The 133,706-nt window shown below is 51.2% G+C and overlaps 7 protein-coding genes and 1 long non-coding RNA gene across 13 annotated transcripts in view; 4 read left to right on the top strand and 4 right to left on the bottom strand.

Moving 5' to 3' along the window:
• Positions 1 to 10,456: 10,456 nt before the first annotated feature.
• Positions 10,457 to 14,883, top strand: DIRAS3 (DIRAS family GTPase 3). Of its 2 annotated transcripts, none has more exons than XM_033007189.2 (2): positions 10,457 to 10,677; positions 11,476 to 14,883. In XM_033007189.2, exon 2 carries the CDS (start codon positions 11,560 to 11,562, stop codon positions 12,154 to 12,156), a length of 597 nt encoding a protein of 198 aa, XP_032863080.1. In that variant the 5' UTR covers positions 10,457 to 10,677; positions 11,476 to 11,559; the 3' UTR covers positions 12,157 to 14,883. The 2 variants fall into 2 exon arrangements, with proteins under 2 accessions (XP_032863080.1, XP_032863078.1); XM_033007187.2 differs by lacking the exon at positions 10,457 to 10,677 and adding an exon at positions 11,127 to 11,216.
• Positions 14,884 to 26,428: 11,545 nt separating this feature from the next.
• Positions 26,429 to 50,473, top strand: GNG12 (G protein subunit gamma 12). Its single transcript, XM_042784428.1, has 5 exons — positions 26,429 to 26,516; positions 34,041 to 34,098; positions 34,695 to 34,791; positions 48,281 to 48,397; positions 49,335 to 50,473. The coding sequence occupies exons 4-5, from the start codon at positions 48,302 to 48,304 to the stop codon at positions 49,458 to 49,460; spliced, it is 222 nt and encodes a 73-aa protein (XP_042640362.1). The 5' UTR covers positions 26,429 to 26,516; positions 34,041 to 34,098; positions 34,695 to 34,791; positions 48,281 to 48,301; the 3' UTR covers positions 49,461 to 50,473.
• A 2,381-nt stretch (positions 50,474 to 52,854) lies between these two features.
• On the top strand, positions 52,855 to 54,946 carry LOC122152453. The gene is made up of 2 exons (XR_006164582.1): positions 52,855 to 53,158; positions 53,560 to 54,946. It is a non-coding gene; the product is annotated as an uncharacterized LOC122152453 (long non-coding RNA).
• Positions 54,947 to 55,164: 218 nt separating this feature from the next.
• GADD45A (growth arrest and DNA damage inducible alpha) lies at positions 55,165 to 56,788 on the bottom strand. 2 transcript variants are annotated; one of them, XM_042784415.1, is made up of 4 exons: positions 56,600 to 56,788; positions 56,379 to 56,480; positions 56,076 to 56,289; positions 55,165 to 55,427 (listed from the first exon to the last, which is right to left on the bottom strand). In XM_042784415.1, exons 1-4 carry the CDS (start codon positions 56,641 to 56,643, stop codon positions 55,314 to 55,316), a joined length of 474 nt encoding a protein of 157 aa, XP_042640349.1. In that variant the 5' UTR covers positions 56,644 to 56,788; the 3' UTR covers positions 55,165 to 55,313. The 2 variants fall into 2 exon arrangements, with proteins under 2 accessions (XP_042640349.1, XP_042640352.1); XM_042784418.1 differs by having other exon boundaries at positions 56,595 to 56,786.
• Positions 56,789 to 62,087: 5,299 nt separating this feature from the next.
• LOC122154732 (calphotin-like) lies at positions 62,088 to 69,818 on the bottom strand. Its single transcript, XM_042806023.1, has 4 exons — positions 68,238 to 69,818; positions 67,442 to 68,023; positions 67,246 to 67,317; positions 62,088 to 62,096 (listed from the first exon to the last, which is right to left on the bottom strand). Exons 1-4 carry the CDS (start codon positions 68,424 to 68,426, stop codon positions 62,088 to 62,090), a joined length of 852 nt encoding a protein of 283 aa, XP_042661957.1. The 5' UTR covers positions 68,427 to 69,818.
• Positions 69,819 to 78,098: 8,280 nt separating this feature from the next.
• SERBP1 (SERPINE1 mRNA binding protein 1) lies at positions 78,099 to 95,389 on the top strand. 4 transcript variants are annotated; one of them, XM_032998799.2, is made up of 10 exons: positions 78,099 to 78,599; positions 81,840 to 82,002; positions 82,916 to 83,053; positions 83,172 to 83,267; positions 83,863 to 83,937; positions 86,323 to 86,500; positions 89,766 to 89,813; positions 92,350 to 92,523; positions 93,702 to 93,740; positions 94,957 to 95,389. In XM_032998799.2, exons 1-10 carry the CDS (start codon positions 78,218 to 78,220, stop codon positions 95,011 to 95,013), a joined length of 1,350 nt encoding a protein of 449 aa, XP_032854690.2. In that variant the 5' UTR covers positions 78,099 to 78,217; the 3' UTR covers positions 95,014 to 95,389. The 4 variants fall into 4 exon arrangements, with proteins under 4 accessions (XP_032854690.2, XP_032854691.2, XP_032854693.2 ...); XM_032998800.2 differs by having other exon boundaries at positions 78,100 to 78,599; positions 83,196 to 83,267; XM_032998802.2 differs by lacking the exon at positions 89,766 to 89,813 and having other exon boundaries at positions 78,101 to 78,599; positions 83,196 to 83,267.
• Positions 95,390 to 95,902: 513 nt separating this feature from the next.
• On the bottom strand, positions 95,903 to 123,667 carry IL12RB2 (interleukin 12 receptor subunit beta 2). The gene is given in 18 exon segments (XM_042808430.1): positions 95,903 to 101,842; positions 101,968 to 102,384; positions 102,778 to 102,877; positions 103,391 to 103,478; positions 104,741 to 104,878; positions 105,696 to 105,851; positions 105,932 to 106,033; positions 107,044 to 107,244; positions 108,469 to 108,688; positions 111,796 to 111,875; positions 114,447 to 114,591; positions 115,274 to 115,413; positions 115,636 to 115,811; positions 117,382 to 117,496; positions 118,173 to 118,355; positions 118,358 to 118,498; positions 119,499 to 119,564; positions 123,559 to 123,667. Coding segments are annotated over 17 exon segments (2,463 nt in total). The 5' UTR covers positions 119,557 to 119,564; positions 123,559 to 123,667; the 3' UTR covers positions 95,903 to 101,839.
• Positions 123,668 to 131,026: 7,359 nt separating this feature from the next.
• IL23R (interleukin 23 receptor) overlaps positions 131,027 to 133,706 on the bottom strand; it is a 16,780-nt gene continuing 14,100 nt past the window's right edge. Inside the window, 2 exon segments of the mRNA XM_042808434.1 lie at positions 131,027 to 132,875; positions 133,344 to 133,434. Of these exon segments, the coding sequence (XP_042664368.1) occupies positions 132,255 to 132,875; positions 133,344 to 133,434 (712 nt within the window). The 3' untranslated portion in view covers positions 131,027 to 132,254.

Below are 133,706 nucleotides of genomic sequence, written 5' to 3'. Positions count from 1 at the left end.
CCACATACTGCGGGGTTTGGGTGGGAAGGGACCTCAAAGCCCCCCCCAGTGCCACCCCCTGCCCCGGGCAGGGCCCCCTTCCCCCAGCCCAGGGGGCTCCCAGCCCCGTCCAACCTGGCCTTGAACCCTTCCAGGGAGGGGGCAGCCACAGCTGCTCTGGGCACCCTGGGCCAGCGCCTCACCCCCTGCACAGGGAAGGATTTCTGCCTTAGATCTAACCTAAATCTGCCCTCTGGCAGTTTAAAACCATCACCTCACAAATAAAGAGTCCCCCCCCCACCTCTCCTGTCCCCCCTTTAAGCCCTGGGAGGCCGCTCTCAGGGTCCCCCCGGAGCCTTCTCTTCTCCAGGCTGAACCCCCCCAACTCTCTCAGCCCGGCCCCCCAGGGGAGCTGCTCCAGCCCCCCCAGCATCTCCGTGGCCTCCTCTGGCCCCGCTCGAGCAGCTCCGTGTCCTTCTGCTGTTGGGGGCCCCCGAGCTGGCCCCAGCACTGCAGGGGGGTCTCCCCAGAGCGGAGCAGAGGGGGAGAATCCCCTCCCTGGCCCTGCTGCCCCCCCTGCTCTGGCTGCAGCCCAGGGCACGGGTGGGTTCTGGGCTGCCAGCGCACGGGGCTGCCTCACGGGCAGTTTTCCCCCCACCAGCACCCCCAGTCCCTCTCCTCGGGGCTGCTCTCCAGCCAGTAATGTGGGAAATCTGCTTATGCCTGGATAGTCCCTATTACCTGCAAGTTGCTGCTCATGGTCAGAGCTGTCCCAGGAGCTCTGTGCAACTGGGCAGAGGCACAGTAAGGAATGGTAAAAACTACCTGGGTGTTTAAAAGGCTACCTGGTGTTGCTGTGAGCGGCCAAAGGTAGTAGAAGGGAAATGAGTTATGACAGACTATTGTGGGTGAGCTGGGGACCGCAATTTTTGAGGTCAGCAAATGGTCTCTGGTTGGAACAGTTGGGACTGTTTTTCTTATTGGACTGCTTCCTGCGTTTTCTTAGAAAGTCTGGGACCACAGTCTCTTCCTGCTCTAAAACTAGTTTGTGACTGAAGAGCAAAGCAAGGAGCTGCAGCAGACTCCAGCACAGCCGGGCAGCTGTGCCCGGTGCGAGGCGAGGCGTGAGCGTGCAGCGCTGGGCTGACCTGCCTAAAACCAGAAACCTCAGCGTGGTGGAAGGGGTCTTGTGACCCCCCCCACCCCCCAATCTAGGAAAGGCTCAGGGAAGAGCGACAAAAAAAGACCCAAGGATATACGGCTGCATCTCGCCGCAGGCCGACTGGCCACAAGCCCCAGCAGCAAGGCCTGCGGGGCGGATCTGGCTTCAGTCGGGTTTCCCAGCTTAAAAATGGCAGGAGCAACTTGTGACTGGGTGAGTTGGGGTGTCCCAGCGGCGATCCAAGCCTGTCCCCCTGGTCCCGTGGTGCTGTCAGCACCGGCTGGGGAGAGGGAGGTGCTGGCATTTTCTCCTTGTCCTTTTTAAACCCGTTCCCAGCAGCCCCCAGACAATTACTATGTTGGGGGGATGCTGAAACACGCCCCTTCTCCCACCACAAATCCTGTAGCCCAAGGCTTTTGTGAGGGATTTCATGACAATGAAAAGAAAGGATCGGCTGTACTGCTGGGGAAAGAATCGCGGGAGACTGAGCTGCAGGAGATGAGCGGTGCAGAGCTGGGGACTGCCGCTCACGCCTGCCCCGGTTCTCGTTATAACCGACTGTCACTCCTGCTCTCAAAGATGAGACACAGTCAGTGCGTTTTTACTGGGGTAAAATAAGCAATAAGGAGCAACAGATTTATTTTTTTGCAGGATTTTGCTCTATGGTTGGCACACAGACGTAGGTCACAGGTCTGCTTTCCTACTTAGCACCTGACATTACAGTGCAGAAGAGATGACAGCTTTTAGATTTCTCCCCTTGTCAGAGGCTATTATAGGAAATCGATACAAACTCCAGGCTCCAGATCTAGAGTTTTAAATGAAATACAAAATCTTATCACGGCTATAATTGTTGGCACCTTCTGCCTCTCCACCTCTGATACGTGCAAGAGGAAAGTCTGGAGCTGGTGCTGAGCAGGGCCTGGCGGGAGATGGGGCTGGCTGGCTTCCCAAATCTCTGCGGATTTCGAGCGGGCGGGCGTCTCGGCGGGTTACCCCTCCTCGCTGCCCTGACATGAGAGCCCATGCTCCCTGCTGCGGGCCAGGTGCTGCTTTCTGACGCAGCTGAGCTGACGTGCGAGGGCTCCATGCAGTGAATTCCTTGCTGAGACCGTTTAAATATTGTCCTATCCTTTGGATGTTTCATTATCTCGAGCCAAGGGAAGTTTATATCCATTATGATAGCAGGCATTTGTGTTTTCTTCTATTTTTTTTTCCATCGCCGTTCTGTCGTGCTTAAAGCCCTCCAGAGTTTCCAGAGGAAGGGCACCCTTCCAGACAGAGATGAGGCTTGTTCATGAGATGGATGTTACGTCTCAAAAATAGATAAGCCACTCTGGAACATTTTCTAATAAATATTTTACAGGCTGAACTGCACTCCCAAGTATCAGCATCACTGGGAAGAGACATCCTTTCTGATAAGCGATATGCACCAGGGACACACATCACTCTGCTCTAATCATAATTTATGTAATTCCAGAGGAAAAGCCTTTTTTTTCTGCCTTCAGCTGCCGTGTTGTACATCTCCACAGGAACTGGTGACACTCAAAGCAATATTAAGAAGATGGCTGTACTGACCATGAATATCAAGCTCTGTCTCCCACAAGAGAAGGAAGCCTCGGCTGGCGCCGGAGGAAAAGCAGTGGAAATAAGTGGAAAAAAAGCAGTGAGGACACATCAGGATGGGTGCCTGTTCCCAAGCCTTGGGGTGCCGTGGTCCCCGCTGTACCCCAGGTCACTTGGACATCCCCCAGCAAAACCCTGAGGGCCTTTGGGAGCTGTCAGTGCTGTGCCTCAGCGGTACCCAAAAGTTGGACATTTTAACTTCAGGGCAGAACTGGAGTTCACAGAACATCCTCTGTAGTGGTGAAGGAAGTCAAATACATCGGTTTCTAATTCAGAATTGCCCGAAGCGCCCATGTTCTGGCCCAATTTCAGCCTGGCTGCTGCTCGCTGTTGTGGTCTAGGTAAGGATAGGTTGTCCGGGAATTCACCTGGGAGCTGAGGGCTGTCAAACCTTAAATGAAGCCTGTTTCTGGGGTGCCCCATCCGTGCTCAGGAGCCGGCACCCCTCACTCCTCCTCCTTTCCAGGACCAAGCGCAAGGCAGACGGCGGCGGGGGCTGTATGCGTGGGCCTAAGACAAGGCTCCCCCTCCAACCCCAAAGCAGTGGCCCCTCGTGATTTCAGCCACGCAGCTCCAGGATGAAGTTAAGAGCAGACCCTGCAGACTCTCTCCCCTCCAAAGGAAACCAATGAAGCTTGGCGGGGTGTCCCCCACGCTTGCTAAGCGGTGGGAAAGGGGGATTTACTACCCTGAAGATGGAGAGAAAAGCAGTGAGGAGCACTGCTCGGGCTTGGTAACCTGGGAAAGTACGTTCTTGTGCAATCCCTGCAAGTCCCCAGGGAGTCCTGACACAGCAGAAACAATCTCTGGCAAAATCACTACAGAAGAGGGATCTGATTGTCTTCACCCGGCCCTTCTGCGGGTTCCCACCGCTGTCCTGCCCCAGCTCGCAGCTCCACACGTTCCCAGGGCAGTTTTGGGGGGCAGCAGCAGGAGCAGGCAAAGCAGCAGGCAGTGCCTCGCCCCCCCCCCCCGCCACCGCTCCATCTGTGCTCTGCCTCCTGGGGCGGGGGGGGGGGGGGCTCTCACAAACAGCTGATTTCCATTTGAAATTTCCATTTAAAATTTCTCTGATTGCTGTCAGCTCCAGCCAAAGCAAACCCTGATGGGCAGCAGGGCACCGAGCCAGCATCCCATGCCCAAATCCCTCCCAAGACAGAGGTACAGCACAGGGCATGTCTCTCCCCTTTCCATCCTTTCTCCAAAGAGGCTGGAGACCTTCCCACTCTTTCGCCTCCGCTAAGCTGACTCACAGCTTCTTTCCTACTGCAATCCCTGGAGAAGACTCAGCAATCCTTCCCCAAACGCAGGAGGCTGTTGGCTTTTCATACCGCCTTACTTATCAAACAGCCACCTCTTGGAAAGAGCCATCTTCTAGCTCACGCTGGTCTGGGCTTGGTCCTGCGCCCAGCTAGGTAGCACTTAGCTGGGTCCAGCTCAGCCGCCTGAGGTGGGTAAGGCACAGCAGACTGGGCTCGGTGGCTGAGACACCTGCCAAAAAGGGTGAAATCCCAGGCACAGCCACCTAATTGGGTTCAGACGGACAGGCTGAGGAGCGGTAAATCCACCCCAAACCCTGGAAGGCTTGGAAAATATTGTCTGAAAATGGGCTATCTGCTTTTGAGCAAACGTGGCTAGCTGAGAGCGAATAAGCTACTAGTTAGCATTTCATTGTGGCTAATAAATACCTCATAAACACCAGAAACGATGTTTCACAAATCAGCTCCGTAAATCCCTATTAATGATAGGATTCAGGCAAAGTGAACGACTTGCAGGTTATTAGGTTTGCCACGAACGAGTCATCCTGCCTGGAGAGACGAGAACTGTAAAAGCAGCCACACGAGGGACAGGAATCCTTTTCCAGGAAAGGGAAAGCGAGAGGTGATTAAATCTTCTGAGCCAGTTGCGGCAAAGCAAGCTCTGTGGGACTCGGTGCCTGCTACAGCCAGCCGCTTGTGGGTTTGCCAGCACTGAAAACCGCAGCAAAGGCGGGTGGAAAAGGGAAGCTGCTTCAAGTGGACACAAGCGTTGCCTGGATTAAAAAGGGCTGGTGACAACTTTTGTCACGGCCTAGCCATGTTTTCATCTGGGATGCTGCTTGCAGGCACTCATGCCGTAGCCCAAAGGACTCAGGGGTGCGGAGCCTTTGCACAGGGAAAGTCTCTGCTCTCAGAGAGAAATCTTTTAATTTCCTCAAAGAAATCCCTACAGGAGATTAAGTGCACAGGACATTTTCGCTGCCAAATGCATGTAGTCAGGACAGCCCAGGTACTGTTGTAGCACCCTGTGGATTTAGGAATCCCCAGGGACACAGTTCTGGATAAGCTGCAATGCCCTGAGTTCGCAGGTTTGGGCGCAGGCATTACGTGTGGGTCTTACTTAAATGGTTTTGGTGGAAAACTACATATAAAATTACACGGAAAGAGGTTCAAGGTTCTCTTGGCTGCCCAAGAGAAAGAGCACCATCAGCTTGCCCGCAGACGGAGGATCCTGCGCTGTGGGTGGGAACATGAGGGAGGGATTTGGGAAACAGCACTGTGGCTGCTCCAAAAATCAGATGGCAAATGTGGTCAGCTCGGGAGTCAGCAGTCCCCTGCAAGTACTTCAGGAACAGCATTTCTGTTGCAGCAGGTGGAAATGTGGACTTTAAAAAGAATATTTGAGAGGAGGTGGGGAGAGTCAGGAGAGAAACGAGCATGGGTCAGCTGATGGTGCCAGACACCTTGAAGTAAGATGTTTTAGGATTACGTCTGGATTTTCAAACTAAGATGTTCTGGGATTGCAGAGGCCTTAACAAAGCAAAGAGAAAAGGCATACTGAAGGAAAGCCTGTAGAAAATTGCTGCTGACGTGACCAGGCAGATCTCCACAAGTCCCTACGCAGCAATATCTGCATGGGAGCATGCTGCTGCCAGCACGCGTGGGACTCTGGCCACGTATGTCATACAGCACCAAGCAGGAGCACGCCTGTCCTCTGACTTCTTCGGGGCACCTTGCTACCCCAGCGATGCTCCTCCCGACATTTCGCCACATGAAGCGTTTGGTGTGGCTCAGTCTGACACATGTAATCTGACGTGGTTACTCAGCAGGCAACTCCTTGTATTTACACCTACGGAGCTGAGCGCAGGTTTATTGAGATGACTAATTAACAACAGGAGAAAAATCTCCTGAATAGCATCAGGTCTCAAAACAGTTGTGATTCAGCAGCTGTGACTGCAGCACTAATAATTCTCTAGTGTAATAGCAGCACAGTTTATTAGAACTAATTTTCATTCCTTTGTATTAAGCATAAAGCAATATTGATTAGCGTACTGTTAAAGAGATCTGGTTTATTCCTCTATTTTCATTTTTGTTGTTGCTGCTGTTATTATTATTATATATCATTATATAATTATTATTATTTCAGACAGGATCTTTCAAAGTAGCTCAGTGCAAGTAGGCACCATTCTGGCTTTAGAGGCTTCTTTTCAAAGGTCTCAGCTACAGCTCCCCTTACATTCAAATGGATTTGATCCAAATTCTATCCCGGGTGTTTCTAAGTACCTTGCAAAAATCTGGTGTTCTCTGCATATGTTGTACAGCTGAGATGAGAATCAGCCCTAATATTTATCAGCAGCTGACTTTGAGACAGCTTGCTTTTGCATCTAAAACAGCTGGCCCAGTAGTTGAGCATCTGCTTTCATTTTCCCCTAGTAAATAATGCAGTGAATGATGACAGGACTTGACAGGGCCTCATGTCAAGATTGAAGCTCCTTGAGAAAATCCTCTGAGTTTTTTGTGTCAGATAAAAAAATCCAGAGCAGTATGAAATAGGTCTGAAGGCATTTTTTTGTTTGTTTGTTTGGGATAGGAGGCAAGCATTACAAGGCTGCTCAGTAAGGATAGGAGTGGATTTAAAATAGGTGGGAGAATAACATGGAGTCGGCGACACAGCAAGTATCAGAGAAATAAGAAATGATAACCTGGAAAACCACAAAAGGTTTCAGAAGAACGGACTTGGAGGAGGGCTGAGAAGTGTTTCCTCCGCAAGCGCTCACTAGCACTTTAGGTGCTGCCGTGCCTCCCCAAGTGAGATTTGGCCACAGACAGAAATTGCTTAAGTGCTTAACTGAGAGACAGAAACCCAAACAGGAATGGCCTTGTTGCAGTAGCCTTCTGCACAGCAGATGCAGGCTTGGTAACAGATGCTGCTATATTGGGGATGCTCCAGGCAGTAGATTTTTCCATGGAAGTGTCCACATAGAGTGGGAAAGAACTGGGACCACCAGAAGTCAGGATGTGACCAGGTTGTATATAATCCAGTTATGGCCCCAAGCGTAAACGGTTCATGAAGTGCATTAATTTTTAGTAGGCTAAAAACATACAGAGGAAGGACAAAATATGTGACAGCAGGAAAACGTAGAAGCACAGTGAGCGCAAACAGGAGAGGAGAAACATGCAGGGAACCTTCTCAATGCCTTCATGACCTGTTGTTTTTTTGTTTGGTTGGTTTTTTTTTCCCCTCAAAAGAAGGAGAGACTACCTGGAAAGGGAAGCATTGCCCTTTCAGCCTTCAGAAATTTGCCTGCTAATACATGAGCAGCATTCTCGGAGCCTGACACAAGGACATGCCTGTGTCAACAGATTCTGGACCCAGCAGGTACTACCCCAGCGGTGACATGGGACAGCACAGCCCTGCTGTGGGTGGCTAATTAGCAGTACTAATGCGTGTCTATCTGCAGATGCTCAGCTGTTATTCCTTAATTTCTCAGCAGCACCTGAGCCGTGGGGGGATTGCAGCTGCTGCTGCACTGACGGGGAAGGGTGTCACAGCGCTAACCACCTCCTCATGCAAAGTCAGTTCGGTTCCTGGCGCAGATCTGCTCTTCCCAAGTTGCTGCTCAGAACAAAGACGGGCACACGTCCAACAAAGCTGGCACTGGTGTGGGCAAAGAGCTTTCTCCAGCATCAGGAAGAATGAAAACCACCCGCAGGCTTCGAGAAAAGGGTGAGCTCCTGTTGCACACACAGCCACGCTCACACCAACACATTTCTCCATGAGAAGCAGTGGCGTGTGCCCTGCCTGGCTCCCCTCGGATGCAGAAACCTGCCTTTCCTCTGCAGCACAGCCTCTTCAGCATCCCTTCAGACAGTGATGAGGTACCAAAATGAAACCTGCCCAGAGTTTCTGAACGGTGGATCCCTTTCAATTTCTGCCCAACCAGACCCTGATGCCAGCTGAACAGCTACAGAAATGGTTTCAAGCAGGGAACCGGATCATTTTCTCCCTTCAAGGTAATGCAAGGGCTGGTGCCAGTTGCTGCCCTGCAGGAAGGGGAGGCGTTAGCTCCGGGAAACACTCCAGTGCTTTGAGGTACGTTGGCATCAAGACCCAAGCTCCCATCAGCTGCCCTCCCTCATGCCAAGGAAAAGGTTACAGAGCCTGCAGCTATCCACTCAGCCAGCTCCGAGGCTTTATTTTAAACTCTGAGCACCCCAACATCAGAAGGACACGGAACTGCTCAAGCGGGGCCAGAGGAGGCCACGAAGATGCTGGGGGGGCTGGAGCAGCTCCCCGGGGAGGCCGGGCTGAGAGAGTTGGGGGGGTTCAGCCTGGAGAAGAGAAGGCTCCGGGGAGACCTTCGAGCGGCCTCCCAGGGCTTAAAGGGGGGACAGGAAAGGTGGGGAGGGACTCTGGGTCAGGGGGTGGGGGTAGGACGAGGGGGGACGGGTTTGCATTGAGAGAGGGCAGATTTAGGTGAGATCTGAGGCAGAAATTGTTCCCTGTGGGGGGGGTGAGGCGCTGGCCCCGGGTGCCCAGAGCAGCTGTGGGTGCCCCCTCCCTGGAAGGGTTCAAGGCCAGGTTGGACGGGGCTGGGAGCCCCCTGGGCTGGGGGAAGGGGGCCCTGCCCGGGGCAGGGGGTGGCACTCGGGAGGAGTTTGAGGTCCCTTCCCACCCAAACCAGCCTGTGGTTCTGTGATATGCTAGTAAGCACCGTGTGTTGGGATAAACAATTATTTCTTAGAGAGTATAGCCTGTGAAAAAGACAGTCGCAGTCGGTCTGCACGGGGAGCACGGGAGGAGCAGGGGACCGGAGTGGGCAAGCTTGCTGTCCGAGACGTGCCACCAAAGGGCCAGGCAGAAATGTGTGCGGCTGGGGTGGATGGGAGGCCATGGCCAGGCAGGTCTGCAGGAGAAGCTGCAGTAGTTCTGCAACCTGCAGAAGTTCCTGTAGACTTTCAGAAGTATTTTATTTGCCCCTTTTAAGAGCTGTTATTCCCCAAATCAGGCTCGGTGGCCCACAGAATCAGGGGAAACATCTATGGCACCGTCTTTAACCCTGTTTTCAGTTACAACCTCTGTGAGGGGGGAAAGAGCTCTGGACTGTCCCCCTCCTGAGGTTGGTGGCACTGGGAGGTCCTCAGGCCGTTGTATTGGCCCCTTCAGCTGCAGAGTTTGTCCCTCCATAGTTTAACAATAATAAAAGAGTGAAGCTTTGCAAAAGGGGTTCTTAAATGCCCCCATTTTGGGCAGCATGACAGTTACAGACCAGAGAGCCAGACCCTGAAGACACACCTTAGCCAAGGGTACCCCCATTTTCAAGTCTCTCAGTCGGAGCTGAGCTGTTAACAGGGATGTTTGCCCCTCTGGCTCTCTTTCTGGTGAATGTCCCGGCAGCACAGCACCACAAACACCCTTTGTCACATTTTTAAATTGGTGTATGCCTTGTTTCCCAGCCCTGGCCTTGTCCAAGTGTGCTGCCCGGGGACCATCCTCTCCCCCTGGGGTAGCTCAGCTCCTCGTTGACTCCCCCTTGACAACAAGCCAGGGACCTGTGGGTTTTTTGCAGATTTCCAGATGGGAAGCTCTGGTCCAAGTCCAAGGTCATGCTCAGGGGGGAAAAAAAAAAAAAAAATCTGGGGGGGGGGGGGGGGGGGAGAATCCCCAGGCAATGCAGCACCCCCCTCCCAGTCACCACCAGAGGTGAGGATGGTTTTGTCACGGTGGGAGACGTTGCTGGGACTGGCTGTCCTCAGGAATTGGGTGTTAAATAAATTCTGCCTGCCAACCTGACGAACGTTGAACCTCTGCTCCCAGGCTGGTGCCCTCCGGCCCTCCCGCTCCCTGGGGCCGGGAGCTGCTGCCCCCCCCCCCCGCCAGCAAAGGCAGGGGAGCACCGCGGTGGCCAACTGGCCAATTTGGGTGTCCATATTAACCCGCTACCGGGCCCGGCATGGCCCCTGGGGTGGAGGTCTTTCTCTGGGGGCAGGTGGGCAGCTCCGGGGTGCCGGCTGGAGCCTGACTAAAGGCGCCCGCCCTCAGCTTCCCCCCAAGCCTGAGGGCCGGCAGCCATTTTGCGGCGTGAGGGAGGGCGCGGGCAGCCCCTGCGGGAGCGGGGCGGCGGGGCCGGGGAAGGGACCGTGAGGCGGCTGCCGGGCGCCCTCTCCCGCCCGACATGGCGGTGGGCGGCTCGGGGAGAGGAGGCGCCGGGGCAGGACGGGGCTTGAGGGCGGCAGCTCCGAGCCCGGCGCTCGGCTGCGGGTTGTGTGGGAGGGGTAGCAGGGGGGGAGGTGGGCGCCTTCTCCTGCTAGGCGCTGGGTTACCCGGGGGGGGGGCGGGAAGAGAGGGTCTTTGGGGGAAATTTCTCATAAAGGGGGAGAAATAACAACCTCTGGCTGTGAAATAAAACACTTGGGTATGTCAGTGTGAGGGAGCCAAATCGAAATAGCGGACCTCGGGCAGCCGCAGCCTGAAAGGTTGGGTGGCTTCTCTGGAGGGAGGGCTGCGGGAGTACCGCACGTCATCCCCGCCGCCTTTAATAGCAGCAGGGCTGGAAAGCTGACCCCAATTTTTAAACGTTGAAGCAAAATCAGCCTTAAATGTGAGCTGGGAAGACCCTGAGGGTCTGCGGCGCAGGGTGGGGGCTAAAAGAGGTGCGATGGTGGGAAAAGCGGCTCGCGTTTATTTCTGCGCGGAGTTGGAGGGACGGAGCACCAGAAACTTGGCTCCCGCAGCTCTCATTACCAGATTCGGCTGGCTGTGTTGACTATCTACTGCCTTTTTTTTTTTTTTTTTTTTTTTTTTTTTAATCAAGCTTTTGAGGGGGAAGGTTGGATTTTTATGGGGGGGTTTTGAGGCGGAGGGGAGTAGGCGGGTCCGGGGCGCTGGCGCAGCCCGCTGCGGTAGCGGCCATCCCTCCTCAGGGACGCGGCAGCGCCCGGCTCCTGGCGCGGCCGGGGGGTGGATGGAGCGGAGAGGAAGGGAGAGAAAGGCGGGAGCCCCGGGAGCCCTGCCTGCCCGCCGGGGCCGAGCGGGAGCGGGGGAGCCCCCCGCAGGCCGGGGGGAGGAGGAGGAGGAGGAGGAGGAAGGAGGAGGAAGGAGGCGGGGGCAGGCACGGAGGTGCCACGGCTTCCCCGCTGCTGCTGGGCGATCGTAGACTCGTTCGGCTGGGCGGTGGAGCTGATGGCTACAGGTGAATTCGTTTTCAGTTCTCATAACGTTAAGCGTGCATGGGATGTATGCCGGAGGGGGGGGGGGGGGGGGGAATAGTGGTTTATTTCTCTTTAACGCAAGAAGAAAAGATGGGAGGGAAGTGAGTTATTATTTCAGTAACGTACCGTAAAATTACCGAGGTGGTGTGAACGATTTCTTTTTCTTTCTTTCCCTCTGCTCCTCTTTCTGTTTTGCTCCCTCCCTCTCCCTTTTGCTCCCTCCCTCTCCCTTCTCCGCAGGCCACCTCTGTATAGGGGTGTGTAAACTTGAAGAACTCTGGCTTTTTCAGTTAAAATCTTCACTTCTGTTGCAGCACAGCAAACATGCCTGAACAAAGCAATGATTATAGGGTGGTTGTGTTTGGAGCAGCAGGGGTTGGCAAAAGCTCCTTGGTCCTTCGTTTTGTAAGGGGAACTTTCAGGGAAACCTATATCCCCACAATCGAAGATACGTACCGGCAGGTAATCAGCTGCGATAAGAGCATCTGCACCCTTCAGATTACAGACACCACGGGAAGCCATCAGTTCCCTGCTATGCAGAGGCTGTCTATATCCAAAGGGCATGCTTTCATCTTGGTGTACTCTGTCACCAGCAGGCAGTCCATGGAAGATCTTCAGCCCATCTTTGAACAGATTTGTCAGATTAAAGGGGACATCCAGAAAATCCCGATAATGTTGGTGGGTAACAAAAGTGACGAGACCCAGAGGGAGCTGGATGCCAGCGAGGGGCAAGCGTTAGCCAGCAAGTGGAAATGCTCCTTTATGGAGACATCGGCCAAAATGAACTACAATGTGCAGGAGCTCTTCCAGGAGCTCTTGAATCTGGAGAAGAGGAGAACTGTCAGTCTCCAGGTGGATGGAAAGAAATCCAAGCAGCAGAAAAAGAAAGATAAGCTGCAAGGCAAGTGCTCTGTTATGTGATGGACTTTGGCTGGACTCGCACCACTGCATGGTGTAATTGGAGCATGGACTCCCACAGAAAATGCATTTCTGCTGGAGGTCTCAGTCAAATCTATGCCTTATAGCGCTATTGCTTTTCTCTAAAATTTCTGCTGGATTATTTTATGTGTTGGTTTTTAAGAGGATGGCTTTCTGCATGTTTATTTTTTTAAAACAATAAATGTTCGATGTTAGCAATTACATGTGACTAGAAGTTTTTAATGCAGGAAGTTTACAGAAGATAATAATGTCAGTCAGAAACAAACATCTCTATTCCTGTGAGTACATGCTAGTTTTTAAGTACTTCCAGCCTATTAGCTTGACAGAAATCATGGTGTCTATAATGTGTGTACTTCAAAAATTGTTTTCAGGAATCTGTTGACCAGAGCAAATCTTTTAACAAAGCTAGGCATTTGCACTGCAAATCAACATGTATGTGGCTCCGGATGCTTACATTTTTGGCAGACGGATTGGCTTGCCTACCAAAGACGCACTTCTTCCATGGTAGAAATTAAGTTTTCCTGTGTGCTGTGCAATTCCCGAGACTTCTGCAGTTCTGTGAGTGATTACAGCTATTCCTGCATATAACCAGGCTGTTTGCCTTTTTTTTTTTTTTTTTTTCCCCACTTTACTCTGACTTCCCCTGTTTGCCGAGGTAAGAGGTTGCACATCCTCTGGCTCCAAATCCAGGGGTGATTCCTGGTGTCCTTAAGCAAGAGCTGCCTCCTTCATGAAGGTAATTAGGCAGTTTTAAGTACCGGTTGATGTAGTAGCTGGTTATCTTGGCAATTTGCCTTTCCTTTCCCAGCTGTCAGTGTGGCTTTGCATGTGGCTGAAGCTACCTTTGCAATCTCCCTAGAGTTCTCTTAGCCACCTTTTTCCCCCGCTCTTGTTTCATCCAAGTTACCCAGGTTTTAATTGAGACATGATAAGTTGGTTCAAACTCCTATCCGATGGAAACTTTTAGTGGACACTTCCCACAAATCAAAGGACTAGAGGCATGTACCTCGTCTCCCTCTCCCTGCTCTTTTCTTTGGCTGTTGTTAATAAGAGACAAGCACGATAAGCCTCATCTGCAGTGCATGGTTGGGAAAGATTTCAAGACAATAAGTGCAAGTATTCACTGTCGGGCTTTGCCGTAGATCTCCTACTCTGTGTACGTGTTAGTCCAAGCAGAAGACTGTAAGGACTTCAGTACTTCACTGTAGATTTGCTTTTTACACAGCAACAGTCTTGACGCAAGAGACAAAGGAGGGAGAAATTGCTTCTTTTTATAGCACTTTTCTAGTGAAACAATTTTATTGTTGAAGATGAACGAAATACCGAACAGGAGATGCTGGAAAGTACACACCCTTTCTTAGTTTGAAAGCATTCCTGTCTATTAATAACTGCTGGTTTTCTACACAAGGTGCTAGAGAAGGGCCTGTTCTCTCAGCCATTATTTGTTCATGTGTTGCAGACTAATACACAAAGCCCTGAGGTTTGTATCCATGTTGGTCTCTCACATATTTGAACCACTTTTACAATCAACGCTGGCTCCCGATGCTCCGTTGTCTCCTACATCTGTCCGTGAGCTGCTTTTCTAGTCTCCTCGGGCTGTTCCCACACCAACAGGAGGGGTCAGTTGGCTCCCTGCGTGCCGTGGGAGTTTGCCCCAGTTACAGCTGGAGCCCTCATACCCTCTGATTCAGCAGAAAAACTCACTCATGATTTCAGGATCCCAAGCGAGTTCTGCATGACTGTTCGGTGCTGACTGAAGTGTTACGCTTGCTTGCCAAAGTAAAGTGTGGATTTGCCAAGCTGATACAAAGGCTCTACACCTGATTTTTCTTGCTAGAGGTGACACCCCACGAGCTTCCTGCTCTGGACCTGTGGTGCTGACTGGTGTAGTCCTCTCTGCCACTGCTGCGTGTAACCCTCGCCTCTCTTGCAGTCAGGGGTGAGTCAAGCTGAGGGCAGCTGGAGAAACAGCCTTAATGGCTTTGCTTGAATATAACTCGGGCTTTTTCCTCTCTAACTTTGCGCATGGACTTTGATCTCTCTGTTCTTTCATTTCCAAGCAATTATGCAATGCTTCTCTGTGGGTCGTTTTTAGCATCTGGCAATTATTATTGCAAAGACTTTCAGTTCCGTTCCAGCCTTTGAAACCCCTATAAGACGTTTTATATTTAAGCCTTTTTAAAATGTCATGAGGCCTAATAATGTCTCTGCAACTCCCACTGCCTTCATGGAGATGCCTGTGCAAAGGCAGGGCAGCGTGTATCTGCAATTTTTCACACAGCCAAGATGTTCTGTAACGTGTCATTATCACTGCGGTGTTTTCCCGGAGCAAACTGGGGACCGGGGTCCAGCAGAGCACAAGGAACGACTGATGGGAACGAAACGGGCTCAGTCCCTCCTGCAGCTGGGAGAATCACTGGCAGATGCCCCACGCTGCCTTCGGTGGCCACGAGAGGAGGTCCCACGGGCTGCGTGGGCAGTGGAGATGCTCAGGTGCTCCTGGAGATGCAGGGTGGTGGTGTGGGGGCCCCCGCACCCCAAGTCCCAGCTTAGAGCAGACTGGGAGCCAGTGATGCCTGCTGTGGCTGCCTTTCACGCTGTGTAAATAATGGATGTTCTGGGTGTGCTAGATCTATTGTATTGTAAACTAAAACTGTATTGCTAAACTGTATAATTGTATTTGTTTCCATATAAACTGAACAAGTCTGATCTGCGAGTGTAATCTGTCATTCTTATAAGAAGGGAAATTTATTTTAATTGAACCGATGGCTGGCAAGATGTTGGCTAGTAAAAGTTCTATACAAATCTAAATCATGGGGCGCTATCTTGACAATCTTCCAGGGAGCTATGTAGAGAATGACTATAGTTAGTAACAGAGTGAAAAATACCATATTGCTTGGGGACGCTCATTAATCGTTACAAAACAGTGTCTGCATTCCACTTGGAAATGAACTTTACTTTCTAAACCTTGTATTCGGATCCACTTCCTCATAACCCGGCTCTGGTGGGTTTGTGTGTGCTGGGAGAGATGGTGGCATCGTTCCTCGTGTGCTCTTGTAACCAGCACTCTTGGGCTAACATCATTATTCCGGAGAAATGGCGTAGCTGTAGAGTTACGGCCCTCAGACTAATGGGAATAGCTGAAGATCCATCATTTTTTAGGGACGGATGGGTAAGTTTTTACTTGAAGTAGTACGTGGCTCTTGCCGATAGCCTTTGAGGAGTTTATTGCACGCGCGCTTAAATTTTCTTTCTCATGTAGGAGCATTTTGCTGAATTAAAGGAATAATGATTTTTCGTCAAGGATTACAGTGTTTTGTAGTGTAAGGGAGTATATGTTGGAAGTAAATGCTTTAGCCTTTTTTGAATAAGTGCAGTTTAAAAAATTGAACTGATCTGAGGGTTTTTTTAAAGAAAAAAGTAGATGATATTCAGATGGAAGACAGTGACAACATGTTTTTTGTGGAGCTATTCATGCATCATATAAACTCCAACTTGGAGACATGCCTTGACACACTGTATCTGGCGAGCAGAATGGTAACCCACTGTTTCTCAAGTTGGTTGTTTTTATCTTTTTTTTTTTTTTGCCTCGTGTTTTTTTGTTTTTTGTTTCTTTCTCCTGAGTCAATCGCAGAACTCGCCGTTTTTCTGCAATGTTCTTCACAAGTTCCCATGTGATGAGACAAGGTCAAGGACAATGCCAGTACAACTTGTTGACTTGCTATGAATGCCTCCGTCATGTCTTTCCAGGATCATGAGGTGAACACAGTTGACTGCAGAAATTCCCTGTGCAATGTCCCGAAGGAATTGTGAGACCTGCCGGTAGCCTGGGTGGCTGGATGAAGGCTGAGACATTTCAGGCAAAGTCACTGTGTTTACTCGCTACCCTCTGCCTCAGGACTTAGTGAGGACTGGCAATCCCTAGCTTTGACCAGCTAGGTGTGTATTTCCAGCACTAATTTAACTCTGTCTTTCAGTTTCTGCACCAAGCAGCTGCTTTAAATTGGAAGCAGCATGGACTGAGTGGAGCATTAACACAAGTTTTCCTTAGATCTGCGTTTCAGGCTCTCGAGCATGCTTTAAAGCTTGGCTCAAACCTTGCTCTTAAAAATGAGTTCCTTGCTTTCTACTACTGTAGAGCTCTTAAATAATTTTCAGAAACAGCATTGCAGTGCATTTCTGAGAACTTGCCAGGCAATATTCAGACTAAAAGGTGTCAAATCATAAGTGTTTTAATGGACAGAGATAATAGCACTGTAGGCCTTCAGCTGCTTTGCTGGAGGAAAAATACTACAGGACCTTTCATTTTAAAGCTGATCCAAGGTTTCCTCTCTGCAATCCAGAAATTCCAACATTTCTCAATTAGCAATACTTATAATTTCCTTGCAACACTCGTTGACTGGCTTGAGGCAGCTTCCTTCCTGAGTCTGGCCGACAAAATTAGTGTCAAGAGAAAATACCAGGGAGGAGAATCATGAACAGCTCTCCTGCGACTCGCAAGAGAAAAATGTGAGCAGTAGCTGGAGTGTCCACCCACACATGTATTTTAAAAACAAGCAGACAGAATCTGGCTATATTCTAATCCCTCTTCCCAGAGCGGAGTAGGCACATGATTAATGTAACAAACAGCTCTGAATAATAAGCAATATTGCTTTATATGCGTGGTCCGTAGCTAGAAGGTACTCGGTGCACTCTAGAAGAGTAGAAGTGCTTCTTAATCACCGTCTGCCATCTTCTGCGCTTTTCTGTGGCGTAAATTAAGTACGTCAGAAGCATCTAAGAGCTAATGAAAATGCTAAAGACCGCTTACAACTAATTGCAGCGTAGCAGCCTCCTAGGTAATGGATATTGCTGCGTGCTAGGTTAGCACTGCTGCCCCTAATCGTTTCCTTTTTTTCCCCCCCTTTTGAACGTAGATCTAATAACGCCAAGGCCTGAAAAGTAGAGGGGGAAGGAATGGGGCAAAGATTGTGTTTTCCCAGCTTAGCGCAGACCCAGAGTCTTCCAGCCCCACCATCCCTGACTGCCCCTGCGACCCTCCCGTTGCCCCCCAGTCCTTGGCTGGGTGGAGAAGTGGGGGGGACCACCACAGCCCAGCACTTCTTGGCAGCCTGGGCCAAGAACTCGCTCCTTGGCTGGAGGAGGCGGCGGATGCTGCTGATCTGCTCTAGGCTGGAGAGCCCTCCCCTGAGCTCTGCTGCCAAGGGTAAAGGGGATGAGGTTAGGGAAGCAGGCTGGGAGGCGGTGGCCTGGGATGTGACCGGCACCCTCGGCGCTTCGAGGGACGGGCAGAGCCCCCGTGTCCCGAGCTGTGCCTGCAGAGACTCGGCTGCGGGAGAAAGCCAGCTTTCCTCAAGCTTTTCAGGGTCAATCCTGTCTATGGGTTTATTTAGCTCTGGTAAAATGCAGTGATCTCTGTCTGTTGGAGACTGATGACTCCGGTTTATCTCCAGAGAAAATGAAGCACTTGGGCAAAGCTGAAACCAACCAGAGCTCGCTTCTTGTGCACGGCTTTCCCCAGGAGTGCTGAAGTGACTTAGGTGACCAGTCTCTTTGGCTCTAGGAGGTCCAAGGGAATAATGTGCTGCATAGTTTGCCGGTGTGGCACCCGTCCCACCCTTAATACGCACAATTAATTAAGCCTTCTCTTCTAGGCCGTTCCTCTGGACTAAATGGCCAGGCAGGTCTGCAGCTTTTCTGTCCTGAGCTACTGCTTAAGACGACAGACGTGGATCTGGACAAATCAGTGGATGAAAACTTGATCCTCCAAGAGCAGCTGTAGGCAGAGGTAACCTCATTGCGGGTGTGAGTAAATCCAGTGGTAACTCCCGAGCAAAGTACGTGTGTGCTCCCTGTTGGAAACTGTCTATGACTGCAATTTAAAACATTTTACTGATAACGATGTATTATTCACACCCCCGTGACGAGCCCCCTGCATCTCACCAGCTGAGCCCAATGGCTCCCCCGGGTAGAGGGAGATGGTTTTCCAACACCTGTGAGTGCTGCCCCAGTGCTAAAACATCTGGACAGCACAGAAGTAAAAGCTTCGCATCTCGAGTGTCAAGCCAAGAGTCTTGTTTCACCTCTGCTTTTCGGAAGGGGCACTTCTGAGGAGACAGCTGAAAAGGAAATCAGTTGTATCTGATGGATTTTTTTCTGAGTAATTCTACTGTTTTTTGGTTTGTTGTTGGTTTTTTGTTTTTTTTTTTTTTTTTTTTTTTTTTTTTTTCCCAAGGCTTGCTCATCCCCGTAGGCTGCACTGTGCCCGTGTGTTAATACAAGGTTCCCGTTGCCCGCAAAGGAGGGGCGGTTGAGCGCGCCGCGGTTTGCCGCCGGCAGCCAGGCTGGCCGGCCGCCCTCCCCGAACACAAGGGGCTGTGCTGGGGCGGGGGGGGGTGGGAGAGCACGGGCTGTTTCTTTCCCGAGTGGGGCTCCCTCCCACCCCCCAGAGCCCCTGCTCCCACCCTGCCGCAGGGCGAGCGTTTGACCGGGGTGGGAAGCGGGCAGGGCACCGCACCGCACCGAAGTCTCCGGTGCAGGGACCAGCAGGGAGCTTTCTTTTTATATCCCAGTGATGCATTTATGCTTTTCAGACTAAAAATATCTACGGGTGGAAATATGAAGACTCTTCTACGTTGGTGTCCTTTGTTCCTACGTGTTTTTCTCCAACCCCTGCATCCCATTATCTGCCGCAGGCTGCATGTGAGGGATGAGCAGCTCACACCCAGGCAGTGAAAATCCCTCCTTGGAGTAACTGGGGATGGAGTGGACCCCGGCCAGCAGATAAAACCTGCAAAATCTGCAAAATGCTCAGCCCCATACAGAGCAATACAGGCCTGCTGAAATTAATGTGGAGGTGGGGGTATAACTGAATACGCTCCCTCTGCATCCGAGGAGCAGCACAGCAGAGCTGTAAGACTGTCCCTGTGCAGCCCTGACATGTCTAAAGCCCACAAAAGGGGAAGAAAATTAATAAAGAAGGGGATGTTTGCGCTCAAATTGTTTCAGCTATTTCTGCTGTCAGATGCTTTACCAGCTGGCCAAGCTGGAACGGGGAGATTGGCTGATTTCTTGATTATCTGGAAAGATTAGCCAGAATGTGGCTCTGAAATGGAAAATATTTCTGTTGACTGTAAGAAATTACTCTCTCCCACAGGCGTAATTCCAGGCATTGATTTGTTAGGTTCTTCCTTAGGCAAAAAATTAGTCTTTACACCCAAGAAAGAGGATGCTGAAGTGTGGCTGGTGTTTGTCCATAATGCCAGTCGTGCGTAACAGAAGGATATTTGGTGTTTAATAGTTTTTGTTGCGTTCCTTACTGCTCGAAACAGCCTCAGCCCAGGGTGCTGCCTGGCACGGCCCCCAAAGCTGGGGCAGGGTTGTGGTCCCGGCAGGATTCAGCCCACGGGACGCAGCCGGGGTGAGACGCAGCCGGCCCAGAGCTGAAAGGCACCCAGGAAGGAAAGCGGGTCGTGCAATCCGAAATATATATTCAGCTATTCTAACGAATTGTCCGTGCCTGGGGAAATCTAAGAGGCCTGCATTTTCTTTACATGCGATGCTGCGGTTTAATCGGTTGCAGGATTTGGGTTTTATGGAGGATGGGAAGGTTACAGCCCTCCCAGGCAGTTTTTGGCCGTTGCGTGTTTTCCGTCTGCGCTATGGTGCCGGTTGCTCTTGTTACGCGCACGATGTCAAATGGTGTGGTTTTCTTACAGGACACTGTAATTTATCACACATGCTCCTTTTCCGGGGACGGTTGGATCAGCCCGGTGATGGGGATCTAAGTGAGATGCTCCTTCATTTGTGAAAGAAATACATGACCAGTAGTGAGGGGAGTGTCCAGACCATCTTGCCGGCAGCTGGCTCCTCGGGACGTGGGTGGGCAGCAGAAGTAGCAAAGCCAGGGGAGCCTGAGCTCTGGCTGCTCCTCCCACGACACTGTAGCTGCATGGTGCAGCTTGTCCTTTTATCCATTTTGTGCTGCCAGAAGGGACAGGGGGACTTTTCTGACCCTCCTCCCCAAGCGTCGCAGGCGCTGGTGCCCCTTTCTTGAAGATCTCCCCACGGGCTGATCCCCGTGCCCTCTCCCAGGCTGGAGCTCGCTGGGAGAGGTGAACACTATCTCTCTCCTGGTCTTTCTCCTTTAGCAGGGTCTATTTAACAAAACAGCCAAGATATTGATCTGCTGGGTGGGTTTTTTGTTTTGTTTTTTTTTTTTTTTGCTCATTAATTAGGCTTTGCTCTGGGAATGCAGGAAAGGCAGCGCAGTGCTGGGGGGGCTGGGATGGAACCGGCTCCCAGCAGCTCAGCGGGGCAGGGACGGCGATGGGGCAGTGGGGACCGTGGTGCCTGCCACGGGCTCTGAGCCCCGCACAGGGGAGGGCTGAGGGATGACTGCCCTCTAAATTAAACTGCGCCGTCTCCTCGACCTCCGGTTCTCCTTCCCCCTGTGTCTGCACAGAATTTGATTACTCTTCTGCTCTAGAGAAAACCTTTCTCGACTGCTGGCTGTGCACATCTGTCTGGTTTATTTATAAAGCACTTTTCAGTAACTATTACTCTGTGCCCGGTGAGCTAAACCCACAGGATAGCTGTGACCACCCCCCTCCCAAAAAACAGGCCAACCACCTCTGCCCCACGCCAGCACCTAACCGGGAGCAAGCTCTAACCTGCTCTCAGCTATTTTCAGGACCATTTTTCTGTGCATTTTTAGTTAAGTACAAGCTCAGCGGAGGCACCAAGTCAAAATTCTCATTCTACACAGATCCTGGGGAAAAAAAATTACTTTTTTTTTTTTGGGGGGGGTGTGTCGTGTGTCGACACACACGACAACACGACACAATATTGAGGATTTCCTAAGGAGGGGAAAAAGCTAAGAACTGAGCTTTTCTGCCCTGCCTGCTCCATCCTCCCTGCCAGGAGACGGGCAATAGTTGGGCCTGGGGGCTCGCCCAGTTTGCACCCCTGTGCTGACTTCTTTGGCCATCTTGCCAAAGAAGTGAGCAATTTCTTCAGGGTATTGGTGTTTGATTTTTTTGCTGACTGCTGCTAGCGTGTCCAGCCCCTTACTTGGAGATGCAGGTTCAGGAAAGCATCTTTGCTCGTGGTAGTGCTGGAGCGAGGCACCTGGCTGATGTTTTTCTGGCCAAATAGGTTTTTGTGACAAAGTGATGAGTGCTTGAAGTCAAAACGCATCATAAAAAGCGTCGGATTTAGAACAAGCTCCCACTGAATACAGCTTTGGACACGGGCACTGGGAGGGTGCGTGGCAGCCCAGCACCACGCTCGTGCCGGGGGCTCAGAGTGAGCCCAGCTCGGTGCAAAATGCTGCTTTGCTCTCTGCAACGCTCCTGCCAACAGCAGCTCCGCTGATTGCCTTGAAGGAGTGATTTATGCAACCGCTGCTGTTTCTCCTGTTCCCCCGGTTGCTCAGGGTACGTTCCACCGACCATCATTTTCCAGCGTACGCGCCCCGAGGCGCTGGGAGCACCCTCTGTGGTCGCTGCTGCTCCACGCCCCTCAGCGCCGGGCTCCGGCGTGCAGAGCGGAACCGCTTTGGGGCAAAAAGGTGGGTGTCCACAATTGGGCTGGGGAATTGTGACACCCCCCCCACCCCCCCCAAACCCCTTCCAAGGTGTTTCAGTGGAACCTACCCCACCTCGCCGGCACTGGGCAGGGCGGGAGGCGGGCGATGCGTCGGAGCTGCAGCATCTTCTCAGCCGTCCCGGGGCAGAAAGGAGAGGCAGCGCCAAATACACAGAGGAAATCTGGCTTTGCTTCAGCGGGGCCAAAGTGCACGCTGAGACCAGATCTTCTGTCTTCCAGGTTTATGTTATTGCAGTATGTCCCTTGGCTGAACTCTAAACCTTGTTACGCAGGAAATAATGAGAGCTCGGCGAAGATAAACGATCGTGGTGGACAGGACTACACCCCGGGTACCGCGCTGAATCCCAGAGGCGTGGGCTGCTGCTAAGGCCTCACATTCAAAATGATCTTCATGCGCTTTGCTGTGGGTTAAGGGGAGCAAAATAATCAAATAACAAAATTAGCAGTAGCCTAGGTTGAAATACAGGTGTAAGATGCACAAAAAGCAAGGCGCAAAGCCAAAGAGTTGCTTTGCTTTGTGTCGCCTTCCTCCTGCGTGTCTGTGGTCAGGAGGGTGGGTGAGAGCGAGGTTGAGGCAGGATGATGGGCGCAGGGTTTTCGGGGTTTTCTCTGGACCAGTTCTGGTCACTGCTCTTTGTCACATCCTCGGGAAAGTCGCTTCATCCCCCCGCTTCTCCCCCCCATCCTTCTGGATGGACAAAAGGTGGGAAGCAGGTAAGCTCTTGAAGCAAAGACTCTTAAATAGCGTGGGTGCTCTGGCCTAGGCTTAATACACTCTTCTAATACGTGCTAATAATAATAAACATTCATATAGATATATTTGTGTTTGGAGGAGAAAGGAAAAATGGTACTTTTATCACCGCAGACTTCAGAAAAAGGTGAGCTAGCCTTTGTTTTAATGGCTGGGACATCAAAAAAAAAAGGCAGGAAAGCCAAGAGATCTCCTCATGCTGAGTCTTTATGCAACCCCTGGTGAAAAACAAAATACCAGCTGAATAGAGAAAGCACAAAGGTCAAACTCGCCTTAAGTTTTATGGTCCCGTTGATCCGAGCTGGGAGTCCCCTGCGTGGTCGCTTGGTGCAACTCGCTCCTTTTTCTGGAAGCATTTCAGAGTGCGGGGGGCACCGGCGTTTGCTGCAAACGGTCGCAGTGCCGCGCTGAAAACGGCGGCTAACCTGTCCCTTCGCCTTTCAGGGGCAGCCTTCATTTTCTTCATTTTCCAGGGAAGTGGGGATAGAAAGCAGAGGGAGCCTCCGGGGGGACGAGCCACGGAGGCGTGAGCCCCCACCGTGGGGCAGCAGCGGTTGCGGGGCGGGGGGGGGGGAGCTCCCCAGGACCCTCTTTTGGGGACACAAAGCTGAAGCTGAGCAGGACGGGGTTTCTCGGTGGGGGGTTGAGGCAGAGCCCGTGCTGCCAAACCTTCCTGCGGCTGCAAACCCCTCCATCCCCGTCCTCCCAGCAGCCCAGCCTGGGCTCTGCTTGCTCAAGCTCAGCCCCGGGGCATTTCGGAGCATCCCCAGTCCCTGTGTTCATGCACCCCTGCAGCCCCCAGCCCCGTACCCTGCCCAGACCCCTGGGCACTGATCGCCTCAGCTCCCAGTGCACCCAGTGCGTGCAACAACCGGCCCAATATACGCCCCGCTGCGCTTATTGCAACCGCCAGTGTGCCCAGTGCATGCTCCAGCGCACATGATGTGCCTGGTGCATGCCCCCAGTGTGCCCAGTGCATGCCCCGCTGCACCTGTGTGCCTTCCCAGTGCGCCCAGTGCACGCTCCAGCGTGCTCAGCATGCCCTGTGCATGTCCCACTGCACCCAGTGTGCCTTCCCAGTGCGCCCAGTGCACGCTCCAGCGTGCTCAGCATGCCCTGTGCATGTCCCACTGCACCCAGTGTGCCTTCCCAGTGCGCCCAGTGCACGCTCCAGCGTGCTCAGCATGCCCTGTGCATGCCCCGCTGCACCCAGTGTGCCCAGTGCACGCTCCAGCGTGCTCAACATGCCCTGTGCATGCCCTGCTGCACCCAGTGTCCCTTCCCAGTGCACGCTCCAGTGTGCTCAGCATGCCCTGTGCATGCCCCACTGCACCCAATGCGCCCTCCAGCATGCTCAGCATGCCCTGTGCATGCCCCGCTGCACCCAGTGTGCCTTCCCAGTGCGCCCAGTGCACGCTCCAGCGTGCTCAACATGCCCTGTGCATGCCACACTGCACCCAGTGTGCCTTCCCAGTGCGCCCAGTGCACGCTCCAGTGTGCTCAGCATGCCCTGTGCATGCCCTGCTGCACCCAATGCGCCCTCCCAGTACACCCAGTGCACGCTCCAGCGTGCTCAGCATGCCCTGTGCATGCCCCACTGCACCCAGTGTGCCTTCCCAGTGCGCCCAGTGCACGCTCCAGCGTGCTCAGCATGCCCTGTGCATGCCCCGCTGCACCCAGTGTGCCCAGTGCACGCTCCAGCGTGCTCAACATGCCCTGTGCATGCCCTGCTGCACCCAGTGTCCCTTCCCAGTGCACGCTCCAGTGTGCTCAGCATGCCCTGTGCATGCCCCGCTGCACCCAGTGTGTCTTCCCAGTGCGCCCAGTGCACGCTCCAGCGTGCTCAACATGCCCTGTGCATGCCCCGCTGCACCCAGTGTGCCTTCCCAGTGCGCCCAGTGCACGCTCCAGTGTGCTCAGCATGCCCTGTGCATGCCCTGCTGCACCCAATGCATCCTCCCAGTGCACCCAGTGCATGCTCCAGCACATCCAGCATGTGCTCCTGTGCACACAAGACCCGCCCCCCCCCCCCCCGAGTACGCTGCCCAGCAGGACCCCCGCTTGCCCATGGGACCCCCACTCGCCAGTGGCCCCGGGGGCTGCACGTGTGGCAAACTGGCCAGGGTGAGACAGAAGCCCCCATCAGAAGCTGCTGCTCGGGTCGGGGGGGTTCTTCACCCTAGGAGGGCTGCACTGGGAGCCAACATGTAGTTAATTAACCCTGGTTAATGAAGCTCATGATTAGAAGTGAATTAATTAGTGGGTAGCTGCTTCTTCAGCCCACGAGAGGGCATTGCTCCCCGGGGCCTGGCTGGCTGGCTGCAAAACTTGGGGAAAAGCAGCTTTCGCTTTTTTGAATTAGGAATTGCATGACGAATTCATTCTCTTTTAAAAGTTTCCCTAAGGGTTTGGTTGTTTGTTTTTGTTTTTTTTTTTTTTTTTTTTTTTTGTTTGTTTGTTTTTAATTTTGTTTTTGTTTTTTGTTTGTTTTTTGGTTTTTGCACTGGGGTATAACACTTGTAAACATCCTTCTGTGCATCCAACACTTCCTTTACAGCACTGAAGCGTCACCGGCTGCAACGCCGGAGATGCGCAGCCAAAAGGAGCCAAGCAGAACGGCGATACCACCTCCTCCTCCTCCTCCTCCGGTCGCAGAGACGGGCTGGTGACAGACCTGGCTGTGCCAAGAAGAGCACCCAAGAGGGCTGCTGGTGTCGGGCAAAGCGTGGTGATGCTGGAAAAGAGCAAGGAAGGATTTTCCCAGTGCTCTGCGGCTTGCTGCAGCTCGGGACACGCTCGGCGGGAAGTTGGTGTTGGCTGGGGAGGGATCTCCCCACGCTGGGACTGGTGTTTTCTCCCACCCAGCTGCTTCTCCTTCTTCCCAACTCCTTTTTCCCAGTCTCGATGCAGCAGGGAGGGTGAGCAGGTGAGATTTGGCGGCAGGAACTGGGTGCTGGGCTGCCTTCCCCCCTGTGACAAACCCCCAGCCTTCCTTCGTGTCCAAACCCAGCAGCGCTGCCAATAGCCAAGAAACATCAAAAAAAAAAAACAAAACAACCCAACAACAACAGAAACAAAACAAAACAAAACAAAAAAACACAGAGAAACAGCCACCTCCAAACATCCAGGTGTCTTCCTGGAGCTTAACAGCAATGAGTCTGGTATAAAAACGAGACGGAGCCCAAACTTAATCTGATCTAATGAGCGCTGCTGCGGGCTCCCAGGCAGCAACCTGTATTTAAGCGTTAATCAGCACCTTCCTCTGCCTCGGAAGATGAAGGTTTTTCCCGAGCAATTCTGCAGCAAAGCACCAGCCCCGCAAGCAGAGGCACGTCAGGGCCGGCCGGGCAGCAGGCAAGTCTTTGCAAAGGCCAGGCCTGCTCGTCCTCGGGAGGAGCAAACCCCGCGGGACACCCAGCTCAGGCTTAGAAATAAAAAATCAAAGCTGAAAAAATTAAAACAGCGGTAATATTATTCCTAAAAGTCTTTACGCTAGTGCCTGAGACTCATCAGGGAAGGTGCTACAGCTCCCCAGATCAGGAGACACCCGATGCACTGCTGCTGTGTAGCATGCCTTATGTCATCATGATGTCACACCAGCAAATAATGCCATTATACCTTAAAAAAAAAAAAAATGGAAAAAAAAAATCGCTTTCTAATGGGAAAGTAGGTCTCCCATGAGCTGGGAAAGCGCGGGGGGGGAAGGCACACCGGTGCGTGGCGCTTGTTTGAGGGATGCGCGGGCCCCCGTGGGGAGCTGATTTTAAGGAGAAAACGGGGGATTCCGTAAAAGAAAGGAGCATTTCAGGAAGCGGGGAGGCCCCGCCCACCGCCCGCGATCGCCCCGCCCACCGCCCCGCCCGCCCGCCGGGGGCGGGCGGGGCGGTGGGCGGGGCGATCGCGGGCGGTGGGCGGGGCCAGGCCGCCCGCTCCGGTCGCCCGTGGAGACGGGGCTGAGGGAGAAGGACGGGAGCGGCGGGCGGTGAGTGTCGGGCCGGGCCGGGCCGGGCCGGGAAGGGAAGGGAAGGGTAAAGGAGGGGGCTCCGGGCCCCGGGCCCCGGCCGGGGGGCTCCGCCGGTGGGGACAACCCGCAGGGACTCGGGGGGAAGCGCCAACCCGGCCCCCCCCCCCTTCCCCTCCTCGGGTGGGCCGCGGGCGGTGCTGGGCCCGGCGGAGCGGGCTGGGCCCGCGCGGTCCCCGAGCAGTTTTTAGGTTTGTTTGGTGTTTTTTTTGTTTTTTTATTGTTTGGTTGGTTATTTTTTTTCCCCTCCCCTAGCTTTCCTGAGGCGCGGTCCCGAGTGCTCAGCCCGGAGCCGCTTTGGTGCAATTCAACAAGTTGCGTGCGGCTCCAGAAAGCAACAAAATCTCCTCTCTCTCTATATAAAAAAAAAAAGTAAAAATAGGCCTTTCACTTGAAGACAGGGTCTGTTTAGCAGCACCCGGCCTTCCCACCGCCTGCCTCGGTCCATCCAGACCTTTTCTGTGACCGGGATGGGTGCCCAGGGTTGGGAGTCGGAGGCGGCAGAGGAGCAGCTCCGACCTTTGGAGAAATAATTGAAACTTTATCAGGTTGAATGTTCCCGCCATTGGGCTATGGGCTTTGCTGGGGTCTCGGCGCTCTGCTTGATGGAGGAAGTTTCCCATGTGCGAGGAGTTGTGGGGATTAGTGTGGGAAGGAGTTTAATTAGTGGCAAGCGTCATTATTCAAGGAGGTTTCATGTTGATACTGAGATTACACACCCTGTTGCCGTAATGAGTTTACTTTAGTAACTTTTAAATTGTAATACTCTACTCCAAGCTTAAATTCTTTACTATTTTGGGAGGGGGGGAAGGGTATTTGGAGTGGATATTGTGGTTTTAGCCTTGTGCTGTCAGGAAGGAGGAACCGTGCTGGGTGGATGACCGTCTTGGCCCATCCATCTCTGTCCCCCCTCGCCCCTCTGCGGGTTTGGGGGGGGACACCAGGGTCTTGTCACCCCCGGAGGAAGGGCAGCAGGACCCGCGCTGGCATCTGGCTCCGAGCTGAGCTGGGGGGGGGGGGGATTTGTCACAGCAAACATGATGGGGACAGACAGTGGGGTTACTGCAAGGCAGAGGAGGGCTCGGGAAGCCAGGCTGAGTACGTAGGAAGCTGGGCCTCGTTAGTTCTGACGATCAGGAAATGATTTGATTAGTGTGGCATATCAAAGTGAATTCACAGTAATTTGCCAGCCGGCATTTCCACTGACTTAGAGCTAATGGCATCAGTGACAAGTTACTTGTTTGCGTTTGTCTCCGTTATAAATTGGTTTAGAAATAACATTCTGTGAGTAAATAGCGAGTACGGGACGGCAGAAATGTTTTATGCTACTCCAGTACCACTAAATGAGATTGAGGGATTAGTATGCAGTTAATGACTTCTCAAGTGTTTCATCCTTGCATTAAACGTACGGCAGTCATTCAGGATATCTGTAATCAAGCACTAAAGCAGCACGTGAACTCTGGAGGAGAACAATGGATGGGGTCTAGTGCTGCAGCCAAGCTCGTTTCACAATCCCCCAGCCGACGGGACCACCTTCACTTAAAAACAAAGCTCTCCTGCTCTTTGGAAAAGTTTCTGAGGGTTCCCAAACAGCAGTCTCTGGTCTGAACCACTGCCAGCATCTCCCATCTCTTGCTGGCACTGTACTTAAATGCAAATATTGAATTGTACTGTAGGTCTCAGCTACTTCTTTTGTTTCAGACGTATGTCTCTGGCAATATGCTAACTTTTTATTTTTTTATGAATGCTGAAAGTTCTTAATTTCTTAGGCTCTGTTCATCAGAAGACTCGGTATATTTGAGCCAGATTCACGAGTAGCTCTCTATAGGAAGGTCTGGAATGCAGACAGTAGCGTGGTGATGGCTCCACAGTCCCTTCGAGTGTTGCTGAAATATCGGGGCTGTTGTGGAAGATGTTAAACACAACAGCTCTGTGGGATGGGAACATTCTTCCTTCCCAGGCACGGCTCCCCGAACAAACCCCGATGCATCATCCTTTGTTTAGGCTCCACTGCAAAAGCAAATTCAAATTACTGCAAAAGTTGGTGGTGCAGCCCCATAAATCCCCACCTCAGCCATTTCTTTTTCTCCCCTGCACCAGAGCAAAAATTACCACATGAGCTGACTTGAAGGGGCCGGAGAGAAATACTTTCCAAGCATGGGAAACACCACCACAACCTTGGCCAAGCTATGGGAGCAGTGTTCCTAGGAGGATTGTATCGCTGCAAACCCCTCGGTGCTTACAAAAAACTGTAGAAGTGGGTAGGGGTTTGTGAGGCTTGTGTTCTAGCACAGAAATGCCCTTATTGTGCCAAGGTAGGAATCAGTAGTGAAAGTTTCCTTAGCCTTAATGGAAGCAGAAAGCGAGTTCCCCCGATCTTGAAAGTAGTTGTAGACTTGGTGTTTCATGGGAAATTGAAGCTGCAGATGTTTGATGACTCTCGGGAGTTGCTCCACATTAATCACTGCTGGAATCGCACAGCTATTTTCTGATTTTTGTAATATTACACAACTAGATCTCATTTTTTCAGAACCTGAACGTTCATCCTGCATTCAACACTCTGGTCTCTTCTGGAATCACGTCTTTTCTGCTCTCAGCAATAACTTGTAGAGGAATACAGAAGGGGTACGGTGCACCCCGCATCCGGGGGGCCCCCAGGCAGCACGGCCTGCCAGCGTGGCCGTGGGTGGTTCGTAGCTTTGAGATGTTCAGGGACACCATCGAGGGTATATTTTTAGTTGTGTTCCTTTGAATATCTGGTGAAGCAGGCAATGTGTTTATATTCAGCTTCCTGTATCCGTATCAGTGTCTTGACATGTGATGGAGTTAGAGTAAAAAAAAAGGAAAAAAAAAAAAAAAAAAAAAAAAGTGTTGTAAGGATTATTTGTATTGCGGGGTGCAGCCTGCTGTGGGTCCTGAGCCCCCACACAAGGGGTGGTACCTGGGTTGGCTCCCGTGGGCTCGTGCATCAGCCTGGGGTCATCTTGTTCGAACAGTCAGCTCAACTTGAAGCAGGAGCCAGGCTTGCTCTTCCATTTGTTTACCCCGTTTTTCTCCCTGTCCCTTCTCCCGTGCCTTTACAAACCTGCCGTTCGGGGACAGGTTTACTTTTTGGCACGTTTTGGTTTTGGATGTACTCTTCCCCCCGCTGTGCCTCTGCTCCGACACGCAGCAGCCGCTCAGAGCCCTCGCTCGCCATGCGGGTCGCGATCCCCCGACATTGGCTTTTTGAGCCTGCAGACGCGGCCGAGCAGATCTTTGCCCTGGAGGGGCAGGAACTGGGCGATGGAAAAGCCGACAGCAAACGCACATGGGAGCGGGTGGCTGTGTTATATGTCGGGGAGGTGTAGGATTAACCATGGGGGAGAGAAAAAGTTTTACGGTGGTTTAGGCTGAGGAGAGCAAAAAAACCTCCTTCCCAGTTTATTTCGTGAGAAGATGATGCTTGGGAGCCCACGCAGCCACTGCTTACCGGCGAGGTGTAAAGGGAGGTGCAGGGTGTTCTGGTGGGGGACTGGTGGATATCATTACGAAGGGGAAATATGGGCTGAGAACCAGGAAAAACTGTCATGGCTATGAAAGCTGGTGTCGCAGGTCTGGCGTGCGGAGCAGGAGCTGCCACGGCAAGGGCTGGGAAGCTCTGCAGGAGGGGACGTGGTGTGACTGCAGGGTGTAAAGGTGGCCCCGGGGGGGAGAGGCCTTGTTCAGCAGAAACAGGCATTCTAATTGTTTATAAGCCTTAATTTAAAATTGATTGTGATGTAGGAAATCCGTCTCTCGAAAGGCTTTTCCTGAGCTCTCTGTCCCTAATTGGATATGTTTAGATTTCTGTCCTCTGCTGTCAGGTCTTCGGGTTTAAATTTTCGCAGCAATTGGTGCAGTCTCCAGTTCTGAGATACTTGATGTATCTGTGTACACCTTTTCAGCTAATGAAAGGGAGGAAAAAACCCATTCTTTGCCATGTCATTAATCATCTCGGTGAATAGCCAGAGTATTTCCAGAAGAAAATTTCCTTTCTGCTTTTAAAAATGAAATCAAGCAGATACCGAAGGCATTGACGCCGTTTTTTGTGTGCTGCCATATCACAGTGAAGTGCAAGAGGTATCTGTCCCAGGGCAGGTCATTAGAGTTTGCGTTAGAAAAACAAAGTCCTTGTGAAGGATCCCGAGCCGTAGTATGGTGCAGCTTTCCAAGTGTTCTCAAAATCTTCCACTGCTGATCTTCCTCTCCCTTGTTGATCCCGCTCTTCAGTTGTCCTTATTCAACACCGCCAGCCCAGCTGGCAAGAAGTTATCGTCTCTGGAAAGCTACACTGTTGTAGGAAATACTCGAGGTGAATGTAAACCAGCATGAAATATGAACTTGCAGTCATGTAGCAGTTCTGCAGAAGCCCAGGAGGCTTTTGTTTCTGAATCAAAATAATTCCCCAAGCATCTCCAACTTTATTCGCCAGGAAATTCGCTCCGTCTGGGCTGCGGAGGAAGAAGTTAAGCAAAAGCCTCAGACGTGAGAGATTAAATGGAAAGGGTTTGTTATTTTTGTTAATGAAAAGCCATAATCTTTCAGCCAAATTCTTGTTTTCCTGCATCATCTTGCTCTTGTAAGGCGTGCTACAAGAGGTGTTATGTTCTCCTGTTGCTTGTTTGTGCAGCCGTCTGGAGTGTGTTAAACCACCCGGGTCACTGCCCTAAAAATGTAAAGTTGGTGCTGTTAGAAGTAAAACAGTCCGTTTTGTCAGTCCTTGCTGTGAATAAGTTTGAGCAGATCCCAAAATACATTCTCAGCTGTGTTTTTTTAAGATTCAAGCCAGACAAAAAAAAAAAAAAAAAAAAAAAAAAAAGTCAGGCTTTTGGGTCTAAGCTTGGAGCAGGGATAAGCAGAAAGTGGCGCTGATGGTTTCGGGAGACGGACCATCTTCTTCCTGGCTGGATCTGGTTTGTGTTGCTGCAGAACTTGGGAGGGATCTGTCCCGCGTGGCGGGGATGCTCTGGCTGCTGCCCTTGGCCTGAGGGTCTGGGCCGCCTTTGGCAGCGAGAGTCCCTCGTTTCTCTCTCCCACGTGCCCTCCCCTGATTTATTCCTTCCCGAGGACGGCCTGACCTCTGGGCGCTTACGCTCCAGCTATGCAGCGTGGCTGAAGGAGGGGTTTGGAGAGGGTGCATTACGCCGGCCTCAAACTATGCTAGTAATGTCAGCTTTGTGGGGTTTTATGACTAATTTGATAGGAGCTTTGATTAGGCAGGAATAGCGAGTCATTATGGCTCTAGGGTGGAAAGCGGCCCCTACGAGCCATATTTATTTTTTAGCTGCATTTAAAGATTGTTTTGACCGTGTGTTTGATCTCCAGCAGGAAGCAGAAGTCAAGAGATAAAAATTTTTCTTACTTTTCCTTAACAATTTTCAGGGGATGCGACCGGGTTGAGAACTTGCACAGCTGAGCAAAGCAGAAGCTCTTCCATTAAAACCCATATTTTGCACAGCACAGTTGTCACGTGTATGTAAAGGAGGGTTATGCGCTGCATTTATTTTTGTTTCCTTGTTGTCTGTGAGAAGCACAAGCTTGGCACTGGGACAACAAGGACTGGCTGCAGCGAGGCAGTCTCTTTTTTGAATGCAATTTATTTTCCCCCTCCATACACTGATTTTTAACAGCAGCTATTAAAATTTTGATGCCGTTTCCAACACGGGAAGTGCCGTGTGATTTATAAAGGAGATGCAGGCAGTGCTATGGGCTGGCAGCACTTCTCTGCCTTGTTAAGGACCATCCCTTGGGAACTTTCTGTGCTTTTTTCCTCTCGTTTCCTGGGAATGGAATTGCTCAGGCTCCTCCAACCCCCCCCCCCCGCGTCGCTGCCTGGGGAAGGCTGGGGGCTGCGTGCTGCCGCCCAGCCCCTCTGCTAAACCCTTTCGTGGTCACTCTGTCCAGCCAAAAAGCAACAGCCACCCTCTCCTGCATCACCCTGGATTTGGGAGGCCGGGTGGATTTGGGAGGCCGGGAATTGGCTCTACATTTCGCACATACCAGGGCTGGTAAATCTCGGAGCTAATTGCGTTCTTCGGCCGGTTAGTGAGCAGCGCCAGGGCTCTGCGCCAGATCTTCGCCGGCCATTTGGCAAATGACAGTTGTTTTTCTTCCAAAAAGTGTCAGTGGTGATTCTGGATCCTGCCATCCAGTGGTTAATGAGTTATCTGTGCTCCAGCTGCTTTGCCAGCTTAGTTAAAGCCCGGTGCATGTAAGCTGTGGTTTGCACCGTACTTGACAGTGGGTGTCTCTACAGGGATACAAAACTATATAAACACGCAGTATGAGCTACAGGAAAGGTTAACATCGCAGATACTGGTCAATGTTAGATTATTAGTTGCTCTTCTAGAGCTTTATATACATATTTGCACGCCCATGTGTACGTTGCACTGAATGTGTACACCCATAGACTTTGGGCAAAGCAACGAGACTAAAGACAACTTTATTTGTAAATAAAATCCCCCTTCTAGCTATCGCAAAAAGCATGTCACCCCATGTTTTTTATCACCTTCTCTTTTACCCACGGCATCAAGGCAGCCAACTTGGTTTGTGTTTGTATTCTAGGTAGATGTTTTTAAACAAATAATCATTTGTGATCTTTCAGGTGTTCTTCAGGAGCTGTTTCTGTCCTTGGCGATGCTGAGTTGTACATATGAGCTGCCCAGTTCAACTATCAGACATGACAAAAACTTGCTTCCCTCATTGAATTTTCATTGTCATATAGTTTTAGTTTAAAATTAGTGTTTAATACACTGAAAGCTTGAGAAGGGTGTTAAATATAGCATGCTCTGGATTTGCCAGTCTTCCAACAGTGAGTAGTATCTGGCGCAGGAACTTGCGTGTTTTAAGACTGAGCAAATTCCAAGTGATTTTTTTTCTGGGTGTGTATAGGCCTCTGTAGGAAACGTGGGCTCTCAGATTTGTTTCTCCTGTGATTTAAGCACAGCTGCTATAATATATCCGTGGAGGCTTACATCCCAGAGAAGCCTGCAGGAGGCAAAGCAATACATGTGCTCAACACTGGCTATGCTGGCACTTAAAGTAAACCTGCTCAGGGTTCTACCCCGAGTAGTTTAACTCGTTTTAAAGCCAGTAGCTTTTCTAACAGCTCCCACTGAACCTCATCTGCCGCAGGCCTGGCTGGGACCTCTGCCCGGGGAGCGTGGGCTCCGGGAGGAGCCGCAGCAGCAGTGAGGAGGCCGTGCGAAAAGGTTGCAGAAACTTGTTGACTCGCTGCCCGTTTGGGAGGTGGCCAGAGGGAATTGGCCACGCACGGCTGTATCCTCGGGAGGGGAAACAGGGGAGCTGGCCATAAGAAAGGTTTGAGGTCGATTTTTTTTCAGTGAGGCCAATCTCAAAATACTGTAATCTGTGACTAGAATTAAACCACAAGTGCTAACGCCTCTTAGCTTTGGCTGTCTTGCACTATGAAGTACTTACAATTTTTATTTTATTCTGTTTCAGGATCATTACACCGATAAAATCAAAGCAAGCCGGACACGGGGCAAGACAGCCTATGTAGGTGAGTTTCCAGTACATGCTTGTGCCTTTCTTTCAAGCAGAACAAAGCTGCATGACAAGTCCCAAACCCCAGTGATTTAATTTTGTTCTGGAGCAGAGCAAATACAAAGTACATGGCAGCTTTATGGAGGAGAGGCCCCAAGGATGCCACCGGCATCACGGTAGCCGGGCAGGCTCTGCATTTGCAGCTTGGTGTGGCGCTGGCTGCTGCCTGCTCTCCAAGGCACTCATTCACCTCCGTTTTTAACTGCCCAGCCACTCTCATGTTGAATATTAGGGGGCAGAAATGCTGTTTTGAATGGGCTGCTTCTCCCACAGAAATCAGGCTTTTCCTTGTTTATTCTACCACGTAGCAAGGGGCAGCGTGGAAGTCTTCCTAATTTCTGTATTTGCCGTGCTACACGTATATTGCTTGACCATCTCGGAATGCAAGTTCTTCCTATATTCACCCTGTTCTTAAAATAGGTACTTTGATAAATTCATGTAAGCCAGGTGCTTGTGAAATATTTTGCACCCTTTCAGTGCCTTTGAGCTGAGAACCACAGAGCTCCTCAGAGAGCATCTCCCACCAGCATCATCGCTTTATCTCTCTTTCAGACTAAAGAATTTGAAGGTCACGTAACCTGAGGGCAAGCTGGATCTCGTGACTCCCAGCCTGGTGCTTTAATCACGGGCCGCTCCTGCTTTACATGCCGTAAGATCATTTTGATACAACTAAAAGTCTCTTTGCAAATGTCTCTTTGTAGTTTATGTCTGTGTTTTCTGGTGTGAGTTGGCTGGATCGTGCCCTGTGGGGAGTAACAGGTACCTTCTGTGGAGAAACTGCACCGCAGCTCGTTAGGGAGCACAGGTTGTCTTTACTAAATCCTTCAGGCTGATGTCTTTAAAGCAACACTTCTCAGACGGTTTTTCAAAGTAACCTTGATCTAGAAGTCAGTTTTCATGGCTTTCATTTCTACTAAAGATATCAAAAGTTAAGTCAGGCAAAATTCAGAGGAAAATAAAAGCGGGTTTTTCCACTACTCATTTCCCAACAAGTAAATTGGGTTTGTCAGAATTACATGTATGGTGGCTTGCTTTGAAAATCAAATGTAGCCGTAGCCCAGTTTTGATCAGCAGGGTGGGACTGTGATAACTTGTGAAATGGAGATTATGAAGAAACACATCCTTAATTAAATCCCCAGAATGCTAAATCCAATTGAAGATCTCGGGAGTGGTCTGTTTTCTTTCATTTCACATTATTTGGGATTTTTATACGTTTTAGAAAGACTAGTTAAGACACTGGCAGCATTGTTTATCATTTAAAAAAAAAGATCTTAACTGTAAAATCTCTGAAATTTCTCAAGTGTAAATTCCCTGCAGAAGCAAACATCACAAATTGGTGATCCGGGCTTTAAGGAGCTTTTATCCTCCGTGTGCAGTGACGGGCCGCTCGCCCTTGGGGAAAGCAGGTGGATCTGCATGCCCAGGCTTCCCATCGCTAACCTAGCCCTAACTGCTGCACCTCCGCCGAGAGCTATGGATGGGAGGAGAGAGTTTGTTGCTGCTGTATCTTTTCTGCTGTAAAAATGGTTTTGAAATCAGCTAATATATACAGTAATCCAAACGAGGCAAACAGATTGAACAGAGTCGAGGCGTGCCGGTCCCCTGCTTTTAGACTTCTGATGTGTAAAAACCCTGTCTCCGTATCTGCTTCAAGCTCACGTCGTGTGTATGGTCTGTCCTTGTGCAGACTATATAAAAGACCAAGCAGCTGTGCAAACCAGAATCTTCTGTGCCCAGAAAATCAGAAGTTGGGTCTTCTGGGGCGCCCGAGTCTCCCCGGTCCCTTCCGTTGCGGTGCTGTGCAGCCCAAAGCATCCACGTCCTTTACCACCAACACTGTGTGGCGGCTGCCAGATGTTTCAGCTTTTCTATGTGCGTGGTCATAGCGTGATCCTCGAACACGCAAAGCAGTTGTCGGAGTTTGGGGGAGGATCTTGTTTTCTTTTACCAAACCCAAACTTTCTCGAGGGCGTAGGAGATATTTGTGCCGCCGTTGTGAATCTCGCCTGATACCTATTTTAAAATCAGGCCCTCCTCACCCCTCAGGACCCCGCTAGCCACCGCGGTCGCCGCTGCTACTAACAGTTTGGTTCATGGTAGCTCCAGAGGCAGGAGCAGAAACCTGCCACCGGTCCCCTGCGATGGCAGCTAGCACAGGCACCACAGCCTCGCTGATGAGAACTACCCAGGCCTTGGTGGGGGCCGTGCGGAGGGAGGGCGAGGGAGCAGGGTGCTGCTTGCAGCCCCCCCCCCGTGCCACCCCCAGAGCCAGCGGGGAGGTGGCAGGCAGTCACCGTGGTGGTTTTCCCTGGGAGATTTGCATCGCGGGGACTGCGTTCAGTGCTGCATGAGTGTCTCCGAGTCCTTCTTCTGGTAAGCTCTGGTGTGTCACACAACCCCGTCTCTCCTTTTGTCGAGTGTGGTATAAGTGTAAAGCGAGACGTGACCAGAAAGCATCTTTAATCCATATTTCATTTTACTACTCCATCCTGTTTCTTTTGCTGAGGGCAGGGCTCCGATGATTTCCTGCTGCTCGGGTTTTGTTTTCCACTCTATTTAGTAGCATAGCAGAAGGAAAAAAATTTCTGCTGGGCGTCTCGCTGTGGTTTCCACTGGGTGTCAGCACGGCCCCGCGCTGGGGCCGGGGTGGCGGGAGCCCTGCCAGCCGCCGCCGGCTTTCCCTTTGGCTGCACCCGCCGCTGGAAAAACGAGGTTGGCCGCATAACCGGCGCGAGGTGCTGGCTGAGGTGCAGCTTTGCGACGATGGGATCGCCCTGCGCAGGCGCGAGATGTTGGTGAGCTGGGAAGGGGCTGTTTTGCTGGAGGTTTCCTTCTCCGAGCGGAGCAACCGGTTGGAGCAGGAGGAGTGTCGAACATGCCCTCCTTGTTCTGGTGCTCTCTAATTAGGGTTACATCTGGGACAGCGGGTCCCTCTTTCTGGAAGATCAGCGTGGATAACTTTGTTAGTATTTACTTTGAAGGTGTGGATGTGATAAAGAGTGCTCCGGGAGAGGTGCTGCGGAGATACGGGTGCAGGGGTTGGTGTGGGCCGGGCTGTGTCCTGCAGGTCTGACAGATCAGGGCAGCACCCTGTGCTTCCTCCACGTCAATTCTTCCGCTCTTTTTTCCATGCTCTGTATGTGTCTTGGCTTCCCAGTTCAAAAATCCTTGGGCCTGCTGCCTGTCCTGCCAACCTGAGGCACCTCCTTCGGGCCCCTCAACTCTCTGTGGTCAATGGCGGGTGAGAAGCAGCACCCCCGAGGGCAATTTTGGGTTTCAGGCAGGCAGAGGCATCGCCTTCCTCCCACCTGCTGCTGCCATCAGGGACCCTGTGCGTCTCCCTGCAGGTCACCTTACTGGGCAGCAGCAAAAAGCCTGTGCCCGGTCCCGCTGCGCAGAGAAGATGGTGTTGGGGAAACGGGCTTGGGGATCCCCACCCCAGGCGGGAGCAGCTGAAGCCCTACACTGGGATGCTCGACCCCAGCGCAGGGAAGAGGAGAGCACGGTCTCCGAGCCAGCATCCCCTTTGCTGCGTGGCCGTGGAAAGGTGTGGGGGCGTGCAGGATCTGGGGGGGGCACGCGTCGGTGCTCGCTGGGACACCGAATGCTCTGCAGAAAACACCGTTCCCCTCCAGGCCTGCTGCAGAGCAGAGAGGCAAGCGGTTTGGCTGAGGGTAGTGCCAGGCACGTTGAGGTTCCTCCAACAGATTCTCCCCTTGAACACCTAAACATTAAAAAATCAAGGCCATGAAATATCACGACAGAGGCATTTTGACGCGTGCAGCCTTGTTTCTGTACGCTGACGTACCTGGTTATGCTACGCTGCGCCCTCAGAATAGAATTGTTTATTTCTGCACCCAGCTACGGCCTCTGATGCCAGCGTCGGGCCTCTTGGCTTGGACTCGGAGAGTTTTTAGGTTTCTGCAAGTCTTAACAAACCCACTCCCGAGCAGCCCCGTCTGCCCCGTAGGAAAACCGACAGCGTTCAAGTCCCAACCAGCCGCCAGCCCTCGCGCTCCCACACAGGCGCCTGGGAAAGCGGCACGTGCAGAAGCACTCGCAGCACCCGGGGAACCCGTGGAAGCCTTACACCGAAACACCCCACACCCTGCCGCTGCGCCCGGTGCACGTAGTAGTAGTGGTGCACGTAGTAGTAGTGGTGCACGTAGCCCACAGTCGTCCCAGGTGCCGAAGAGGGGCTCTGGCATCACCCCCTCCTTACCGGGGGCCAACGCGGCTCCTTTTCCCCGCTCTCCCTGAGGACCAACCTCGATTGTAGCTGCTGGTGTCTCTCCCCGTGCAGCTTGCAGCCCCTTTTCTTCTCGCTGCCTTGCTCCTTCCAGCCTGTGCGTGGTGTCCTGCTTAACCAGGCTGGGGGTGAAGGGGGAGCTTGCCTCCTGCAGCGCCTGTTCCCCCCCCTACCCCCAAAGCAGACCGCTGCATGGTCCGGAGTAGGGGACTCAAAGTTTGAAGGTCTGCTGGATAAGCACCGTGGTGTTGCTCACCGTCAGGAGTGGGACAGAGCCTTTGCAGAGGGGCTGCAAAACGCTGCCTGGTTGGGGGGGGTGGGAGGGGGGTCACGTCACCCTGCTGAGGAATGGGCCATAAGCTCCGGGTGGCAGCTCGCTGAGCTGTGCCAGCTGTGTCCCGGGCAATGGCACGGCCTCGGGAGGAGCGAGGAGCTTTATAGAGCAAAATCAACCATAAAAAAATGCCACCTTCCTGCCCGACAAATCCACTCTATTTTCAGGAGCAAAATTGCTGACTTCAGAGATAGGCGTAAGCTCCTGGCTTTTTATTCCTGCCAGCTCTGGAGTGTGTAAGTAGGATTTGGGGTTTGATGGTGGGTTATTGCCGAGTTGTTTGCAGAGTCCCAGCTAACAGCAGCGGGGGTGAAGGGGTGCCGGGGAGGGGGGTGTTGGTAAGCAAGGTCAGCACAGAATGGTTTTGTGGGCAACGTTGTGAAGTAGTGGGGAGCTGTTGGTGTAACTTGGCGGGCAGAGTGTTTGGTGGTGGTGGTGAGATGCAAACCAGATCCAGCTTCAATCTGTTTCAGCAGAGGCTGGGGAGGTTGCGGGACGGGGACAGTTTTCCTTGCAAACCTGCAGCATTTCTTGTGGAATCACCGAAACGGCCAACGCGAGCTCCTGCGGTACCCTGCTGCGGTTGGTTTGGGGGGGCAGGAGCGCTGCCCAAACATCACCCAGCACCGCTCAGCAGCTCCGGGGGATGAGGGGAGCTTCAACGCCCAGCTCGGTGCAGGGCAGCTCATGCAGAGCATGGGCTGGATGCGGCCCAGCTTGCAATTTGCCAAGCTGCTTGTTTCTTTCTTTTCCTTTTTTTTTTTTTTTTTTTTTTTTTTTCCTTTTTTTTTTCCTTTTTTTTTTTTTTTTTTCTTTTCTTCTTATTACTTTTCTTATACCCAGGGGACGGGAAGGCCGGTGTCCCTCTTAGTTTTTGGAACTGCTTATGTCCTCCTTTTACCGCTGTCTCCTTGCTGAATTAGAGCCTCCCTGTGTCCAGGGCAGAGCACAGAGGACATTGCTACCTCGCTGCCCCAACGCAGGGCCCGTATCGCCCACAGCCCAGCTTCCATGGCTCGGAAAAAGGAGATCCCTTAAAAACTTGCATTTGCAGATTAACTGTAACTGTAGATTCACAATGACCCCCAGCTGTGGGAAAACCAGAGGCTGATGGTCTGGTAAAGCCATGCACGTTCCGTACGCTTCTAGATGCCATAGTTGTTAGTAGTGTCGTTTTGTGTTTTGTTCAATCTGCTCTATTGACCTACGGTTTCGAGTTATTTGCCTTAAAAGCTGTTTTACTTCAAAAGAAATAGGAACGAGATACCTTTGAACCTTTATCCCGCTGCTAGCTGGGGTTTGGAACTGCAGTATAAGCTGACTTTACATAACTGGAGTAAATAGGGGGAACTGTTTGCAAGGCAGAGCTGCTGGGCGATTCCTGGGTGTACATTAGCAGCGATGATTTAATTACATTTCACTCAGCAGGTGGTTCCTAAGTCCTGGATCTAAGAGACTAAAAAAAAGATAGATTGGTGTTTAATTATCCCAGTTGGAGCTCAAGTTTAATGCTGAGTCGTGTACTTGCCGAGGCTGCTGTTCTGAGTGCCTGCTGCATTGTAACCTCATTACCTAAAGACTGTGGAAAAAAATAGGGCAAGGCCTTGAAAAATAGGATTTTTCTAGGGAAGAAGGTCAGCTCCACCTGTTTGCAGGTGTTACGGTTGTTATTTATAAGAAAGAAAAAATCCCACAGATTTATGGCCTGTATGACGTGTGCTGGAAGTTTCATGTGTTTTTCCCTGGCAAAGCATGGCTGGTGAGCATCCTCCTCCACCAAACCGACCAAAGTCCTCAGTTTTCCATGGAAAAAGGTATTTTCCCCAAAGGATGAGCTAAGCCTTCCCACTGGCATATTTGCTCCATTCGTTTGTTAGCTCTGCTGTTAATTACGGAGCCCTAGCCCAGCATGTGCCTCTGCAAGCCCGCAGTACCTGGAGAGGGCAGGCAGCCTTGCTCCCTCCCGTTGTTATTATATTCTTTATACTTCTGACAACTTTCAAACCAAGCAGGGGTGGGAGTGAACAGGGAGAAAGGTGACCATGAGCACACGGTAGTGTGTGCCGTGGTGTTTCACGGGCTGGACATCGGTTTTCTCAGCAGCTCGCCAGGGGATCCCCGTGGGCTTCACGGCTCCTGCAATGGAAACTCTTCTTCCAGTTGTCTGTCTCCCCACACCTTTCTGCTGCGGTCTCCTTGGATTAAGAAGGGGAAAAATCAAAGCTGCATTGATGTGCTCGGGGCTGAAAATCAAGAAGGATCATCCCGGCTCACACAAGAAACGCCGTGCTGCGGCCATTGCCTTGCAGCAATGATCTGAAGGGCAGGGTGGTGTAGCTGGAGAAGGCAGACAAATCTGGGAGCCCCTTGCTAGCTGACTAGAAGCACGGGCATAAAAGCTGACTTGTTTTATTAGACCAGCCAGCACAGCTGGAAAAAACATACCTGGTCCGTTTTCAACTGTAGCTGTTGGTGTTTTCAGAGCCCTTTCTGCAGGGAGGCTTTGCCTTGGGCACGATGGCCGCAGAATCGGTGGGCCCGATTGTTTTGTCTCTTTTTTTAGTTTGTGAGTCAGAGACAAGTGAGAGTTGCAGCCATGCCCGCAGCTGCTCTGGGGCTGGGGAATCTCTGCCATTGTCACCCTCGGGTCTGGCAAGTCCCTGTTCAGTGTTGGCACTGGCAGGGGACCGAGGTTGGCACTTGCCGTGTCCTCCTACAGCCGCGGGCACCGGGGACCCCCGGCTCACCTCCTGCCTCGAGCAGCACGAGAGCACCCCACCCGTGTGTTTGGCTCGAGTGGGGAGCTGAAAAACTTGTGAAAACTTTGTTTTGAGTCCATTTAATAGAGAATAAATAGCTGTGGGGCTGATAAATACAGAGAATAAATAGCGGTGGGGTGAGTTGGGCTCTCAGGGGATCTTTGCTTTCGGCTCGGGGCTTCCCACTGAGGGTGAAGGTTTGTTTCCTAGAAGTTAGAGCAGTGCTCTCCCAGACCGACTGGTCTTTTCATTAGAGAGTGACTTAATTCTTATGGGAGACATCCCTGTCCCAGAAAACCCTGCCCTGGGCTCTGAGGGCATGAAACGCCAAGTTCTGCAGAACTGTGTATGCCACTGATATAAATCTGCAGAGTTTTCTGCAGCTTGTTGCCTGAAATCAAGTGTACCCTATGAGAAATTCTGTGGCTTGAGATGGCCGCAGCAGCTCAGTTAATAGAGTAGGTTGCCAGCAGCTGAGAGGGAAAACAGTATTATTGGGTGATGACCTAGTTGTTTGTAAATCTCTCTGCAGAAGAGATTTAGTAATCTTAGGAGAACTATTAAAGTAATACTGCTTATGTTTGTTTGAAGATGAGGAAACACAGCAATTTAATTTTCAAATGTTATGGTTTGGGGTTTTGTTTTTTTTTTTTGTTTTGTTTTGTTTTTTAAAAAACATCTAATTTATTAACAAAGTTAACCAGCTGGGAAAATAAGCACCGAAACTTTCCTAACGAGGTCATTCATGTAGGATGGGAAGGGACTCTGGGGAAACTTGAACCTCTCCAGTGGCAAAAAGGGTTTTGGGGCTGTGGTTTGGGAGCGGGGCGGGGAAGGCTGAGCAAAGTCAGCTTAGGCTTGCCCCAGCGAAATGAAAGAAGGATGACTTGTCTTTTAATTTTACAGTAACTGCTTTTTGAATTGTATGTCTTTTTTTTTAAAAAAAAAAACAACCAACCAACCAACCAACAACAACAAAAAAAAACCAAACAAAACAACTACTCAAACTTAAATTGGAGGAATCAGTAAATATTGAACTATCTTATTTCTCAGAGATGCATGCACTGCTTTATAAAAATAAGTTGCTTCGGGTTGTTTTCACACTGTAGTTTTTCAATATAATAAGTGAAAACTGCAGGTCTAGAATGGGAGTTTGGGCTCAGTTTGTAGAGGATCCATGCATTCGTGTCCATGCGAAACAGCTCCTTTGTCATTCAAGGAATTTACTATTTTAAAGCACTTGCAGTCAGTTTGCAGTGCCCTGGCAGAGTTCACTATCAAATTCAGCAGCTGCGTTTATCAGCTCTAACCGTGCATGTTGGAGGTTCTTGGTTGGAAGTCTCATTTTTCAGGAATGCCTGAGCCTGTCATGTATGGGGAAGCTTTTGCAGCTGTGACCATCTTCTGTGGGTCCTTCTGATCAATCCTGTGGTTTTCTTCTCATCAAAACCAAAACCCCCAAAAGGTTGAGTCTTCTGGTTTCTCACTGTATTCTTCGCGAAGTAAATTTCCCAAAGTAGCCAAGAGTCTCATATCTATTATTTTTTAACAATACTACTTAAACACGAGAAATTCCTTTTAAGTTCCTCTTCTACCATTTCAGTTCCACGTAGCCAGGACACCATTTTGTATTTGCACGTCTCCCACTTGGTGCCTGTGGACTCGCCCGGAGCAGAGTCATTTTCCTGCAGGAAATGCAGGAAGGACTTCTTATCGAAATGACAATCCCACAGCAAGAACATCCCTCCAGGCACGGCATCGGCACCTCTCCTTGGGCCCGGGGAAGGGTCTCTGCTGGTTTTGGTGAGCCCTGCCTTGCTTCGGGCACCTAGGCACGGCGTTTCCTACCTGGGTGCACGGTCTGCAACCCCGTGTTGGGTGCCAGGGTGGGAGTTAGAGCAGCGGGCAGCCCTGGGGGCTGTGCTGGGGGGGGCAGGGGAAGGCACTGCCTGCAAGGCTGAGCCCGTTACCATTTCCAAATGAGTTAATCCTCACTTACATGTTGAGCAGAAGTCCCGGTTGGACCCTGCAGCTGTTTGGTCTCAGCGAGCACCAGGATTAGGTGACGAAACCCAGATCCGGCAAAGTCCTCGGTCTGGTAGTTTCCTATTGCAATGAATTGCTTTCAGTGGGAAGGAGTCTCAAAACTTGGGCTTGAATGTATTAATGGCTTTGAGCAGAATAGGGCCGAGGTGCTGGTTTTGTGTGTTGGAAGGGGGCTGTGGCAGCAGAGCAGCCGTTCCTCTTCCCGTTTCTCATGGCACACCAGCAAAGGCAGGAAGCATTGATCAAAACCCACAAAAACCTATGTCCTTTTAAACTTCCTTTCTAGGAACTCTAGCATAACAGTTAGCTTTTCAATAATTAAATTCCTCAAATTATAAGGTTAAATGCCCCAATAACAGGAGTCTCCTGTTGCGTTTCTAAATGCTCTTTTAGATGGTTCTGTGGAGGGCAGCCTGCTTGCGTTATCCATCAGCTCTGAAGTTACAGCTCTTGGGGCAGCCCCGGTGTGCAGGTCTCCTGGCTCCGTTCACTTGGTCGACAGCACGGCAAAATCATGGGGCAGGCTTCCCAGGGGAGCTTACGCTTGCTCTGGCTCGGGTGCTGCTGTCGAGAGTCCCTGGAGCTCCAGCTTGGTCCTTCTGGCTGCTGGAGGTCAGGGTCCCGGCAGCAGCTCCCCCGCTCTGGGGCACCAAGCCCTGGCTGTGCCCCTGACCCCGCCAATTCCCATCATCTAAACCACGGCCCGTCCCTCAGCAGGCGAGGTAATTCTCCTGGCTTTACAAAATTCTGCTTTTGTGTCTGCGGTGAAGCACGCAGAGCGTTCCCGCGTTGCCTGGTGTGAGCCTCCGCGGCGCGTTGAGTTGGCCCTCGCTGACTTGGAATGGAAGAGGCCTTCGTGTCTGAGTCACGGCACTGCAGGGCTTCCCTCGGGGCTGGTTAATGCACCACAGCCTTTGCCTTGGATTCCAGAGAGTATTCACTTTGTATTTTACAAATAACATGACACGCGTTCAACATGCACCTCCCGTCATCGCTTTACAATGACAAACATGTTCCCAGTGGCTTGCCTTTTCCCAGCAAGAAAGCAAAATGTCTGAATATTAAACCTTTACGAACAAATTTACAGCTGCTTCCAAACAAAGGTGTTCATGCTGTGTCACTCAGCATTCCTTCTCTTGAATAACTTGCAGATTGAATCACTAAACGTGCCATCAAAATGCATTTTAATGTTTGAGTAATGTTAGTAATTCAGGGCGCATGTGTGGTGTACTTGTGGTATGTTGCAGCTCCGTGATTAGCGATAATTTGACTGTAATTTGGTGGCTCTGGGGTAATCAGCGTGAGGTTGAGTCGTGATGTCGATACAGAGGGTATTTCAGACTCCTGTGCATCTTAACTCTCCTCCTCGCAGCCAAAGCATGCCAAGACCTCACACCTCCCCTGAGCAAACAACACTCCCAAAACTCTGTACCCTCCACCGTTCCCAGTGAGTAGCCGACAGCACTGGGAGACGGGAGCCCCAGTTTGGACAAAACCAGTGCCTGTTCCTGGGAGCTGGGGGGGTTTCGCGCCCGGTGCTGCCGGCTGCGTCTCAGCCACCCTGCGCCGGCTCGTGGTTCGGATTTGTCACCTCCTGCCTCGTTTTGCGTGGATTAAATGAGGGCTGGGAGAGGCCTGCAGGGCTGGAGGGGCGAGCTGCTTTCGTGTAGGTGGTCCTGGCTCATTTCCTTGTGCTGCTCTGAATGCAGCACCGAGGGCAGTGGGTGCCGAGTGAGGACGAGCGCCTGTGCCTTCGGTTAAGGCAATGCCACGGAGGGGATGCTGCTTCGCAGAGGAAAAAAATCCTGTTGGCTTTTTAAAATTCCCCATGAATTACCTTCCGTGGGCGGTAAGCCGTGAATCGTGTGCAACTTGGCCTGTGGGTGACCTCTCGGGAGCACAGCGGGAGCTTTGGGGGGGAATTTGGGGGCGATGAGGGGCTGGTGGTGGTCTGGGGCAGCGGGTGGACTGGTCTGGCTGTTGCGGAGGGGAAGCAACCACAGTTTTCAGGCTGTCCTCCTGCACAGCCCGAGTGAGTCAGCCGGCAGCGTGTGCCGCCAGCCCAGCTTCCCTGGCCTCCATGTCACGGGCATCTCTGCTCAGATTTCCTCGACTTTGCTGCAGCTTTACTCCTGGTAGCTGCGTACAGAGAAAAAAACTCTAAATATTTCTGGCTGGAAATATTTAGAGAAGTGGAAGGTAACATGCAGCATGTCCCTGAAACGGCCCATGCCTCGCCTGCTGCAGGGCTCCTCGCTCAGAGCTGTGATCTCTAAACTGGCACACGTGTTTCAGGGTTCTAAAATTACACAAGACCTGGGATTTGCCCTGAAATCGGTCATTTGGAGCATACGCAGCATTTAATCTGGTTCTGGGTTTCGTGCTTGTCATCTCCTCCTCCCAGATGCAAAGAGTTACTGGGAAAGTAGGCCAGCAAGCTAAATGTGGGCTGTTACATGGCCACTCTGATTCCTGCAGATTGGAGACATTCACGAGTATGTTCTTGATGGTTGTTTCAGGAAATGGGTTTTTAGTGATATAATATGAATTATGGAGGTCCCTCCTACCCGAGCGGGAGCAGGAGGCTATGACAGCATCCCCGCGCCGCTCCCATGGCGGCTGTACAGGGTTCCCAGCTGGCAGAAAGCACCCATGGGTGCCTGCGCCGCTGTGGGAGGGGAGCTGGGGGGTGTACGGCAGCGTTTTGTGGGCACCCCACGCCTGCCGTGGGTGCTGCCCGCCGGCGCGGGCTGCAATGGCCCGACACGCGCCGCGGGGGGGAACTTCCAACCCAGGGCTGGTGTCTGCAGAGGGAGAGAAAAATTTTGAAAATCTGGGCCCCTGCTGAGCAGCCTAGAAACGGCGGCGTGTGCCAAAACAGGGACTCGGTGCAAAATAACGCTGTTGCCAACTAGCTGGCATAGGCACCGACTGGAAAAACAGCCCTGCTACCCAGGCTGAAGCCCGCAAGCAAATGCTCTCCTCAGCGCTTGGAAAGGTCACATGTAGCTACACTGGACTCGAGTCCCTGTAATGCAATAAATGATTTAAGCACAGCGACAGGGAGCCAGTAATTCTCGTGGATCTGTGGAAAGCAAACGGCAGTGTTTGTGCACGGTCCTGCTAGAGATTGCATGCAAGGATTGGCACAGAAAGGACAGTTTCACAGGCTAGGGCTGTCCTGAACCAGCTGCTCTTTGAACTCCTGGGTACCTGAATAATTTAGCAATAAGCTCTTTGCTGCTGTGCTGCCCGTAGGGATATTCTTTTGAATGTGATGCTGTCTGGTCCTCAGCCCTCCTGCCACTCCGTGCACGGGCAGTTTCCTTCCAGCGTCGTGGGAGGAGAAGCGACGGGGGGGGGGCAGGCAGCAGAAAGGGTGCTGGGGGGAGATGGGACAGGGTGGCCTTCAGTGTGGCACTGGCAAAGGGATGGCACGTGGTGGCCCAGTAAGCCAGGGCAGGCCCCAGCACACCATGTGAGGTTGGGTACAGCTGGAGGAGCTGAGGGTTTCCGGGACCACGGGTGGGTTAAGACCTCCAAATCCCGAGCGGTGTAAATGCCCGTGAAGTGCTGGCCTTGAAGTGTGCTTGTGTGGACGTGAGGAAGGAACCTCCTTGGGGTCTTTGTTGCAGGGTAAAGCTGCACGGGGACGGCAGGGCCAGCACCAGCCAGGCTGACCTGTAACTCTTTACTGGTGCTGCCCGTCCTCTCGGACCTGCTCTGGGGTCAGAGCTGGCACACGGGCTGTTTCGTCTGGATACAACCCCGGTTCGCTCTTCGGGGTTGGGAGCATGTCTTCTTCCTTGGTCCGACTCGCAGGGAAGCGTGTGGCATCCCAGCATGGGCTGGGCATCCCTGGGAGCCTCATGCTGCTTGTGGGCACCCTATGGGGGGTGCAAATTGGGGGGGGGGGGGGGGGGGGGGGCGGAGGGGGGGCAAGCTGCAAAAGCTGTGCTGGGATTGTGTTGGACCGGCCGGCTGAGCCTGGCAGAGAGCATCCTCCCTCCTTGCTGGACACCATCCAAATGCCAGCCCCGTGTCAGGGTTGTTGCTTTGCATTCTTACCCGGAGGAGGAAAGTCCCGGAGCTGCTTGGTTTTGTCGGGTTTTTTTTATCCACCACCCCACCATATATGGCCAGATGGGAGCAGACAGCAGCCAGGAGCGCGTTTCCCAACTCTGCCTTCGTGTTTTCCTTTTCCTCTGACGCGCCCTGGGGCTGCTGCAGACCTGAAACTCAGCCCGGCTAGAGATGCATCTGTGCCTCTGCTCGTCCTCGCTGCAGTGGGCTCAGTGGAGGGGCAGGAGCGGCCGTGAAATTCCCCTCCCTGCAAGAGGGAGAGGAGGGGACTCTCTTCATCCCCAGCACTCAGGCAGGCAGGCGGCAGCTCGGCTCCCCCTGGCCCTGCCTGGGGTGACTGTCCCTTCCCTTGCAGCAGGATCCATCCAGTGCTGGCCACCTTCCAGCTTGGGAAAAGCACAAATCAATAAACCCTTATTGCCTGTTAACACGGGGGAAAAGTGAAGCAATAGGATGCACGAGAGCTCAGTGCGTTTTTTCCAGAGGGTGTTTTGGTCGCAGAGCATCATTGGCTGAGCTGCTTCTCAGCTGACAACTCCAGTTGTGCAAAATAATAATAATTTTAAAAAGCACCTTTTGCAGCGCGTCGTGGTTGCCTCTCTGTGTAAAAGCAGTTTAACGTGCTGTGCCACCTTCTGGAAAACTGACCTGCTGTCTTTCAAAACAGAACTTCACCGCTTCGCTGAAAATGTCTGGCAAAACAGCTAGCACGACCAACAACATAGCTCAGGCCCGAAGGACCGTCCAGCAGTTAAGAATAGAAGCCTCAATAGAAAGGATAAAGGTGAGAGCACATCTTTCTTCACCCCTCCTTTGTTCCTCCTTTTTTCCCCCTTCCAGCTGTAGGGCGATAAGAGAATGGAGTGTGTGTGTGTGAGTGCCCACAGTTCAGTATTTTCCCCACCTCGAAACGTGCCATTCACACTTCACCCCAGCGAATCTGAATAAATGAATTCTTGTGGCTGCTCACCAGCGGTATCCCCGAGTGCTTTGTGGATTTACAGGAGAACTAAAGCAAAATACGAAGCGCAAATGCAGTGTGTGAAACAGAAGGCAGGTGTGCGTTTCCAGTTTCGTGCATATCGTGTGATTTTTGTTTCGGCCTTTGCCTGGCTGAATGCTACATCTGCAAGGAAGGTGAATGTGCAGGGACATTATCTATATTAAAAAAAAAAAAAAAAAAAAAAAAGGGGGGAAGGGTAGCAGAAACTGCATTCCTTTAACTTAAGGCAGAAAGGAAACCCAACTGTTTGAAGGCCAGCAGGACAACCGTCCAGATTTGTGTGCCCTTCCTCGGGCAACGGGGTCAGGGACCCTGCGCAGCGTTCCCAAAAGTGTCACCTGAGGCCACTTCTGTTTACTGTCCCCATCCGTATAGATGAGAGGTTCCTCATTACGAACCTACTGCCTTATTTTGAACCTTCTCCCGTTTATTTTTAGCCTTCTGTAGAAGCCGTGCAGGAGCCAGGCGGTTCTTTTGCCTGGTGCCACCACGAGCACGGGGGTTCACCCTTTTCTCCCCCCGCGGGCAAAGCCGGAGCGAGCCCCTGGCAGCACGTCTGGGCAGGAGACGGGGCCCCAGAGACCCCCCCAAGCACCTCACCCACCCCCCCGCAGAACCTTTGTACCCAGCAGCAGCTCTCAGCGTGTTTGATCACCTTACCACGGGAAATACCAAATTAATGGGGATTTTTTTTTTTTCCCCCCCTTGTCTTCTACAGGTGTCAAAAGCATCAGCAGACCTAATGCTCTACTGTGAAGAACACGCCAAGAAAGACCCGTTGCTAATGGGCATCCCCGCTTCTGAGAACCCTTTCAAGGACAAGAAAACCTGTGTTTTGCTGTAGGAGAGCGGCAGCTCCTCCGCAGCCCCCCCGGGCAAAGCAGCCGCCGGCGGGCGTGCAGGCAGATACTCCTAAGGTACCCGCTCTTCGCTGCGGCAGAGCGGCCGCCCTTTTACCAAGCGTAGAAACGATTTCTTAAGCTTTCCCGAGCATTTCTTCTCTTCCCTCTCTTTATTAGGAAGCGAGGTTTCAAACTGAATTAACTTCTTTCTTGCCCGAGGGGATGGGGTCTCTGCCCGCTGCGCTGGGACGGGCAGGGCGAGCGGGGACCTGGGCCTCTGCAGGGCCGGGGTCGGCTTCGCTTTTCAATTTACACAAACAAGACCAAAGTTGCCCGAGCTCCGCTGACAGAGCAGAGGCAAAGGTGTAGCAACCTGATTAAACACCATTGGGTTTACATTTATTGGGGTTTTTTTAATTATGTATGCAGGGAGGGGGTGGGGGGGGGGGGCGTACCTGTGTTGGTAGCATGTGTTTCTGCACAGATGCATTTAGAAGTGCATTATCTAGCAAAAGCTACCTTGAAAAAATGATTGTAGCAGCTGCTGGTGAACTCCAGGGAGCCACACCTGCAGCCTTCCTTACGTCGGCTTCTCGGGACAGGGGGGTTTTTAAGTGTAAAACCTGAAGCATCAAGAATCAGAGATCTGCAAATTTATTTTCCTGCTTTTTAAGAGGAGTTGAAAAAGCTGAATTTTCAGCACCGATTCTGCTCCTCTGCATTTTCTTCCCTAATTAAAAATCTGTGTTGGTATAAAAAAGCCCTGTCAGAAGAATCAAAGGCTGCGAGCTAGTTCTGCCCTGGCCTCGTGCTGAGCTGGAGGCATGGTTCTGTCACCCAAAGTCCCAGTTACATTTTGTGCAGGGAGTCAGAGTTGGACTCTTTTTAAAATTAATTTTTAAAGGGGGAAAAATGCCAAATTATATCCAGATTGTGGTTGTGCAGATAAAATTGGAGGGCCTTTCCATCAAGTAAGTGATTTTATATATACATAATAAAAATGTCTTTCTCTGTGTGTGTGTGTATATGTGTATATATATATAAAACTTTAAGAGTGTATTTATACAAACGGTGCATATTAACAGAAAACTCTGAAGAGATTGAAAATAATACTGCCTTCAGCTGGCTGCAGATGTCTTTCCCTGTAGCCGGTGCTCCAGAGCTTGAAGTTGAGATTTGCCACAACTCTGCGTTTCTGTAATGATATTTCCAGCATTAATTAACCACTTGTAATTTACTGTCTTACTTTGCCTACTTGTTATTTCTATATTAAATTATATACACACTATTGATATATATTGAGAAATTACATATTTGTTTAACAAGCTTTAACAAACAGTTCAAAAATTGACATGTAAGACTGACGGAAGATTGTACTGCTTATTCTGTGCTTACCCACAAATTATTTTTATAATTAGAGTATTTTTCTAGTGACAGTTTAAAAAACAATAATGTAGATCCACACTATTTTATTTTTTTTTTACTGTGGTTATGTCTGTCATTTTATAGCACATCTTGTTAAAAATAGCTAACGAACTTAGTTTGGGTGTGCAAAACTGTAACTGCTGAGAGAACTCCAGCCCTGCAGGCAGGTACGCGGGGGGGATAAATAACCTCATGTCACTGCCTGAATACTGTTCTGTCAATCTGTTGTCCCCACAGTAATCTGTGGGTTTATTTTGTTAGAGCACCCTGCTCCCCCTCCAAAAAAAAAAAAAAAAAAAAAAGGCTTGCTTTCTCGAGTGTCTGCCCTCAAACAAAGCCTGCAGCAGGGACGGGGTGGCGATCCAGGTGTGGGGGCCGGGGCTTGGCCCCCTCCCGTCATTCCCACCCGTCACGCCGTGTCCATCGTGGTGCTTAACTCTCTGTTTTTCTAATAAAGAGCTGCTGGCACGTCCCTCGGGCTCGCTCCCTCCCTCCTCTCCTACAAACCCCCCGGCATTTGTCAGGCCGAGGCCGAGCGCGCCCCGGCTGTGGCCATGGCTCTGTCCCAGCCCCGCGGCCGAGTTAAGTGTATTTTTCAACTTTTTCCCTGCAATTTTGACATCCTTGTGGCTCGGGTGCAAGAATTATGCCAGCATCTATTTCACGGTTGGCTTACACACCCTAGAGAACAAAAGGATTGATTGCAGGTGGCCAGGATCGCGTCGGTGATCAGAGGTGTAGGGTTAAAAAGCACCATGCCAGCTTTTGGGTTTTTTTCAGGTGCTTTCTCAGTTTTAGGTAGAAGACCTGAGATCATCAGCTAGCTCAGCACCACGCAACTGCCAGCTTCTGACAGCGTGTAACGTATAGATTTTTGGTAAACTCTTTATTTTTTAAACGCAATATATAGAGGCATGCAAAAGCTCGGGCGGTGACATTTGCACTTTGCTCTTTTGCTATAAATACTCCTGTGAAAGAACAGGAATTGTAAAGTTCGGGGGAAACACGGACCCTGCTGTAGTAGAATGAAAAAGGAGAAATGAGACCATCTGCATCCACAGCTGCTGGGGGAAAGCCCGCAGAGGCGGCGTGGTAGGGCGGCACGGAGATGTGGCACCCCTCTTTTTTATATCAGGTGAACCCAATACCACTCCAGAATGGGTATTTATTCTTTTACTTATTTTTTTTTCCCCATTAATTAAGAAGCCAGCTTGTTATTTGTGGGTTTTCTGTGTATTTTCTAATTTGACTCTTGAATGCTGTGTGGCATTAAAGGGAGAAGGGCTGCTTGGTGGCTCGGAGGCCCGACTGCTGCTAAAACAGCCTCTTGTTAAAATATTTCTGCTTTTTTCTGCTCAATGTGCGTTTTCCTTGGCCTCCAGGAGCTGGTGAGCTGCGAGGGTTGGACTCGCTGGGTGTTTCCTCCGTGGGAAGGGGGTGGGGGGGTCGGTACCCCCTGACCGCGTGCGCCCACCCAGCCCCCCAAACGCGTTTGCTGGTCGCGTTTTAAATCTCGCCTCGGGTAGGACCTGTTCGTGTCAAACGACGGGGCTAAAAGGGGGGAAGAAAAAGGAGATTTCACACCATCTGCTCACAGCTCTGCTGCGCGTGGGGGGATGTCGGGTTGAGCACTGCGGCAGGGCCGGGAGCTGCCGGGCATCTCGGCCCCGGAGCAGTGACACAGACTGGGTGTTCTTCAGTTAAAAAAATAATGAAATTTTAGATTTATTAAAGACCCTTGGTAAAGCCTTGGCTCTGTTGTGGGTAAATTTATTTTTTTTTTTTTTTTTAAATTACTTTTCCCCCCACCCTTTGTCTCCAGGCAATCCTGACCCATCCCTCTTTCAGCTTCCCTCAGCATGCCAGGCGCGGGGCCATCATCCCCCTCCCCAAAACTCCATCCAGGGTCCCTCCCCGGGGCCATCATCCCCCTCCCCAAAACTCCATCCAGGGTCCCTCCCTGGGGCCATCATCCCCCTCCCCAAAGCTCCATCCAGGGTCCCTCCCCGGGGCCATCCCGGCCAGGCCCCTCCTCACGCCGCACATTGCCAAAAAATGATCAGATTTGTTGAAACTTGTCGCTCTCACCGCTTTTCTATTTTGAGGCTCCAGTGCAATTAAACCCCAAACCAGTGCCTGATTAAATGGGGGTGCAGCGACGGGAGGGCAGAGCCAGGATCTCAACTCCAGCTCTCCAGGCCCCGCTCTGCAACCTGAAGACATCTGCCACTTTCTCCTCCTTTTTGGCTCGTTATCGGAATTAACGTCCTTCCCGGTACGTGTTGTTCGCCCTTCCCACCTTTCCCAGCTCCGGTGCTTCCTCAGTGGGTGGGTGCTGCTGGGCACCAGTCCAGCTTTGCCCCCTGGGACCCGTTTCTGGGTGGTTTTGGGAGATCTTGGCACGTGGCCATGTGGGGACCAGCCCTTCCCTGTTGCTGTGTGTTTTGGGGGGGGAAAAAAAAAAAAAGAGTGTTTGGGTGCGTGGGCAGACGCTGGGCCATGTCCCTCCAGGGTGACCCCCAGGCAGTTTGTAGAGTGGGGACAGGAGCTGGGGGGAGGCACTGGGAGGAACTGGGGGTTCTGCTCAAGGTAGAACTGGGTGAAATTGCAAATATTTGTAATGAATTGTGATTCCGAAACGGCGATCGATCCACGTGCCCTCTGTTACGGGTTTAGGAAAGAGCCACAGCGTGTCTGGTGTCCGACGGCAGAGGAGGGTAAGAGATCCCCAGAGCTGGATTTGTGTGTGTTTATGGTCAGGCGTGGTTCAACTTTCTCCTCAATATCTGGCATTCGTGCTGCTAAAGTAACATGCGACAGAAAGAGGATTTTTAAATACGTGTGCACAGGGGCAACAGCCAGCGGATCAACTCGGGGTGTGTTTGCTTTTGTATTGGCCTAATAATGAAGCTAAAAATAACAGAAAAAAAAAAAAAAAAATCCCCTTTTTCTGCAGCTCTCGTGAGCCCAACCTCCTTGCTGGAAGCCCCACGGTTTTCCCCCGGGTGCATGCCATCCGTGGGCTCCCGCCGCATGGCCCCGGGGAGGGTGCTGTGGGGTGGGTGACGTGTCCCTGCACCCCCCCCAACACGGGATGGGGACGGGTGGCCTCGTCCCGCATCCTTGGGTGGGTGGGAGGCTGTTTTCCTGCTCTCTCAGGGCCTGGGTGAGGTTTCTGCCTCGGGGAGTCTGGCTTTCCTAGCTACGGAATTAAAAGAGGAGCCCCCCAGGATAGAAGCCCCCTAAGCCCAGGGGGGCACAAGGAACAAACCCAGGAGGTTTTGCACCGGTGCAGCACTCGGGCAGACGCTGTCCTGGGAAAGGAAACAGCAGGTCAAGTTTTCCTCCTACGAGGAATCAGGTTTCCCCACCTTCCACGCCAACTCAGGCTCTACAGGAATGTTGGAGCCTCTAAAATAATACTTCCTCTTCTTTTTTTTTTTTTTTTAAACTCTATTAAGTGGTAGCGTTCAAAAAAATAAAAATATTTCCAACATTTCCTGCAGCACATCAGCTGCTCTTTCATTTAATGGCTTGGGAGGGGCTAGGAATAAACCCACACCAGACCAGCGCAACAGGACCTTGCCCGTGGCCAGGACAAGGAAGCAGCTGCCAAATGAGCCCTTTTGACTGTACACTAATGAACGGGTTAAGAAAATAAAAGCCAGGACCAAGGGTTTGACTTTAAACCTTTATTTCAAAAAAAAGAAAAAAAAAAAAGACACAAACCCAAAAACCCAAAAAACAAAACACTATCCAATTTCAAACAATTATATTAATGCAGCTGCTTTTAACAGCCAACTGTTACAAGATGTGTGGTTGCAGACCAACTGCTTAAGGGCGTCCTGGTTCTCAAACCTCCGCCTATAAATAATTTTTTCATCAATATCATATCATAAAATAACTTATTATATATCTTAGCATAAAAACTTGAGAATTAACATCCCAAAAATACAATAAAACGGTTTGTAAAATGCTTCGATTAACCTTTTTTTTTTTTTTTTTTTTTTCCTGCTCTTTAAAAGGTATTTAAACCAGAAACTGTTAAGTGGCACTTTGACAAGAAGAAAACCAAGCCACGGCCAAGGGTGTCGGCGCGAGGCAGCACCCCGGCACGCCGGGCAAGGCTCGCTCCTGCGGCAGGGCGGGCGCTGCGCTCCCCTTCGCCGCCCCGCTCAGCCCCAGCGCTTCCCAGTCGCTGTTCTTCAGTCCCACATGGCGTGTGGCTCAACTCCAGCCTACCCCCCTTGACATCAGGTTGAGATTTTTTTTTTTTTTAAATTTTTTTTTTTTTTTTAAATTTATTATTAGTATTATTTTTTTCCCTCCCCCTCCCGTAATCCAGGGCAGGGAGTTACTTCCTGAGCAACTGCTAAAGTATTGCAAAACTTCAGTGCAATTGGGTTCAGTTCGTTCGGCGCCCGGCGCGGTCACCGCTCGGGGAGGTTAATCACTGGCACCCACTGATCCATGTAGCGACTCTCCCGGCAAAAGCACATGAGCTGACTCAGCGCTGGATCCTTCCACTGCGAGGCATGGGGGTTCTGGAAAGAGAGGGGAGGGGGGAGTGCTTTAACAAAGCAAAAACAACCCCCACACAGCAGCAAAAAAAAAAAAAAAGAAAGAAAAAAAAAAAAAGCACAGCAGAAAAGCCAGGGGAGTGAATCATCTTAAATTGCCACTAAGGCAAACAAACAAAGCAACTAGAGAGCTGTGCGAGGAGTTTTGCAGCTTTGGACTCCAGGAAAAAAAATGGGAAAATAAATTCAAAAAATTCAAAATAAAGGGAGAAAAGTTTCACAGGGCCTTGGGAGGTCCCGTGTGCGGCTCGCCGGCCGCGGGCGCGCGCCCCGAGCGATGGCAGTTCCGGTTTTACCGAGTGACATTTGGCAATTACGCTCAATTCCAGGCTTTGCCGGATAAAAGACGCGCTCCGCGTCCTCATCATCGCTTTACTGGCGAGGCGAGTTGCGCCCTGCCAGGCCCCCGCCTGCTCCCGGGGGGTGCCCCCCCCCCCCCGCCCCGCAGCAGCACCCCGACCCCTCGGGAGCTGGGGGGGGGCTCCTCATCCTCACCGGGGTGCAAAGGGGCGTGGAATCCCGGCGTGACGCTGCGGGGAGCCCCGGGGTGGGGTGTCGTGGGTGTCGTGGGTGTCGTGGGTGCCCCCCCCCACCCCCCTAGCCCCGGCTCACCGTGACGAGGACGCAGTGGAGGTCGGTGGGTGGCTCGGGGCCGGTGGCCGGGAGCAGGAGCTGGGCCAGCCGGGCCGGGTTACTGACCCGCAGGATGTTGATGTCGTTTTCGCAGCAAAAAGCCTGGATTAAGGTGAAGTGGATCTGCAGCGCCGCGTCCCCCGCCTCCTCCTCGTCAGCCGCCAGCAAGCACAGCACCACGTTGTCCGGGTCCCTGCGTGGGGGGACACCACGGACCCCGTTTAGGGGCGCACACACACACGCACCGAGATTATTTTTTTTTTTTTTGGGGGTGTCACTCACACATTGAGCAGCTTGGCGGCCTCGTAGACACCGAGGGTGAGGCTCCGCTGGCTCAGCGCCTTGCTCAGCACCTCTTCCAGCGCGTCCCCCGCCTGCTCCATCCTGCGGCCGGGAGAAGGACAGACGTGCCGCCGCCAACACATCCCCCCCCCACCCCGCCGCGCCCCGGGGGCCGGCACCCCCCGTACCCCCCCGTACCCCCCCGTACCCCCGTACCTTACCTCCCGGCCGTGCCGTGGTCCCCAGGCAGCTCCGCAAAAGTCATAGTGGGGCCGGGCCGGGCCGAGCCGAGCCGAGCCCAGCCGAACCGAGCCGATTCGAGCCGAGCCCAGCCGAACCGAGCCGATTCGAGCCGAACCCGCTCACGATCGCTCCGCGCCGCCGCCTCTGCCCGGACAAAGGCGCCCCGCGGGCGTTATCCCACCCGCGCCCGGCCAACCCGCGCCGCCCTCATTTGCATCCCCGCCGCCCCATTGGTTCATGCAAATGAGGGCACGCCCCCCCCCGTCCTCTCCCCGCCGTCGCCCTGCTCTTCCCCCTCTCCGCGCCTCGGTTACCGGCCGCGGGAACGGACGGGCCGGCGGCCGCTGATTGGATGGAGGGCGGGGAGGGGCGTGGCCTGGGAGAGGGGCGGGGCGGGCAGCGCCTGCGCGCAGCCAACGCGTCGTTTTAAATCCTCGTAAACCCGTAGAAAAGTTTGGGGGGGGGGGAGGGGAGGGGGGAAGGGACCTCAAAGCCTCCCCAGTGCCCCCCCCAGGCAGGGCCCCCTTCCCCCAGCCCAGGGGGCTCCCAGCCCCGTCCAACCTGGCCTTGAACCCTTCCAGGGAGGGGGCAGCCACAGCTGCTCTGGGCACCCGGGGCCAGCGCCTCACCCCCCCCACAGGGAACAATTTCTGCCTTAGATCTCACCTAAATCTCCCCTCTTTCAGTTTAAATGGCTTCCTTAATTTCTTTTCCTAGGCTGGGTGCTGGCGGAGCCCTGTGATGTGGCGTTTGCCCACCAGCGGCCGGCATCGCCTGCCGCCGTCCCCTCCGTTTCCTTCGCCGGTTTTCGCGTCTCCTGGGACGTGGTTTCTTTTTTTCTTGCCATTCGTTGGGTTTGATTTGGCTCCTCGCCCTGCACGGTGGGGGGTTACCCCACGCCTGGCTTTAGAGGCTGCTCCACCACCTCTCGTAGTATTCAGGATGCTGGTGTTGGACCCAGAGGGGGAAAATGAGGCAGCAGAGTCTTAAAACACATTCTCTGCATGTAGCAAACGATGAGTTTCCCTTCCAGCCTCGCTGGCTGGGAGAGGTAAGGTGTCCTGTGGAGAAACCCCAAAATTTGGAGGCAGCACCAGCAGCTCTGGCCTCCTCCGGTATGCTGGTAGGGGGGCTGGTGGGAATGGTGGCATTTTGGGGGGAGCTGGCAGAGGCAGTGGCGTTTTTGGGGGAGCTGGTGGGGACAGTGGCATTTTTGGGGGAGCTGGCGAGGACGGTAATATTTCAAGGGGGCTGGTGGGGACAGTGGCATTTTTGGGGGAGCTGGTGGGGGCAGTGGCATTTTTGGGGGAGCTGGTGGGGACAGTGGCATTTCAAGAGGGCTGGCAGGGACGCTGGCATTTTTGGGGGAGCTGGTAGGGAGGGTGACATTTCAAGGGGGCTGGCAGGGACGGTGGCATTTTTGGGGGAGTTGGTGGGGACGGTGGCATTTCGGGGGAGCTGGTGGATGTGCTGATATTTTGGAGGAGCTGGCAAGGACAGTGGCGGGGGGGCTGGTGGGGCTGGTGGCATTTTAGGGGAGCTGGCGGGGACAGTGGCATTTCAAGGGGGCTGGCGGGGATGGTGGCATTACATGGGAGCTGGCAGGGACGGTGTCATTTTGGGGGAGCTGGTGGGGACAGTGGCGTTTCGGGGGGGGGGGTGGGGGGGGCATCTCCTGCCCCGGAGCCCCGGCACGCTGGCCTCAGCAGACACAGTGCCTTGGCTGGTGGCATTTGCATTGCAAACCACGCTCCCAGCGCTTCCCCCCCCTGCAAATATCCCCGATCCCGTGCCGGCCTCTCCTCCGCCGCCTCGACGGTGAAGCAACCCTCGAGCTTGCTCTTCTGATGCTGACTTAGCTAAACCGCGGGTGTTCGAGCCCAGTGGAGGAGTCCTGCTCCCCCAGCTCCCCCCCCCCCCCGGGGCCAGCTGGCTGCCAGGGGCAGCATCTCGCCCTCGCCGGCCCCTCTGCGGGGTTTCCAAGTGCGGGGTTGAACTTGGGGGTTTCTCCGGGAACTTACTTTCGCTGCCATATGGCCCGGCTCAGCCTGGGAGACCTCCGGGGAGGATTTCTTCGAATGGGAGCTGTGTCAAAGATCACCCTTTCTCAGCTGTCCCCCCCGAAAAAACCCCCCGTCCTCCCGCGGCGGGTGCCAAAACGCTTGCCCAACCCAGGCTGGCAGGGTCCCACTGGCTCGGGTGGACTGGGGCTGCAGACAGGACCCTTGGTGGTCCCTCGCGGAGCTTTTGGCAGCCCGTGCTTTTAAAAGTTTGCTCGCGCTGGTGTTTTCCTTCGGCTCGTAAACAGCAGCAGCCGTTTCCCAAGGCGGTGTTTGCTGAAGCGTGGTGCGGCGTGCCGGTGAGTGCGGCTGAGCGATGCAGAGCAGAATCACTTAATTAGCCATTTGGAAAAGAAGATCTGGATATGAAACCATTTTCTGCAGCAGAACATAGAGAGAGCCATTTAAGTAGCTCCTCGATTGCGTTGGCTACGGCAAGGAAAGCTTCCAAAAGTTTGCATATGTTCCCTCAGCTCGGCTCTCGCTGCCCATTGTCCTGCCACTGCAGCCCTGATGAGACACGACACGGCTTAACGAAGCCCACGGCATCGGGAGAAAGGGGAAAAAAGCCTCTTTTGCATCAGGTAGAGGGGTGGCAGATGGCAGGACCGCAGCCAAACAGGTGGAAGCATTGTGCGGTGACCCTCCGAATTAAGTTCGGTTAATTTGCCGTATCTCTATTAGCAACTAAAATCTCCGGCTTCACTGTGAGATCTCAGATTGTATCTCACAGGCGGGCTGGCCACGCAGCCCCATCTGTGGCCGGCCACCGGGCTAAATCTGTCTCGAAGGCAACTGAAAAGCAGCTGAAGCCTCTTTTTTCTCTGCTCGGTAGCAGCAGCTCCCTGACCCGTGCTGGTTATGACGGCAGGCAGTGCTCTAAAACTTCATTTTCCCCGCAGGTTTCCTGGCTGGGGGCAGCTTTCCTTCCCTCCCTTTGCCCAGAAAAGCAGCAAGGATGCCCAGGAGGCACACGGATCCCTCCTGCTTTGCAGCAAGGAGAAAGAAAGTGGCTTTGCTGGGGGATGCGCCGTGGCTGCTGTCCTGGGGAGCCCGGGATGGAGCTGGACCCGCAGTTGTCCCTCCGCCGGCTCCCGGCCGGCAGCTGCTGCTGAACCTTTCTTTCATCGCCTGCCAAAAAGCGGTTGGGGTGTTTTGTCCCCCTCCCTTCCCCCTTTAATCCTGACTTTCATAATTCACCAGGCTGATGCCTGCAATCCCCTCCGCGCTCAGCATCACGGAGATGGGGCGGGGGGGGGACGGGACCCAGGAGCTGTGTGGGGCTCAGCCAAGGGGGTTCAGCTCTTCCCCCCTCCCACACTGGCAGACCCTCGGCCCCGAATGTTCTCGGGGGCTGGGGGATTTTACTGCTTGGTGGTTCGAGGCAGCTTGGAGAGCACTGGAGCAGGGATATAGGAGATGCCCACTCGAGTCCTGCCCGCGGTTCGGTGGGAGCTGCCGCTGCGGGAGGACGTTCTCAGCCAGCCAGAGACATGTTTCCTGCACCTAAGGGGGCCAAGTTGTTGAAGTTTTTGGGACTGAGATCAAACATCAAACGGTGTCGGCGAGAGGTGACTAAGCCCCGGCCCTGCCAAAGGGGCCGGCAGCCAGCCAAGCCCCTTCCCGGGTGGGCTACCCACTGGGTGGGCTTGGCTACTGCTGGTGCCCCGTGACCCCCGCAGCGCAGTGCCGGGGGGCCTTTCAGCCCCCTTTTCGCTGGGCTCCGTGCCGTCCCCATGCTGGTGTGGCCCCGTTTTCAGCGGTGTCCCCATCCTCTCCCTCGGTCCCCTGCCTTGTCGCTGTCCCACGTGGGACTTTTCGGCAGCTCCGCTGACCCCCGGGCCGTGACGTTGCAGCAGCTCGCGGCGGAGCAGCGCGGCACCCCCAGCCCTGCTCCCGCAGCGGGGCCGCGCGCTCCGGGCGAGCATTTTCACTCCCCGTCCCCCCCCCCCCTTCAATCTGCTGGATGACAAGGGCACAGATCGCGTTTGCAAAGCAGACGCCAGCTTGCACATTCCCCGGGGGGGCCTCTCATCCAACAGTCACTGCGTTTTCCCGGCGGGACCCAGTCCCGTGGTGCTGAGCCCACCCCAGTGCCCCGCCTGGTCCCGCTGTCCCCAGCAGCACCCACGTTTCACCTGCCTGGGCTGGGAAGTTTAATATCTTTGTTGGGATGCAGGGAGTGGGATCGATGCACATTCACCCACAACACCGAGCTGTGTGGTGGGGGACACGGGGGAGGGCAGGGGTGGCATCCAGGGGGACCTGGGCAGGCTGGGGAGGGGGGACCGTGTGAACATCATGGAGTGTAACAAGGCCAAGTGCAAGAGCCTGCCCGTGGGTCGGGGCAATCCCCAGCACAGACCCAGGCTGGGCAGGGAGGGGCTGGAGAGCAGCCCCAAGGAGAGGGACTGGGGGGTTTTGGTGGGGGGAAAACTGCCCGTGAGGCAGCCCCGTGCGCTGGCAGCCCAGAACCCCCCCGTGCCCTGGGCTGCAGCCAGAGCAGGGGGGGCAGCAGGGCCAGGGAGGGGATTCTCCCCCTCTGCTCCGCTCTGGGGAGACCCCCCTGCAGTGCTGGGGCCAGCTCGGGGGCCCCCAACAGCAGAAGGACACGGAGCTGCTCGAGCGGGGCCAGAGGAGGCCACGGAGATGCTGGGGGGGCTGGAGCAGCTCCCCTGGGGGGCCGGGCTGAGAGAGTTGGGGGGTTCAGCCTGGAGAAGAGAAGGCTCCGGGGAGCCCTTCGAGCGGCCTCCCAGGGCTTAAAGGGGGGACAGGAAAGGGGGGGAGGGACTCTGGGTCAGGGGGTGGGGGTAGGACGAGGGGGGATGGTTTTGCACTGAAAAAGGGCAGATTTAGATGAGATCTAAGGCAGAAATTGTTCCCTGTGCGGGGGGTGAGGCGCTGGCCCCGGGTGCCCAGAGCAGCTGTGGGTGCCCCCTCCCTGGAAGGGTTCAAGGCCAGGTTGGACGGGGCTGGGAGCCCCCTGGGCTGGGGGAAGGGGGCCCTGCCCGGGGCAGGGAGGGGCACTGGGGGGGCTTTGAGGTCCCTCCAACCCAAACCAGCCTGTGGTTCTGTGATTCTGAGTCTGATGATTCTACCCCTGCCTGCTCTGCCCTGACCCCTGCGGGAGCAGCCCCCCCCCAGCCTCTGACACTCAGCAAACCTCAGCGTGCTCGGCTTTGCCTCCTTGCAGAGCAGAACGGGAGCAGGAGCCCGGCCTTGCCCCAGGTCTGCAGGACCCCGTTTCCCCGTGCACCATCGGTGCACGCTCCTTGCTCGGGCACGGAGCAACGTGTCCCCGGAGAGCACCGGCAGCAAAGCAAGGGCAGAGGTGTGGGGGGGACGTGGGATGGAGCCACGGACACATCCTGCACCCCACTCCGGGCTGAGCCTGGCTGTGGCAGGGCTAGGGGCTCTAAAGGCACCAAAATCGGCAAAAAAAGCAAAGACAGCAATTGGAGTTTAGGGAAGAGCAAGCAGGCACACCTCCCAACGTGGGCACAGGGCGTCCAAAAAACTGTTTTCCCCCTGTTTTCTTCGGAGGAGTTTCTCCATCCTGATGGAAATAAAAGTGGGGTTCAGCTGAAGCAATCCCTGCGGGCATTCGGGGTGCGACTCTGGCCGGTGCCCGGGAGCGCGCAGGGCGCTCGGGTTGTGCAGATGTAGGTGGCTGGGGGCCGACGGTCCCCCCAAATCCCAAATCCCGGCCCCGGAAGAGCGGGTGCGGGCTCAGGAAGAAAGGGGTGCTGGGGATTTGATATTTAAGCCAAACGGGGCGTTTCATGCAGCGCCAGCGAAATCAGATCATCCTCACAGCCCCGGCTTCCATCGGCCGAGGTGGAAACGGCGAGCGAGGACAAAAAGTTGGGGTGCAGGACACACCCCACACCCCCCACCCCCCCGTTCAAGATAATGCTGTCGCTTTGCACAGCAGGGCCTGGCTGCGGGCTCCTGAGCTGGGGGGGGGGTGTGTGTGGTGTGACCCAAAGGCAGGGATCTGGGGGTGCAGGGGGGTCTGGGGTGCATTTATCCCAGCCCGGTTTGGGGGCGCTCAGCACATCCCTGCTGTCCCCCTGCGGTGCCGAGGCCTCGCTGCGAGGGATTCGGGTCCCACGGGCTGCGGCACGCTGGGGTTTGGCACGAAATAAAGGACCCGTTTCCCAGCAGCAGATGTTTTCACCCGCCCCATCGGCGGCCGCGTCCCAGCTGCACCCCCCCACACACTAAGAAAATGATGTTTAGGGGTGCGCAGGGACCGGTGAGGGGGCCGGGTGCTGCGTGTGCTTTGGGCAGCTTTTGGGTGGTGCGAGGAAAAAGAAAAAGCTTTTAGCTGGAGCTGTGGGGAAGGTTGCGTGGGGCTGGGGCGCTGGAGAAAACGCTGAGGCCCGGCGGGGTGCTGCCGGCCGTGCCCCTCAACTTGGGGGGTGTTTTTGCTCCCCTGGGGGTTGAATTTTCATTGTAGGGACCCAGGGATTTGGGGACAGCAGGAATTTTGCAAGTGGGGAACACGAGCTGGGTGAGGAAGGAGTTTTTCTCACTCGGTGCAGCGTGAGTTTTCCTGCCTGGCCCCGAGCCGGAGCCCGGGCAGCGCCGGGCAAAGTCCGGGAGCTGGGACCCCCCCCTCGCCGCTCCCCAGATAAACCCGCACTAAAAGGCAAACCCAAACTTTATCCCGTTGAATAACCGCCCGGGAAGCCTAAAATAGCACACGAGTGGCATTTGTCTGAGCCAACACGCTCCGGCCCCGCGCGTTTTCCCCGCAGGGAAATGGTGGTGGTGGTGGGGGGGTCGTGTCAAATCGCTGCGGGAGCCCCCCCAGTCCTGCTCCCCGTGGGGATGCTTCACGTACCTGCAGGAAAGCCCCCGGTGCCAAACACCACCCCCCCCCTCTTTCCCAGTTACAGGGCAGCAGAGAACTGGTTTTGTTCACCCCGTTAGCCGCAGTCACCTTCCCCGGGAGGTCATTTGGGGACAGGGTAGGAGTTTACATTCATTTCGTTTCATTTTGTCTCCTGTAAAGCGCCGGGCGGCGTTTAGAAATAAAAAGGGGTCTCGAAGCGCAGATGGTCACTGCAGAAACGACTGTCGCGGTAGATCTAAATAAATATCTAACCGAAGCACGGGGTTTATTTAAAAGCAGATTTTAAAAAGGTACACAAAGGTTAGAAACACAGGAATCTTCTTTTCAAGGACTCTGGCAAAGTTTTGAAGGACAGTTTTGCCCTGTGCTGGCAGGGAGCCCCTTCGCCCAGGCAGCGCCCGGCGCCTCGCAGGGCAGCAAAGCGCTTCTGCCAGCGGCGGTGCCAAAAAACTGCTCCGGTAATTAATGGTGCCTGTGGCTGCCAATTAGCTGATTTGCATCGCGGCAGCATCCCAGTCCCTGCGGCAGCAGAGGCCCCCGGGGAAAAAAAAAAAAAAAAAAGAATAATTAAAAATAAAAATAAAAATAAAAATAAAAATAAAAATAAAAATAAAAATAAAAATAAAAATAAAAATAAAAATAAAAAATAAAATAAAAATAGCTGTTTCTTTGCAAAGCGGCGAGACGGGTCTGCTGCCGAAACCCGGCCTGATCCTGCCGGTCCCTGCGCGGGTGGGGATGAAGATACAGGTCCCTGAGTGGGTGGGGATGAGGGAGCAGGTCCCTGAGTGGGTGGGGATGCGGACACGGGTCCCTGAGTGGGTGCGGGACGATGCATGGGTGAGGATGAGGGAGTGGGTTCCTGAGTGGGTGGGATTGAGGGAGTGGGTCCGGATGCAGACATGTGTCCCTGGGTGGGTGCGGGTCCCTGCGTGGGTGTGGATGCAGACGCGGGTTCCCGAGTGGGTGCGGGTCCCTGCGCGGGCGCGGGCGGCCGCCGCCTCTCCAGCCCCGCCTGGCGGCCGCCCCCGTCGGGGAAAAAAAAAAAAAAAAAAAAATTTAAAAAGCATAATTTTTTAAAAAAGCAATTTTGCAGTAAAAAAAAAAAACAAAACAAAACAAAACCAAAACAAACAAAAAAGCCGGCGGTGCGACATGTCGCGACAGAAAAATCCAGCCTGTTGTCTCTGTCCTGGGGCTGACCTGCATTTTGGGCGGGGGGGGGGGGGGGGGGGGTGAGGCCGGTGACCCCAGCCCGGGTCCCTGCGGGTGCTGCCTGCACCCCACTGCCCTGTGCTGAACCCCCTCCCCGGGGGGAGGGGGCCGCAGGCTGGGATCCCCCAATTCCCCGAGGGGGGATCTGCAGGGAGCTGCTTCATGGAGCAGCAATGTCCTGGGGGGCAGGAGCAGGGTTGGGGGGGGGGGGGGATCCCCACTTTTTTGGTGTCACCGGGGATACGTGGTACCACCGCGGCGCCCGCGTCCCAGCCGGCAAAGGGGACCAGGAGCTGCCCGCGCTTCCTGCAGAGGTTCTGGGGGGGACACACACACACACACACAGGGGACACGGGGCGGGGGGTCTGTCCCCACGGACCCTGCCCGGCGATGGAAGCGGAACGTTTCGCGGAGCTGGGGAGCGCACCGAGAGCCCCCGGCTGCTGCCGTGGAGGATGCTCGCCCGTCCCACCCCCGAAAAACTCCGCGCAGCGCTTTCGAACAGGGCGGCTGCAGAGCTGACAGCTAATTAGCACTCGTTAAGGGAGTTTTGAGTCCTGCCAGTCTCAGCCAGCTGCGTTATAAGGACACCGAGGAGTCGTTTCTTTCCCACCAGCAAACCCTGCGCTGCTGCTGGGAGAGCTGGTGGTGAGGGCTCAGCCCGCCGGTGGTATTTTGGGAGCAGTGGGGGACCCCCCCCCCCCGCCCCCGGAGCCCATCTTCATACCATCACGTCAAGCCAGGAGCTGGGGTTGTAAGAAAAAAAAAAAACAAAAAACATTAAATAGCCCCAAACTCGTGAGCCTGTCCCGGGGAAAAGCGCGGGCAGCCAGGAACGCCCGGGGCTGCGGCAGGGATGGGGCAGAGGGCCTGGAACAGCAACTTTCAGGCCAACCCTTTAACATTGAACAAAAAAAGGTAATTTTTTTAAAGAAAATATACATTATTTTTTTTTAATATGCATACTTTTCTAATGAATGGTGTACGTTTGTTTTTATATATATATATATATTATATATACACTTTTTTTTTTTTTTAATACACTTTTACACCCTTTATTTTTTTTTAATACGCTTTTAAAGAAATCCAGTATTCCTGCCACAGGTCCCTGGTGCTGGAGGATCCCCTCGTCCTGAAGCAGTCTGCTAGCAGATCAGCCCCGTTCTGCAGCCACTGGCAGAGCCAGCGACGCTTACAGAGGCCAGTCCAGAGCGGTAGCAGCAAGCCGTGCTGGTTTTATTTTCATGTATTATGGGAGCTGATAGCACTTTTTAATTAACTTGAGGATTTTTTTGCTTCGATTTCTGCTCAGGAGCAGTCTCCAGGCAGGAGACGTTTTTCTCAGACTGATTTGCAGTTCCTCGTGTCGTGATCACCCCTCCTGCACACATTCAGGTAAAGCCCTTTTTAGTGTTGGTGTTACTGTTTGCACTGTGCGGCTCCCTCCTCCTTTGCAGCTGGGCAAACACTGAGTTTTCACAATTTTTGATTTCTTTTTTGAGCCTGGGCTTTTCCAGGGGCTGCAGCAACGTCGCTGGGTGTGCGTGGCTTGGAGAAGAGCCGGATGGAGGAAATGCGGCGTCTCTGCAGCTGAGGCACCCCGGGGGCTCCGGGGGGGGGGGGGGGGGGGGCAGCTTGGGGTGTGCATCCCAGTTTACCCATTTTGGGTCTGGCCCTTTCTGTCTCCCAGCTGGTTCCCAGGATGCTGGGGGGGGGGGCTGGCAGCGCGGAGCGGCCGCGGGACGGCGTCCCCGGGGGGTGAAGGGGGATGCTCTGGGCGGCTGCTCAGGGGATGGGGAGGGGGCTTGGGTCTAAACTGCTGGAAAAAGGGGAGCTGTGACCCAAAGGGCCCCCCTGACCACCGAATTTCCTCCGGGAAGAGGTTGCACGACTGTGAGGAGCCCCGGTGGGCGGGATCCCTGCCTTAGGGGGGTCAGGGCTGACGGAGGCGGCAGAGGGGGGGTTGCCAGGGCTGGGGGGGTGCTGCTCCCCACGCAGCCGCCCGCGTTGCAGGCAGCACGGCAACAACACTTTGTTCTTCGGCGCTTTCCTCACAGGCGCTCGGAGCGATTGGCGAGGCGGCACTTGCCCACGGTGCACACAAATCCCCCCCCCTTTTTTTTTTTTCTTTTTCTCCCTTCTGTTTTCCCAGGCGGGTGCGGCGGGGATGCGGCCACGCTCGGTCCAGCCAAGTCCCGGCTGTGTGGGGAGGGCTGGTGGCTGGAGCAAGCAGGGTGGCTCCACGGCCCTTCATCACCAGAGTCTGGCCCCTTGCTGCAAGCTGCACAAAACTACCACTATTTTGGGACTATTTTTATTCCGTTGTTTTGTTTTGTTTTGTTTTTTTCCAACCAGGGAAATAGTGTCTTGGTCTGATTCTTTCTACAGTCCTCCAGAGTCTTAGTGATGTCTGTGGTTCCACAAGCTGTGTCATGGTGGGGTGTCCCCTCTGTGCTGGGGACCTGCCCCATGCTGCTGTGAACAGAACCTCTGCCACAAGTGGGACCTCCACCACGAACGGGACCGCCACCACGAGCAGAGCTTCTGCCACAGGTGGGACCTCCACCATGAATGGGACCTCCACCATGAACAGAGATTCTGCCACAAGTGGGACCTCCATTGCAAACAGGACCTCCACTGTGAATGGGACCTCTGCCACGAGCAGTTTCTGCCACAAGTGGGACCTCCACCATGAACAGAACCTCTGCCACAAGTAGGACCTCCATTGCAAACAGGGCCTCCGCCATGAACGGGACCTCCACCACGAGCAGAGCTTCTGTCATAAGTGGGACCTCCACCATGAACAGAACCTCTGCCACAAGTAGGACCTCCATCGTGAATGGGACCTCCACCACGAACGGGACCTCCACCACGAGTAGAGCTTCTGCCACAGGTGGGACCTCCACCATGAATGGGACCTCCACCATGAACAGAACCTCTGCCACAAGTGGGACCTCCACCTCCATTGCAAACAGGACCTCTGCCACGAACGGGACCTCCACCACGAGCAGAGCTTCTGCCACAGATGGGACCTCCACCATGAACAGAACCTCTACCACAAGTAGGACCTCCCTCGTGAATGGGACCTCCACCACGAACGGGACCGCCACCACAAGCAGAGCTTCTGCCACAAGTGGGACCTCCACCATGAACAGAACCTCTGCCACAAGTAGGACCTCCATCATGAACAGGACCTCCACCACGAACGGGACCGCCACCACAAGCAGAGCTTCTGCCACAGGTGGGACCTCCACCATGAATGGGACCTCCACCATGAACAGAACCTCTGCCACAAGTGGGACCTCCATTGCAAACAGGACCTCCGCCGTGAACGGGACCTCCACCACGAGCAGTTTCTGCCACAAGTGGGACCTCTGCCATGAACAAGAGCTCCACCATGAGCAGAGCTTCTGCCACAAGTGGGACCTCCACCATGAATGGGACCTCCACCATGAATGGGACCTCCACCATGAACAGAACCTCTGCCACAAGTAGGACCTCCATCGTGAACGGGACCTCCACCACGAACGGGACCTCCACCATGAGCAGAGCTTCTGCCACAAGTGGGACCTCCACCATGAATGGGACCTCCACCATGAACAGAACCTCTGCCACAAGTAGGACCTCCACCACGAACGGGACCTCCATCGCAAACAGGGCCTCCACCATGAACGGGACCTCCGTCACAAGTAGGACCTCTGCCACGTCAGGACCTCCACTGCAGACTGGACCTCCTCCATGAACAGCCCCTTCACCTCAGGAAGGGCCTCCTCGGAGCGTGAAGCTGGGAGAGGCAGTGAGCGATGCGATGCGGACAACCGAGCGCGCCGGGTTAAGCCCAGCGCCGTGGGGAGGTGCCGGGGGTCTTGCTACATCTTTTGCCCAAGGTGGTGGGACATGCCCACACGTTGCTGGTGGCCGAGGGGACTCCTGCCACAGGAGCCAGGCAGGATGGGTGCCCAGGAAGGGTTGCACTGCCCTGGCAGGAGCTGAGGGTGCTCAGGACCTCTCGGATCGCATCCTGAGCAAGCGCGCATCCTCCTTAGGTGTTTCCGAGGCCGATGCCTCTAACGATCGTGTGCGATGGAGAACCGAAGCCTGAGGAGGCACAGAGGGGACTGGGGGCCCCGACACTGGTGGGCTCATAAGACCCTTCGTGGGGTGAGGAACTGGGCCAAGCCTGAGCACTGGGGAAACCTCCAAAGCTGCCACAGAGCTGAACATGGAACAACAGCCCCGGGGGCTTGTTTGGGCTGCAGAGACCTGCTCGGGTCAGGTGCTCGTTAGCAGGGAGCTGGGGTAGTTCCTCTGCCTGTAATCACCCTAATGAGTAGTTGTTTTGCCCGGCTGCAGCAGAGGCAGTTCTGTGACCTGCTTTTGGTGCGTTTGATCTTGCTTTCCCTGTATTTCCCCACCCGGGTGAGCCTGCAGCCGCAGCAGGTAGGGCCAAGCGTGGTCCGAGAGCGCCCAGGACCTGCACGTTGACCGGTGCCGACGTCCTCCGCGGCTCGCTGCCAGCACCCAGAGACTCCCCGCACCCGTCCTGCTCGCCTTCTGGGAACACCTACCTCATTAGCGACTGACAGCATCAGCATTAATGGCTCCGGCTAATTGCCCCAGCCTGACATGGAGCTGGTGGAGGAGGCGATGCCTTCCACGCGCTTACACCACGCCGGCATTGCCGTGGATTTTTTGGGCAGAGGGGGATGCAGCAATGCCCGTGCAGCAAACCTGGCGTTGCGGATGAGGGATGGCTCCGCTTCTCCCTGCCCGATACAGGGGAGTTGTGTTTCCTTACAGGGGTATTTCTGCCTCTCAAGGAAGAGCTAAAATTGGTGCTAATTAACCCCCTCAGGCATTGCTGGTGCTTGCTTTGCATAAGGACTGTGGGTCTCTGAAAGCATTAAATTACTCTCCCCTTTACCCTCCTCTGGGTGGGAGGGCAGGGTGACCCCAAAACCCAGCTCTGCCCATGGAAAAAAAAAAAAAAAAAAAAAAAAAAATCAGTGAAATGCCCAGAAATGCAAAAAGCGAAGCAATGGCGTCTCGCCAGGAGCGGTCTGTGGGGATGAGACAGGCCGGTGTGCGTGGGGGGTCCCACGGAGGCTCATCCCCCACTCTGTCCCAGCCCCCACAGCTGGGAGCCCCAGCCCCACGGCTGGGCCCACGGCCTCTGTCCCCTGCCAGGAGCCCGGAGGCTGCACCACCCCCCCGCCTCGCTGCAAAGCCACCCTGGGGTGCAAGACCCTGGGTGCAACAGGCTGCTCCGGGGGGACACGTCGGGGGGGAAGGGGGGGGGTCAGCACCCTGCAGACCCCCTGCCTGCTTCAGGCCATGCCCAGGGGACGGGGGCAGCGTGGACCACGGAGGAGCAGCAGCCGGTCCCTGGGTGCTCATTGCTGTGGGGTGGGGGCCAGCACCGGGCAAGGGCACCCACGAGAGGAGGATTTGGGGGTGCAGAGTGCACGGGGCCTCTTGCCAAAGCTTTTTTTCTTGGCCTCGTGGCAGCGTGAGCAGAGCTTGAATCAAACAGCAGAGTAAATAAGAGCTTCAGCTGACGGTGGTGCGCCGGGGAGCCAGCGATAAAGTCACCCCGTGTGCCACGGACCCCCCCCATGGACCTGTCCTCCTTCTCCGGGGGTCCTGCAAGGCTCCGCTCCTCCCGGAATTGAAGCAGGCAAGGAAAAGCAGGCAGGGAGAACCAGGCAGGGCGAGGGGAGCTGGGGGCCCTGCCCCATTTGCAAACAGCCACGCAGGGTGCTCCCGGGCTGGGCTGCTGGCAGGGAGGGCTTGGCTCGGGCACCGAGCCCGGGTCGGGTTTATTTTAAATGCATCTGCAGGCACAAGTAAGAAAAACCAAGGAGAAGGGCTGGGTCGTGTTTAGGACAGGTCGCTGGGACGGGAAAGCTGCGGGCGGTGGAGCCTCTGCACCCCCAGCAAACGGGCACACGGGGCGGCGGGACAGAGGTCCTGGGTTGGTTTATACTGGTCTCGGTTAGAAATTGCTGGCGGAGGGAGGGAGAGCTGGGTTTAGGGCAGCGAATCTTTTCTAACCCCTTAAGTTGGTGATTTCTTGGGGGCTGGGGTTTTGCAGCGCTCTCGGAGAGACCGGGAGGGAGCCAGCTGCAATATCGTTCTAGCCAAGGATGCAACAAAACGCGCTTTCTTTTTAATAACACCCCGTCACAGTAGAAATTTTCTGGATTGCTGTGTTTCCGCGTCAGCCCAGAAGTCCTCCTTGGTTGCAGGAATGCCTGGAGGCTCGAGGGTTCCCTTGGGGCCCCGGGAAGGACCATCCCGTGTGTCGGGACAGACCAGCCCAGTCCCACGCTGCCGTGACACCAGCCTGGGGAGCTGCTGGCACGGCGGGGAGCTTGCCCGAGCTGCCGGCTTGCGGATTTCATTCCTGCTCCTTGCTCTCCTGCAGCTGCCGGGCGGGAAGCCGCCGTCTTCCTTAACTTAGCCCTGCTTTGGCCGTGCCCCGAAATAAACCTACGCTCGGTCCCTGCCCTGCGTTGCGCTCCGTCGTACAAAAAAAAAAAAAGCCCTTTTTATTTGTGCGACGGCTGAAATCGGGGCTCCGCGGAGCGGCGGTAGCCAGCCTGCAGCCGGCGGAGGGGAAGGAGAGGCCGAGCCGCTGGCCGGGGAGCAAGGCGAGCGGGCCGGCCGAGGATGCTGAGGGCGAGGGCTTCCTCTCCGCCAGCCCCAGCGCCCGAGCGGAGACGGTGACTCAGAGCGGTCTCGCACGAAGCCGCCGGCTCAGCAGCCCGGCCCAGCCTCGGAGCCCAGTGCGCAAACAGGACGGGCTGGTTTTCGGCGCGGAGTCGGGCTTGGTGCTGGCGGGGTTTGGAGGGAACGCTGCCGAACGCGGCTTCGTCCCCCGCGGGACCGGGGGCGGCCGCAGCTCTCCCGGCCAGCCTCAGCAGCAAGGGGCAGGCTAGCCGTTGTACCCCAGGGGTTTTCAGCACCCTACGGAGGGTGTCAGTCCAGATTTTGACTGTCCGTCCATTCTGGATACGGGGCGGCAAGTCAGCTTGCCGCAAAGACACGTCCCGTTTGCACAGCGTGGCTCTGGACTCGGACTTTGGGCAAACACATAACACCGGGATGCTTGACCACAGAGGCCCAAGCCCGGCCCCAGCTGCCCACGCTTCCAGGCGGGACGCAGCCCCAGGTTTTGCTCGCTGGCACGGAAATCCACGCCGACGGCTTTTCTCTGAAACGCCGTGGGTTGCAGGAGGCTTTGGTTTTGTTTTCTAGGGGATGATTGCAGGAGCGGCGCAGAGCTAAAGCACCCGGCATCCAGCCCAGCCCCTGCGACCAGGGACAGGGGTGGGTGATCGCAGGTATCCGGGCTCCCGGGCGCCTTCGATGTGCCGTGGGTGTCCCCAAATCCCTCTCGGGGTGGTGTAACCCCACGGGCAGCTAACCCCCCCCCCCCCAGCACCACAGACCGTGGCTGTGGGTCAGCGTCAGCAGCGAGCCCGGTGCAGGAGGCCTGAGCTGCCCCGTTGAAGGTGGAGGAGAAGGTGTGGAGGAAACACAACTCCCGACACTGGAACTGCTGCTGAAAGCACCGGGACATGCAACCACGGGCCGCCCCGCACTCAGCTGCAATCGTGGTTTAACGTATTCCCCTTTCCACCAGCCACAGGGCTGTGGCGCGAACCCCAAAAAAAAAAAAAAAAAAATTAACGAAGCGGGGAGGGGGAAGAAAAAAAAAAACAAAACAAACAAAAACCTAGCATCTTTGCTTTTTTTTTTTTCCCAGCCAGCTCGGGGCCCTGATCCAGCTGCCGGTGGCAGCGCGTGGGAGGCGGCAGCAGGCAGAAAGCGGCCGTGTCAGCGGCAGCCGAGGCGGGAGCCTGCCCCTGGAAGCGGGAGGCAGTTTGAGTTAGCAGGGAGGAGCAGTTTTCTGCCCCGACAGTTACCGGCTGGCCCAACGGGTTTCCCTTTGGCACGTCCCAGTCTCCCCAGCGCCGCTGCACGTTGGCGGTTGGCTGTTTCGCTAAGGCAGCTTCACGTTTCTATCTTTTCAGATTAGGAAGGCAGCCAAGCCCCCTCTCCTCCGGGGTCGGGCCCAAGGGGGCTGTTTGGTCCCGGCGGCCGAGGTGGCTCCCGTGCACCCCAGCTCCTCCCGGCACCCCCCTTCCACAGCACCAGGGCCTCGGAGCCGCGGGCAAGGGGAGGGTAGAGAGGAGCTCATAGAAATAAGCCCCACAGAGGCGATAAAAGCAGTGTTTGGTGTACCTGACCTCCTGTTTGTAAAGTTCCAGTGCTGGTTTTCTAGGCTAAAAATACCTTTTACCTTGACTGCTGCTAGGGAAGAACACTTGCTTGGCAGGTTGCTTAGGATTCAGAGGAAGAAAGGACAGGCAGGGCTCAATTAGTCTGGCTTAATTTACAAGCAAAGTTCTGCGTCTGCATGATTTGCTTCACTCGTCTTTTGCACATTTTAATGCACAGAGCAGTACTGGGCTTTTTTATTTTTCAATGCACGTACTTAATGTAGAAGCACTGTTGTTATTCACATGTTTACAACCCGCCTCATAATGAAACTGCTGGGTTTTCTGCCATGAAAAAAAAAAAATAAATAAAATTTAGTGCTGTGCCGAAATGAGCAAGAATATGTGGGAGGATAAAGATGCGTGGTCCGGATCATGTATCTTTTCGTGAGCTCTGCCTGGCTTCTACTGGTCATTCCTGCTGTCCTCCTGCCCAGGGCTGCTTAATTCTGGCTCTTCTCACGTGGGATCCGTGTGCCACGAATGCGCTGATGGGAACAGCTTGGTAACAAGTGCTCTGTGCTCTTGCTACCTGCTGTATTCACTGCGATCAGCAAGCACCGGCAAGCATTAGGTACCGCTCAGCTAATGCAAAGTACTTTAGTATTATATTAGTAATGCCGTAATAATTATTAATGCAAAACCTATATTAGTAATGCAACGTGATGCAAAGTAATCGCAAAAATTAGTTTTAGGTTGTCTGCTTGCTATCTTCCACTGACTGTCTGCTACTTCAGACTCCCCAGCTCTGAGGTGGTTTTGCTAATAAAAAGTGCCAGGAGTAGGTCATCTGCCACGCGCCGCTCCAAGCTGCCCCTGCTGAAGCTGTGTGATGGCTGTAGGGCATCGTGGTTTGGATGGTTGGTACCTTCACGCAGCAAATTGAAAATCCAATGAAAACAATTGCCAGAACAAACTGAGTAAGAAGTTGCTGTTTCTCTGTGGCACACAATGGCTGTGAGATACCTGAAGTTTTTCTTACTGGTCAGAAGTCGTGGCTGTACTTGCCCTTATTCAGAAGCAAACCTAATGTTCTTCTGTACAAGAAATCACTGTGTTTTGTACAGCCTAGGAAAAGATCTGTCTCAGGAGAACCCAAGCAACCTCCTCCTTCTTCGTATCTTGTACATTCTGACAGCAAAGTAACACGTGCATCTGGAGAAAACCGACAAAACAGATTTATAAAGGTTCTTAAGTTAAAAATTAGGAAAAAAACACATCTTGGGAATGGAGCAAGGACCCAGACGAATTCTTCTCCCCCTGCCCTGAACTTGCTGCATTTCCTACTCTTGCTTAATAAGCAGGCAGCCGACAGCTGGTGGCAAAGCTTGAAAATAGCATAAGAGTGTAGCGTGTCAGAAAGCACTCCCTGCCTCTTTTGGTAAGCAGTGCGGGAGTGGCTCCTTAGGTAGGTTATCTATAGGCCGGCTTCGGCCACGGCGCGCTGCACGTCCCAGCCACAAATAGCACCAGCAATCCACTTCTTTTTGGGTGGTGGAAATGTTGGTTTTCCTCCGGCGTGAAACGGCAGTGAAAGCCTCTGTTAATCAGGAGAACTGCATCAGCCTGCCCGGTCTTTGATGCCAGCTCCTGGAAGTCTTCTGCGCGTGTCTGAATGACCCCCCCCTGCCCCGTGCTGTCTGCTAGCGTCTAATGACTGCATCAGCAAGCAGCGTTAACGAGATGAGTGTCCTGAGACCCATCTGTGGGGTTGCAGTGATTTGGAAGCCGTAATATAAAAGTTACATCCTTGATTAGAAGCAGAAGTGCCAAGTTAATAGTCCTTGGCTATTTAATTCCCAGGCAACGGTTGTCTGCGTTTCAGGGCCTCAGGATCGATTGCAGTTCAGCATCACTGAGCGTGCATGAATGTTTCTCTGGCAGGGAATTTTGCTGACATTCGGGGAGTAGCAAAGCCCCAGACGTTGCCGTCTGCCCTTCCCTCGGGCTCTGTCCTTATCCAGCCTGGCCGGGGACGTGAGGAGGTGTGATGCCCCCGCGCAGCAGCCACGCTTGCCAGGAGCTGGGGCACACGCCGTCCCAGCACAACGGAGAGTTTGTCAGCAAACCCCAGGAGTGGGGCAGGAGTCGGGGCCGTTTCTCCGTGACGCCGGGCACGGGAGGGCCCGGCTGCGGTTCTCCCAAGCCGCACCACGGCCGGGATGCTGCCCCTGCCAGCCGCGCTGGAGAGCGGGCACCAGCCTCGCTTGCCTGCAGCACCTCAGCCCAAGCCAAACTGGGAGAGAGATTTTCCTCGCCGAGCCCGTTTTGACCTGGCCCTTCCTACCCGTGGCTCTGTCCACAAACGCGGTTCCGCTAGGAAGACGCGTTTCGGCCAAGCTTCCCGCGGAAGCAACGCGCGAGCAAAGCCGTCAGAGTAGAAAAGCCTTATCTTCTTGTAAGCCCTGCGAAAGGAGGCAGCTGGGTGCAGGGCAGGCACCTGCTAATGCTCCTCCAGAAAGCCAGCGAGGGATCTGGAGGAGCACTGCTCCAGGAGGAAAGCAAGCTCCTGGGAGGAGCAGTGCTCCTCCACAGTGCAAGGTGCCAGTGAAGCCGGCGCTGGAGCTCCCCAGGTGCAGGAAGCCAGGCTTTTCGGCTCTGCTGAACCGAAGTGTTGTCTTAGGGCCAGAAGCCCCTGAAAACTGTGAATCCTATTAAGCGGACAACGTTTGTCGTTTGGACTTTTGACCCGTGTGGCTAACTGTCAGGCCTCTTTATTGCAAACGCCAACGTGCAAGCAGGCGGTTGCGTGCCAAAGCGACGATGGTCCCCGAGAGGAGCCGGCGCTTCCTACCGCGCACCCTGCAACGCCCGCTTCTTGCTGCACAGAATGAGTGAGTCCGGTTGTTGGTAGTTGCATTCACCCAACGATCAGTTTCCCAGTTTGTATTCGAATACTTTGAATCTGTTTTGTGTGGGTTTAATTCAAGGTGTGACCTAATATTTATTATGCCTTATTTGCAGTTGGGAAATTTTGGAATATGAAAGATAGGTCAGCTTCCAGTATTGCACAGGGAAGTTGAACATGCACAATCATTGCAAAAGCAGCAAAAGAGAGATGCTCTGACTTCCCTTCGAGTGAAAAATCCCAAGCCCCAAAGATAGGCAACCGAAAACTCCGTTTCTGTGAGCAAAAGTCCTCTTACAAACAAGAAGCCATCCGTGCCATCTGGCAAGCAGCACGTCACGGCTCTGAGTGAAAAACATCTGCATTTTGTTCATAAAATGTATGTGATGCAATGTAGCCTCAGTGTGTGTGACAGGACGGGCGGCTGAAATGGGTTCAAGGCTTTTCCTGAAAACATCTGCCACATGAATACTAAGAGTTTTAATTACGTGCTGCTTGGTGGCATTTGATTCAACCCAAAAGCAAAAGGCTTGCTTGAAGAAAATATTTTGAGGTCTGAGGATATCATTTATGGTGATTACAGAACAGCAGAACAGATGTGACCGTGGTACCACAGGGAAAGCTGATGGAGAACAATAAGTGCCACCAAAATAACTTTCAGCTAATGTAGAAGAAACTAAAGTTGGACTTACTTTTCAAAACCAGTTGGTTTGCGGAGTGTCAAGCTTATGGGTAATGCACATTCAAGAGCTGAGCAAACTTAATGAAATGCATTTCTAAAGCAATTATTTAAAGTGGCCTAACTTCTCGGGGTAGGCAAGTCAGGTATTAGAAATATCCTTGCTGAGGATAAACTTAATTATGCTAACAGGTACCAAAAGGTTCTGACAACTTCTTTAAAGATATAAACTGTGAGCACTGGAAATAGTGTTTTAGAAAGACATGTCAGATCTGTGCCAGTTAAATGTTTTATTCTCTCGATATAATTCCCACTGGCTATAAAAATAATTGGAAAGACTAATTAATACCACAAATATTTACCACCTTCACTTGATATTGTCTTCTGTGTATATGTGCTAATTAGATGGGTAGGAATGTTAATGAAAGTAGGAAACTATTATACAACTAAGATCAAGGTAAATCTGCCAGGTTTTGAAACAGTAGTTGGTTACAGCAGCAAATCTCTGTAACTGCTGTTATTGAAGTTGCCTTCAGTGACACGCACATTTATCTCGGCGTCACGCTTTACAAAGCAATTTAACGATCGTGAGAACTGCAGGGTTCAGTTTTTGAACGGAGAACCGCTCTGTACCTTCAGCAGAGCGACGTGTCCCTGCGCTAACCCCATCTCTGGACAGAAGGATCGTGTCCACGCTGGCCCGGCCTCCGTGCGCGGGAGACTTCGAGCACTCACGGCGATTATCTTCACCACTGTCACCTTTCTAACCTCCGAGGCAACGAGATGGAGAAGGAGAGAGGGAGATAGATACTGGTAGTTTTGTGTATTAGTGCGCTTACCCAGACACGTGCAAGTACGACAGGATAAATCCATGACCGGGTCATGCTTTCACTCAGGCGTATCAGTATGCTCTTAAACTGTCTTAACAGCTAATTAAAAACCGTAGTTTGCTGCAGCCTGCCTGCGTTATTTAATCCTTAAACAAGCCCGACGTACAGCTCAGTGGGTAAACAAGCCCTATATACAGCCCAGTGTTTTGTTGCACTTTAAGAGTGGAATTTAGTAAGTCTGTTGGTTGTTTTCCACCTTTTTATTCCCCTGATCTATAACTTGGGATGGCCGGTTTCTCCACCGGAGGGGAGCAGACCGCGACCCCGCGCCCTGGCAGGAGCTGCGCCACACGCAAGGCGCCCGGCTGCTGAGGGGAGCAGCGGGGGCGAATGGCGCCCTTGCCGCCGGACACACACGCTCTCGGAGTTTACAGAGACGCTTGGGGGAAAAAAAAAAAAAAAAAAAAAAAAAAAAAAAAAAAAAAAAAGGGGGCTGATGGCGTCATGGCTGATGTCACCGCAACGGCAAACCCCTTCCAGGTGGAAGGCGGCCGGGGTGCGTTGTAAGGGGATGGCGGCGGGGGCCCGCGCAATGGCGGCCGCCCTCGCGGGGGCTGCCGGGAGTTGTAGTGCAGCGGCGGGGTGTGTAGGGACACCCGTGTTCCCGTCGTGCCCCGCGCGGGGTGAGGTGCCCGGATGTGCCCGGCGCCGGAAGAGAAGCGGGTCTCTTCGGGGCCGGCCATCTTGTGCGGCAGCGAGCAGGGTGCAGGGGGGGGCCCGGCAGCATCGGAGGAGGATCCCGCCGACGGGGGCCCATCATGCCCGGACACCTGCAGGAGGGCTTCGGCTGCGTCGTCACCAACCGCTTCGACCAGCTCTTTGATGACGAGTCCGACCCCTTCGAGGTGCTGCGGGCGGCCGAGACCCGGAGGAAAGAGAGCGGCGGCGGCGGCGGGAGCCAAGGGGGCGGCGGGGCCCGCGGCGGCCCGGCGGGCGCTCAGACCAACTCCTCCGGCGGGGCCGGCGGCGGCGGCCCGGGCCAGGCGGGCGCCGGCGCCGGGAGCGCGGCCAAGCAGCTGCGCAGGGAATCCCAAAAAGAGCGCAAGAACCCGCTGCCCCCCTTCGCCGCCTCCGCCGGGGGTGCCGGGGACCGCCGGGAGGAGGGGAGCGGCCAGCCCGGCGTGCCGCTGCGGAAGGAGGGTGAGCGGGGCGGCGGAGGGCGGGAGGGAGCCGAGGGGCCGCCCCTCGCCCCCGCGGGGGCCTCGGCCCGGTCGCGCACAAAGGGAGGGAGGCGGCGGGAAGGCGGCGGGGAGCGGGGGGGGGGGGGGGACACACACACGGACACACGCACCGGGGAGGGCCGAGGCGGGAGCTCCGCGGCGGCGGCCTCGCACCCACGTGTGGGAGCGCATGGCGGGGCGGCGGGAGGCCGCCCGCGGGTCCTGCGTGGAACGGGGAGGCCTCACGCCCGTCCGTGAGGCCCGTTAACGGCGTGTGGGGGGGGGTGGGGGGTGTGTGGGCGTGGGGGGGGGGGGTGGTGCAGCCGGAGCCGCGGGAGAGAAGCGGGTTGACCCACGCCGCGCTGCCCGGCCGCGGGTGGGGTGTCCCCGCCCGCTCAAAATGGAGGCGGGCGGGCGTGGGGTGCTCCGGGGGGCTGCCTCTGTGTGCCGGGTGGGAGGGCGGGCGGGAAGGGGTAACGCGAAGTAGAAAATCCCAGCAAGGCAACTTCGACTTGAATGAATTGTGTTTCGGGCGGCCTGGCGTATCTGACAGGTTATCTGGCAGCGCCGGGGCTTTTCCAAATTGGCTTGGGTCGTTTTTCCAGGGACGGGTGTTGATAGGAATCACGTATGTGTTTTAATAATAGGTTGCGTGAATTCTCAGCACTGTTTGTGTAAACCCATAGGACAGTCCCGCACGGGAAGCTTCTTTTTGTTGAGGGGAAAAAAAAAAAAGGAAGTAAAAATAGGTGAAATTAATATGCTATGGGCAAAGTAATTAGTAGGACACGGCTCTGCGTGGAGAGGGATAGATGTTGTGCACGCGTGTCAGGCAGTTGTACTGCGCACAGACTTCAGTGCACGTCAAATTGGTCGGAGCTCTGATTAAATTGGAATCCTTGAAATGCATCAAAGTGTGGTGACAGCGCTTGGCGTGCGCAGGTGAGGAAATCGCTTGCCAACTGCAGTTTTTAACTACGTGATCTCAGAAACGCGGCTAGTTCAGAAGAGCACAGGGCCATGTGAAAGCATCTTGATGCTTTAGCATTTACTGCAGTGCGTCTTGCAAAATGGTTCTCCACCACCTTTCATGCCCTCTGAGAGAGAAAAAGTTTTAGTGTGCTAGTTGTTTTAGAAAGTGGGCCTCCCGAATCTTAATTTGAGGACACCCTGTGACAAGCAGAAGTTGGGAACTGTGTTATGCTTCTCTTTGCTTATGGCTCTTTTGTACTTTAACGCTCGGAGAGTTTTATCTGTGTGAGGAATGCAACAATTTGGCCCGGGTGACAATTTGCTAAGCCACTGTCCCCTGGAAACAGTAGTCAGGTACAGAGTTACGGTGGTGTCCCTCACGAAGTAAGCCTGAAACATGGGCAGGGCCTTTGGCCAACAAGAGAAGGCAGAGGGGTTTTGGCAGGGCTAGCAGTCCATGTTTACCTCCAGATTTTCACATTTGTTTTCAAGAACAGGCACTGCTGCTCTGTGAAGAAGTATTTCCTGGCTTATTATAGTAGTGAAACTGAGAAAGGCCTGTTTTGGTGGCAGTGTGTATGGAGCACTGTAGTAAACAAAGTCACTTTCCAGTTTGAAAATGTCTATTTTTTGTGTGGGACAGTGGTTCTAATATTACAAAGGTGTTTTGATGCCATGGTATGGACAGGGTTTGTTTCCTGTGTGAATGTATTACAGTTTAAAACTATTCCACTGCTCTGTAAAGGTGCAGATTATTTGACTGGCAAATTACCCGTCCGTAGTTTTGTGATACTACAAAAAAGAAGTAACTTGTGTTTTTGGTTGAGCTTCAGCAGTAACCAGGTTTTTCTGAGCACAGGGTGTTGAACTTGAAATTCAAAAGACGTGGATTATTTGTTCCAGTTCTGCAGCATACCTCCTATGTGACACTGGCCTGTTGGCTTTCCTTGCTGAGCTTTACCTCTTAAAATAAAATGGTCGTCCTTAGTGTGAGAATACTTTTCAAAGTAAATGTTAGTGAGTTTAACCCCTGTGGTTCCTCGGGGAGTAAGGACTACTTAGCAAGCAATGTATATAATGCAAACTTCATGTTAAGTACAGCTTGTAAGGTAAGGAAGACATTGTTCATTTGGGTGTGTTGGCTTGGATATCATTACAACTGTAACTTCTTTAGCCCCACCCAAAAATGACATTGCTTGTTAGGCAGAAACCTGTTTTTTTTTTTTTTTTTTAAATATATCTAAAATTTGGCAGTTTTAAAATTTAAAAGATAGTTCACGTTTCTTGAGCCAGCCTTGGTGGTTTGCTTAGTGATTTTTTTTTTTTCCCTAAACATTTTGGCAAGAAAATAGTATAACAAAGGAGGAATGTGTTTGTTGAGATGTTTCTGAAGAAGAGTAAACAGGCATGTCAGATGAGTGGAAATGAAAACTGTATGTAAGATCCTTCAGATGTCTTAGTGAAGAAAATAATGGCATGGGAAGTGATTATTTTAAAAAAACTTTCAGAAGGCGTAGAGAGGGAGGGAAGAAGGAACACCAGCCGGTTCGGTGGCACTGTGTATTCTTAAGCTATTTTAAGTGCGTGCACAACGAGGTGAGTCTTTGTCAGGGAGCGTGTGTTGGACTGTGAGGATTGGTGTGGGTGAACACCCCGTTTACTCACTGACCAGTATCTACTGTACTGGGGTGCAAGTGACCCCTGGCTGGGTAAGGGTGGCCCTTCATCGGCTCGTACTGCTGGCCAAAAATATTTCCAAGAAGAGAGCAGTGGGATGAAGCAGGGTGGCTGTCACAAGGACTTGGGTCCAGCGTGGTGATGCTGACTTCATTTTGGTGCACATCAAAATAAAAACCACTTGCTTTACCTGAAAAGCACCTTTCAGCATAAACAAAAAATAATCTTGTTTAGCTTGATCCTTCTTTGAAAGTTGACCCATTATTTGTAACACGGATTACTAATGTATTTTGTGCTCTGACAGGTTTGGCTTCCTACAGTATTCTAAGAATGTAGGCCTGTACAAAATACAATTTGATTGAAACGCTCTGTAAAAAATGTGAACGAGAAGAGTCAAATGATCTACAGTGACTTTTCTATAAAGATACAGTTTCTCAGATTATCTGTGGCAAAGCTAGAAGAAAAACTTCAATTCCAGCTTACCTTTGATCCTGTTTTTACATTGTTAAGAGTCGGTATCTCTCCCGGAGCAGCTCTGCATTCCGTTGATGTGTTTCGCCTGATGTTTCAGGGATAAGACGTATTGGCAGGAGGCCTGATCAGCAGCAGCAGCAGCAACAGCAGGGTGAAGGCAAACCTATTGACAGGAGACCGGAGAGACGACCCCCTCGTGAGCGCCGCTTTGATAAACCTGCTGATGAGAAAGGCGAAGGAGGAGAATTTTCTGTTGATAAGTAAGAATTTTGTCTTGCCTGACAACTTTCTTCTTTTTGATGGGAAGGGGCTGCCCTGCCTTCTGCTACTAGGTTAAAAAACAAACAGCAGATTGAATCAGAATTAAATTTTTGTCAGTCACAGGAAGAGCATGTGTCTTGCAGGCTTTTCTTTCCTTTTCCATGATTTTGTTTACAAACTCAACTCAAGTTTTAGATTGGGAGTGATCTAGCATGAGCAGTTCCATTGGTGTCACTGAAAACACAGTTTAAATCAGTAAGATAGCCACCATATCTGTCTAAATCTGTAGCAGAATGCTTGGGAAAGGAACTCGAGTATAGCTGTTGCCTGCAGGATGAGATTTGTTTGCTGTTCCAGCTGTTGTTTAAATCCATACAGCTGACTTCCAGGCAATAAGAGTTTGTCCACATAGGTGCTTACACCTTGGCTGCAGTGGCTTCAAATCTGGAAGTGGTGAAGCCATCTTATATCTAGGCAAGGTTTAAAGTGTCTTGAGTATCATGAGGGACCCAGAATTCAAGTGTTCTGAAAGTAATGTTAAATTTTTAAAATTTGAGTAGCCGAAGTTAAAATCCTCTTAAAAGTAGGTTGGATGAACGTGAGTTAAATGGAAATTGTTGTATCAGCTAGTTATGTAACACAATAGAAACACTAAATTTTGGAATGTAGTGCCAGAAGGTGCAAAGGAACAGTAATCCTTCCAAGCATTTGTTTCCAGATTCTAGAATGCAGGCATTATATGTGTGGGTTTTTTCAGTGTAATAATTTGGCATTGAAATTAGAGCCTCAACACGGTTACAAACTGTCAGAGGAAAAGTAAGTAAAGAAAATTCTCAAAAGAGAAAGTATTAAAAACCATGCTGTAAGTTTTTGGAGGTGAAAGATTCTTTACATTTGGCTGTTCCATGCTAGACCCATTCTTGACCGACCTATGCGTGGACGTGGCGGACTTGGACGAGGCCGTGGCCGTGGCCGTGGAATGGGCAGGGGAGATGGGTTTGACTCTCGTGGCAAGCGTGAATTTGACAGACATAGTGGCAGCGATAGATCGTAAGTCTTTAACTTTTTCTGTTGCTTTTTTGGCTCTTCTTTACAATTAATAGACATTTTTAAAGTTGCTTTTGAATTTCTGTATCTGAACACTATAATGTTAACTCAGTTTTGTTAGTTCTGTTTCACATTCACATTTCAGCGGCCTAAAGCATGAGGACAAGCGTGGTGGCAGCGGATCACACAACTGGGGAACCGTCAAAGACGAGCTAACGTTAGTAATCTATAATTGCTCTAAAAACTATTATCAGCGTGTTAAATCCTAATTCTTACAGCTTGCAAAATGTAAAGATGTAGCTGCCTTTTTTGCCTTTGATTTTGATAGCTTTTGCTACGCTATGAAAGCGGCTTTTGCAGAATTTAGAAAATTAGCAATTTCTTGTCACATAAGAGATGACTTCACTGTTAAAAACAGAATTTTGAGGAAGTTTGGAATGGAGAATTTTGTGCTGTTTTTTTTTTTTTTTTTACTAAAAATGGAGCAGTTTAATTTTAAAAATTTTGATCGGGTTAAGCGTGCTTTTTTACAAGTATTACATTGAAAACAGTATTTTTAATACCCGAATCCATTTTGTGTCTCAAGGTACAGCAGGAGGCTTTCAGAATGGGTACTAGTAAGTGTTGGGGAAAACCATTAGGAAGGTGGAAAGCATGGAATTTAAAAGGCACAGAGAGCACTAATCCTTAATGAAATAGTTCTTAGAAGTGGGTTGTGTAAATCCACTGTAGAACTCAGTCATTAATTTTATGTAGCTCTAAATAGGGACGAACTTTTAAAAAACAAAACTCCGAACATTATGTAATTGCAGTGAATTGGATCAGTCAGCTGTAACTGAGGAAACGCCAGAGGGAGAGGAACATCCGCCTGCTGATTCTGAAAATAAGTGAGTATCACCCCTCTTAATGCTCTCTGACTGCTTCAGAGGTAGTATTATTTTGCCTTTAACCACTGATGTTTATTCCTACTTCTGTTTTGCCAAACTGAGATTATGTTTTCTTCTGTAGATACGAAATTATTCACAGTGCTGCTGAAAGACTGTCTCTTTAAAATCTGCATGTCTAGAAATTGTTATCTTGAAACTGTTCATTAGCGTCATGCAGGCTCCTAAGTCACTTTCAGATTGTTATTAATAATCAGTTCTAATATGCTTAGGATCTCGGGATTGCAACTGTTAAGTACCAAATCCAAAAGCATCTGTGCTCATAATTAAGTAGAACCACCAAGCAAAAGGAGCAAAATGTTGTCCTGCCAGTGGAGGACAACTTTTTAACCTTAGTTTTTTTCAAAACAACTGTTGAGCCTGTGTGACTAGCTTGTAGAAGAAAGGTTGTATCTCTTGCTCTCCAGCTTCTGTGTATGCAGGCAATTTTCAAAGCAGTTAACTCAGTTGCTTCTCATTCCACTTGGACACTGTTAAAGAGGAAACCAGTGGCAGGTGAATGAGAGAGCGTAACTGGAGAAGCAGAATGAGCAGTAGAGATACTTACAGTTGATGTAAAAGCATGATAGAAACTTTTACAGTAGCGTAGCAAAATCAAATGTTGTATTTTAATGAGGAATGTGCTTTATGGTGGATTCAGATGGAAATGGCAAACAGATGAGATAGACTTTTGAAATACTTGTTTGCACAAAATTTCTAATGTGGAATTTGCTATAGCTTGATTTCCTCATTAAAAGCTTTAGTTAGTGGTAAAGAGGATCCAGTTACTGCACAGAGACTAAGGAATGGATTTAGCTTGACTAAAAGAAGACTAAATGCTACTACTTCTCCAAGGCTGTGGTGGTCCAAGATTAAGGTCATCTTGTATACAGAAGTAGTATGAGAATTTCTAAGGAATTACAGCTTGGGCATTGGTCAGAAAATGCAAGCTAGCTAGTCCTTAAAAAAAATTACCTGTATTGGAAATTTGGATATATTAAGTTTTGCTGTGTCTGCAGTATTTCCTGGACCTTTACTAGTAGCAGTGTCCTGGTGCTTGACCAGATACTGACCCATCCAGGCGCAGATCAGTTATCTGCAAGATTCTGCAGGCTATATGTATGGTTTTTCTTCTTCCTTAAATCTGCAGCAAATGTGTACTCTTCTCAGTTTCAAGCATCACACATCTGTTGTAATCCATCAGTTACCTTTATGGAAAAGCATCTTTATATGGGTTAGTTTTCAGCGTGCCTAGTTTGGTATGGATCCCTAACATAAGCGTTTCAGCAGAACTGTAGGATGTTTTACTGCAGTGAAATGTGCAGAATGCCAGGGGCTAATATCTTTGCCTTGAGCCAAAAAAGTGTTTCTGAATATATGCCATGTCAAAAATCATTCTGTCCTACAGAATGAGAAAAAAATTGAAGTACAGTAATTTGGATATAAAATCTTTGCATTATTACATCAAAATTAATGGCTACAAATTGAAGACCATTTCTCTTAAGTTGAGGCTTTCACGATCTTTTTGCTGCACAGATGTGGCACTAGTTTTCTATAAATTGGAAATTTAGTTGCATAAACACACTGAAGAATGACAAGACAAGGGGATTACTGCCTGTATAGTTGGAATGCGATCTGTTATTGAGCATAGTGGTTGTTTTACTTAAAAATAGCTTTTTGGCAGAAGGTAGAGTCACCAAAGGTTTAGAATGAGGTGATGATATATTGCACAAGTGACTAAGTTGTATGCTGTTGTTTTTTCAAGTTAGCTGAAAGTAAAAATAATTTCAGTTAGCTGGGAAATTAATAATTGTCTTTGGCTCAATAAAGGAAGCAGACCATCCAAAGCTGATTGAGTTCTGTTGGATTTTTATTTTTTGTTTTAAAAAAAACTAACAAGCTTGAAAATTGTGGTAAGAACAACCGCTCTCTCACTGCCTTAACTTGAATCTTTGAGAGAGAAGTATCTCAAAAATGAGGAGTGTGGGGAGCTCCAAACAAGTCCATTGCAGAAGTTAGGCTTTCATATCTGTAAAGAAAATTGTCACTGATGTGGAGGATAGACAGCATGGATCAGGGTCAGTTGTAACATTTTGCTGCACTGTGCTTGCCATTTAGTTGCTTAAAGGTGTCTGGCTGTGGGTTTGTTTTTTTTTTTTTTTGTGGCACTCTGGAGATGACTCTTCATATGTGCTCTCTGAGTGGAGGGTTTTTTATATACACCTCAACTGCTAAATATTTGACGTTTTTTTTAAAAAATCTGATGCTGATTAACAACTGGTTTTGAATTTGTTGTATCTAGAATGTGGGTTCTAAGTCATGATCATAATATCCATGAATTCACTACAGAGAGAATGAGGTTGAAGAAGTTAAGGAAGAAGGTCCTAAGGAAATGACCCTGGATGAGTGGAAAGCTATTCAAAGTAAGGATCGTGCAAAAGTTGAGTTCAACATCCGTAAACCAAATGAGGGTGCCGACGGGCAATGGAAAAAAGGATTTGTTCTTCACAAGTCGAAGAGCGAGGAGGTAAAGTGATTTTCAGTATTTACTGGTATCCAGACTGTATAGGTTTTTCTATTGATACGCACTTCTTAGAGTGGAAGCTCCTTTCTTTGAGATGTCTTTGAGTGGCTGACCTGTAGCTAAGAGTTTATAAAGTGGAAACAACATTTTTCATAATCAAGCTGAAGTGATGCAGTAGCATAAGTAGCCATTCTTGCTGTGGTTAGATTTAGCAGATGATCTGTACCATTAGGTTGGTGTGTACTGTGATATAATCTAGAGATAAGGCTGCAGTACTGCTGCATCTGGGCAGGTAGCTTTGTAAGGACTGTCTCTTGGTGAGCATTTCAGAAAAAAATTCAAGACCAAATTTATTCCTCTGTTTTTGTTTTATTTTTTTTAAAGGAAGCTTGTGTTATTTAGCGTCTCTGTTAGTCTTATGCTTTACGCAGATTTATGGTGCGTGCTGAACATGATGTAAGATTAAAGATATACTGGTCATGCGCCAGACACCTTAATAGCAAAACTGTATATCTTAAGGTTGTAACGTTGGTATCTTATCATTTTGTAATATTATATAGATGAGCCTCCTTGAAGCTTTTGGGAAACTAGGTGAAATACATTTGTATGCTTCAGTGATATTCAACATAGTTGCTGCGGAATTATTTTAAAATTGTAGTTCCTCAAGCATACTCATTTCAGCCTCTGCAAAGTTTTAATTATTCAGTTCGAAGCTAGTGAGAGTGGCAAGGAGAAAATACTCTTATACTTCAGAAGGGGAGGGAGGTGTCGAGAGCTCTGTTTTCTCATGCAAGCCTGCATTAATTAATCTTTGGGTTTTATCTTTGGTTTTAACACTGTAGTATCTGAAGTGGCCTACTGTTAATTGGTGACCTGCAGCTTTGTATAGCAGACGGTTCTGACTCCTTTTGAAGTAATTAAATAGTATGTAATAGGCTGTTTGGTCTTCTCATGTATTTCTGCTTTTTTACACCTTGTCAGTTTTTTCTTGTCAGTGTGGGGCATAATACATTTTGGGGAGGCACTATTCAGTACTTTGCAATGGAAACTCCATTTCTGATCTCATTGAACTCGGAGTGAGTTTGACTTTGTGACAATCATGCTATTTTCTTGCTGTGTAAGGTAGTTTGGTTCTTTAAATGATGGCATATGTCTTTGCTGAGCTTATGCTGCTCGGTGTTTGGAGTGTTCATTAAATACTGCTTTCTCTGGCTTCTATAGAAAAGGGAAACTGAGTTAGGCTTTGTGTTGCTGTGTATTAAAAGAGTATATTTAAACAAGTGTTTATGTACTTTACCAAGGTTTACTGAACTTGTAGTCCCTCAAGTTCCCCCAGCCCCAATCCCTCCAAAGCAGATTTATTTGACATTTAGTCAGCTAAAGACAGTCTTTTTTAACATATGTACATGTATGATACTATAATAAGGTGGTGATACTCTTGAGTAACTTAGAAGCTAGAAAGTTCCATGCTGAATTTTCCATTCAAAAAATGAATCAGTAGTTAACTCAAAAAAAAAAAAAAAAACCCAAAAAAACAACCAACCAAACCCAATGAGAGTAACAAACCAAATTCCTTTTGTGGAAGAACTGAAATGATTAGTAGATTGTCCTGTTTGAGAGGTGTATTCAGTTAACTTCTCCAGAAAATGAGTCTGATAACTTCTTACGTGATAGAGTTAAAAATAACAGCACCTTGCTGTGTAAGCACAGAAGTGACATATTAACTGCCTTTTAAATCTAGATGCTTTTAGCCTGCTTTTATTGTATCTCCAGCAGATGTCTCTCCCCATTTCACTTACTCATTGTTCACTGATCCCTTGGGAAGCAGCATGGGGTTTTTTTGCTAAGTATTCCAGCAGAACAGCTCTATAATACAGGTGTTAGGAAAGCCTTCGCTGCAGTGAGCAGGTTTAGAAGGTGGCATATTTAGAAGTTGTGAACAAAACCTACCAATCACCTGCTGTTCTTTTTCTGTTTGCTCTCTTGGGCATACTTATGAGTCATGAAATGAAGGCTCATGTAAGGTTTCTGTGATTCTTAGTGATAGGAAGGGAGTTGATGTGGGGAGGTGACTTGGTTTTAGGTAAGTTCTGGGTTGCAGCCCCAGATCTTCTGTACTCTTATGGCCAAAAAATCACAACGTGCCCCAGTAGATGTTCTCAGAAATTTGGATTGAAGAGTTGTGATGGCCACCCTCGTTCCTGTAGCTTGAGAACTATGGGGAGAATTCCCTAGGAGTTGGTGGGAAAAAGGAGTATGAGCATCTCCTGCTGTTCATCTGCCTTAGTCTTGTGAAAGAGCTGTCCTCCTCCTCCTACTTACGCTCTTCACTGAGGGGTGAAATGCTTGGCCTATCTGAGGTCTTTCCTCTTTTTCATGTTTGCTATGCAATTACTGGAAAGTGATACTTTGTATAAAATGAACTCTTAATACTGTCTCAGATTCTTGCTGGTTTAATGGGAAATCCATGTGTATTGGCAGCCCTGATCTAATGAGACTTTCCAGGAGATTGGGTTCTGCTATAAAAGAGATCCTCTTTTTTCCTTCTCTGCAGCAGGTTTAGTGGCTCGGGTCTTTTAACTTCTGCTGGTGCAGCTGAACAAAAAATGCGAAGGAGTTGCATTGTGGAGAGATCTTAAAATCTGTTCAGAAAGTTGGATGCAAGTCTCCTGGAAAGATGGATACACTAGTAGATCAGTTCCTATGCTATGTTTCTGCTGTGCCGGGCCTCTTCCCAGTGCCTTCAAACTTTCTTGCTAATCTAAACACTTCCTTAGAGGAGATTGTAATGGGAGACTGAGAAATATGTTTTGGAAAAGAATAGTTCATCTTCTCAAAATTTGGAGGAAGGACTCTTGAATCGAGACTGTGCAGAAACCTTTCCTCTTTCATTTTGAGCATCCCCCCCTCTTACCCGTCTGGTTCCGTACGCAGTGTGCCTGATGTATTGAGGTGCTAGAGATGAGCCTGCCTGCGTGGTCTCTACTGGAGTTCCCAGCAGCTTGCGTTAAACTTTTTTGGAATTGATCTGAGATTTCTCTTGTCTCCGCGCCTGTGGCCCAGTCCATCCTCTGGTCTTTCTGGATGCTTGCACGGCTGTTGATCTCATCCTTTTGCTGCTTCATGTGCTCAGTGACATCTGTATCCAGCAAGTTCATGTGACCTTATTACCTGTTGTTCCTGTATGTAGTTTGAGTCTCATTTCTTCCTTTTGTTTTCTCCCTTTGTTCCTTTTGTCACTTTGGCGTGGACACGCAACTTTCATCAGACAAAGGCGATGACAGAAATGCAGGGGAGTCTGCTGGAGTCAAATGAGGTACTGATCCTTTATATCTAACTGGTAATACCTGTGTTTTAATATGAGCCCCTTCTGCAAGGAAGGTCTGGATATTACGAAGTCACCAAAATAGCAAATACAGGTAGATACAATATGAAGCTCTTCTGTCCATGCCTGTTGTCTAACTGTGCACCATATAGGACCCTTCATAATTAGTACCCTTGCTCCTAATTGAGCTGAATTCAAACCCCTTATCATAAATGCTTCTGTCATGAGTCTTCTTTTATTTTTGTTTGTTGTTGCTGTTGTTTTTCCATACCTCGCTGTCTGCTTTGGCCCCCTTTCTGTTAGTAGCTTGTTCTTAATTTTTGACAGCCTTCCCCAAGACCCATAAGTGCAGCAATGCCTTCACGAAGCTTTCGGTTATTAGATCAGAGCGCTAATGAGACTTGCCAATACATATGAATTAAACGCTTCCAAAGACTATTCAGAATAAGCGATTTGTACGGTATGTCTGTGACACGTGTCACTGAAGGGATAGAAGAGGATGTGGAGCATATGCCAAGTCTTTTACTGGTGTTTTAAATTAGCTTTAGTTACTTTGCAAAAAGGAATCATTGGGTTACATACAGAATTTGCCAGTTGTTGCTTTAGTGGCTAAGCCAAAGTTAAGTTGTGAAAATACAACGGTTTTTGTAGACTGTAGTGTTTCTTTTTCAAGCAGTAACAGTGCAGGGGAGGAAACGCACAGAATTATTGTACAAATCCACTGATACTACCTCTCACAAAAGAGAATGTCCTGTGACTACCAGTAAGTTGAAAACTTTGTCTCAGTACCCTGCAGTGATCAAAACTACAGATAAAATATTAAGTAATAAGAAAGGAATCAAAGCCATAACAAAAGGTATTGTGTACCGTCTTACAAATTGTTGGTGTACTTATGTTTGAGTAGTGCCATGTCAGGCTGAGATGTGGAATGACTTTTCTCTGAAAAACAGCTGGTTAAGCTAACTTCCTAAGTTGGAAGAGAGATCTCTGAGGGAAGGGTGTACAGTTCAAATCTACAAAATCAGGAATGGGCTGGGGACCAGTTGTTACATGGAACACATCCCAGGAAAATATGTTTGAAATAAAGCAGCATCGAGAGGTATTTCTCATTTTGCAGTGCCCTGTGCTGCAGAATGTTGTGGAGGCCAAATGTACAGCTGGGCGTGGAAAGGGGTAACTAATTGGTGGGGGAGAAGGCTCTTTATGGCTCTCTACGTTGTGGTGCTTGTGACTGACTCAAGCCCTGAAAACAGTTTTCGGCCTTTTGACTGTAGACCTCTGTGTATCCATTGGCTGCCTTATGAAGGATCCACAAAAGGTAATTAAAGGGTATAGGGCTTAATTGCACAATCTGTTGCCTTTGAAAGTCAGCATGTTGTGTAATTACACCACAAGAAAAGCAAGTTAGAGTCAGGAGGCCTAACCTTGCACATGGCACCGCTGTAGGATAAAAATCAAACAAACTGATAATTGCTGTGCCAGAAGTTAGGGGCCTTTGGGAAAAAGCATTGCACGTTGTCACGTTTCCAAAACACGATGATTGGGCCTTGTAAGAGGCAGAGTTCTGGGCTAGCTAAACCCTCGGTCTGATCCAGTGTGGCCAGTTTTACGTGTATCATCCTAGGTGCCAAAAACTGACTTAACCTCATGGAAAAATTATTTGTGCAAAAATAGGAAAAAGAATTACTTTTAAAACCCTCGGTTCGTTTTCTGTTCAGTGTGCAATAATGTAAAATGTTCAAATGTGCTGAATAGTAGCAATTATGGTGTTAGATGTAACTCTTCGGTGCATTCCTTGTTCCTCAAGGCTCAGGTTTCTCCCTGTGAGGGCACTGGGAGCCACGGGCTGTAAGAGAAGGTTGTATCGTGGCAAAGGTGGGGATAGTCCTATTTTTCAGTGTAATCAGGGAGAATGGGACTCTGGTTTAGCTTCTTCAGTTACGTTGTGTTGGAACTGTTTATGCCTCGGTTGCTGTTTGTTACGGCTAACTTAAACCGATGAGGGGTTCTTCCCATCTCCCTTGTTTTAAATATTTAACCAGGGCTAAGCAAATGAGAAAGTGTAAAGTACTCATTGAGCAAAATAAAGATGGGTTACCAAGTAAGTATTTAAAAAGAACGAAATGAATTGATAGCACTGGAAGATTTCTCAGGATGCAAAGTGAGAAGAGAAATGCTAGAAAACGAGGTGCTGTACTGGCTTGGTGATAGTCTCAGATAAGCCTAAACGTGTTCCCCTGAAGGAACTCCAGAGCTTCCCTGAATTATCTTGAAAATACAAAATACCTTTGTTTGCTCAAGCGCTGTTTTGATTACCTGTATGTGGTTCTGTTGCCTGCACAAGCGGTATAACTCGATTCCTAACAATTCCTGCACGATCTTTGAACTTGAATCAATCAAGGTAAATCAGTCATCAGTTCGGGAGCGCACTTGGAGGTGAACATGTGCTGTGGTGGTAAGAGTGCAACTACAGATGGAAAGGTTCCTTTGGTGATTTTTCTTACTGATGAAGAAACGCTCATTTCAGGCTCACGCCGAGGACTCTGTAATGGATCATCACTTCCGCAAGCCAGCAAATGATATTACATCCCAGCTGGAGATCAACTTTGGAGACCTCGGCCGCCCCGGACGTGGTGGCAGAGGGGGACGGGGCGGCCGAGGACGCGGTGGCAGGGCCAGCCGTGGAGGCAGAACTGACAAGGTGGGTAGCTACAGCTTCTCGTCTGCAAAGGAGTTGAGTTTCAGCTGGTGTTAGGATTGTCATACAGATAGTTTTAGGTGTCTTCCTTATTTCCAGGGGAGTTGCTCTGACGACAAACACTGCGTTTTAAAACCAAGTGAAGTGTCTATTCTTACAAGTTTACTTTAAACTAGATGTCTGTTAGGACAAAAGGATGAATGTTTTAGCAGTGTTCTTATTAAACACAAAAAAGGGAGGGTGGGAAGTAGGTTGGATTTAAAAAAAAAAAAAAAAAGCGTCCCATCTTTGTATCTGAACCCAAAAAATGACTCTTCAGTGTGGACAGATCTGAATGTGCTGTGAGACGCTTCTGTTTGTGCCAGAGTGGTTATTTCCAGACACAATCAGGAGCGGTTTATCTGCATTGTGACCTGTTGGGGACGAAAGACTGGTTTTACGGCTGCATGTCATATCTCGAATTTAAGGAATTTAGAGATTTCGTGTAGAAGTAGGACTCTTACTGTTTGGTTGGTTTGTTGTTTGTTTTTTTCTTTTTTTTTTTTTTTGGGGGGGGGTGGGGGTGGGGTGGGTGGCGGGGGGGGCGGGTTGTTTTTTTTTTTCCCCCTAATTTGCAGTAATTGTTTTCTTACTCTACTCCTAAAGCCCTAAGGAAATAGTCAGGAAGAGTACTGAATGGGGCTGGGGAGCGAACATGTAAAGTTGAAGTACTGTAGTATAGCTACAGTAAAGATTTTATTTACTATAGATCAATTACTTGGCTAAAATGCATCTAATTAAATTGTTCCTTACTAAAAAATGAGTTCAGTCTGTGTGGTGTGGCTTTCTTCACATAGACCAGACTTGCTCATTTTTATCTCCTCTAGGACACTGACTCTGTTTTCTCTTTTAGTTTTAGGCTTATTAGTTCTTTTTGGTTAATTTAAAGAGAAGTTTCTCTTCTCACTGAGGCCAGTTCTCTTAAAGAGAAATCATTCTCTTTTAGTTTTAGGCTTATTAGTTGAACAGCTCTCTCCTGATAGCAATGTAAGAAAATTTGAAGGAGTGGAAGTTAAATGGTGGTGGTGTTTGCTCTGAGTTGTGTCACTAAAAAGACATCTTGCTTCTTCAAGAATGCTGTCATAAAGTAGTTAAACTTCTCTGCAGCTTGTTTGATGTTGACTTTGTTTATTTTCTTCCAGTTGGTTAAGGAGTTTGACGTGATCCACACACCCAACCAGGTTGGTGATCTCTGCTGGCACTTGCGTTACCGGTGCACAGGGCCCTCCTCTTGCAGGGCTGTAACTCCCCTCCTGCAGTGGATTGGCTCTTTTTGGCTTGCTTTCTGCTTTTGTGTAATGCACAACCAGAGATACTAAAGCCTACAGGCTTAAGACCCTGCTATTTTTAAATCTAGTTTGTGGGCTGGGTGCTTCTGCAGTGTCTTAGTCTTGCCGATAGGTGTTGATACAACTTTTGTTGGAATGATTTAAATATATCTCTTGATAAATGAGTATGTTTACAGGAAATTCCGCTATCCTGGCTCTTCCTACTCTTCTTCTCTTCCATATCCCTCCTGGACAACGTGAAGAGTATTCTAAAATACTTAATTTCTGCATTTCATTGCAGCCAGCACTGTGGTACAGAGAGCCTTTTAAAAAAACTCTTGGGGAGTGCTAAGGAGATGTTTGGTTAATGTTTGAATTTCTAGGGCTAGGTTGGCACAAAAATTCTCTGGATCAGCAGCTAGTGTGTGGCTGGGGAAGAACTAAACGTGTGAATCTTGATTTGTGCTACCAGTAGGCCTTTTCTCTAACACTTGAGTTGTGTCCCTCGGCAAGAATTGATGGTTATGTGCTAGTAGAATAGCATAAGCCCACATGTAGGGATCTCTTCAGGAATGGAAAACGAGACGTACTTGTAACCTTGTGTGATAATCATGTGCAAACAGGGTTTGTTTGCCTGTAACGTCTCCTCAGATAGCTTTGATTCAAAAAGTAATACAAGAGACTTTAGTCCTTGGAATTAAAAAAAAAAAAAGTGTTGCTTATCACGGGGGGGGGGAAAGTTGCTCTTGTAGTAATTTATCCAGCGCCTGACTGCTTCCTCTGCTGTACAGTGTAGCTCTTTGAAGCCCAGTATTCCCCTGTTGAGTAGGGTTCGGGTTAGAGCAGTTTTAAAGTGAGGAGGAGGAATTCCCACCGCGGTTCGTTTGGGGTGCAGGGGGTCCCCGTGCCCGTGGCAGCCCCGTGCAAGCGTCACCCAGTCTGTCCGCACAGACCCAGAGCCTTGACCTTGTCCCCCTGGCCCAGGCTGCGCCCGCAGCTGCTGCCCAGCTCAGCGCTGAGCACGTGTTTGCCTGGCAAGTGGAAGGACTGGATAATGTCAGAAGAATTAAGAAACGCGGTAGGGCTTGATGCAGCTGAACGTAATAACTTTCTGATGTTTCTCTTTCAGTCAAGTGCTTCTGCTCCTGATGTAGATGACCCAGAGGCTTTCCCAGCTCTGTCCTAAACTGGATGTCATAAGCCAACCCTGCCCTCATCGGGCCTTCCTCTCCGAGGCTTGCATGCTTAAGGATCCTAAACAACTAAGAAATTTAAAAAAAAAAAAAAAAAAGGAAAAAAAAAAAAAAAAAGAGGAGACTGTCATTCATACCATTCACACCTAAAGACTGAATTTTATCTGTTTTGAAAATGAACTTCTCTCGCTACACAGAAGCAACAATATGGTAGTCAGTTTTGTATTTAGAAATGTAATGGTAGCAGGGATGTTTTCATAATTTTTTCAGAGATTATGCATTCTTCATGGATACTTTTTTGTATTGCTGCTTGAAAATATGCGTTTCCAAACTTGAAATATAGGTGTGAACAGTGTGTACCAGTTAAAAGCTTTCACTTCATTTGTGTTTTTTTGGTTTTGTTTTTGGTTTTGTTTTTTTTTAATTCAGGACTTTAGACCTTTTCCCTGAACTACAAAGTGGGTTTTAATTATTGCACACTATTTCCATTTCCTTAATTCCTCTTTGGCAGATTTTATCAGCCCACGGTCTTTTGGAATACGTGAAGTTTTAATTTGGCAGACTGTTAGTGCTGTATGGGATACTAACTCCTGGAGTACTTTAGTTTTAATGCTTAATTTCACACTTGGGAAAACAGTCATTTTTCATCTATGTTTGGTAGTTTGTTTACACAAAATCTTTATACAAAATTGATACCAGATACTTGAAAAAGATTCAAAGCACATTGGTTTATAGTTAAATACCTGTGTATCGATCCAGCAATGATGTGTGGATAATTGGTCGAAACAGTTTTTTAAAATTAATGTGTTACGCCTTTCGCTCACCCTTTTTACCTTTATTCCCTCCTTGTCCCTTCCAACAAAACAAGATGCTTTGTTGGTAAAAAAAAAAAAAAAAAAAAAAAAAAGAAGAGTTTTTAAATTCCCTATGCTTTTGCTTTGAGAGGGTACCCTGTAGATTGGCGTGACCGTTCCTGCTGTCGGAGCTGGGAGGTGGGGGAAGGTGGTAGCTGTTGCTCTGGCCGGGCTCCGGCCGGGACGTGGAATTCAGCAGCTCAGTCTCTTGCCACGAGTACGCCGGTACGGGAGATACCCACAACCTGCAGGAGGGAGGGAGCTCTGGCTCGCAGCTCCCCATGGGGGACGGTGCAATCTCTGCGCGACACAACAAAAAAAGATGCGAGAGCGAAACCCCAGTCCAAGTTTCGCTCTGGATTTGGGCGGTGTTCTGAGATCTGAGTGCTAGCTGACAAACAAAATGCTTTTTTCAGAGAGCGATTGCAAGAAACCCTTTCTACCCCGGTAGAAATTCGCTGTAGGTTTAATTTAATCCCTGTGAACAGGAACATTACCCCCCCCCCTTCAGTACACAAAAGGAGTGGAGAGAATGAGTAATAAAGAGGGTTTCTTTGGGTTTTTATCTGCAGCATTTGTTAGGAGACTAGAAACAGGTTTCTCATTTTATTTAATGTTTTACATGTTGGACAGCTTATAACATATTTGTAGTTTCGTAACTAGGTAGATAGAAAACAAAAGGTAACGCCCTATTTTTTTAAAAGCTGTACAGGACAGGCAAAAAGTATTGGAGACCTTTGAATATGAAATATCAGACTCCTTAGTTGCGGTGTTTAGCTGGCTTGCTTTATCTGAACTATTTTCTACAAAAGTTTTTGTTGCAAACCACTGTTAATATCATTGGATTCCACTTTTTAGTGCACTCGCCTATAGTTTAAAGTACCAGGCTGTGAGAAGGAGGCAAGTTTTCAAACAGTGGATGGGAAGATCTCTTGGTTCGCTTCTCCTGACTCTGAGCTGATCTTACACAGGTGCTGGGCGTGGGGGCTCTTGCCGGTCCAGCACCGAGTTGTTCCTCTTCCCTCCCCCTTTGTGGTTTGGTAGAACGTGTTGCAGTTCCAGCGTTAGGGACTCCTTGGATAATAACAACTCAACAAACGCCTCGATATGCAGAAAAAACACACTTATGGAAGAGCTTTCTCTGTAACATAAACCTTCCTCCCCTTATCCAAACTGTGTATTTGCTGTCTCGGTTGCCACTCAGCTTTTTTTTTTTTTTTCCAGATGACTTCTGGGCCAGCCAGGCAGTCGTTTGGGGCCCTGCTAGCCGGACTTGGTCAGAAGCTTTCCCTTCTCCTGCTTTAGAGCATAGAGCAGTTTCCCAAATGGCATGTCACGTACGATTTTCAAGACAGCTTGTACTCGCAATTGGTCCGTCTGCTATTCTGATAGATGTAAATTTGCCTCTTTCAGTCCATTTGTGTCAAGAACTAAAACTGTGAACATATATCTTTAATATTGGTGGGTGTTAACTGAAATAAAGGTTTATTTTCATGCTCTTTTAAAAATGTCATGAAAACACACGGAGATGGAACCGCTTAGGTTAATAGCGTCTCGTGTAGGTTGTGCCCCAGGAGGTCCAGTCTGGCTGTGGGGATGGTGCCCAGGCATTTCCATCGCCAGGAACGGGCTCTGCCTTGGGAAAATGGCTCCAGAGTAGCTTATTCACGATTGATGAGCTTGCTCTTCAGTAACATTTTCTGTCCTCTTGCTTGCTACTTTTGCTGTCACGCCAAATCCAGAGGACGAGACCTTTTAAAATCTGAACAATTTGAAAAAGATGGTCAGCAGTAAAAGTTGGAGAGAAACAGAGAAGCACGTGGTGCAAATTGGCTTTTGAACGGAACGATGGCAAGGTTTGAGCATGAAAGTTCATCTTACAGATTGAATGCCACTGATGCTGGGAGGAAACAAGCCTGATTAATAAATGCAAGTGTTAGCTGTGTGGGAAAGGACATAAATTCTTCTGAAACGTTGGAAGTCAGTGTGAACCTGTGGTGTTTGCAGTTGGAGGAGTTGAGACCACTCCTAACCTGTAATGACTCTCTGCCCGTGGAGATCGGTTTGCATAGCCACGCCTCGTGTTTTAATAAACGCAGGACACATGCCTAAAGCTGACACTTCCAGCATTTGCTAACCTGCTTCTTTTCTAAAATGGTTACGAGGGGCCGTGCCACCTCCATTTCGTACTCCTGCTCTGCCTGTGCCAGGTGACAGCCTGAGCAAGCGCCGATGCCCCGACACCGGTCAGTGAGTCCCCGCTGCGCTGCTGGAAAAGCCAAGTGTGAAAATCTTTCTGTGTGTGTGTGTGTGTGTGTGTGTAACCTGGGTGGTTGTCCTACTGGTGTTTCTTTTGGAGTCAGGTTTTCTGGGAAGCCCCATGGGGGAATTTAGAGAATTGAAGAGCGAGGAGAAAAGGCACCCCGGTGTTCTGTCGTCCCGTGTGTTGAAGGTCAATATGCTGAAATAGATGAATGACAAAATAGTGCACTCTGCTGCTTTTTTTTTTTTTTTTTTCTTTTAAATACCTTTCTTTGATAATAGGTATCTAATTTGGTTGTCTGCAGCCAGCTTGAGGCACCAGTTTGTCTGTGATTCCCAGCCAGAATCCTCTTGCCAGGGTGATTTGCTGATTGGGTGTGGAGAGCACGAAAATGGAGTTCCCTTGTCTCGGATGTCTGACCCAAGCCGGAGCAGAACGTTTGCCTTTGAGTGACACCAAACCAGTCCTCACAGAGGGAAGATGTCTTGTGTACCAGCCTGGAGACCAAACCTTGGAACCAGCTGCTGGACCCAAAAAGCAAAATGCCAGAGGTGGTTTTTGGCAGAGGAAAATCTGGTGCGTTTTCCATGTAGCTGGCAGCGTGAGTGGCCGCGTTGGGAGGCGGGGAGCGCCCAGGCACCGTGCCAGGTTTGTCTGCCTTACGTGCGTTGTTTTCCCAGGTGAAATAACAGCAACGAAAAAGGGCGGTGCAGGAGGAGGCCGTAGCTCTCGCTAAGGAAGGTAGCTTTGGGTTTCCCTAGCAGCTGGGCTGTGGCTGGCTGTGTGGCTTCTCTGGGACTGGAGCTCCCCGAGCTCCGCGGTCGGGTGTTGGACAGATGAGTTGGAGCATGCTGTCACTTCGTTTTCTGGAAGAGAGAAAGCAAGTAGTGGCTTACAGGATTTGGTTTGGTTTGTTTTTTTTTTTTTTTGGGGGGGGTTGTTCTTCCCCATATTTCAGCACCGATTCCAGCTTCAGATCAGTGAGGAGTTGAGGGGTGCTCCTGCCGCTTGCGCGCAGCGGCTGGGCTCTGGGTAGTCGTGCGGCTCTTGATGCGTCTTCAGCCGTAAAACCCGTCGGGGTGAGGGGGTGAGCCGGCCCGGTGCCGGCACTCGTTTGGGGACCCTACTCACCTGTTTGGTCTTCACCCGTGAGATGTTGCTACGAAGGTCCTCGGAACACCGAGAGGTGAGGGGGCTTTATTGTACTTGCTCATTCTCCCCTGAGCGGCGCGGAGGTGAATCGGGTACGGGATCGCTGCAGCCCTTCAGTTCAGCAGTTTGAACTAGCGCCTGCCCGGTTGTGTTGGGGGTTTGTCCTCAACAAACTGCAGGATTCCTGTTGTATGGAGGGCGAGGAGAAGACTTGCTTCTGGCCTAAGGAAGCGCCTAGAGGTCGGGCTGGCTGGGATTGTGTGGCTCTTGCAGGGCAGCGGTGCGGAGCAGGAGGGAAACGCGTCGGGATGGGGTGGCCGTTGCTCCTTAAGTGCTTTTTTTTTGCGCAGCAGTTCCTTTTAACAGCGGGCCGCTGGTTACCTCGGTCAGGCTCGAAGATGCTAAAGGGGGGTGGCTGCTGTTTAAAGCTGCTTTCACGTGGAGGTGCACCTTCCCTCGGAGCACGTCCGTGTCCGAGCTGTGACCTCGAGCGTGGAGGTCCTGAGCCGGTTTGGAGGTGGCAGCGAGGACGCGAACAAACCCCAGGGTTGAAATTCACCCCAAAGCACAACTCCCAAACTAAATTTGTGGTCACTACGTAAGTAGGGCTGCACCGCGGAGCACCTTGCAGGCGGTTTTATCTGGGAGCCTGCAGATCAAAAATGCTGCCAGCTTTGACACGCCTCTTGAAGGGGGGGGGGGAGCGGCCGGCGCTTGAGTTGGCACCGTGGTGGGGCAGACGGTGCCGTGTCTTCCCGAGTACGTGCACCTCTCTCGAGGCTGTCGTGTGGTTTGCCTGGAGTGCCTGGGGATCCTTTTCCTTCAGCGGTTGTGGATGTGGTGGGCTCTTGCCCCCGTGGTTGGGCGGTATGGGTGAGTATTCTCGTTCCCCCCCCCCCGTGACCGCCGAGTTCGCTGGCGGGAAGAATGAGCTTTGCCGCAGCGGGGATTTTATGTGAAGGATCCCCTGGGCGAGGCTGTGGGCAGTGTCCTGCGGCGGGCTGGGTGCCGGGGCGCTGGGGGAACGGCTGTGGAGCGCTCCCAACCTGCAGCACACCCGAGCTGCTCCCCGGGGCCCTGCTCCCCCAGCTCCTCCCGCAGCGTTTCCCCTCGGCGCCTTGCTCTCCGCTTCGGGAAAACAGTCTCCTGGGCAGTAGCTGCCTTCTGCCTCTTTCTGTTCCTCATTTTCCGTATCCCCAAGAAGCTGTTTGCAGGAGGAAGGCCGCGTGCTGTCATGGCCCCAGCTTCACTTGCTGGAGATAGCCCGGGGGGGGTTTTTTTGGAGGGGTTTTTGGGGGGAGTTGGCAGCAAGCGGCGTGCTGGATCCCGCGGGCTGCTCAGCTGAGCTGCTCTGCCTTTACCAGGACACGTCTCCTTCCTGGGAACGCCTGCGGCTGGGGGCTAACAGCTAAATCATTGCTGAGGGTGGTGGCGTGGTGGCAATACACAGAAACACAAGACGGGAGAGGTTGGTCTTTGAGAACAGCCAGGGTGCTTGCCATCGCTTGCGGGAAGTGCAGGGAGGAGTCACCTGGAAGCTGAACACGAGGAGAGCTGGTGCCAGGGCTTGAATTTCACATTCCTAAAAAAAAAAAAAAAGAAGCTTAAAACGTAAGGTGCACACAGCTCCCTTCGTGTACTCGTGCCTGTTGCAGAGGTGTTTTTGCAGTGTGGGTGGAAGTGAAGAGCGTGGCGAGGCGGGGGGGTAATGTGGGTGAGCCCAGCCTGCCTGCCGCCCGCCTGTGTGTGCCCGGTCGTTACAGGGCTCGTCCTGCAGCACCTTTGAGTGTGGGAGCGTGGGATTGCGTGGGCCTCCAGAGGATAAACCGGCCACGTTTGGGACAAAAACCAGGAGTGGAGGGGGGAAAAAAAATCAACAGCTCACTAATGCAGCGCTTCGGGTTTGCTCCTCACTGGGAGCGGAAGGCGGAGGGGAAAGCCGTGGCCGTGGCGTGCGGGTGCCTCCCGGGGTGCTGTGGAAGGAGACACTTGGGGGGGATGTTTCCTCGCCAGGTCACGTAGCCTCGTGGAGGCATCGCCACCTTCGTGGTGGTATCACGGGGTGGGGGGGTTTCCTCACCAGCTTATGCTGCTAACCAGAAGCTTGTGTAGCTTGGACAGCAGCTGCCTGATCCCGGGCGGGAGGAGGATGCTCCAGGTAAGTTCTGAATCTGGACTACCTCATTTCTAGCAGCAAAGCTTCAGCTTTTATTTTTAAAGACTATTCTGTGTGTAGCTGCAGCGTAGCACTTGAGCTTGACCAGAGAGAACCAACAGGAAACACATTCTGGGTTTCCAACACTTTATTTATATATATATATAATACACATACAGTAAACAAAGCCATTAAATGTGTAACACAGACTTCCAAGGCTGTAATTAGAATACTTCAATAAATGATTTAAATTCTTCTCACCAGTCCATTCGCCTTCCTGCGTACACGCGCTGCCTGTTGCTTTTATTTCTGGTGAGGATTTCTCTTTCCCCGAGCCGAGCCGCGCGGGCAGGCTGGCCCTGAGCTGCCAGCCCTGTCCCTCTGGAGCCCCCGTGTCACTGGGGACAATGTGATTCCAGTCCAGTGCAAAAAAAAAAAAAAAAAAAAAAATAAACCAAACCAGGCCAGGCTCGCGTCCCCCCCGACCCGCCTACCCTGTGGAAGAGCTGCAGTTTATTTTCACCTTGTCCAAAGTAAGATTCCCTTCGTAGGAAAGTACGGGTGTCAGAATCGTTGGGAGGATGGAGAGCGGGTCGCGCGCGATTTCGGGGAGGTCTCCGGTGGGGCCCGCAGCCGGGGGGAGGTACAGGGTGGCTCTGGGGGTGACGGGGTTGGTGAGGTACTCGGGGAGGCTCTGCGTCTGCTCCGCCGTTATCCTCTTGTAGAGGTCGGGGAGCTGCTGCTGGTACCGCTCCCCGTCTGCCGGGCTGGGGGGAGCCGGGTACTCGGGCTGCTCCTGGTCCCCGCTGCCCCCCCAGAGCTTGGCCCGCGGGGCCGGGGGGTCGGGCTTCAGCAAGGCTTCCTCTACTTGGGTTATTTCAGGCTCTTCGAAGCCGGCGGGGCTGTGCAGGAACAGGCTGGAGGGCGAGCTCAGCTGGGCCTGTGGAGGGCTAATTAATTAAGTGATGGAGAGCCCGTGACCTCCTGCCCCGCCCGCTGCAAGCATCCCTCCACACAGCAGCTCAGGAATGATCTCCGCGTTCTTCTTGCGTTTAATTGGCCTGATACATAGCGTGGTTCGGGTCGGAAAGGGCCTCAAAGCCCACCCCCCAGGACACTTTTCCCCCAGCCCAGGGTGCTCCAAGCCCCGTCCAACCCAGCCTTGAGCCCTTCCAGCGTTGGACACATCCTGCAGTCCCTTGTGATGGGAGAACAAGAGCTTGTCCGCTGCGGATGGGTTGCATTGAAAGATTGGGGACTTGCACGGCTCCAATCTATTTTTTTTCTTCTGAAGGTGGTGGGATTAGTGGAAAAAAAATCAAGTATAATTTACCTTCCTGGCCAGGTAGTCCTTAGCCCACGTCGCGTTCGCTGGGTCTGGAATGGCTTTGCTCTGCCACCGCGGCACAAGGGCGGAGAGCAGCCCGTGCAATCTGCAGGTTGAATAAGTGCAATGAAAAGGTCCCCGGCAGCTCGGTGGAACCGTGACTCTGCCTTAGCCCGGGGGGGGTGGGGGACATGGGGACAGGGCAGCCCTTGGGCAGAGGCCCGGCATCTCCTGCCAGCCCCCGCCAGATGTTTGCCAGCGGTAGAACTCGCTGGGTCCAGCTGTGAGCCCCAGGCCTGGAAAATCTGGCTGGGGTAGGCGAGCGTGTGTTGCTCTAAAGGAAAACGGTTTTAATCTCAGGGTTTAGCTTCTCTCCCAGGTTAATTGCAGAGGATCGTACCCTTTTTTTTTTTTTTCCTTACTGGAAGCAGACCTTAATCTAGATTAAAATTAATAATAAGGCTATATTTTAAGCTTAGCGTATGTTCTTACTATTCATGTACTCCGAAAGCTTTATTCAGAGCAATCTTTGCCGTTCCCCACGTTGTCCTGAAAGGACAGGACCATCCCTTCTAGCAGTTGTGCGTTTTATGGGAATGCAACAGATGGATCCACTCACAGTTTTCTTGCCGGAGGGACGGAACACATGCAGGCGGAGATGACGAAGAAGCTGCAGGTAAGCACAACAGCCAACCAGTCCCCAGCACCTGAAATGCAGGACACCCATCATTCCTTTTTATTTAAAAAGTGACAAGTTTTAAATATACTAGTTCAAGCTGGACAACAGCCATGGTCTGACTAGTGTTTGCACTCCTAAAACATACCGATTTTTTTTTTTTTTTTTGGTCCAAAATCAAGAATCTCTGTGGACTGCTGAGAACCACAGCGCTTTGTACCATAAAGATGTCTACTCATGCCTCTCGAGATACGCAGTCCGCAACCCAAAACGTGCAATTGCTGACCTCTCTTCCACTACTGAGCCAAACGTTGACAGAGGATGTAAATTTGGGATGGTGCACGCAGCAGAGAGGTGTTAAGTGGGAAAGATCTTGGAAAATTCGGTGCATCTTTAATGAAACTGCCAATGACTGAGCTGTTTCTCCGTGAAACACCTTGGCTTTACTGCGCTTGTACTCTCTGCTTAAACTGTAACTGCTGCAAATCCAGATTTTATACCAGGAGAGCTTTTAATTTGTCTGGATTGCTTTAATTTCCTCTCCTGCTCACCACCCTGGATTTCTCCTTCAGTCCGTGGGAGAAACCTGTCTCCAGAGGAGCCCTGCTCCCGTGCCGCAGAGACGATTTTCCCAACGGACTCAACTCGGGAGTTTAAATCTTTGGCACGTTGCTGGGGAGGAAGTGCAGCAAAACAAACGTTCTGGCAACACTCAAGCACAAATTTTATCATCTCCCTTCTCGGGGTTCAGCAGTTATTTGCCTTGATGGGGGCTCACAGCAAATTTGATTGAAACGATCTGTCTCGCAGGACCGAAACCCCCATCACTGCCCATCTCTGTGGGCAGGAGGCTTTGGGAGAAAGCTTTTGCTTTTGCACCCCCCCCGAGGTGGCGGAGGAGCCGGGGCCGCGCACACGATGCCGAGGAGAAGGCGCTGAGGTCACGGGTCCTCAGAGAGCCACCGACCCACGTGGAGCTCACGGGACTTTCCGCGTGGATAGCTGGGCCGGAGCTTGGAGCACACAGACATCTGGGCCAGCGCCTCGAAGGGACTCGTCCCCTCTTTTCCCCCTTTGCAATAAACCATCCTGGTGGCCTTCAGCTACCGTTAAACGATACAGCTTTGGCATCAAACTGGGAGTTATGAAGACGAAAGAGATGCTACGTTTGAAAACCAGCCAAAACCAGAGCTCTTGGGTGGTTGAGTAGTGGGAAAATCACTCCCAGCCTGTGGAAAAGAAGGGGCCAAGGGCTAGGAGCTCTCCCAGCCCCCTGCCCTGGCAGGCTCGTACCTTCCAAGCAGAAGAGCTCGGTGTTGCCCCAGGGCCCCTCTCCGGCGGCCGTCGATGCCGTCATCCACAGGGCATAGTGCTCGCCGGGCTGCAGGGCCAGGATGTGCAGCGAGCGCTGGGCACTCGCGTTGGGAATGGCTGGGGGGGGGGAAACAGGGAGAAGCAAATCAAGCACCCAGCGTGCCTTTTTACTGAGTTTAACGCCGACGAACTGGGTTTCCGTGGCCTCGGCGCATGGAGAGGTATCTGTTACTTTAATTAATTTCCTTTTCTATGCTACTGAATCCTTGGGAGGGCTGGAAAAGATCTTTTTTGGAAGGTTGTAGGTGTGACCTGTGCCATTATGTAGACTGGACACCCAGGACTTCACATCCTGTCCTCTGCTGTTGCTTGGTGAGTTAATGTCTCCATCTAAAATGAGGTTTGTCTGGTGGGACTGTGAAATGTCCATTAAAAACTGTCGTGCAGCTTCCGAATGAAGTTAAGAAAAAAAAAAAAAAATTGATTGGGTGGAAGCGTGGGAGTGAGGCAGAGTGGGAGAGGGCTTGGGTGGGAGAAGCACAGGGGGGTGGGGATGCAGGGGGTGCTGCCTGCCGAGCGCATCTCGCGTCGAGTGTGGATTTGTTGGGTAAGACTTTGAGAAAGTCTGTTCTTTTACCCTGCCGCTAATTACAAGGGCTCGTGTTGGTTATGATTTAAGAAAATAATAATAAAAAAATAAAAAAAAAAAAAAAAAAAAAAAAAAAAAGGCAGGGTGGATATCTGCTAGTTCTGCGCTGAAGAGCGGTGCAGCTCAAGGCGGGGAGCCCCGAGGACGGGGGGTCCTGCTGATGGGCGGCTGTAGCGGAGGGAACGGGCTGAACCTCGCTGCACCCAGCTCCCCGAAAGCACCTCCCGTCCCTCCCTCTGCCCCCCAGGCACGTGCACGGCGCCCTGGCCCTCGGCAGATCCCTACCATAGACAGCCGGGGCTACCTGCCTGTCCTTCCTCTGCAGGTACACGCGGTACCCGGTGATGCAGCCCCTTTGGTGCTGGGCGGGGATCGCTTCCCATGAAACCAGGATGCCGTTTGCCCACGGTGTTGCATACATCTGGGGCCCAGCTGATGGTGCTGCAAAACATACGACTGACTTTCAAAGCTGGCCTTAAGCTAGCTTAAAATACACCTGGAAGAGCATTAACGTGATTTACCTTTTGCTCTCGAGTACCCCCTAACTGATGCCACTTCTCCGGCTCTGTCCCGATAGAGTGCAGACACGCCGATCTGATAGCACACGTTATCTTTTATGTGCTCTAAATAAAGAAATTAAAAAGCAGATGGTTACCAGTTAAAGTATTCACAGTCACAGCTAAAGCATTTACAGCAGCTGCTTCAATCTGAGATGAATCTTCTGGTTATTAATGCGTCTTTCACAAAGCAGGGGGGGGGAATCTTCCCTGGGATCTCCTGTTGAGCTTGGCAGGAGCTCACCGTGCACGACGCAAGTGGTGGTTGCGCTCCTGAAGGGCAAAGTTCTTTGTTTCCTCGTGAAGCAGCAGCGGCCGGCAGACCCCAACCCTCCCAAGGAAAGCTTGGGCCGCATTTTGTGCTCCAGGTAAAGGGCGGAGGTGAGCGGGCATTACCCGGGTTTTTGCCCTAAGATCTGCGGCCCAGGGTTTGGCCGTGCGGGAGGTCACTTAGAGGGGCACGAGAATCTCACTCCCTTTTTCTTCCCCGTGGTTTCCTGTGAGCATCCTGCTCCGGAACGGGACGAACTCGGGTTTGCTCTTTTCCGAAGCGGAACACGGAGCCACGGCGTGAATACGCTGCTTTTTCCAGCTCATTTGAGAGTGGGGGGATGTAAACGCCTTGGGGGCACAGCACCAGGACAGGGGATGGGAAAGACTCAGGAGGATAATACTCGCCGTCACCCCATTGTAACTTCATAGCTGTCCCGTGTGCGGAACTGTGTAGTGTGTGTGTTGTATTGGTCGGGATTAATAATTTAACGATTAGTAGAAAGGAACTAGTCTTTTCTTAAGCCTTTGGTCTGTTGTACCTCTAGCTGGCTTGTTTCATTTTGGAGGGCTTGTTTTTGTTCTGAGATATTTTACTTATCAGATATAAAGCTCAGCTGACTGACGGCCGAGCCCAGTGCAGCTGCGGATTATTCCGCCCCCCCCCCCCCCCCCGCCCCATACAGAAAGATTTAAATGCCCTAATTTCTCACGCTGAATTAGTACAAATTAGAATTTGCCTTGCTGCTTAAAAAGCTTTCCAAGTAAAGGGGCAGCTGCGGCGTGCCCTGCCCCGGGGTGGTTACCTGCGAGCAGCGTGGACAGGCTGGACGCCGGCAGCTTCACCCAGGCGGGACGGGGCTGGGGGCGCGGACCCCGCTGGGGCTCTGCCCACTCCACCACGTAACCGCTGACCGACCCGCTGGATGCGACGGGCGCCCGCCAGCTCACGAAGATGCTGCTGTTTCCCATGGCTACGGCAGAGACGCTCCGGGGAGGGGGAAGATCTTGCAGGGGGGAGAGAAGGCGCCGTCAGCGCGAGCCTGCCCTGACCTCGCGCGGACTCGGCAAGTTCGACGTGCGGTTCTTGGGGCGCTGCGTGAAGCGCAAGGAATGAGGTTGAAAGAGGGGCGATGTCGAGGCTGACAGAAGCAGAGCCGTGCTCTCGTCTTGCCTCGTGGCGCTTGAACACGGGCAGGGCTGCTTCTTTCTCCCATCCCCAAACCCAAACCCTGAGAAAACGCGGCCGCAGCGCGTGCTAACACCCTGCTCCCGTGACAGAGCCACAAACACATCGTCCCCACAAGACCAAAGCTCCTGCTTTCACAGCCAGGGCCAGGTTACTTTTTCCTGCAGGAAAAGATGTTGGGAAAGTCATTTAATTTTTTTTTTTTTTTTAATCCAGCGTAAACCCAGCATCTTTTCTGAATGTTTTTTCTTACAATTGAACTGACCCCACAAAGCAGTTCTTGCCCTACGGCCTCCAAATAATCAGATCTCAGTGATATTTCTGCACCAAGCTTCTATCTACTTAACAAAGGGCTCGTGTAATCGGCGCAGCCTGGGAGCGGAGGAGCTGTGCATCCATCCCGGGAGGAGGAGAGCATCCCGCTGGCATTCGCGGCGTCATTGGGAAAAGGCGAAATCCTTGGCAGTGGCTTTGTCACCGTTTGAAAGACATTACGCCAGGAGGACAAGTGCAAATAGAGAACGGCCTCTTTGAACAAAACCCCCCCCGAGATGGTGAGGCTCAGCCGTGCTCGGTACGGGCACGGGGAGTTTGGGGCTGGGTGGGTTCAGGGAGCACTCGGTGACTTTGCTGTGCGCGTACAACGGAGTGCAATTTCACAGGTGATAAAGCCTGTCACCTTCCCTTCGGTCCTGCCATCTCTCTCATGCAAGAAAACACCCTCTTTCTTTTTTTTTTTTTTTTTGTTTTTTTTTTTTTGTTTCTTTTTTTAGGCACGGTTACTTTTCTGCCTTATCAGATGCCTGGCTGGCTGCCGGCGCGGCTTACCCCTGTGTTGGCAGGAGGGGGTCGAGGTGAACTTACGGCGCTATTAATTAACGCAGGGCAACTTAACGCGTCGTGAAGCCTGACGCTGAAGGCTGGACCTGCAGATCCCCTCCCATTCCTTGAGGAATGAGCTGGTGGGTCCTGGGTGTTTCTCTCCCAACGCAGAGCCCTGGTGAGGTGTTCCCAGCGGTCCCGACCCGGCACAAGCCCTTACCCTGGGTGCCCACGCCGGTCACGACGGCTGCGGGGGGGGACCTGCCCCTTGAGTTCTCGGCGGTGACCGTTATCTTGTAGCCCACCCTCGGCATGACCCTGGCGAGGTTGGTTTGGGTGGTAACGTGGGATTCTCCTGCTGGGGGGCTCCGCGGGCCCCGGGCTTCAAAAGTCACCGTGTACCGCAGGATTCTGCCCCTCGCCTCCGACCCGCTCAAAGCCTGCGGGGAAAGCACCTTTATTACTCTCTTTTTTTTTTTTTTTTTTTTTCTTCTGATGATGATGATGAGCAAAACCTGCAGGAAGGGGACGGGACCGAGCCGCAGGCTGCCCGGGAGGGTTTCCGATGTGGTTGGCTGTTTGCAACCCAAATATTTCACCGGCTTTTTCAATGAACCCTCCGCCGCAAAGGAGGTTTTCGCGAGCCCGCCCACGCGGGGTGGAGGGGTGGGGGTTTGTGAGCAGCCCCCCGGCACTGGGGGCTGGCCTCAAAGCATCCCCCCAGCCCAGCAGCTCGAGCTGCCCCGCTGAAGTGAGGAACTGCCACCCAAAGGTAATTTCTCCTCTTCCTTTTCCGTTCTAACAGCAAGGAGGTTTGTGACAGCGGTACTCGCTGGGCGCCGGCACGTACCGCCTAACCTTCTTATTAGCCAATTAACCAATTATCAGGTTTTATTTTCTCCTCTTCCAAAAGCTGGCGGAAGCAAGCAGTGCTACAGAGATTGCTCCCTCACTTGCAGAGCCTGCTTTCTTCCGTAGTAGTTGGGGGGGGGCGGTGTTTGTAGTGTTTTGTTTTGCTTGGGGTTTTTTTGTTGTTGATTTTTGGGTGGTCTTTTTAAATTGACTTAAGATCTGTTGGCCTGAAGTATAGCTAGTGCGCCTCAAAGGTCGCACAGTTTCCCTGTCAGTACCAGCCTAAGAATACACGTTAGCCTTTTTATTGCTAAAAATACCACGTTTTGTTCCAAAGAAAGCTAGTGTCCTCGCTGCAAAACTTCCCTTTTCCTCCGTGATTTTGCACAGCTGTGTAAAACCTATGCCACGTAACAGCTTATTCTGATTTTTCCCTTTGATTTTGCTGCTGCCCAGCCCTGTGACTGGTACTCTCCTTTCCCAAGCCTTATCCCAGCTCCCTCACTGCTCTGCTCTTGGCAACCCACAGCATCCAGCTACCTGAAAATGGGTTAATTCCCAGAGGGTAGGGCCAAGAGAGGTAGGGCCATTTACCTGAGAGTCTCTCTTAAGGTTACATATATTTCTTTTTATTTTTTACTTATTTTTTCTGCTTAATTCTGGCTTAGTGAAGCCCTTTTGCTGTGAGCTGCTCATTTTCCGAGCAGCGCTATAGCCAGGCAGAGCGCAGCACAGAGCCTCCTCCTTCCTTGAGTCTGAATTCAAACCTTGCCTTTCACAAGGGGAAAAAAAGAGTATTAACTGCACAGCTGGATTTGTAAAAACGAGCAATTTTTGATTTTAGGGAAATCCAGAATTTTAGTTAAAGCCACGATAAAGAATTATTTAAATTCAACTACTTAGAATACACATTTCTGAAAAGTCAGGCTGTGCTGTCCCCTGTAACACCTCTCACTGGTTTTTCCACGCCGGGTGTCTGCAGTTGTACTACCAGTTTCACAGTTTCCTGCAGTTTCTACAAAGTGAGTTCATTTTACTTGGCTGGGTTTTCTCGTTTGAAAAAAAAAAAAAAAAAGGGGAAAAAAAACCACTTTCAAAAATAGGAAAATGTTTGCAGTGTAACAATCGCATTGGACAAACTGAAATCACTCTGAAAGCCTGCTGCAATTAAACTGGTGAACCTTTCTTTGGTATTTGTGTGAAAATATGAAAGCATATAATGGCAGCACATTGCACCGAGTCCGAGTCTTGCTTTGTAGCTGCTGTGACAGCTATAAAAGCAATGTAGTGCGCCCATTTTATGAATGATGCTGCAGGAAGTCTGCTTCGATACAGAAAGTGTCACCCGCTCGCTAGTGCAAGTTAAAGGTCTTAGAGTTAAATGTCTTAAAGCCACGATGGTTGGAGTCACATAATTATATGGGAAATTCTGCCTTCACTTACAGCATAGTGCTTGTTGGTGCGAGGAAAAGATGTAGAGTGAATTGGAAGGTTAACTAGAGATTGCAAACTGGGAGTCAAGGATGGTTTATGCTTAAAAAAAATAATCTTACTGGCTTTGAAATAAAAGCACATGGCAAAACGCTCCGTAATCCAATAATTCCTCTAGGACTTGGCTTTAAATGCTGGCTCGGTGATACTGGAGAAAGTCAGCACCCGGCCCTGGGAACAGGGCCTGGTTTCCCTGGGGATGTTGGTATAGCAGACCTGGTGTAGGTATTTCCCCTGAGCTGGATGGCAGTGCGTAGTAACGTGGAATTTTAAGCTGGGTTTTAATCTGGATTCTTTTTGTGATTTCCCTTGCCGGGGCCTCAGCTCACGGGAGGCTCTGCTCAGCAGACCCAACCAACCGCCTTTTTTCGGCCCCGAGTTTGCCCGGTTTCAGATTTGCAGCTTCGTTATTAGCAAACCCTTTTTTGCACGTGGTTTGCCCCATCACCTGCTTCACGCCTACGGAGAAAACCAATTTCTTCCTGCTGCTGCTGCTGTACGACCGACAGTCCGTCCACACAGCAGTGACACCCACGGGACCCTTTGGTTGCCCAAACTACCCCCAGCTCTTCAATTTTTTTAGAATTTGATCACCTTAAAGGGCTGTTACAATAAACTGCCTCTTCTGCCTCCCCCGTTCTTCACTGCTCTGTTCTTCAGGTAAGCCAAGCAGAGCAGAAACACCTCCGGAGGAAGCTCCCATCCAAAAGCAGACACACAAGGTGCGCATTGCAACCCCAGCAACGAGGCAGAAAACGAGGAGAGGGTTATGTTAACTAGAAAACAAATGAGGAGGTCTGCAAGGTTGCCATCTGTCCCTTTGGGTGTGCCACTGGGGACACGGGCGGCCCTGGGGCAAGGGGGAGGGAAGGTGTATCCTCGAAAGGTGGTGGCTGAGCTGGGATTCCTCCCCTTCTCTCCCTGGTGCGGTGTGCCAGGAGCGCGTGCCACTTCCAGCACGACAGAAAGTTGGGGGGAACTGTAAGAGGGGGATTTTGGCTAGAAAAGAGCTGCCGAAGCCCCCCCCCCCCCCCCCGCCCCGGGGCAGGAAGCGTCGGGTGGCGGATCTGGTCCGTGTCCCTGGACGCTGGCAAAATCCCTGTGCTCCCCCGGGGCGCTGGCCCTTCCTGCGACACCTAAACCAGAGTTGCCCCTCTAACCTCGCTGATTCTTATTGCCCCTGCTGAGGTTTCGCTTGGTTTACCTTCCAAAAAAGAGAGATGTTCTGCTGTTGAGGGTCCACGTCCTGCTGTCGGTACCAGACATCCAGGAGCCCGGTCGGCACTGGCGTGGAAGGAAAAGGGTGAGCGGCATTAACGGCTGTGTTTCGAAGCAAACAGGCAAGACGTTGAACGGGCAAAGGAGGTAAAAATCCCGAGACGATGAAAATTTCAGATTTAAAATGTCCCTGAAACGATGCAGCATGTAACAGGCCGTATTTGCTGCTGGAGTTCAGCCGCGCGGATGATGGTGCCCATGAAGAGAACAAGCCATAAACCCAAGAGAGGGTTTTGCTTTGCTGGTGCCTTTATCCTGCCCTCAGTAACAAGGGGTGGCTCCCGAGGAAGCCTACGCATCAAAGTGACAGTATTAGCTCTCACCTTTGCATAAAAGTTGAAGGTAGTTGGGGTTGGCTACATCAATCCTAAAACAACGGACAGCCTCAGGCGACAGGGTCTGGAGGATCTGTAGGATTTTGCTGCCTGGCTCTAGGCAATAAATGCCTTTAACAGGCAGCTGGGTAGGACCTCATCAGAGGGAGCTTAAACCCGCCGTTCTTTCCACGACTCTCCTTACAGTCACAAAGTGACTGGAAACCCTGGATGTTTGGAACAAACCTTCCAAAATAACACTAAAGCAAACTTCTGGCTGCAGAAACTGGTGAACAATATGCTCCAACGGTTCAGAATCAGCCACACGTGGAGAAAGCCAAGGTGACAAAAGGTAACAAAGCTTGGTTCCTCGAGGTCCCTGACCAAAATAAAACCATCAAATTCAAATAATAATTGCTGCTAATAACCTAAGCAGCAGGCAGCTGTTGCACAACCCCAGCTAGAATGGGGCTGCCTGCTATTTCCTATATTCAAAGACAGAAAAAATCCTCAGTGCCAGCAATGTTAAGAGCTATTTGTCAAGTATTAACTGCAGATAGTGACTGGAATAGAAATGAGAAGCAGGACTGGCAGAAGGAATAAAACCAGAGCACACTCATCGTGAGCGAGGGAGGAAGGGGCAAGCTCAAAGCAGGAAAAAACAAAATTTAGGATTGCATCCTTTGGACTCCAGCCCGGATTTTAAAGTTCATTTCATGTGAATCGCATGAATTAGCTGGGAAAAAAACCAAACGTATGTTCACTTATGAACAGTGTTTGCATAAAGTGAGTTTTGTGGCAGGTCAGGCTTAGGGGAAACAGGAAAGAAACCTCATCTTTCAGAAGTAAACTCCTGAATTTGCAGACGGCCAAACGGATGTGTGGAACTTCAGCTCCTCCGAAGAGGGGCAAGCATGACGTACCCAGCGCTTGTCATCTGCAACCTCCCCTTGCTGTCACCTAGTCTGAGAAGAGAAAACGCTCCTCGATTAGCTGAAAGGATTCTCATTTTATAGCACCGGCTGGGTAGAGGGGTGATGACCACAAATGCCGTAGCAAGCCAGGGTACATCAAGAAGGTTGAGAAAACTGCTGAGAGGAAGATGAGAGAGAGAAGGAAAAGTTCACGCCTTTTGCATCAGTCAAGGCGTCTTACAGAAACTGATGCTGTCAATAGTGGTAAATAGCATGAGTAATAACGGCACTAGCCTGGAGAGCTTGTATAATTCATAAAAACGAGCAATGAAAGCCGAGTAGTAGATGAAAGGAGGGGGATGCCAGAGCAGCCGACACATCTTTGTTGAAACAAAGTTCTGAGAAGCTTTCTTCTTTTAGAAGAACTGGACGTTTCGGAGCATGAGAGTTTGTGCAGCTCAGGGTGAGGACAGGCGGGCAGGAACGTGAGCGTGGGGCCAGCCCGAGGCAGCCAGCATCAGAGTTGGCAGAAACCAGTAGAATTGCCCTCAGGTTGGTGCTGTGTGTCCTCCCCGGAGTCTGTCCTGCCGTCCCCTGGGCCAGAAACGCTCTTTGCTCATCTAATTCCTGGTGGGATCTCTCCCCAGCGCCTGGCCAGGTTCTGCTCTGCTGAAGCTCAGAAGGTCTCCAGTGACTCCGCGGCGCGCGGAGGGGTCACCCGGGGGAGGCTCCAAGTGAAATATCTTCTCTACTCGGGCAGAGATGACTTGATAAAATTAAACTGTTCTGCTAAAAGCTGCCAGCATCAGCAGAACTGAGAGTCCAGGCAGTTTCTCGGCCAATTCATTCAACTCCTCAGCAAACGGTCGAGCAAGCTCAAGATCCCAGAGCGTGTGGGTTATTAGCACTGGGGGGGGGACACACAGCAGCCATCCCGGCTTCAGTTACGGGCTTGTTGCAGGAAGTCAGGAAAACACTTAGCTATGAACCAATACGAAATATTTTTCTTTCCCCAGCTAAGCTGCACAAACTGCCTTTTCCAGATGTGTCGCGGTGCAGCACTGGGAAAACTCCCCCAACCTTCCATAACCTCAATAAGCGTAGCCTCCAGACCGTCCCAGTGAACTCTTGAAACTCCTGTTTTGCAAGAAACTCGAACCACCTCATTTTTTTGGTTCATTAGAAAAGCAACTCTCCTGCAGAAGTTGCTTTTCCCCGTTGGCTCGGGACCTACAGAGGCTCTGCAAACCAAGCAGCAAAAACCCAGCAGCGTTTTGACTTCTCATGAGCTAAAGTTTCCCCTTGTCTGCAAGCGTCGGCCAAGGGCAGGAGATGCCATCCTGCGTTACCTGCTTCTGGTGTCCGGGTTTGGTACGTGCGCCAGTCACTCCACAGTCCTCGCTCGGGGTGGATTTTACAGCTGACCTGAAACTCGTAGGCTGTGTGAGGCTCCAGACCATAAAGACAGCATTTTGCACTGTTTAAGCTTTCAACCTTTAATGGAGATAAAGGACGTGTCATGTTAAAGTCATAAGGAAATAAGGGTTGAAGGCAGTGACAGGCCGAATTATTAATGGCCAGAGGAAGCCCAGCCAGTCAAAAGATGTCTTTAAAAAAAACTACGGGGAAAACCTTGATCTGAGGCACCTTTGATAACTCAGAGAATGATGCAATGAATCATCAGGCTTGCAGTTCTTCACCTGAAAAATCCCTCATTTAATTATGTGAAGATAACAGATACTCCGTTCACCTGTTTTACTCAACCTCAAACAATAAATTTCTTTCACCACTTAAAAGACTCCCAGTCGACATGAGGGAAGGCGCAAACCTTTGGAGATTGTAAGGCTGTAGCCGTGAGCTGCAATGAGCAGATAGGAGCATATTCCAGTGAAGTGGTGGGTCAAACATGAGCTCTGATTCTTCAGTGCATCATAGAGACACCTGACATGAAGGGAACTATTCCCACACACAGTTTTGTGCAGGATCAGCGTTTTACCTTCATTCAGTTTTAGACCAACGATAGTTTTTGACCCGTAGGCAATAGTTTCTCTTAAATATGATGTTAGAGAGCAGAGAGAGGCAAATTTGGACAAACAGATTCTAGTAAGAAATAATGAAAAAAATAATTAAAGCAACCTCCAAGGGTCATGACTTCCTTTATTCAGAAGAGGCTTACCGTGCTCCAGGTGTGCCTGGTAAGTGGACGGTATCTCAGCCTGCAGTGCCGCGCTTGTGCTTTGTCGTGCCGTAAAAAGGTGCAGTTGGTCACAGAAGAATTTTCAAATTCCACTAAAAAGTTGGGAGGATGTGGTTTCACTAGCAGCAAAAAAACAAAAAAACAAAACAAAAAAAAAACAGTAAGAAGCAAACAGCGCTCAGATACGCATCGCAGCTCGGAACTGGGGTAAATAGAATTGCTGGTTTAGAGTGGACGGATGCTTTTTTTTGTGAGAGGTTTAAATGAGCAAGTGCTCAGACTGTTTTCACCTCTTTTTAAAGGGCTGGGACTAACTGAACGGCGGCGAGCGGTGCGTTTACCTATGTCTATTAACATGAAGACGAGCGGCTGTGAAAAAGCACTTCCTAGCTCATTGGAGGCGGCAACCACAACGGTGTAAGTCGAGTCAAAACTCAACTTGCTCAGAGCCAGCGAGCCAAACTTCTTATTCAGGCTTTCTTCTGGAACGCAGAAGACATCCGTCCCATTCGATAGCCTGGGACAGAAGGAAAATGCTTGGTGAGTGCTCTGCCGTGCGCCGTGAAGGGCAGCCCCTGGGTGCGGCGGGGCAGGAGCGGCTGCGGGTCGGCTTTGGGGGGGACCACTGCCACCGGAGCCAGGCAGGGCATCCACCCCTTGGAACGTCCACCTAAACACCATAAATGCTCCTCTAGCTACATCGGTGGTAAAGCTGTTACGCTGCTCTGGGGGTTTAATTGCTGACAGGGGAAATACTTCTGGATTTCCAGTGAGCTGCAAGTGTGTGAGTAGGTTCCTGTTAATAGTATAATGGTTACCTAATGTTTCTCTTTGAATGAGCAGAGGCGTTGGGACAGAATTGGGGGGGGGGGGGGGGGGGGGGGGGGGATGATGGATTTTGGAGTGTGTTTTGGGGTTTTTTTTACATAAGTTAGTGATTAAAAATGCAATTTATCCGCAGCCTAACCGTCAGATGGCGGGATTTCAAACACAGCTTTTAATTCTCAATCTGTCACTCAACCCATTGCCTTGAGTTACTCATTTAGCTTCTCCATGTGTTTTCTTCCACCTGACTCAGAGATGTTTAGATCATGTTGCTTCAGGCTGACCTTTTGTATTTTGTAATACATTTAATAACTTACTAGCAAGCACTGCTATACCTCTATCTTACAACACTTGCAGGACTCATTACCCACACTTCCCTACCCTTCTGCAAATTACCTGAACATTCTCCTTCTGCTTAAAGAGCAACGACAAGTTGCTCCAATCTACTAAGAAAGTTAATGCTACTGAAGCAGGTGAAGAAGAATGAGCCTCGCAGGGCAAGGAGATGGTCAACATGCAGCACCTCAGAAACAAATGGGGACTAGTTCAACCTACCCAGTGGTTTGGAAAGAGCAGAATTAATTCATTCTAACCAGATGTTTGCTTGAATAGAGGATTTTAATAAGGTTCCTCCTATGCACAGCGATTCCTGAAATCCCAAGGTGTCCTAGCATGCCTCGACAGGATCTAGGGAACCTTCGCTCCTTCCCCAAGTTTGCTGTAGAAGGCTTCACAATTTTTTTCAGCAAAGGCTCAGCCAAACCAGAGTGAGCAAAAAAAAATCCAGGTTGGGTTGAAAACAGGAAGGAAAAATAACGCATTTCCAAGCAAAGTCCCTCTCCATCTCCCGAGACAGAGTGAGCAGCTCAGGTCAGGGGATTTCTGGTGCAGGCACCGCTAGCCACGGAACCGCCAAACAGAGGAGACCCACCCTGGGAAAGCAGCAGATTTGAGGAGCTGTTTTCGGGCCCCATCCCCTTTCCAAAAGGGAGCCGTGTCTCAGCACCCCCCTTTACCTGCTCACCCCAGAAGCGGAGTGGCCCGCACCGATGTGAACAGCAAAGGGGCTTTGGCTGCTTCAGGGTGGCTTCGTGATGATGGCAGCCTTGGACTGACTTATCCATAAACCGACCCTTTTGTGTGCTTTGGTAAGGGTAAATCACCAATAAATGGTGGAAAAATAATTAAAAAAAAAACCCCAAACCAACCAAACAACAGCTCTGAGATACGATTATAGGTATTAAAGAGCCTGCGTTACTTACTGTATTGCATATGTAGTGTTGATGTACGTGAGCCTTCCTTTGTCCCAGGTGCAGGTGGGATGGCCCTCTGTCCCATACTGGATACACGACACATTTCTTGGCTCATCTGGAGGATCTTAAACAGACATTCTTATCAGTCTCTTCCTTAAAGATGTTGATAGGAGATATTTTGAGAAATGCTGATTTTAGCTTTTTTGATTGTTCGGGGGTTTAAAAATAATTCGTAGACAAAACATCAGGCTGATATTTTTTATATGTGAGAACAGCTCAGTCTATGATCTCTGCAGCCTCTTGAGAGCTCTGACACTTGAGCAAAACCCCAGTGACTTTACAAGGGCGCCACATGAATACAAGTGCGTAACAGCTCTCCAGACTGGGCACCACAAGCTTTGCTTGAAACAATCAACCATTATTCTTATTTTAAAACAAACAAACAAACAAAAAACCAGCACTCGTACTGCAGAGGACTGCTGCAGCAGCATCAGCTCATCAGGCTAGAAGAAAAACTGCAATTTCCTTGGAATTTTTCTTGCAAGTCCCCTGTGTCCTGGAGAGACTGGTGGGTGCCAGGGGTAGAACAGGAGAGTGTGGTATTTGCTCTGAGCAGGCAGTTTTCTTTAGCATCTCTCCCTTTATGGATAACAGAGTTGCACAGTTCCAGCCAGGAAGATTTTAAATACAAAGAGCCACTAAAAAACAACACCTTTTCTGGAAAAGGCTAGTTTCTAACACACGTCTCAGAGGTACCACTGGAAACATTTAAGAACAAGGAATAATTAAATTCTCCTTACTTCCAGATTCGATATCGATTCCACAAATGAGTTTTTTCTTGTAGTCACAAACTATTTTGCAGGTAAACATGTGCTTGCCGAATGTATGGACGAGGAATTTGGTGCTTGCTGAACTGCCGTAATTGCTAATTAGTTCAGAGCTGTTAAAGAAAATGGCTATCCTGCACTGCTCGGTGTACGGCGGGGGTTCAGCTGGCACGAGAGGGTGATGCTGGTCCCAGGCTGGACGTGAGAAGCGGTGTCAGCAGTCATGGTCCCTTTGTCACATATTTCTGCGGCGCCGCGGGGGGGCCCGCTAGCAGGCACGCTGCCTTTACTGCAGGCTTCTGCAACAGAATGGGAAAAACAAGCTTTTAACACCGACACACCGCTTACCTCGGGCGACGCGCTGGAGGAAGAGGGTCTCCCCAGATTTCTATTGCCAGAATTCCTGCCCCTGCGCCGTAAACTCATGGGGTACCGCTGCGCCCAGTCCTCACCGATCGGAGAGACCGGGATCAGAAACAGAGGGCTAGCCACCAGCCATCGTGCCGAAACAAACAAATGAAAAAAAAAAAAAAAAGCAGCACAATCCAGGCTAAATCTATCAGAACTCTGTTTAAGGAAATACCTGTGTTTCGGTGAAGCGGTGGCAGGCGTGTTTCGACTGGAGAGAGGAGCAAGGTTTTCTCTGCCTTGCAGAGACCTCCCCTGGCATGTTAATTGTATTTTTTTTTTTTTTGGTGAGCGGGAGGACAAGTTCCCTGCACTCAGAGCTGGCAGAGCCCCGGACCCTTGCGCTGGGGGGAAACCAGCCGGGCAGAAAATAAGGGTACAGCCGTTTCTCCCTCCTTGTGAGTTCTGACAGACCCCGTGGAAGCTAACCGTCGGGCTGCTCTCTCATGTAACCAACAGCCCTCCCTTGAATCAACCCGAATAACCTCCTGGCATCACTTATTAACAACAATTTGCTGTACGCTACAAGAGAAACGGATCCGTGGCGCCAGTGCGACACAAATCTGTGCCCACGCCGCCAGTGCCTGAGCATAAATAATTCTATATTTGCCTCTCCTGCTGAGCGCCGAGGCCGTGCCCCTGCCAACAGCCCAGGCTGAGGGACATTTCCATGGAGAACGGGAGGACACCCAGCAGGAGCAGCGGGTCGGGGAGTTCTCACAGAAATTACAGGAGGAACCTAATCAGGCATCCAATTTTGCTCTCTTCAGTAAGAAAGATGTTTTGCTAGCATACCACGCGGAAGCTGAAAGAAAAACCCCTAATCAGCCCGAGCGCTTCTTTTAAGTGATAATTGCTATGTAGGGGGGGGAAAAAAAAAAAATATCTCACCTGCCGTGAAGCACACCAACAACCAAATTGCTGCAGGCACAATCCATGCAAATAGCATTTTGCTCCCTACAGAGAAGCGAACACCTTTTATGAGTTCCTACAAAGTGGGAAAATAATTTACAGGTATTTGTATTTTACTACTTTGCAGCTTCAGAAAATCCAAAATGCTTATTTCGTGAGACCTTTCTAACTAACATTCTCTGTTAACATTGCTGAGTTGTGGCTCTCAAGATCCTAACTGGAGCAGCAGCTGATTTTCAGATGGCTGTCCCTAGAGACAGGCGCAAGAGCTGGGGAACGGCAGAGTTATGGGTACCTTAAAACTCTGTGCTTTAAAACCAGGCAACTCTGTGCTTTAGAAAAAGGAATATTTGCTCCCTTCCCTCCTAAAGCCCAGAACCCAGCTCCTTTCTGGGAAGGACAAGAACGAGCCATCCGTACCCCTCATGGTACCCCAGGACATGGTTTGCAAGCCCCGCTCCAGCACAGCCCAACACTCGCCCGAAATCCCACCCCGATTTGGGTGGAGCAGCCCCGTTTCTGCACCCCACGAGGACCCTCCTCTGCTCGGACTCTGTACGGATAACCCCAAATCCAAACGAGCTGATCTCATCCCCCATGACTAACACGGTCTCGAGATTCCCGGGCCTGAGTATTACACGTGAGATTTTGGATGAGACCTTGGGAACTAGCAATTTTACAGTTTCTTTCGATGGCTCTCCAAGAGGAAAACCCTCCCACACACCTTATTTCTGCCTCTTTAACTCTACCCTGACGGACAAAGCTGCAGCCACAAGCAGTAAGCACACTAATAATGACACAATCCAACAGAACAGCTTTCGAAATGTTTTAAACTCCACTGGATTGCTCAAAAATTCTGTCCGAATGCAAACTTATGACGTGTCTAGACTTACTGGATTGAACCCAGACTCCATTACTGGAAGTTATGAATACAAGCGTTTTGCACAAATTATTCAGTGTCAGCCTGAACTGAACTCAGTATTTTCCCCTACATTTTACAACCGGCATTAACAACATTTCCTTTTTTACCTTTTCCCTGCAGAACTGCAGGAGCAGTGAGAAAATATTGGACACTTCAGAAGTAAATATGCCGGCAAGCACTTTCTATAACTCCCCACCTCTCATCAGAGATGCAGCTATTTTCTTGGTACCATAGCGGAAACAAACTCCTGTAAAGTGAAACTTTAAATCCTGACTGCTTTTCATGCCAGCTTGGCTGGAGGGGCACTTCCATGGGGCTGCATGACACAATATAGTCTTTGCAACATGTATCTTAATACAAAAGCAACAAAAAAAAAGTTATTTCAGGTTGTTTTTACAAAACAAGATGAGATCCATTCCATGTTTTTTTAAGCCAGGTGAATATGAAATATGTAAGATTTGCCAAAATGCATTATGAACACCTTGCTTTATTTAAATCCAGATGTTCTTCGGGCTGAAATGTTAAGCCTTGCTGCAGTGCCTCAGTTTTACACAAAGACACTTCATGTGGTGCCTTCCGTAGGTGATTAGTAACTGCAAGGATGAGCAATCACATCACCAAGGTTCTTCAAGTAAATGCTCTGCCTTCCAATAAACTGAAATTTCCCAGTGACTGTGTAAACATCCTTCAGACAGCTTGCTCTCTGACAGCAAAACTGTACCCAAATACTTGAGTCAACAGACAAAAATAGTCTTGCTTCAGATAATTTTAATCAGTGGTTTACTTAGGTAAGTGCTAGACAATTTATGCAGCATCGTATGAGTGCAGCAGAGCATATAAACTGTGATCGGAGTAAAATATGAGAAAAGAATGAGAAGTAACCTTCAGCTTAAACTGAAGATGTATGAAAAAAAAAAGCTTTTAAGAAGAAAAAATTGCCAGATTCAGCATTGATAAGGGAAAATGGTATTGCTGTGCATGGGTTAAAGAAAATATAAAGGATATTGTCCTGGTAAGTACAAGGTAGAAGAAGTATAGAAGGTGCTCACAGGGTACGAGAGGATACCTGTTTGTGCATATTTATCTCTATGAAATCTCAGCTGAAAACGCAAAGGCTGCAGACCGTGCATTTTGTTTACCTATGGATTCCCCATAATTGATGTTCTTAAACAAAATCCCGGCTAAAGTTCTTAAACAAAATCGCTTGTAAAGCACAGAAGCTCTCTTGTTCGCTTTGAGCCAACTTTTTATGCCCTTGCCCTCGCTTCCTCCCTACAAAACCTCCACGCAAAGCAAGAGTTTCTTCTAAGGGTCTTACACCGAAACCGCAGGAACAACCGACCGACCGCCGGCGGGAAGAGGAACATTTGTCACCGTTGCATTTCGCCCAGAAAAAACAAAACCAAACCCACACACTATTTGTGCCCAAACTGCGCTGTTGCTTACATATCACCGTGATAGCACTAAGCGCATTTTTAGGGGAAACTCCCTGGCGGGGGGCTGCTCGGGGTGCCCCGGCTGCCGTAGGGCCAGCGGGGATGGTGGCACCCCGCTCGCGGGCTGGGTGACCCCAGCCTGGGTGTCATCGCCTCAGCGACCCCTCGCCAGAGCTGCCGGGTGTCTGATGAGACCTCACGGTAGGTAGAAGGGAAGGGAGGGCGTTATCTCTGGAGGATGGCCCTTCAGTGGTGCGGGGCTCCGACCCTGGGAGCACCCCGGGACAGGCAGCAGCACCCTGGGACAGGCAGGGAGCACCCCGAAGCATGCAGCACCCCAAGACAGATGAGCAGCACCCCAGGGCAGGCAGCACCCCAGGACAGGCAGGAGCACCCTGGGACAAGCAGGGAGCACCCCAGGACAGCAGCACCCTGGGACAGGCAGGGAGCACCCCAGGGCAGGCAACACCCCAAGGCAAGCAGGGAGCACCCCAGGGCAGGCAGCACCCCAGGGCAGCAGCACCTCAGGACAGGCAGGGAGCACCCAGAGGCATGCAGCACCCCAAGACAGATGAGCAGCACCCCAGGGCAGGCAGCACCCCAGGACAGGCAGGAACACCCTGGGACAGGCAGGGAGCACCCCAGGGCAGGCAGCACCCCAGGACAGCAGCACCCTGGGACAGGGAGGGAGCACCCCAGGATAGCAGCACCCCAAGACAGATAAGCAGCTTCCCCGGGACAGGCAGGAGCATCTTGGGACAGGCAGGGAGCACCCCAGGGCAAGCAGCACCCCAAGGCATGCAGCACCCCAGGACAGCAGCATCCCAGGACAGGCAGGGAGCACCCCGAGGCATGCAGCACCCCAAGACAGGCAGCACCCCAGGACAGCAGCACCCCAGGACAGGCAGCACCCCAGGACAGGCAGGCAGCACCCTGGGACAAGCAGGGAGCACCCCAGGACAGCAGCACCCTGGGACAGGGAGGGAGCACCCCAGGATAGCAGCACCCCAAGACAGATAAGCAGCTTCCCCGGGACAGGCAGGAGCACCTTGGGACAGGCAGGGAGCACCCCAGGGCAAGCAGCACCCCAAGGCATGCAGCACCCCAAGACAGGCAGCACCCCAGGGCGGGCAGCACCCCAGGACAGGCAGGGAGCACCCCGAGGCATGCAGCACCCCAAGACAGGCAGCACCCCAGGACAGCAGCACCCCAGGACAGGCAGCACCCCAGGACAGGCAGGCAGCACCCCAGGACAGGCAGCACCCCAGGACAGGCAGGGAGCACCCCGAGGCATGCAGCACCCCAAGACAGGCAGCACCCCAGGACAGGCAGGGAGCACCCCGAGGCATGCAGCACCCCAGGACAACAGCACCCCAGGACAGGCAGGGAGCACCCCGAGGCATGCAGCACCCCAGGACAACAGCACCCCGGGGCGCCCACCCGCCTTTCCCCGCACCCTCCTCACTTGCTCCCCACGACGCCAGCGCCCCGGGACTCGCTCCTCAGGCCCGAAAAGCCGCGGGGGGGGGGCGGGAAATGATGCCTGTCCCCAGCTGCTCCCCCCCCTCGTCCCCCCCCCCCCCCCCCCCCCCCCGCCCTGCCCATCCCCAGCCAGAGGCAGGGACCAGCCCGGGCGGTGCCCCCCCCCCCCCTCCCCGCTCCCCGAGCCGGGGTTACTCACCCTGGAGCCCCGCAGCCCCCCCGCAGCCCGGGACCCCCTGGTGAGGGCACTGAGGGCGGGGGCATGGAGAGGGGGGGCTTTTCCGTACCCCCGCAGTTTTTCATCCGGCTCCGGGCGGGCAGCTGGTGGCAGGCAGGAAAAAAAAAAAGGGGTAGAGGCGAGGCAGGGCTGGCAGCCCCCCCCCTTTCCACACACCCAACCCCCCCCCCCCCCCCCCGGCCCTGCCCCCGGGGTTTCTCGCCGGGAAGGTTAATGCACAGGAAATTTCACCGCCAGAAAGCCCGGGTATGAGAAAAGGAGGAGATTACCAGAAAAAGTTGGTGAAACTCCCAAGTGTAACTCTCACTACCTGCGTGCAGCCTCTTACACGGGAAGGACCGAGAATTAGAATAAAATAACCCCCACCCCGCCCTGCTAGGAGAGAAGGGCTTGTCCTGAGGTGTAGCCACTCTGATTTTTATCTTCTCTTTAATGTGTTTTTTGCTTTCTCTCTTTTTTTTTTTTTTTTTTTTTTTTCAGTGTGCCCACAAACTACGGCCATATTTAAAAGAACTTTTAATGAAAAAAGGTCTCTTGTTACTACTGTTCCTTCTCTTTCCTGCACATGGATAGCATAAACTTGGTTTCCCTGACAGCACCTCCCTGAGGTGATTAACTTTTTTGAGCTTGAAAATTGTAGCAAAGGTACTTTGGGGGCAAACATTTGAGTAAACGGGTAGAGGAAGCACAAAGTTTGCAGCCTTCACGAGCCCAGAGTTTTACACTTTGAACCTCCAGTTCGCTTTATCTCTCTCCCAAACCCCAGCTTAACATTTGTGCTTTTTTCTAGAGAGCTGACAAAGTTCATTAAAATTTCATGTGCGAACTGTGCAAATCTGTGCCTGATGAAACGCCAAATATTAACAGTTTCTTTTTACGTATATAACTTGTTTCCCTTCTGTCTTTTAGTTTGCATAACATTTTCACTTTTCACAGTACTGCTTCCCAGCTCAGGCTTGATCTACGCACTGCAAAAAAAAAAAAAAAACCAGGATTCATTTCAGTTTAAAGCAGGACGCCATCAGGAGTTTGTATGGAATCTTATCTCGTTTTAATTAGCAAGGCCTCGTTTGTCGCTACCCCTCTCGGCGTGTATTTACTTCTCCTCTTTGGAAAAAACGTGACAGTGGCCGTTACACGATGTGCTCAGCTGGAGTTGGCAGACCTTGAGTAGTATTTTACTCGTCGATGACACAGTTAAGGGAAGATGCCCGTCGGGTGGCCCAAGTGATCAGAGTTTTGTGTCCTGGCGACAGGAAGCTAAACTAAAAACCACCAATCTGTTACCTTTTATAAAATTCGGTTGTTTTCTTTTTTTTTCCTCTTTGCTTATTTTTTAGCACCAAAGCCTGCTTCTTCGTATGATTCTTTTCCTCGTTGACTTTCTTCATTGACTTCACGGCCCTGTGCTGAGCACAAAGCTCCAGGAGGAAGCGCGGGGTACGCAGGAATCATAAAGAAAACGGAGTTTTCCCTGCAGTCGGGTGTCGCAGCAGACCCTCTGCCCCGTGCTTGACGGTGAGGGTCGAGCCGAAGCACAAGGTCCTGCTGCGGATGGAGCCGCCGGGACACTGGGCCACCCTCCCTGCTCCGCCAGGCAGGGGTGATGTCAAGGAAAGTACGGAGTCATCAGTTCTCTGAAAACGAAGCTGGGGAAAGCACCGGCAACAGTTGACCCGGGAGCGTGTGGTGTTCGGTGGCGACAGGGGGCCGGCTCCTGAGGAGCACGCGTAGCGAAGCAGAGGACAGAGAAGGAGGCTTTTGGGGGTGGTAACATAAGCCCCCACACCTCCGTTGGAGTTGAGGGTCCCCCAGCAGCCCCCCCCCCCGGGCTGTCCCAGTAGCTTGGCCTTCATGGGGTGAAGCCTATAGGGTCAGCGAGCATTTGCCAACGCATGGCTGTAAATGCAAGACTGAAGGCAGCGGGTTGAGCGGGAGGCCGGCCGCCGCGGGAGGAGCTTGCTCGCAGGAGGAGGATGAGGAGCAGCCAAGAGCAGGCGATGGTGGTTACCTCCAGGGAGGCAGGGAGCCCGTCTCTCGCCCGCGGGGCGGGAGGTACCGGTGCCTGCTCTTACCTCACCGCCTTCTTTCTGCAGAGCTTCCAGCGGTCCAAGTCTGGAAGGGGTCTCCGTTGGTGGACGCCCTCAATGGATCGAGGTCAGGATGCTTTCTGCTTGCAGCCACCCTCTGTAACACGATGGATGCTGGAATAAGGAAAAACGAGTTGAATGGAGGATATGGACTTTTCTTATAGACAGTGAAAATAAAGTGGATGTAGATGAAGTCACGAAATTTGAATGTATACTGTCGTGGCAATTCATGTTCAGCTTCTGGAGGTGAACAACAAAATAATTTACCTGGGATCAAAAGTGCACATAAAAAGGTGACTTCTAAAGCAAAGCAAACCAAAGGAAACGACCAGGAATGACTTCTTCAGCCATTGTGTTCATTGGCCCTGTGAGAAAAAAAACCTGCTATCTAAAACTGTAAGAAGTTTCAGATAGTGCAAAGCCTCCTCTTTTCCAACTATCTGAATGCAAACCAGAGAAAGTTAAAGCTGATGGCTGTAGAAGGCTGGAGCCCAGTCAGAAAAAAAATGGCAAAGGTTAATGCTAAAAATATTACTGAGGGAAAACAGAATTCAAACTCAAAAGTGAAATCAGCAGGTGCAGCCCTTACACTCTCTGGTTTTGTCAGGTTGTAGGTCTGGAAATAACCTTGAGAAAGAAGAATTGTGAAGGAATGGTGGTGAGTCATCAACACTGAAATGCTAAGAGTGACAGAGAACTGGAAGTTAATTATTGGGTGCTTAAAAACCCCATGCAAGACAACATGTATATATCCAAAACCCCTGCTGTGATTGTCATCAGTGGTCAGTCAAGAAGGACTAGTGTTTGTTTATTTAATGTATTTCCTCCATAATATTCTCTGGAGTTCTTGATTTTACCACATTGTCCAGCTTAGGAAGAGCTGTTGTGACGGTGTGTGCATCCCCGCTCTTTAAAAGGTCTGCCATGGTTATTTGTCTTCAGTTTGTGTTCAACATAATGTCATTTTCTTGTGTCAACAAACACAGTTATTAAAAAAAAAAACCAACAATATTTTTGTCTGCTTGCTTGAAGACCTCAGAGGTTGGTTCATAGACTGCTTTCAGACCCTGTAGAAGGATAACTCCTTCCAGCCTGAATTTTTTTTTTTTTTTTTTTTTAGATTTCTTTGAATATCTGTTGGTTTCTTGCTGGTTTTGGTGATGAGGTTCCAGAAGAGAGTACAGAGAGAGTACAGTTTCTAGATCTGATTGTACCAGGGACCACACAGGCGAGGTTGTACAGCAGCCCTGCAAGAAATGAGATGTGTCTGGCCACGCCGTGAGCCCTGCGTTGATCTTACTGTCAAAACTGCGGTCGCGTTTTGCTGCAATTTCATATTTAGTCTGCTTTTTTGAGTTTTGGTTTTTTTTTTTTTTTTTTTTTGGCGGCGATGCTGCCATCCCTCCATCATCGGCCGCCGCCGAGAAGGTCTCTGGTTCTTCGGTGCTGAGCTTTGGCTCCTGATTTCACAGCAGGGCAGCAGGGAAGAGCCTTCCCAAGGGCAGGGACGTGCGGAGCCCGCGCAGCACCCGCCAAAGCCACCGCAACGCTCGGGAACCTGAAAAAAGGCAAGCCTGATTCAGCATTGCGTACGGGGGGGGGTGAAGAAAATCAGATTGCAGGTGACCTTATTTGGATTTAATGACCAGCACAGAGTGTGATGCCGCTGAAGGTGAGGTTTGCCCTTTCCTTTCCAGGCTCTCAAACCCTCCTTGTGCCTTTTCTCAGTCCCTCGCAGCCCGAGCGGTGGAGTTTAGGTCCCCAGCACTGCAGTAGTACTGAATTTATTGCCGCGGCGATAGAAGAGGCAAGAATTCACGGCCCGTTTGTCTGTCTTCAACACTGCAGGCAGCCTGTGCGCTGGATCCCTTGGTTTTACATCCGCTGTGTGATTCTCGTTGAATTTGCCTTAACCCGGCGGGATGACGTGGGTCGGCCTGGGAAATGCGAGTGCTCTGCCTCCTCTTGGACGCAAAACGGAGCCAAGGGCGGCTGAATGCCCGGGGAGAGCGTGGGTCCAACAGGACCAGTCTAGAAAATCGAAGGGATGATGCGCGAGACACAGCATCACCCTCCATCCTTTAACAGGTTAAGAATCATCGGTTTCTCTAATATTCCTCTGGCATGATTAACTCCTCTCTGCCAAGAAAAGTTTTGGCTGGTTCGGTAAGCAGCTATCCTGAAATCTCCTTTAATAGAACACTTCTGTAGTTTGCTTTCCGTTCCTTGCATTCAATGCTTGCTTTGATCTTTTATCTGAACCCCGCTCCCATTGCTTTACAAGTGATATTTTCACAGGATTTGGTGCTGTGAAGCTGACACTCGGTGAAGCCAGTCAAGACACAAACCACAGCCTCACTTCTCACATCCTCTTCTATGAACTGCAGGTTTGGTTTCAGGTGGCTGCTGCTGTGCTCAGCCCTTCTACCCTGCGAATAAATCCTCATTTTTCCTCTTCAAGAATTAACCCTCCTGAAAGCTAAGGAATCTAAGAGGCTGTACCAAATAAATAACATAATTTTCAGTAAATATTCTTCCTTTCATTGCATAACCGTTTCAACTGCTGTCATTTTTCCGTTGCCACATTTTCAGGAGGCTTTGCTGATCCAGGCATTTATTTGCAGCTTCGCTCGCAAGTGTTGGTCACAATCTGGGCTTTGATCTTTTGTCTGTTCATTCAGAAACCCCCAGGCGTCTACGGTTGCTGTTTAGCTTTGTGAAACGTTAACATTTTTAATCCGATTGTAGTCTCTGCAGCATATTTATTTGCCACTAAATCTCTTCCACAATTTACTGACAACCAAATGCTTGCAGACCTTTCAGCATGGAGTAGTCTGGCAAATGCATGTGAAGAATAAAATCGAGCAGTGCAGGATGACTCAGAAAATGTTTCTATTACCTTCATGTTCTTGTACTGTTCCTGTTACCAAATGCCATACGGGGCTTTTGGACTGTATTTACTGAGGCTTTGCTAGAGGTAGTAACTGTTACTACCCAGACTGTGGGTAAGAAACTTAAGTGACTTGGTGAAGGTCACGCAGCCAGTTGGTGACTGACCTGAGAGTAAAACCCAGCTCTCCCGCGCTTCAAACACTAAATCAGAATGAATGCGATGTCCTCCTGCAGAAAGCGTGGTAAAGCTGGCAGAGCAGCAGCACAGATGATTTAAAACTGTGTCTATTGATCCATGTTTAGTGCGTAGTTTATTACCTGTTAAGTTTGCCTGTTATTTCTTTATTATGCATTTTGTTGAATTCCTTTTCAGGCAGGCTTTCTGCAGAAGGGTGGTAACCAACAGGTCCCAAAGGGAGAGCGTCTCCCCGGCTGAGCTGTTGGTAACTCCCCCGAGCAAGATCACAAGCTCACACCTGAAACACCCTGCACCCATGCTCGGGCTGGAGATAAGAGCAGGCGGTGGATGGCTCTGCTGCTCTCTGAGCCTGCTCAAGCTTTGAAGAGACTGCACTTGAGTTCTTATTTCTTTTTAATCTGTTCTCTCCTTCCTTTTGTGTAAAAAGAGCCTTTTTACTGAGGTTGTGTTAGATCTGTGAATGAGACACGGTGTCCTGGTGCATCGCTGTGGGCCGTGAGCTATTCGGCTTTGGTTTTTAATCACGTTACGCTTCGATGAGTGGCAGCTGCTGCCTTGCACCAACGCTCCTCCTCGGGCTGGGGAGGGACGTCTCTGTCTGGGGGACAGGGACACCAAGATCGAGGGACACGGGGCCACCACTCCTTTACATCGAGGGACGTAGGGTCATCACTTCTGCACGCCAAAAAAGCCTGCCCTGTGCAAAGCTCGCCCCCCACGGTGCTTCGACAGCAGCCGCTTTCTCCGTGTTACTCATTCGGCACGAAAAGAAAACGTCTTGTCATAAAATAATTACAGACAGATTTCGCTTGCATGGGCTAATGTACAGATGAGTTTGCAATCTCGCGCAGGCTGAGTGAGAGTTACACGAGAGATCAGCGCTCCTTGGAGCACGCTGTCTGCGGGTAGAGACATTACTCAGCGAATACTTCCTTTACGTACCTCCAAGGTGCATAACCCCACGCTGCAATGCAGCTGAACAACCCATGAAATTCATTGCCAAACTGATGAATAACCTGTGGAATCCACTGGCACCAGACACGGCTCCCAACAGTGTAATCAAACTTAGAAAAAGGTTTAGAAAATGCTAATATCAAGAAGTAGGGAGCGTGTGATAGCTGAGGGAGGGTGTGAACCCCGAGATGTTGAAATAAATGTAGTGAGAGCGACATCATGATTTGATTCAAAACACCAGGCCGTCCATGTCCTCAAGGGTTACTCGCTGTGAGGATCTCGATGCTGGCTTATACACCCATAAATATATATATATATATATATATACACACACACATGCATGTGTTTGTCACCTTCTTTTTCTGTTTTCTCCAGTAACCAGCCCATGTTTACCAGATGCATCCACGCACCCATGTAAAGTAGAAATATTTCCTTCGGCTCCTCCCCCCCCCCCCCCCCCCCCCAAGAAATCTGTGGGAGCTTTTTCCACCGAGGAAGCACACGTGCACGGGGAGAGCGACGTTCCATCCCCGCACCGCCGCGCGCGGAGAGCTGCTGAGCAGGAGAGGAGCTGGGCTCCTCTGGCCACAGCTGTATTTGCAGGTATTCATCCTGGAGTGAGTTAGCGGGGCTGGAAATTCAGCCAGCAGGTACCTGGGATGCAAGACGAGGCTTTCAGCCTTGGGGGTTTTTTTGGACAAGATGAGCATTTTCACCCCCCGGGGTTTGGTCGTTCAGGCAATACAGGCAGCACGAGTCTCAGGATGTGGACATTAAAAAAAAAAATACCTTCCCCATCTCACATGAGGGCTGCTGGTAGTATGTGGCTGTTCTTTTACAATTTCCTTCCTGCTCAGGCAGCAAGCACCAATTTTAGACTCGCTGACATGTGAAAGATGCATTTCTGGCTTGGAAATAGTTTGCTGCTTCTAAAGAAGATTCCTACCCTGTCTTGCCAGGTAGCTACTACTCCGTAAATGAAGCGACGGATCTCCTGGGTTAAAAGGAAACAATTACAGTGCACAGCAGTGTTGGTGTGAAGGTATCCAGCAGGAAACAACAAAATCGAGCCATTTGTGCAACAGTTGTTAGAGAAAAACACACAGAGTGCCTAGCAAAAAGGGAAAGAAGGATGATAATCTCCAGGTTTAGCAGTTCTACTGCAGACTGATTTCATAATAGTAAAGCGGATAGCTCTAGAAAGGTAATTGTATGTAGGTGAGCACTTACTCTGTAACTTCTGAGTCTTACAAAATTTGTCAAGCCTTGCTCTTTTTTACAGGTTTTGGTTTGGTAATGCCCAGCCAGACGATCCTTTTGGCTTTTAATGCGCCGGTGTTAACGTCATTCTTACAGGACACATTCCCTGCGAATATTCCCGGCCCTACCCACGGCCAGCTCAGCCCCCCAGCACCCTGTGAGCCACGCAGGCTCCTCCGTGAGCAGGAATCACACCTACAGGTATGGAGCTCAGGGGCTCTGCGTGCTGCTTATTGTAAAGAGAGGCTCGAAGGTAGGAGAGAAGGACGGGCAGAGCAAAGCCTGCGAAGAGCGTTGAGCGCAATTGAGGATCGTGAACACCTTTTGTGGCTGTATTCCTTAAAAACACCCGGAGCGTTTCCTTAAAAATCGCCTTGTAATCCAACCTCTCGCATTTCCAGGGAGTTTCGGGTTGCTTTAGAGGCATTTTGCAAGACCACCTCTGCAGTCCCAGGCAGAATTTCAATCATTTCACAACCGTTCAGCAAGAAGGAGACTCCTGTATTTCACTTTCTGTATTTCATAAGATCCAAAATTCCCTGTCATGTGCCAGACAAATGCTCTGTCGCTGTGCCATGTTCTGCTTCGTGAGGCTGAGGCCGGCAAGCTGCTGTGAGGAGATGATAAATCCTTCACACACACAAAGAATCTGCCCTGTGACCAATTTAGAGAGACTTTAATTCAGCCTGGAAGATGACGAAGGCTTGCTCTTACCTGATGTAGTTTTTATTATTGAATGGGAGGGAAAATGTGAAATTGGGCTATTCTGTCATACAGAGAAGATTTCTTGGTCCTGGTACCCCTGTCTGCTGTACGATATAGAAATCCTCCCCGGTGTAGTGTCTTTTCATTAGGAATGATCCCAAGATATTTTACACAATTCAGTCAGGATGTCTCAGGGATCATTTTATCCATCTTAACTGCAATCAGCTCCAGGGTTGAGATACTCCAAGCATTTAACAAGAGAATGACTTTGAATTATAATTGAAGCATATTACATTCTGCAAAAATCACCTGCTCTGTATTTCAGTTCTTACAGGAATCCAAGTTTTATGGTTTTTATGCTTGTGACAGTATGAGGTAAGTTTAACAGTTTGATTTACTGGCCAAAGCGTTCCAGGCAGCCACAAGAATTTGTAGTCAAGAAAGAGGGCAAATGTCAGATGTGGGGTTTTGCTCCAGTTCTGCTGTTTGCAATCTCAGAGGCTGATCTGTGCCGCGGTCGTCGCTTCGGGTTTTTTTAATCACAGCTGCAACTTCCCTCAAAATAACCTCCCGATGCCTTGCGGGAAGCAGGTCTTTATATCCAGCGACTCCCCGTTCGTGGCTCTCAGGCAGGAGACGAGCTCGTCGGGGACCAGCGTTTGCTCTTGAGCATCGCTGCCCAGCGCGTGTCCCCACTGGCTCTCCGGGGGGGACCCGTGCCCCCCCTGAGCTGAGCCGAACGCGTGGCTTTGCCCGCTCCGGCTGTTGTTTAGGATGAGGTTGATCTTCTTCAGCAGGCAGACGGGGTCCCCCCCTCCCTCCCCGTCCCACAGGTGGGGAATGGGGCTCGTGTAGTCTCGGAAGAAGACGTTCATCTCCGGTTCTGGGAGGGGTGCTGGGGGCTGTGTTTGGTAAATATTGGCAGCGACGTACCCCAGCGGGTTCCCGTCGGACACCTGAGGTTTGTAGTCACTGATCTGCTCGGGGGTCACGATGCTGGCAGGGGATGTGCTCCCCCGGCGCTCCCCGTCCTCGGGGACCTCTCTGCTGGGCTTCTTTTTGGTGGCCACGTCCTTGCACTCCTCGTGCACCGGCACCTCCTCGATTTCCATAACTGTGGGGTCACTGGTGTCCAAGAACGGCTCGTGGAAACTGTTACTCGTGAAATCACTCTTTTCCTGGAAAAAAAAAAACCCGATGAGCGTAGTAACAAATTGGCAAATTTTACCCACGGGAGAGGTATCATTAGAGCATCCCAAGGAAGAAATGGGGCGATGACTTGTCTTTGCCTCGTCTTCCTTCCCACCTCTCTCATCCAAACCCCCCTGTGAGAGGGACTGCAGCGAGCTGGACGAGAGAAGATGGGGAGCAGCTCTGCCTGTCTCCGTGCTTCTGCAAGCATTTCGAGAGGAGCTTGAGTCGGCTGTGACCACGGAATAAAGAGTATATTCAGGCAAGGTTTAAAGACCTCAGCTAAGCTGGGCTCCTGTGCACCTTGCAAATGCCTGGGAAATGATTCCTGACCAGTCCCTGGTCCCTTAGGGCTGAATCCTCTTCCCATCCGTGTTTCTCACAGCTCTGGAGCAAGCTTTAATCTAAGGGGAGACAGGGCAGAATAATAATACGGGAGATAGCGGTGCAGTTACCTGGAGTGACTTTACCACGTTGCTGTTTTCCATGTGGGGAAAGTCTTCAAACAGCCATTTTGGCAAGAGCGATACAACAGTGGCCTTAAATCTTTAGCAAAAAGGAAAAAAAAAAACAAAAAACAAAAACAAACACCAAGATATAAGTCTGTTTTATCAGTCACTTATTCTGCATGCGGGATGAAGGTGTCCCCTGGCAGGAGGGGCACACCAAGTACATCCATCCTCCAAGGATGGCTTGGGAGCCCCAGGTTTACTCCTTGTGGGGGTGTTTCCCCAGCTGAACTCTAGCTCTTCATCTTTCGACCTTATTCCCCCAGATTTGATTCATGGCAGCGCAAGCCTGGAAGCTAAATTACCCTT

Source organism: Tyto alba, unplaced genomic scaffold, assembly GCF_018691265.1.
Source record: "Tyto alba isolate M040663 unplaced genomic scaffold, T.alba_DEE_v4.0 Super-Scaffold_1000006, whole genome shotgun sequence".
NCBI lineage: Eukaryota > Metazoa > Chordata > Aves > Strigiformes > Tytonidae > Tyto > Tyto alba.
Note: the sequence above shows the minus strand (reverse complement) of the source record. Positions and strands in the feature narration are given on the sequence as shown.

Coding starts and splice junctions, on each gene's coding strand:
- DIRAS3 (XM_033007189.2), top strand. CDS start 11,560: ATGCCTGAACAAAGCAATGATTATAGGGTGGTTGTGTTTGGAGCAGCA.
- GNG12 (XM_042784428.1), top strand. CDS start 48,302: ATGTCTGGCAAAACAGCTAGCACGACCAACAACATAGCTCAGGCCCGA. Junction 48,398..49,334: donor CCTCAATAGAAAGGATAAAG/GTGAGAGCACAT, acceptor TGTCTTCTACAG/GTGTCAAAAGCATCAGCAGA.
- GADD45A (XM_042784415.1), bottom strand. CDS start 56,643: ATGACTTTTGCGGAGCTGCCTGGGGACCACGGCACGGCCGGGAG. Junction 56,481..56,599: donor GACCACGGCACGGCCGGGAG/GTAAGGTACGGG, acceptor TCCCGGCCGCAG/GATGGAGCAGGCGGGGGACG. Junction 56,290..56,378: donor GCCGCCAAGCTGCTCAATGT/GTGAGTGACACC, acceptor CCCCCCACGCAG/GGACCCGGACAACGTGGTGC.
- LOC122154732 (XM_042806023.1), bottom strand. CDS start 68,426: ATGGTGGAGGCCCTGTTTGCGATGGAGGTCCCGTTCGTGGTGGAGGTC. Junction 68,024..68,237: donor AGGTCCTACTTGTGGCAGAG/GTTCTGTTCATG, acceptor TTCATGGTGGAG/GTCCCATTCATGGTGGAGGT. Junction 67,318..67,441: donor AGGTTCTGTTCATGGTGGAG/GTCCCACTTGTG, acceptor TTCATGGTGGAG/GTCCCACCTGTGGCAGAAGC.
- SERBP1 (XM_032998799.2), top strand. CDS start 78,218: ATGCCCGGACACCTGCAGGAGGGCTTCGGCTGCGTCGTCACCAACCGC. Junction 89,814..92,349: donor GTCTGCTGGAGTCAAATGAG/GTACTGATCCTT, acceptor CGCTCATTTCAG/GCTCACGCCGAGGACTCTGT. Junction 92,524..93,701: donor GTGGAGGCAGAACTGACAAG/GTGGGTAGCTAC, acceptor ATTTTCTTCCAG/TTGGTTAAGGAGTTTGACGT.